The 140,183-nt window shown below is 40.2% G+C and overlaps 6 protein-coding genes across 12 annotated transcripts; 1 reads left to right on the top strand and 5 right to left on the bottom strand.

The window, feature by feature from the left end:
- The first annotated feature begins 5,905 nt into the window (after positions 1 to 5,905).
- On the top strand, positions 5,906 to 7,253 carry pth2 (parathyroid hormone 2). Its single transcript, XM_046413812.1, has 3 exons — positions 5,906 to 6,009; positions 6,177 to 6,356; positions 7,076 to 7,253. The coding sequence occupies exons 1-3, from the start codon at positions 5,906 to 5,908 to the stop codon at positions 7,251 to 7,253; spliced, it is 462 nt and encodes a 153-aa protein (XP_046269768.1).
- On the bottom strand, positions 6,841 to 12,334 carry tedc1 (tubulin epsilon and delta complex 1). Its single transcript, XM_046413811.1, has 8 exons — positions 11,998 to 12,334; positions 11,430 to 11,514; positions 10,376 to 10,590; positions 10,149 to 10,286; positions 9,776 to 9,841; positions 9,454 to 9,540; positions 9,005 to 9,148; positions 6,841 to 8,471 (listed from the first exon to the last, which is right to left on the bottom strand). Exons 1-8 carry the CDS (start codon positions 12,139 to 12,141, stop codon positions 8,130 to 8,132), a joined length of 1,221 nt encoding a protein of 406 aa, XP_046269767.1. The 5' UTR covers positions 12,142 to 12,334; the 3' UTR covers positions 6,841 to 8,129.
- A 7,117-nt stretch (positions 12,335 to 19,451) lies between these two features.
- LOC124072125 (ovarian cancer G-protein coupled receptor 1) lies at positions 19,452 to 38,739 on the bottom strand. 2 transcript variants are annotated; one of them, XM_046413311.1, is made up of 7 exons: positions 38,659 to 38,739; positions 24,191 to 24,508; positions 23,010 to 23,159; positions 21,688 to 21,821; positions 21,344 to 21,566; positions 20,480 to 20,660; positions 19,452 to 20,396 (listed from the first exon to the last, which is right to left on the bottom strand). In XM_046413311.1, the coding sequence occupies exons 2-7, from the start codon at positions 24,290 to 24,292 to the stop codon at positions 19,927 to 19,929; spliced, it is 1,260 nt and encodes a 419-aa protein (XP_046269267.1). In that variant the 5' UTR covers positions 24,293 to 24,508; positions 38,659 to 38,739; the 3' UTR covers positions 19,452 to 19,926. The 2 variants fall into 2 exon arrangements, with proteins under 2 accessions (XP_046269267.1, XP_046269268.1); XM_046413312.1 differs by lacking the exons at positions 24,191 to 24,508; positions 38,659 to 38,739 and having other exon boundaries at positions 21,688 to 22,806; positions 23,010 to 23,546.
- A 1,642-nt stretch (positions 38,740 to 40,381) lies between these two features.
- Positions 40,382 to 85,441, bottom strand: ccdc88c (coiled-coil domain containing 88C). 4 transcript variants are annotated; one of them, XR_006845351.1, is made up of 32 exons: positions 84,740 to 85,439; positions 82,855 to 82,967; positions 79,027 to 79,135; positions 68,972 to 69,041; positions 68,404 to 68,462; positions 67,442 to 67,525; positions 66,294 to 66,437; positions 65,823 to 66,055; positions 65,116 to 65,197; positions 63,628 to 63,786; positions 62,511 to 62,657; positions 62,144 to 62,294; positions 61,847 to 62,028; positions 61,608 to 61,745; positions 61,234 to 61,518; positions 60,339 to 61,136; positions 59,833 to 59,960; positions 59,591 to 59,732; positions 59,069 to 59,218; positions 58,717 to 58,878; positions 58,325 to 58,602; positions 57,013 to 57,156; positions 56,307 to 56,493; positions 55,335 to 55,480; positions 54,974 to 55,063; positions 54,580 to 54,884; positions 49,914 to 49,997; positions 49,063 to 49,173; positions 48,839 to 48,976; positions 48,422 to 48,660; positions 42,264 to 45,417; positions 40,382 to 40,410 (listed from the first exon to the last, which is right to left on the bottom strand). XR_006845351.1 is itself a non-coding variant. In XM_046412251.1 (31 exons), exons 1-31 carry the CDS (start codon positions 84,797 to 84,799, stop codon positions 44,644 to 44,646), a joined length of 5,892 nt encoding a protein of 1,963 aa, XP_046268207.1. In that variant the 5' UTR covers positions 84,800 to 85,439; the 3' UTR covers positions 41,617 to 44,643. The 4 variants fall into 4 exon arrangements, 3 of the variants coding, with proteins under 3 accessions (XP_046268207.1, XP_046268208.1, XP_046268209.1); XM_046412251.1 differs by lacking the exon at positions 40,382 to 40,410 and having other exon boundaries at positions 41,617 to 45,417; XM_046412252.1 differs by lacking the exon at positions 40,382 to 40,410 and having other exon boundaries at positions 41,617 to 45,417; positions 59,591 to 59,729.
- Positions 85,442 to 89,806: 4,365 nt separating this feature from the next.
- pals1a (protein associated with LIN7 1, MAGUK p55 family member a) lies at positions 89,807 to 110,984 on the bottom strand. Its single transcript, XM_046413010.1, has 17 exons — positions 110,759 to 110,984; positions 101,443 to 101,788; positions 100,226 to 100,403; positions 99,588 to 99,688; positions 98,044 to 98,151; positions 96,645 to 96,722; positions 96,413 to 96,553; positions 95,498 to 95,659; positions 95,260 to 95,337; positions 94,966 to 95,149; positions 94,712 to 94,783; positions 94,328 to 94,399; positions 93,546 to 93,713; positions 93,361 to 93,450; positions 92,902 to 93,014; positions 92,692 to 92,802; positions 89,807 to 92,592 (listed from the first exon to the last, which is right to left on the bottom strand). Exons 2-17 carry the CDS (start codon positions 101,644 to 101,646, stop codon positions 92,416 to 92,418), a joined length of 2,037 nt encoding a protein of 678 aa, XP_046268966.1. The 5' UTR covers positions 101,647 to 101,788; positions 110,759 to 110,984; the 3' UTR covers positions 89,807 to 92,415.
- A 3,551-nt stretch (positions 110,985 to 114,535) lies between these two features.
- gphna (gephyrin a) lies at positions 114,536 to 137,419 on the bottom strand. 3 transcript variants are annotated; one of them, XM_046412627.1, is made up of 24 exons: positions 136,981 to 137,419; positions 132,219 to 132,297; positions 132,067 to 132,124; positions 131,595 to 131,687; positions 131,310 to 131,404; positions 131,102 to 131,168; positions 130,216 to 130,509; positions 128,123 to 128,224; positions 125,773 to 125,910; positions 123,794 to 123,836; positions 123,444 to 123,581; positions 123,140 to 123,232; positions 122,873 to 122,928; positions 121,130 to 121,249; positions 120,916 to 120,974; positions 120,643 to 120,796; positions 120,162 to 120,283; positions 119,527 to 119,614; positions 119,222 to 119,295; positions 118,467 to 118,531; positions 115,974 to 116,077; positions 115,304 to 115,400; positions 114,888 to 115,026; positions 114,536 to 114,776 (listed from the first exon to the last, which is right to left on the bottom strand). In XM_046412627.1, exons 1-23 carry the CDS (start codon positions 137,318 to 137,320, stop codon positions 114,893 to 114,895), a joined length of 2,613 nt encoding a protein of 870 aa, XP_046268583.1. In that variant the 5' UTR covers positions 137,321 to 137,419; the 3' UTR covers positions 114,536 to 114,776; positions 114,888 to 114,892. The 3 variants fall into 3 exon arrangements, with proteins under 3 accessions (XP_046268583.1, XP_046268585.1, XP_046268584.1); XM_046412629.1 differs by lacking the exon at positions 136,981 to 137,419 and adding an exon at positions 135,908 to 136,205; XM_046412628.1 differs by lacking the exon at positions 128,123 to 128,224.
- Positions 137,420 to 140,183: the final 2,764 nt, after the last annotated feature.

Genomic DNA, 140,183 nt, shown 5'->3' with positions numbered 1-140,183 from the left:
GGCACCCCTGATCATTTTCAGGATTTTCCTTTATAAATCATTGGTTGTTCGGATCAGCAATTTCAGTTAAATATATCATATAGCAGACAAACACAGTGATATTTCAGAAGTGAAATGAAGTTTATAGGATTAACAGAAAGTGTGCAATAATTACTTAAACAACATTAGGCAGGTGCATAAATTTGGGCACCCTTGTTGTTTTATTGATTTGAGTACCTTTAGCACTAATTATTGGAACACAAAGTTTGTTTGGTAAGCTCATTGACCCTTGACCTACATACACAGGTGAATCCGATCATGAGAAAGGGTATTTCAGGTGGCCAGTAGCAAGTTGTTCTCCCTTTTGCATCTTCTCTGAGGAGTGGCAACATGGGAGCCTCAAAACAACTCTCAAATGACCTGAAAACAAAGATTGTCCAACATCATGGTTTTGGGGAAGGATACAAAAAGCTGGCTCAGAGATTTAAGCTGTCAGTTTCCACTGTGAGGAACATAGTGAGGAAATGGAAGACCACAGGCACAGTCCTAGTTAAGGCCCGGAGTGGCAGGCCAAGAAAAATCTCTGATAAGCAGAGGCGAGGAATGGTGAGAACGGTCAAACTCAACCCACAGACCAGCTCCAAAGACCTACAACATGATCTTGCTGCAGATGGTGTCACTGTGCATCGTTCAACTATTCAGCGCACTTTGCACAAGGAGATGCTGTATGGGAGAGTAATGCGGCGGAAGCCTTTTCTACGCACATGCCACAAACAGAGTCGCTTGAGGTATGCTAAAGCACATTTGGACAAGCCAGCTTCCTTTTGGAATAAGGTGCTGTGGACTGATGAATGTAAAATTGAGTTATTTGGACATAACAAGGGGCGGTATGCATGGCGGAAGAAGAACACAGCATTCCAAGACAAACACTTGCTACCCACAGTAAAATTTGGTGGTGGTTCCATCATGCTGTGGGGCTGTGTGGCCAGTGCAGGTACTGGCAATCTTGTAAAAGTTGAAGGTTGCATGGATTCCAGTCAGTATCAGCAGATTCTTGCCAACAATGTTCAAGAATCAGTGACAAAGTTGAAGTTGCGCCAGGGCTGGATACTTCAACAAGACAACGACCCCAAACACTGCTCAAACTCTACAAAGGCATTCATGCAGAGGAACAACTACAACGTTCTGGAATGGCCATCTCAGTCCCCAGACCTGAACATTATTGAAAATCTGTGGTGTGATTTAAAGCGGGCTGTCCATGCTCGGAAACCATCAAACCTGACTGAACTGGAGATTTTTTGTAAAGAAGAATGGTCAAAAATACCTTCAACCAGACTGCAGACCCTCATTGGAAGCTATAGGAAGCGTTTAGAGGCTGTTATTTCTGCAAAAGGAGGAAATATTGATATATTGATGTAATTTTTCTGTTGTGGTGCCCAAATTTATGCACCTGCCTAATGTTGTTTAAGTAATTATTGCACACTTTCTGTTAATCCTATAAACTTCATTTCACTTCTGAAATATCACTGTGTTTGTCTGCTATATGATATATTTAACTGAAATTGCTGATCCGAACAACCAATGATTTATAAAGGAAAATCCTGAAAATGATCAGGGGTGCCCAAACTTTTTCATACCACTGTAAGTGGCAACAAGCATGGATGAAGGTGCTAACACAGCCTCTGAGTTGACTGATAATATCACCATGGGTCATTCATTCACTCCTGATTGATTCGAAACAAATTACAATCCCAAACAAAACAACTATAAAGTCCAACAAATGACTCTAGTGTGGAACAGAATGCTGGACTGTCACACTGTCACATTACAGTGTGTTTAAATATCTCTGCAACAAATTCTACTCTGATACAATTACAATGGATTATTTAGTGACTAAATACCAATTACAGATTAGTAAGGTCATTTTGGAATTGCTTTTATAGTATTTATGTATGTTCTATGAACTGACCAAAGTAACATTTCCTCATATATTTAGAGTATTTATGTCTTTAAGTTTTAAGTTTTAAGTGTTAAATATTGAAATTGTTTGTATTTTCGTGAATTTAAAAGCTCCTGTATGAACATGTGATCAAACTGACTGTGTTGACAAAAAGCAGTACCAACTACAGTAAGTACAGAAAAGAATCACCCCTTCCAAAATAATCATATTTTGCTGCTTTACAGCCTGAAATGACGGCAGACACAAAATAAATGTTCTAGCTGTATTTAGTCAGTGCAACTTATAACATCAAAGTGAAAGATAAAACACCAACAGTTCAGAAAAAAAATAAATAAAAAACATAATCACTAAGATGGATAAAGGATCACCCTTTCTTCAAAAATACTTGCAAACTCAACTGGTACACCAAGCTAGTCGATTTCCACCTGTGATCAAATGTAATCATTTTGATCAGTTAAACATAAAAACAGCTATTCCTGTAGCATTCAGTCCTTGGTAGTGTAACTGAAAGAAAATAAATGAGACTGAAGAACTGAAACACTCAACTTTGGGTGGAAAGGCACGGTTAAAAGACCTCTGGAATAGTTGTGGACAGGCATAAGTCAGGAGAGTGATACAAAACCATTACAAAAGGCTTTATTGATCCCTAGGAGCACAGTAAATTCTCTAATAATGAAGTGGAAAGTGCTTGGTACAACTAGGACCCTCTCCGGATCAGGACATCCCTCCAAACTGGATGGAAGAGCGAGAAGGAAACTGGTCTACAGCAACTTTGAAGCAGGTACAAGAAATTATGACAAAGAGTGATCATTGTGTGCATGTGTCAACAATATCACAAAGTGCTTCACAAATGTAGCTTATATGGGAGGGTTGCAGGTAAAGGGTTGCAGGTAAAGGTCGCATTAAGTCACAACTGAGCTTTGCCAAAACGCACCTTGAAGGTTATGAGGCCAAGCGGAGAAAGGTATTATGGTCAGATGGGCCCAAAGTACATCTATTTGGCCTCAACAGCAAACATTACATCTGATAGAAAGCCAAAAGAGCTCACCATCCAAAGAACATCATACCAGACCACATAGTGGTTGAAGGAGAAAAAGGCAAATGTCCTTGAATGGCCTAGTCAGAGCCCAGACTTAAACCCCATTGAAAATCTGTAGAATGACTTGAAGTCTGCAGTCCACCAACAATCACCATCCAATCTGACTGAGCTTGAACAGAGTGGGAAAATATTAGATTAGCTACTAGATTTGCAAAGTTGGTAGAGACATATCCCAGCAGACGCACGGCTGTAATTAAAGTAAAAGGCGGTTCCACAAAGTACTGAGACGGGGTTGATCCTTTATCTATCTTAGTAATTCTGTTTATTTATTTATTTTGGTTTTTTTTCTGAACTGCTGCTCTTATATATTTCATTTGGAGTAAGTAAGTAAACATTGCCGGAAAAAAATATTTCAGGCTGCAAAGGAACAAAATGTGATTACTTTGAAGGGGGTATATTCTTTTCTATACCCACTATATAAGCAGCAGTGGAGCAGGTTTGACTGGGTAAAATTTGCCATACTAAATTTGATGTTCTATCAATGACTATAGAATGCAAAGTAACCACTATCCATGAAAATGACAACATTTGGAACTTATCTCTAGGGATGGCAGTATCGGTCTGATGGTTCGCCAGTTTAGCCCATACTGAAATTGCTCAACAACTATGGGATAGATTGCCATGACATTTAGACATTCATTTCCCTCAGGAGTTGGTGAAGGCCAAACCAGAGCTAAAAGGAGAGACAATTTTGGACTTATGTTCTTCAGGTAGATGCAATGACTCCAAAATAAGTGCTAAATATATGGAAACAACATATTAACAAGTTTACCATATCAAGTTAAAAGGGTAATATATGATTATTGTGTTCACAGCTGTCCCAAAGTCAGTCAAGTTATTCATTGCAGGTCCATCTTTTTTTTCTGCACAGGAAAGTGAGAAAGAAATGCCTTTGTCTCAGAGAGAAACATCCAGTGTATGGTTAATCTACCACAGGATATGAATGAACACGGCTGCATGTATACACACACAAGCACTATAATGATTTTCAGTAATAAGATGGTGGGCTCTCCACAACAGCACCATGGCTAAGAGTCTTTGAAATAGGTCACTAACAAGCTAACAGCACTTCGGCCAGGGCTGTCCTTTTGCACACTCAAGTCAAAGCTGGTTTGATCTGAAGAACAGTGTGTATGCTTGTGTGTATGTGTGGGTGGGATAGGGGATGGGGGGGTTAAAATACTCCAGTTCAGGGTATATAAGAATTTATAACAAGAAACTGACTTTCAGCGACCACAGACCTGCACTGAGCTGCTTATAGAAGCAACCAGCAGGTGAAACACAAAAAAAGCACAAGTGGAAATTTGAGAAGACTGGAGTAGGAACTGCACAAAGTCATTTCTGTCACTGTGATTATTAGTTTGTTCTGGAACATTTCTCTGTTTTTGAGACTCCTGATCTTTAACCTCTGAAGTCCAACCTTAAGAATCTGCTTGCTGGTACGTTTAGCAGACAGAGAGACCACACATCCACCTGAGAAGCAGGTAAGAAATCAGTCAACTAGCAACCTACTAACAACTTTTAAAGAATTCCATAACCAACACCTTTGTTTGAACGCAAGTTTACATTAAGCTGTGCTGCGAGTGAATCCTGTTTTGTTATTCTTTTTCCTAAATGACTTAAGAATACATTCTTACATGAATTCTATTTGTTTTTGAAGAGGTATAAAAATAGTGTCTCACCGATTATAGTAATGGTCGCCAGAATTTGAATCCATTTCAACACGCTAAACCTCAAAAATAGAAGAGCATTTTAATAGACTGTTGGGTTTTGTTACAAACTCTATACAATGTTTAAAAAAAATATCTGATTTGCTGGTATTACCTTTCTCTCTAAAACATTTTCACAAATCACAAATGTTAAAAAAAAGCTCTCTCTTCCACTGTCTGGAATATATGTACTGGTGATGTGTGCATCTCAGTTGTATCATTAATCTGCAGCTTGTTCATAAAAATTATTATTGAGATTAACAGTGGATAGGAATGAGGTGAGTGACATAATAAATCTTTAACGGGGAAAATACATTGCATGCAGTGAATCCATAGCAGTCGAAACGATAAGTGTACGTCCATGAAGAAAGATGCTGTGCACATTTGTGCACAAGGCACAGTAATGTAACTTTACTGATAATCTTGAGTGCTGGGTTAACACTCTCTGAACGGTGCTGGTTATACCTAATGAGGCATCAGTTAATTTGAGTTTGAATGGTTCGCAAGAAATATGTAAGCCTTTTTTCAACCTACAACAGCCATGTTTTGAATAGGCATTTCAAGGGAATGTAGTGTACAGGTAGTAAAATGTCCATGCGGGTGCAGGTCTCTGAACTGCGGACCTGGGTGGACAAGTAGCACATAGAGAAAATAAATAAATAGATTGATTTTTCTTGTTGTTGTTGTTAAATGCACAGTGCACAGAGTGCTTCAATCATGTCTGCCTCACTTTGGGTCCCCAAATTCTCACAAAGCCCACAGCTTCCAACTGTTCAGGTTTTAACTGACCTTGGAGATCACTCCAAGATGACTACACAGAAATTATTTTATCTTATTTAAATATACTGTATGACAACAACCCAAATGAAACTGCTTTTGTCCAGCACTATACAGAACAGTGTAGAAAGTGTGAGATGTCTTAAAAACCTGTTCTAATAATATAAAGAATCATTTTTGTAGATTCAGGTATAAACAATGTAAAAGGCAGAAATAAGGACACCTTGAGTCATATTTTTAAATGTGAAAACCACATTGATACCTTATGGTGAAATCAGTTTCCATTTTAATTTTACTGCAATATTAATTAGTTTGAATATTATAAATACACAATATTATTAAATTGTTAAAAGAAGATTCTTTTTTTTCCATTTTTTTAGGATGTCTGAGCTGCCTGTTTTCCAACGAATGTCCTTCCTGTTGCTTTGCATTCTGGGTATGACCTTGGTGACATCTGGCTTCCCTCAGCCTCCAGTGGCTCTCAGGTGGATACTCACTAAATGTCATCAAGGCAGCTGCAAACTATGACTCTTATTGGGCCAATAGTTTTGAGTGTGTATGACAACCAACATACCAGATCAGTTATTTAGATATTCCTACATAACAACATGTTTCATGAGGAATCATTTGGCTTAATCTTATCTGATTTCAGAAGTGCTGATGACTCAGCAGAACCTAAACAAGATGACTGGGATGTCCTCTTCCCCTCCATCTCACTCCGTGACTGGAGCATTCAAACAATGTCAGCCCCCAGCCTCGGAGGGGCAACCAATAGCAAGGCAGGACTAATGAGGGAGGCGTGGCTGTTTGCCCCCCAAAGGACGGAGGCGAGGTAACTGCAGTGAGGGAAACGGCTGTTATGGAGTTCTAATCAAATGAAACAACACGAACGTAATACAGATGTTAAAAAGCAGCCACAATAATTTCTTACATTCAGTGACACCAGTGTGTAACATTTGCAGTCTTTATGTATGTATATATCTAATATATCTTTGGTTCTGTTGCATCGATTCTAATCCTTTCTTAAAAATAAACTGTCCACAGTGAGTATGACAATGTTATAGGGGCAATGTTAAATCTGTTTTAAAATGAAATCTCACTGCACATGCATTTACAAGGTAAGCAGTTTAACCATATAAATTTTATAAATTCTAAACTACATAGGTCTTAGTATTTCCCCAGAATAAAGTAAAGATTTGCACAAGTGTGGAAAAGTAAAGAACCCACAGACTGGGAACCAGCACACTAAGTCAAATGAGAAAACTGTATTTGTTTGATTGGGGTGAGCTGAGTTCGATGAGAAGATTGATGCCACCTTCAAATCTGTAAATTTTATTGATCTTCTCGTCTAATACCAGGATAGAAACCAAACGTGTATTTCCCAAAAAAGTCAAACCACAATCAGACAATGCATCTTAAAGAAAACATTTTGAAGTTCAAAAGAAAAAAAGAAAAGAAAAAACAAAACAAACAAGTCCCAGTATTGTGTTAGTGTTAGAGCCTCCGGTACCTGGATTCTTGTCACTGATCCTGAGGTCTGTGTATCTGTAGCATGGAGAGGGCCTGGCCTTCTGATTGGGCATCTCAGGGGGCCAACATGGTGAAGAGGAACATGGTGGTGGCTGATGATGCTGCCTTCAGAGAGAAGAGTAAGCTCCTCACCTCCATGGAGAGACAGAAGTGGCTCAACTCCTACATGCAGAAGCTACTGGTGGTTAATTCTTCATGATAGTGGCTGAACTGCTCAGCCAGAGAGAAGACATCAAAGACATTATCATCTGCTGTTCTATTTCTAGAAGAACATTCATTGTTTTATTACAATCCTCCGCAAAACTGTAATTAAGTTATTTATTTTCCAAAAAATGTAAATTTAAGTGAATTTGTTTGTCCTGCTGAAAATAATTTGGTGATATCCAATATGATGCACAAATAAAAATGCAAGTTAAGTTTTTGACAACTGTAGCTTGTGTTTGACTTCATACAGTAACAATGATGTAATGGCAGATGAATTCGGTAGTATTGTTATTCTGTGTGTACGCTTGTTAGCTTGCTTTCCTAGTGTCATATGACAATACTGGTACCAGTCTCAAGTACCCAGCTCAAATCAGGATGTGGTCACCCTAGCTTAGCATTGTAAGATTTACCAAGGCTTGATTAAGGGGGAAACATACTTTGTATTTTGTCAGTTTAATGTGCTGGAACATTTTTGATGCAGTCTACCAAAGAAAAAAAAAAAACAGGTTGCCTGATGCCAGGTTCGACACCATTCAGCTTACAGAAACCCCTTCCAGCTGGCCAAAGTTGACCTGGGTAGATGACTTTGCAACTCCGTCGATTAATCTCATTTTCAGCTCAAAACCTGATTCCAAAAAAGTTGGGATGCTGAAAAAAGGTAAAGAAAAAACCAGAGTGCATTGTCAAAAAGTTGATATGTCAAAAAGAAATGATCGCTTTCTGTCTTGTTTTAGGCATATTTATATACAAATCACTATATATTTACGGATTTATTTCTGTATTATCAGCTTCCTGAACATCAGAACACTTCCACCACACAAACAGTCTTCCATGTTTCGTATTCCATGCAGATGACATGATTTAAAAAAGTCTATGGCGGTATTAACACCAGCTCATCCAGCCTGCCAGCCATTTCTTGCAGCTGCATCCTATTGGCCAGTCTCTGCCTGTTCCTCCTCTCTAGCAGCACAGCCTCTGTCTGAAGAAGCAGCTGCATTGCTCGATATGATGGGAGCTCATCTGAAGCTTCAGCCACACCGCGGGGCTCTTCTGCTGGACGGCTTTCAGTCTGGAGCCTGGCTCGGTAGATCTGGGGGAGGGAGGGCAGGGATGGGAGAGAGGAGAGAAGAAGAGAGAGGGAGGAAGTGTCCGGTGCTGCCTGTAACCTCTCCCCTCTGTCCTCTGCATCCCCTCTGCCTCTCCTCTGTCCCTTCTGCAACATCAAATGAAAGGGATTGAGACTAAAACAAACAGCAGGAGCGCACACCAATATGATTACAAATAAGAATAACACTAAGGTCACTGTATTCCAAAATGGTACAATGGTCAAGTATTGTTTGTTTAAGTTGTACAAACATTGAAGTAAAAACAGTTGAAAAACAAACTCTCAAAAAAGTCTGACATTTGGCATTTTTGTCCAGTAGCAAACGTCTATCTGTGCTCTCTGCTCTCTGATAGGCTGAATCTGTATACGTAATAAGGGTGTGTTCCTCTAGTTCAGTGGCTGGAAATCACCATCCTCACTACACTTTCAGCATATCCTCGCTGTCAGCTCTGAGGAGTGATGAATGGATGGTGTTTCAGCACTCACGTATTTTAGATGTGACATATCTGTGTGTGCACAAATAAAACAAACATGTTCACATGTGTTCATTAGTTAATTGTACAGAGGAGCTTCACCCCCCGCCCACCACACACACACTCTCACACTTCTGCTCTATGTTTGTTTGTGTGTGTGCTGCACACCTGTCCTGTGGGTAGTCTCAACTGCATGTCCTCCAATTTCTCCAGTCCTCGGTTTCCATGGTGACACACTCTTGTGCTTCCACTGGGTACATGTGTAGGCTTCTTGACAACATGATCTGTCAGATGGGAGTCCATCACACTATCCTACACACACAAACACACACACACTTTGCATTACATTTCCATGGCACACATGGCTGCTGCCATCTTGGAGGAAACTGAGAGGAGAATTTAGCAAGTCTGTTGGCTGGAAACAATAACTAAAAAAAAAAAAAAAACACACATCAGTGTCAAAATCCAGTCAGACAAACTATCTGGTGTGAGTTTCCACTTCAAAAATTAACTTAAAAGTTAATTATTTTCTTATAGCAGGGAACTATAGAGCACCTTTGTTTCCATGGACACTATATTCACCCTGTTCATCCCATGATGAACTGTGTTAAACTCACCATCCAGGTCCAGAAGACTTTCTCCACCTGTGTCCAGTTCAGGTATGCCTCTAGAAGGTCACAGAGCTGCCGCATACAAACACAGTCCTGTAAAACATGCACACACAAATAATTATAAAGAACATGGTACACTAAAATTTCATTTTCTGGGCTTGTACAAAACCAAAATTAATTAGAGGTTAGTACCGTAGGTACAATGGAAAGTGTTTAACACTCAAATGTAAACTCAAAGGAACATTGTTATCTAAGTGTAATTCACTGGCAGAGTATATTATTATTTATTATATTTAACATTTTAGCATTTAATTAACATCACACTTACCTCTTGTAGCACTGTTGAGCTTTGATCAGAGGAGGCTACAGAGGAGGGAAGGGTGGCAAACAAAACCTGAGAAAATATCAGTTCCTTAGTTAGACTGGAAACGTATTCCAATTAACATTTCAGTTACTTCCACTGAGTACTGTGCATTAATGTGACTATAATAACCTATTAGGAGCTGACATTTTTGAGGGTTAGAAGTTACGCATATTTTGGCTGCTGTCTGGAATGGAGGCTTGTATCATTTGCAGTCATCCAGCACTTATTCTCCAAAACTTCTAATTTGTTGATCTTACAACAAAGTTTTTTTGTGTGTATTTGTCAGGCACTGCAACGATAACCAGTGGAAAAGCTGGAATAGAAGGGATTTCCTCACAGCATGGAGCAAGCGGGTTCGCTCTTCTTGCATGGACAGCAGGGTCCGCCCCTGGTATCTCAGACTGCCAAAGAGCCACTGAAGTTTCCTCAGAGACGCTGAGTCTAACTGCAGCTCATTGGAAAACTGTGGGATCACCTTATGAGGGGGAGATTAAAAATATACTGTGAACCTGTACACATTTTAGGTTTACCTGTATAATATGGAAATATATCAGTGGTACCTACAGGTGTAGGTGTGAGTAGTGTTTTGTCCAGTTGGAGTACTCGCTGTGTCAGCAGTTTCTCCAGCGTTCCCGTAGCGAGCAGCCAGCCCAGCGCCAGCAGGAGTTCTCTGCTGAAGAATCTCCCTCCCTCTTGTCCTTCTCCTCCCTGCCTGTCACACACCCAGTCAGCATGGTAGCCAGTCTGCCAGAGGCCTGCAGCCACCAGCTTCCTGTGCTCTGATGTCATGCAAAGACAGAGGAAAAACACATTCAAGTCACTAAGCAAGTCTTCTTAACTATTTTCATCCCTTCCAGACATGTCAGTCACCTTGATCCTGTTATGTGCAAGTAAATCTACATCAGCTGTTACCTTATGTATAAATTACACATAAAGTGCATCTAAAATTATACATAACATAATATAATATTCAATGTTGAATATATCAGTATAATTCATCTGAGGCAGGTCATATTAGATAGCATGCCATTTGTATCCTTTTGGGTGTTTTTCCCTGAACAAATTAGTACTTCATGAACAAAATTTTGTTGTCCAAACTGAAAAAAAACTTGTTTTGGGGTACACTTATTTTATCCATCCATCCATTTTCTATACCGCTTATCTGTCAGGGTCGCGGGGGGGAGCTGGAGCCTATCCCAGCTGACTACGGGCGAGAGGCGGGGTTCACCCTGGACTGGTCGGCAGTCAATCGCAGGGCCAACACACAAAGACAGACAACCACACACTCTCACACTCACACCTAGGGGCAATGTAGAGTAGCCAATTAACCTAATGTGCATGTTTTTGGTATTGTGGGAGGAAGCCGGAGTACCCGGAGAAAACCCACACAGGCACAGGGAGAACATGCAAACTCCACATAGAAGGGCCCAGACCGGGATTCAGACCTGGAACCCTCTTGCTATGAGGCGACAGTGCTAACCACTGCACCACCGTGCCGCACTTATTTTATTTGATAGGATATTTAGGAGATTCAAATAACTGAAAAATGCAGTAAATCAGTAAAGCCCTGAACAAACAGCAGCAACAAAAGCCATGAGCAGATCAAGATGTCACTGACCTCCTCTTAGCTGTGCACGAGCTTCACAGGAAACAATGTTAGCTGTCTGAAGGATGTCAGCAAGGAGCTGCCAAAACTGATCCTCCTGGAAATCGGGAAACAGTTAAGTATAAGCAAAAAAGTTTTTCCAGTGTGCCAATATGTACAGTTCATTTAGAGCTCTGTCACTGAAAACATACAGTATTTGTATTTGTAATACTGCTGATTGTATTGATGCTGTATACTTATATCCTAGCCACTTGAAGTATCCAAATTACAGTGGAAATTAGTAAAAGATCTCATTTATTTACCAGACTACCATACAATCCCAATCTGTAATAATGTCACATGTAACATAAACAACTATAGCACCTCTAACCTAAAGCATTCTATGCAAATCCAGTTACTAGTTACTAGTTACTAGTAACGAAAGCTGTCAAATAAATGCAGCCAGTTAAGTCCAATATACGGTAGCGGACTAGAAAGTTGTTAGTTCAAAATGGAAACGAGTAAGTCAAAACGTAAGGACTTCGAAAAAATGTGACGTTAGAATGCAACCCTGACTGTAAAAACAGACGATAGAACGTACCACCTCGAGTCCACCACCAAATTTAGCCCGCCTGAAAGTCTCCGGCGCGGGGACAGCTTCCAGGCCGGTGGCAGCTAACAGTCTGCACAGAGCTCCAATCACCCGCTTCACTTCCACACTCACAGCGGCTTTACTCCGCTGCATGGCAACCACCGCACACGTCGTGTATGTGTCCAAACTTTTAATGCACTCAGCAAGCACCCTTAGTTCAACAGCAAGACGTTTTAACTTCTTAAGACACTTTGGACAACATTTCTATCTCTTGCAGTACTTGATATTTCGCGGCGAAGAAGACAACATCCGGGTAGAAGGCCGTTGCCAAGGTAAAGGACGGAAAATTGTGATTGATGTCTGTGTTAGCCAATTATAAATGTGATTCTGAAAGCGGTGGGCCGGACTTACTTTTCATTGGTTCGTTGTCGGCCTATTCAACTTTTAATTAGTTTATGCAACTTTGGAAATTATTTGTAATGTATACACATTCAATCTATCCGTGCACTTTGTGGGAAAATATTATTTCTTAAGCCTTGGTGTAACAGGAGCAACTCAACAAAATACTTCAATCACGTAACTTCTTGGCAGTGGTAGTGTAAACCAGCTCTAATTTCCTGGTCATAACTTTCTTGTTTTTTGTGTAATAATTTGGAAATGTTGTTTCTTCTTTTGATGAAGCGTGTGTTTAAATCTCCATGACAGGAAATTATTTGTGTCTGAATGTTGTGATGAGGTGAACTACTGTGAACATTTTCAGAAGAAGAAGAAAAAGAAGAAGAATCAGCTTTATTGGCAGTATATATATTTTTTACATACACACACCAGTGGGCAGCATCAAGCGCCCAGGGAGCATATTGGGGGGGTTAAGTGCCTTGCTCAAGGGCACATCAGCCGGCTAATGTAGGGGGGGGGGCATTTTTCACATTAATCACTCCACCACACCCAAATTTTTCCTGCCCGTCCGGTGAGGGAATCAAACCGGTGAGCCAATCACAAACCGCTCCAACCTCCTCCAACCTTACCCTATTACCCAACCTTACCCTATGTGTGAATAAATTATTGCGGTCACAGTGACTTTGACTACTAAAATATAGTAACTTTATCTTTGGGTCCAAGTGGACATTTGTGCTGGACTTGAAGAATTTCTCTTAAGGTGTTCCTAAAGAGATTATTTCTAAGAAACTGGAAACCTTTACCAGCCTCAATTAAACTTTTTTAGATTGTGTGACACAAACAGTTTTGAATAAAATTTTCCTCACCACACGGCGCAATTTAAAAATCACTGCTGACATATTTATCATCTTCAATAACAGAAATGATATCAGGAATGAGGATGAGTTTTAATTTTCTGCTACAGGTCCCTTAGCCTCATAAATGTTCCATGAATCCATGACTAAACATGCCAAAGTCAGCCATGTATGTATGTGCCGTCTGTATTTATGAATGCAGCTTACGCCAATCTTGGACCAGGTTGTTGGACATGTAGAGGATTCCGAGATTCCTCATTATTTTGATTAGATTTTGATAAATTTCTCTATCAAGATATAAGAAATTTGCAACTGTTCCTATGTGTCCCCTACGTACACACACAAAAACACACAAACATAACTGATGCAAAATAATGTTCGTGTTTACACATGTTGTGTAACCATGTCTGAAACAATGAGGAAAGATGGAAGAGAGAGATAACAACTGGTCAATCACCAAACTAGTTAGCGATTATTGTGTTTCTTGGGTAACTTACTAGCTCATGAAGAGTCTTTATATTATTTCCTCCTAATAAAGAAAACAAAACAATATCCTCAGGTTCGTTGGAAACACACAATACAACATGACATTACAACACCACATTTACATCTGTGAACAGAGTGTGTTTGTATGTCGTGATTCAAACACTTGGCTTGTCTATGTAGCTTGCGTTCATAGTGACATGAAGCTTTGGAAAGCACAATGGGGTGATCCCAGTGTTATTTTTGTCATGCCCCTCAATAACCAGCAGGTGTCGCCACCTCCAATAAGTTCAAAACACGCATTACTGAGTCATTCACATCAGATGAGGGCAGATGGATAACCTTGCTTTGTAAACTGGATAACTCTGTCTTTATAGTTTGTAACTTATAAACATATTAATGCCGTTATGAAACAAGGTTAAAAAAAATCTAATTCCCAAGCCTGATAAAATGGGACTTTTTTTTTTTTTTAATTTAAAGCACTCATTGACAGTCATATCATGATGTACCCAACAGTGGGGCCATAATTTTGCTTTGTAAATTAGACCGCTCTTTGTTTGTAGTCTAATGTATATGGACATAGTAACGCAACTCAGGCAAAAATTATGTTTATCTAACCTTGTATGAAACTAGACGCACTTAAAAACAAATATTAGGGAGCACACACGGTCACAAGAGGAAATTATGATGTTGCTTCAGATGATCTTGAAGTAAGTGTGTCTGCAAAAACATTGCTGCCCTAAACAGTCAAAAGTACTGCATTTATTCATGAACAGCTTTCAGTCATAGATGTTTGGCGGTTTTTAAAGAAGAAGAAGTTCAGTTGAAGCAATGCCAATGCCTGACTTACGGGTTACACCTTCCTCTTGAAACCTTGCATAATTACACTCAACTATCTGATCATAGCAGCAGAACTTCTTGGGCCTGTTTGTGCAGCAGAGACGAGGCAGATAATGTAATGCAATTCATGGTGATTTCAGCGGCTGCAGTCTTTTTTGTGACCTCTGAAATCAGCAATTATCGTATATACATTCACAATGTAATTTTGGTGATGATTATTCAAAAATGTGATCTGCTGTAACTGGTTTTAGGCTCAGTGTAGTTCACAAAGGTTTTCTTCCAATCATTCCTCCTAACACTTCTGTATTTTACATATGCAATAAATCACAAAGGGAGAACCAGCATGTCTCTCCATACACAGTCAAATGTTTCATCACATCTTTTTCATCTTCTCATAAGGTTCTGTGGTGAGCCCTCTCTGCTAAAACGCTTTCTAAAATACAGCTCATATATTACATACATTTTATTATTACATATTTTTTACTGTATCACAGTTCAGCCTCTACTCATTCCAACAGCAGAAACGTGAACTGCATCAGCCTTAGCCCTCTGAAATGGATTAGGAATTTATTCAGTAGAAAAAGAAGTAAATTTAATATTTTATGATGTAAAGCAACAGAATGGGAACAAGCTTCAACACACTTCTCTGTTTCTGTTTTTTCATACTGTTCTTCTCATCTCCCTTCATCTACTTTTCAACTGTGACCTCTGACCCCGACATGACCCAAGTTTAATGTGACTTCCTGCTGGACAACAGCAGCAGCCAGGAGCAGCTGACACTGCCAAGATTAATACACACAAATTCACATGTGTATTCTACACACACACGCACAAACACACACACACACACATCCTATTCATACATATACACATCTGAAGTCCATTTTTTGTCTGGACTATTGCACACTTTGCCTCCAGAGGAAGGATTATGTTACAAAAACAAATACAATGACACACTTCTGTTTTCACACACAGTCATTTTCATTTTCAGCTCCTGATTCACCTGACAGCTATATTTATAAATATCTTAAAATTAATAAACACTAATAACTCACATCCAGCCAACCATAACATCACTTCACCAAGTCGTGAAAAGAAGGAATACTGTTAATGTTAAAAGAACCAGATACCCTTGAAAAGAAAGTGCTGCAGTACAAAACTTAACTGCACTCAAGTACAGTATAGAAAATGTACTGTATGTAACTCCTGTACATGTGATTGCAAAATCAAAGTATTTTTGCAAAACTATAGGACATTTAAATTTAAATATTAAATCCTCAAATCAAATCATTTACATGCAGCCAAGTTTAGCACTGTTTTTGTTTTTTTTTATTTTTAGCTCTGAGTGTCATTGGGGTTTTTTTTAAATAAAATTAGTAATATAGGTTAGAAAATGCATTTTACCTAAGTCAAACATGTTATACCATGTTAGCTTGCTGATGTTTAAATACTATGATAAGCTTGCAAGCCATAGCAGTGTTTTATCACAGGTTGGTGGTCCACACATTAATGAATTGCAGCATTCATATTTTTTCACCACTTAAAGTTGATTTTTGCTAACAAACAGTAGATTATTTAAACAACCAACAGACCAACAGCAATATTCATTCATGTTTCTGTTCCCTTCTGTTGCTCCTTTTAGGAAAATATCTGACTCTTTAGCCAATAAATGTTGGTGTTGGCAGAAGCCTTGGGATCACCCAGATAATTATGATTAATTCTCAACAGACTATGAAATATACACAAAAACATCACAGTAATCCATCAAGTAGCCTGATTATAGAGATTTGTCACTGTTGACTAAAATATCCAAGCTCTTGAGCTATAAACACAGAGGTATAAGGACACAAACCAGAAGCTGTGACCTCAATGTCGCACCGCACAGATAACTCCCATCTCTGCTGATGGCAGCACTGACGTAATCGGGAAGGCCTGAATTGATCAATCTGCATCACACTTGCCAGACGTTCAAAACACAGTTTCCTTTGCTGACACCGCCAGCGTCAGAAGGGGAAGATTGAGATCAGACTGAAACCACACTCAGATGCAGAGACACACACACACACACACACACACACACACACACACACACAAAAGAGAAGCTGTTTGTATGCAGTTTCAAAGTTTTACAAAAATATACTTTATCACATTTGTCACTGGGAAGATATATGATTTCAACATTTAACATTTATGTCAATAAATTTATACCTTTATATGCTTTAAAGTAATGTTATACTTCCATAGACACTAGGATTTTAAACATGACTGTGGAATAAGATCTGGTTGAAATTCTTTAACAAATTAATTTCTGACCTTTATAAACTTCCAAAGTAAAGTTTAGACAATATGTCATAACATAACAACACAAGAAGTGTTTGGAATGTTATTGTCCAGTAACAGTTGGACTTAAAGATTACTAACAATATAAAGTTATGACCATAACAGTATTGTTATATTGCATGCAAATAGCAATATGTAAACATTTGAGATTGTTCCCCTTTATATTTCTTCTCTTAAGCTGCCTTCACAGGATGAGAAATTTGCTCTTAGCTCTCCACAGGGCAAGGCAAGGCGCAGAGCACAGCGCAGACAGTTGCAGAGGAAAAGGTCAGAAGACGTTTATCATTTCCTACATTGTTCTTTTGCAAAAAAAAAAAAAAAAGAAGAAGAATCAGAATTTCTATGGGATGCCAAGCAAAGTTGACAAAATTTGAAGTTTGAGTGCAGCACTCTGTGGCAATTTCGAGTGGTGCGCCAAGTGCCTAACCAAGTTGGGAACCACCATTTTCCTCTTCGGAAAACAATGGGAACAAGTTTTACCACTGATTATGTGTGGGCACAGGCCGCATCCTGCCATTATCATCATGTATTCTTCTGGAGAAAAATAAGTAACACGAGACATGATGTAAAAACTCGGCCTGCCTGCGTTGCAGAACATGCAGCTTTTGTATGAGCATGCACAAACTCTGATTAATTTGATACCGAACCAACTAACCAACATCTTATTTACTGTTGTTGTGCAGATAAACACCAGTTAAGGCTTTCCTTGATAACCTCAAGTTAAATCGCCACTAACTCAAAGTCAAAATGACATTATTATTATTTTTCAAACATTAAATAGTAACACTTGTTACAATTTGGTAACAAATTTAGCAAGCAAGCAAAGAGAGACAGTCCAGTAAAATAATTAAATTACTGTTTAAAGCAAAACTGTGTAACATTTGAAAAAGAAACAATTATCCTCCTCTTAGTTAAATTCATCAGCCCTGCATTACAATTATATAGGGGATCTGCTGCTACAGCAGGTGTGGTGCAACCACTAGCTTAGCTAATGTTAGCTATCCTAACAAACTTTACAGTGCCATTGCTGTGTAACAGGCAGTAGCTGCATGCTGTGAAGGACTTGTGAGTCATTTTACTGACTTGCAGACTCCTATATCCACCACTGTTACATTATGTTTTACCATTTACCGTTTCCTTATTTGTCAGAGTACTGGGAACATTGGATGTTTAGCAAAAGTTACACAGTCTTACTTTAAAGCTAATTAGATCTATACTGATGATGCTATGCTCAAGTAACAATCCATGGTTACATTATGCTGAACAAAACACTGTAGAGGGTAGGTAGCTGGCAGATTTCTGTCAAAGAAATTTACACGGCAAAGACAACTTTAATATATTCAACCCCATACCCAGTAACTTATATGTAGCAGTATTCAGCCTTCTAGTTTAGCACAATGAGCTCATGCACTACAAGGATAGAGTTCACTGACATCTTTTTAAATAAACACATTGGTACCACTTTCTCATAAGTCAACATTTATAAAAAAAAAAAAAAAAGAAAAAGTTAAAAGTTGGAATTAATGGTTGGATTGAGTTTTTAAAATGTAAAGTCCCACTAAGCCGTTAGCAAAAAACAGGGACATAGGTTACAGCACTGATTCCCTCTTCTCCTTCAACCCAGAAGTTTGTTGACAGTGTAAACATGGAGAGTGGGTTAGCTTCGAAGATTTGAGTGGCGATTATGTTTTAAAGCACAAAAACAATCCTGTGGGAAGGCTCTATATTTTGCATGAATTCAGTCACAGTACACACTTTATCCTGTTCGCTGTGTATGGGTGTCTGTGTATATAGTTCAACCATGCACCTGAAGCTCATAAAGGCATGAAGGCACAGGCAAGTTATATTCAGCAATGTCAAAAGTACTTGGAGCAATATTTTTGTATTTGATAAGATAAGTAACACTACTGGGTAGCTACACAATGATATAAAACCCTCAAAATCCTTCATAATAATCCAGTCTTTAGTAAGTCATTTACATTGTAAAAACCTGGCATGGATGCACAGCCATGTTTTTAACAGCGATCAAAATTTTGTTATGTTGCTGTTTCTGCATGATTGATGTGTTTCTGCATTGTGTCTACACAGGAGATCTTCAGGCACAAGACTGACTGTAGGTCAGCCAAGCTTTGGCAGGGACCAATACACAATCACCAATCACTGTCATTATAAAACAACAGAAAATACTTATGGTGTAAAAATGTGCTTCAAGTCTTTTTTTGTGTGTGCATGCTCAAGTGAAACACAAGCCGTTTTGCAGCCTGTGAAGATAGATAGATAGATTTAAGATAGAAGATTTGTTTTGACCAAAATAGAAGCATATGTGTTCCATCAGATGCACAAGTAACAAATGTGGCCTGCAAAAATACTGCACCTCAAGACCTGGAAGTAGGCACACTAAATTTTCTCCATGCCCACCTGCAATATAGTTTCTGGCTATGCAAGAGCTGGTGACCCAAACATTTGTGTTAAAAATGTCTTACAACTAATCTATAGAGCATAAGTAAATGATTTATAAACCATTAATAAACCTAATGGTTACAACTACCCTTTATAAATGGTTCTTTATTAGAAGGTGGTACAGTAATATTTTATTAAAGAAATACTGGCAAGTTCCCTTCTAAGGGTTTCGTACCCAAATGCACTATTAATTACAGTTCAATAACTATGACCTGATGCATAAGGCTCTTTTGTCAATAACAAAATACGTCTCCAATTACCTCCCATCGATAAGCCAGAGAACTGCAGACAGGGCATTTACAGTGTAAAAACAGATTCATGTTGAGCTCTCACATAGCGGCAGCTGCTGTATCAGAGTTCAGTATAAAGACCCAAGAGAGAGAAGAAAATGTTTTCAATGCCATTGGATGACGATGATGTAAACACAGCCGGGTAGGACAGCCAGCTCACATTAGGGCCACTGCCACACTGAGCCTCACAGTCGGGTGAGTTGTGGTTGATCTGTTGTGCGTATTCCACTCCCTGTTAGATTTGTTCAGCTTAGTCTGGGAATCAGTCTTGTGTTCTAGCTAGTACACTTGTCATTCTCCTCAGTCCTTTCAGTCGTTTGGCTCTGCTCTTCCATGGCTATCGCACAGATGGGTTTTCCATTGCTGTCCTCACATTTGTCATAGTTTCTGTTATTTTGTACAGTGAAGGGTATGATAGTTTTTTCATCAGTCTGTGTGATTAAAATTGTGTTTTTCTTGTAAGCGTCTGATTTTCCGTTATTGAGTGTGTTGGTATGTGTGAGCAACATCACGGTTGGTTGGCCATTGTTTTCGTCGGTGGCAACTTCGTGGGAATCGGTCGCTGGGTTTCCCGGGCTGGCGTTGCCACGGCGACAACAACAGCATAGTATCCTGGCAATGGGCCTCAATATGGTTCTGTAGAGGCCGCGGCGGGCGCTTTCACTTACGAAGCAGTAAAGAGCAGGGTCAGCCACGCAATTCAGGCTGGTCAGCAACAATGACAGGTGGTAGTAGTTAAATATCCCTGGGAAATAAGAACATAGACCACAAGGTTAAGACAAAAATGTTTTCATCCTGAGTCACTGGGTTACTTTGAAGGAAGTGTACCTGCGATAAAGTTGCAGTCTCGTTCCAGCAGGGTGCGTACTAACAGGAAGACGTGGTACGGGGAGAAGCAAACAAGAAAGATGAGGATGGTGCTGCTAACTAACTGCCTGATCCTCATCTTCTGATCGGGTTGTGTGCCAGCACTCCGACCCACAGCGCGAAGGACACACAGGTAGCTGATCTGGACAGAAAAACGTCAATCAGGACTGTCAACATACCTAACTGGGCTTGATATGTTAACTGAATAATCACACTTTCTTCTCCCTGTCTGAAAAAACACTATATTGCATTTTTTAACCACTTTTTTCTTTACACAAGTGTGACAAGAAGTTTAATTAAACTCAGTAATTGATTACATTGATGACATTATTGTAATTTTTGTTACGTGTTACTTTTCCAATCTTGAATCTTGATTATCTTACTGCAAAGCAAGGACATATTTATATAGCAATAGCACTATTGTTAGAGCTACTTTTACAAAAGCAGAATTAGAGAAGAGTCACAAAGGCAATCATCATTTCATGATGACAGTACCCAATTTTCAATAAGATTTTCAGGGCTGATGTCAGCAGTATCAGTGGTTGGGAATATTAAGAGTGATGTTGTGACTAGAGGCTTGAAACTAACTGTCTGTCCATTCCCGGGGCTGCTCTAATGTCAGCTCATTCACATCAACATGAGACAATCAGAGAAAGTGCACAATGTGATGTAGATTGCAAAAACAAGGTCCCAACACAGGTGGAGGTCAGTAGTCTTGAGTGTGCATCCAGTGTGAAGCGAAACATCACCAATCTTTTCCTAAAACTAACTAAGTAGCTTTTGTGCCTTGTGATTAATAATAGATTTGTAAAATGCTTTTCCTACCGATAGAATAGCCAGTGGAAACATGAAGCCAATGGTGAAGCGGTAGTAGTTGATTGGATACTCCCAGGGCTTCATGGGGTAGTGCTCGAAGCACACTGATTGGTTCTTGCGGTTCTGGCTCAGTTCTTTATGGCGAAAGAAAACTACGCCCACAGCAATCTCTTTCAGCCAGATGATGCCACTAACAAGCCAAGCTGCATTCATAGAACGAAGAGAGGTGAACCTGGATGTAACAAAAAGAGACAAATCAGGTCATTGGCATTAAAATTAACCTCATCAATCAATTTAAGTTTTAGTTTGGTTAAACTGCAAGTGTACTGAGGAAAAGTGTTTAAAAAAATTACCTTAAAGGATGGACCACAGCCAGGTAGCGATCCAGACTGATACAACACAGGAAGCCAATGCTAATGTATATGTTCTCATAAAGGAGGAAGCCACACAGCTGACACAACCATTCCCTGTGTTGCCAGTCATCATCCTGAAACATTTAGGTACATTTAGACTGACATAATATTATATAATGACATAATATTGCACATGATTCTGGGTAGGAAGCCAGTGAGGGATGCTTGCTGGGTTTTTAGATTATTCTGATCAGTGATCAAGATCAGCAGTGTTACAGGAGCACACTGGAGTGATATTTCCCTGTTTTCATCCTCTAAGTGATGGAAAAGAATATTTACAGTTTTTATCATCTGGCTGAAATTTAGGTTCAGTCATAATAAAGGTGCATGTCATGCAAGAAAGTAAAAAAAAACAGTTGCAATGCTCATACTGACAATTGATTCAAAATATCACGTAGGTAAATGAAAACACTTGAACACTAACTATTTGCTTTCATCCAACTATATTGCTTATTGCCATGCTACGACCTGCTACAACCATGGCATCACCTAGTAAGTAGTTAGATGTTTGACTGAATGCCATGTAAACTTGCAACTGTAAGGACAGTGGTTGCATAACTCTCATAACAAGCCACAAACTACTGCTTGTGTATGCATTTGCAAGCTTCATAGGTGCACTGCAGTACTCCGATAAAAGTATAATGTAATGAACACAAGATGTGATATGTTATTGCATAATGTACAAAAGGTCAAACCATTATGTGTAACGTTTTCATCAACCTGTACATAACACCCATTATCCATCATTCTTTTTACTTATACTTTGTAATTTTTTTATTTACAATTCTAACTCTATGTTCATTGAGATACTCTGACTTCCTCCCACAATCCCAAAAACATGTACATTAGGTTAACTGGCTGCTCTACACTGCCCCTAGCTGTGAGTGGGGGGGTGTGGTCTTTGTGTGTGGGCCCTGTGATTGACTGGCTACCAGTCCAGGGTGTACCCCGCCTCTCACCCCTTGTCATTGAAACTGAAGTGAGTTTAACATCATGTGCATTATCCAAACTTCTACCTCCAGTACAAGCTGTTGAAGTTGAAGTACAGTGGTACACTCTCTACAGCAAGAGTAATGTAAATCAGAGAATCATCCTTTAAGCACACTTTTAAAAGGCACTGTTTAAACATGCTAAAAGAAACCAAGAAGTTGCAGTGTTGAAGAACATTCAGTTATCTAAAATGAAAGAATCCCTAAGTAGGACTGCAATGATTCAGCAAATAACATGCACAAAAACAGAATAAATGACTAGTTTTAGTTTACCTGAAAGATGTACTGTAGCCACAGTGGTAATGATGCCAGGTAAAACAGATCAGATACAGTGAGGTTCATCAAATAAACTCCCAGCTCATTCTTCTGCTTCAGCTGCAGAGCAGCGTGGTATAAAGAGTACAAGTTGGAAGGAACGCCAATCTAGAATCGAGAAGATCATTTACTATAATTATGTTGATTCTTTTTCACCAGGTAGATTGCCCTCCCCTTCATTTCTTGATTACTAAAGCACATGTTTAGAACACTTGCCTCCCCTTCACTCTGACAACATATTATCAGACAAGAATACCCATTGGCTACATTTTGAAAATCCATGCTTTCTTACAAACTCTGCACATGAGAACCTTAGCATGGTTAAAATGAAAATAAAGCACAGCTACTGTGCAGGAAGGTTAAAATTAGACAAAGTTCATGGTGATGGCAAGTAAACCATGATAGGTTGGGGTTAGGAAACAAAAACACTTGATTAAAGTTACTAATATGGCAAATGTTACAGGTCTCCAACAGAGCATAAACTTTTGTCTTCTGCTAGTAGGATTCACTATGTGCCCATCCACCTGCCCGATCTCCATACCCCACTACAGAATGGGCATACGACTAAAGTTTTGGCACAGATTTGCTGTCACAACCCCATCTAATCATCCATTCACTTTCCCTCCTCTCCAAACCTTTAATGGAGAAGGCAAAATTTGTTTTGTTTTTATATTTAAATCCACTGTTTCCACAGATTGCGCCTGTTGCTGGGCTGCATGTTGGACTTAACATGTTCCTGCAAAAGAAAAACAACTGGGGCACCCAGAGGAGACCCCATAAGCTCACCAGGTTTAAACACAATGTGATGTGACACTGTGCCAAATCCATTACGCTGCCCTACGTCACCCTAGACAAAAAAAAAATCCACCTACAAAGTCAATATTACCACAGGGATCCTTCTTGTTTCGTAACATGACCCCCATTGATGCAACATAAGACTGTGACTCATGCAGCAATTTGCACATGTTAGCTGAGCTTGTTCTTTTCAACATTGCAGCGCTGCAAGGTTGTGTGTTTCAAGAAGGAACTAGGCTTCACACTGACCTCAATTTGCAAACAGAATTTTTAATGTTAATTATGCACTTTTGTCAGACATCTCAGCAGTTTTGTTAAGGCATTTAAGATGCACATATACTTACCAAGAGTACGAGGATATACACACAGGAGAAGAGATACTGATGGATTTCATGGCTGATGGTGCAGTTAATAATGTCCTCCTCAGACATGGTGAACACCATCATACCCCACTCACACTCACACTACTTCACCTTTAACATGCGCACACTCACACGAATGTTTTCATACATGTTTGCAAACACACATAACTATAACGTAACGACACACACAAATCACACATGACTCTTCATGATGGTGGCAGATTCAGCGATCGATTAAACTTGTCTCATCCGGTTGAGTATTCGTCTTCTCTGATTGGGTAGTCCAGTTTAATGTGGCCACTGTGCAAAAACAAAGAAGAATTAAGCTTATTAGTGATTGTGAGCATTTGACTGATGGATATGATATGATGCAGTATGGTTTCTGTCATAGCCAGTGTTAACTGACGGAAAATAGGCCAATATTTCTATATATGCACTTAGCTCAGCTTTATTTGTCTTTGAGTCAGAGGGAAACTGAGGTGCACCCTTGATTCCTGTTTACAACACATCTACAGCCTGTTCCGTTACCTGATTCAATTTTGTCATTTCACTCATGGTGATCGTGTCTGTGAATAAAATGTAACACTGCCTGTCATTACAGATTTAGTTTATTTAAGAGTATAGATGTAATATTCATTCTGTTCATTCGGTCCAGACATTATTATTACATTAATAGCCCTATCAGTGATACAATTTGAAACTGCCTCTGCATTTCGAGATCACATTATGAATCAACAAATTAACTCTTACAGGCCGCAAGACCACACTACATTTTAGCTGCAGCTTGATGCTGATGACTTACAAGAACTGCATTTAGCCGTGATGATATCACCCAAAAAATGTAAGAATCACGCAAGATGGCAAAAGCCTGTAGATACAGACATGACCACACGCTTCTAGTGGATAGTAAGTCCTGGCTGAGAATGATTATTTTTGCATGAATCTATACATTTTTTCAGGAAAATCCTGCATTGATATACCTTTAACAATCATCTGTCTTTCTCCAGAATCACTTCAGAAGTTTCATAGTGTTGCTATAAACTGAGGTATTCTATATAACTATAAGCTCGTGTGCCTTATTTCTTGTTCACAGTGTTCAATCAACACCATCACAAGCATCCAGCGCCGTGCAACCTCAGGCACTGCACAATGCTTACTTTTATTTTAGCTATATGTGTTGGTTTGCATCTGTCTTTGGTCTCGTCCACTTCTGTGTGTTCTGTCCCTCTCCGACCAACATCAACATATGACATAGTCAACAGGAAAACACTCCGGCATGTGTATTTTTATATGCTCTATTAATCGTTAGGCAAAAGCAGTGGTGGTAAGCATAGTAGTTTTGCTTTTTCTCTCTCCTACTATGTTGTGGATGTTGTTACTTCCATTGTTGCTGTCAGTACAAACTGGTCAGTGAAATGAGCAGGATTTATGAATAGCATTTAAATGCAGCATTGCTTCCCTTCGGTGAGCACAGAGTCGATGGACAGCGAAGCCTCTGAGTATAACCTTCTTTGCTTTGGCATCCCAGCATCTCCAGAATGTCTCCATAATAACACAGTATAAAACCATTTAGAGCTGCTTTAACACAGTGCACTTAAACCACAAGCATCATCTTTCTTTCTCTCACCCGTCTGTCCATCTGTAACACTCTCTCTTCCTCTCTCTCTGGTTTTCCTAAATAAACTACATTCAGATTAAGTTGGACACATGGGACATTCCTTAAGAGTCAAGCTAACCCTCTGTTTTTAACCCTTACTCAACCAGGTGATCTGGAATAAATTGCATACACACACATGTATTTTCTTCTTGAAAGATAAGGTCAATGTTTCCCCCTTTGTATAAAAATACATTTGCTCTGCACACCTTCACCTGTTCACCTGTTCACCTGTTCACAGAGGAGTGAGCTGGGGACAAATATCCTGCGGCTGCAATAGTGCATCATTCAATCTCAACCTAACCTCACTGGGCTCACGCTGTGTCCTGCGAGGTCAGTACACAGTCTGGCCATCATGTGTGTCAGACTAATGTAACCAGACACACATGTAAATAGAGCTGGTGAACAAAATGTACATCCACATCCAAAAAGTATCTGCTGATACTGAGAATCAATCTAATTCCAGTGCTGTCTTTACGCCTCTCATGTCTGAGAGCCTGAACAATAACAACAGTACCTGTGTGACATTTGAGTGTCTAGAAATAAGAGAAAGTTTAGCTGGCTGCCACAAGAACTGCTAATATAACGATCCTACTGCAGCTCAAAGACAGATGAGACTTGCTGGTGGGCCAAGATACTGCAGTAATACTGCAGTAAAAAGCTGTCATCACACACTGTAAACAACAGTGAGAACTGATTTCAAACACTTGGAATTTAAGTAAAGTGAAACCGTAAGTGAAACAGAAATGAAGGCTAATCAATAAACCTATAAACCTGCATTTTTAATGACTTTTAATTCATCACCTGCCTTTCTAAATATGATCTTTATCTAAACCATTTGTCAAGCAACAGCAGCCACAATTCGTTTCCTGAAAATGTCAGGTGTAATAATATTTTTTTTACATACTGAGCTTTGACATTTAAAAGCACTGGCAAGAACAGCAGCAGATTTCTATTTTTTTTTTCCATTTTTTTTCAGTTAAATTAATCAATTTGTACAGAACAAAATAACTAATTTGTATGGTTGCCTGCATATTATAAAAAGTAAGAAATGTTCTGCTGAAAAACAGGTGGGTCAACGCAGCAGACCGTTTCCTGCCTTCAGTCAGCACTGGTTCCTCCACTCAAACGCAGCATCACATCACATTTAAAAGCACCATCTCTCTCCACAATCAAAACACTGTGTTCACATCTTAGTGGATGGTTGGTAGATTTGGGAAAGATTTCCATCTTTATGGACGGCAAACATTCATTATACAGCGACAGTTGTATGATTGTTGGTTGCTACAGCCACAGCACAGGTCTGTAAACTTTGGTTTGATTGCCTTGAGAAGTCAGGAAGAAGAAGTCAGGAAGTGGTAACACGTTAATACCAAAGAGCACATTGCCCCAAAAGCTTTCATCATCATTCTTTTCACAGTCACTATGGTGTGTGGGTTATCAGAGTGCAGCGTCTATGAACATGTTGTGTTTTTCATTTAGGGTTTCCCATCTGTTTAGCAACACAGAGCCATAACACATAAAGAGTGAAATAACAAGACGTGACAGGGAATGTGATGTGCTACAGGTGTATGTGCAAGGTTGAATGAATCAGCTATTTCAGGCTAAACCCAACAAAGTCTACAGTACATGTTTAACTTATGTACACAAGACAGTAACCTATAAAAAATGCATAATATCTTGTATGCAGAGGTCAGATACTGAAATATGACGAGGTAATAGCCTTATCCTTGTTAGTGGCTGACAACGATATCTGCACAAACAGACCCAACAAAACAAACTTGATTTAGAGCAGTATTCAGAATGTTGTACCTGTGAGAGATCAGCAGCTCCAGACTCATCACCCTTTAGAAACATGAGTGTACTGTAATTAAATTAACAACAGCTAGATACTATCAACTTTATGGCAGACTCAGTATAATGTATGGATGGCATTCGTACCTTTATATCTACAGTAATAAAACCTTTCTACTGCTCCCAGCAAACTTATCCTTCAGCTGTTCTGGACAGTCTATGGCCTTTTGTTCTGACCCCCCAGCAACATCTATCCAGACTGTGTCAGAGACCCTGCTCACTGTACAGCTGTGAGATCTGGTTTTAATAAAGTAATTCAATGACATGAGCTTATTTGGGATAATTGGAAGGAGGTTAAACCATGCGTGGGTGTGTATGTGTGTGTAATGTATACAATAGTGAGTGGGTTATTCTTGTACAAACAGTTTTACAAAGGTAAAATAAAAACAACACTCTCATGTTCTCATGTGAATTTGCCATTCTATCATAACTTTAGTGAGTCCTGCAGATCTCAGAAGTACCTGCATGAGGTTAGACTTATCCTTAAAGGAATTTTAAGAATAAGAAACTTTTTGGAAAGTGAGTAGTTAAAAGTGGAAATATATTGAGGAAGAGACCATGTATTCAGTAACTGTGACTAAACAATGACATTAACGTTGTTTATCAGCCCAGACCTGATAATCTGAGTAATATGTAAAGAAGAGGTGCTTAATTCAAGAAACTTCAGTACGAGTAAAGTTAGCTCTTACGTTATTTCCTTGGTGTGGTTTCTATGCTACCTCTGGGAGACAACTTATGCTAACATGCTAGCGGCCATCCCTGTGACACAGAGCAGGGTTAGCATTCACGTGTTTCTGCACATGTGGTGAATGTTAGTTCACTCTCCTCTTAGCTCTATTTTTTCACCACCAACTCAACATAGAAAGACTTAATCTATCTCCCAGACACCAGAATAATTGAGTTAACAAACAACCCTGTGATCAATACCTTAACCTATTTCCCTGGTAGCTGAAATGCCATTGCTGTTCCATGATCAGTGGCCCTGACAGCAGTAACCATGGAAACAGTAGCCAGTTATAAATCAGGTACCAGTAAGGGTCCTGTCAGTTTAAAAGAAACACACTAGTGCTAACACCTTCACAGCACTTGAACTATCTTCATCCACGACTCTCAGCTTTATTGCTTTCATCTTCAGTATCCTTACTATCATCAGCATCCACCATCGTCATTCCCACCACCACTGCACTGTCATCCGTGATCACTGGTCTCAACACATTTATATAATCTTCTATTAGGACATTGACGTAAGATGATACGCAGTGATAGTGACGTATAAACACATTTCTTCCATATCACAGGGTGTTACATCACAGCATCACTTTTCACTTGCTTGCTCCTTACTTGTAAACTTGGAAGCAAACCACACGCTCGGTGTTTGTTTTAGTTTACCAGACAGCACCAATTATGCCTGAATTCCTGGAATGAGAAGTTGTGTAACAACAGAGGATGATGTGAAATGTCTTTAGGCTTTGGTCTCACGCAGTGGCACAGCGGTGAGCTCATCATAGTGACCCCAACTTAGTCATATGGAACTTGCCCAGATTCTGTTGTATGATTCACATTGAACTACTATAGCCCATAACGACAAGTATGCTCACACCCATCAGTTACTCAGTGTCATCACTGTTATACTTTATTTATGTTTACACAGTTTGGAGGACTAAAGATAATCTCAAAATTAAATCAGCATACTCGCCAAGTGAAGCTCACAGTGGTTTTTTTTATGCCATCTACGTTATCCTGTAACTTTAAAAGACTACTGACTGTCTGTCACGGACATGTTGCAGAGGGCCATGTGAGACCTGAGCTACGGTTGTACTGATTTTTTTATATAACCTGATTTCCAAAAAGATGGGAGATTATGTAAAAAATAAATAAAACTAAACATGATCATTTGCTAATCCTCAACTGAAAACATAAAGATAATACATTTAATATTTTACCTCTTTAACATCTGACTTTTGTGAATATATGCTTATTCTGAATTTGATGCCAGCAACATGTTTCAAACAAGCTGGGACAAGAGCAACTAAAGACTGGGAAAGTTGTGTCCTCCTCCACAAACACCAGTTTGGAACATTCTACAGGTAAACAGGTTCATTGTTAACAGGTGACAGTATCATGATTTAGAATGAAAGAGCATCTCCAAAAATGATTGCATTCTGTTTTGTATTTACATGTTACACTGCATTCCAGCTTTCTGGAATCAAGGTAAATATGAAGTTTAAAAAAAGGGAACAAATAACATGCCAATGTCTCCCTACATGCATTAGTTAAGGAAAGTCTGAAGAAAAAGTCTTCACACTCAATGTCCATTTACTGTAAATGTTCCAGAACTTTAAGGTTTATCTTGTAGCTTTCTCAAATTCCAGAGAAACAGATAAAATTTAATTTATTAATGTAGCTCAAAGATGCTAGGAAGGTGGTTTCCGTGGGATCCACTTTACTGTCTCTCCAGATGTTTGCTGTTCATCTCTTAGGTCATATAAAGAGAAAAAAAAAATCTTGTTAGCATTGGCACAGTGTCTATTCAGGTCATGCAAAAATATGAGTGATTCTAATGAGAAATTTCACTTTAGGAATAATAATAATGTAATCATTTTAATTTTCATTATCATCATCTAATCATCTTTCCATGACCAAAATGAAATGATTTAATGATTAAATGTTACCAATAAGAAAATCTGCACTACTGTATGGTTTCCTCCCTCTTGTGCTCCAGGGAAATCATTTTCATTTTCATCAGCAATGAATCAGGTTCTGTCTCCGGACTTGTCTTTGATTTGCAGTCTGTTTCGAAATGTGGTCTCCAACAGATATGATTCAATGTCCGAGCATCCCGAAAGCAAGATGATATGTACCCTACTGAGCTGTTCATCAACCTGTGTCACATCGATCGAGAAAAATCTGTTCATGACAGATCATCATTAACGCTCTCATCAGTGGACTGCTGTTGATGTTGACTGAAATATTGTTCAAGGCTCAAGGTTTTTAATTTGTCACATGCACATACAAAGTAAAGCATGCAGTGAAATGAAATGGATGTTCATACATTCTTGCACAGTAACTGAGCATCCACTTCATTTTAACTGCATCACAATCACACATCTAAAGAGTCGAACCTTTTTCTAGATTTTCCCAAAACAATCTGCTTTCCCATCATAATATTCTAAAATTAACATAACCTCAACCTATGTCAGCTGCGGAGAGCTGATTAGTAATTGTTGTCACAGAGCAACTATCAGATCTGGATTGATCATTTCCTCCAATTTACGTCAAGAACAGTCGTTCTTATGACTTACTATAAATGTAAATTGGAGAATCTATCTGGTTTTATGTGTGCTATATTATGATCTAGTTCTCCCACCACTTTCATTCTGCTGTTAGATAAATGTGTTAACGTAGCAGTGCTTGGCCTATAGCAGCCAGACCACCGCCTCTGAGGCTGGTGAGACCGTCACTCTGAATAACATCAACATATTACTCGGTTTGCCTTTTTGATGTGGGCAAGGATGTACAAAGTCACTGTTTACTGTTTGTGGCATTTGGTAAGAGCAGATTTAGTGATTCAAGTTACTATGGCATCAAACTAGTGTGGAATTCAGCATCAAAAAGGTTGGTGTTGTGCTTTTTTGCTGCTGAATTCCACTATGTTGGCTCCTGCTGATTTTTTGTGAAAGCAAACACGGATAATTTGAATGTTAGCAGGCAGTGTTTAGCATGTTCATTAACTTCTTTTATCATGTTAGAATACTATAGTTTATTAATTGGCTAACACAAACAGCTAAATGGAAGACCATGTGCAATTGAAATTAGCTCAAAAACATCTCAATAAACTCTGATGATGAGGATGAGCCCAGTCAGTTTTAATAAGATATGCTCTTGCAAAGAAAGATCAAAAAGATATACTGATCTGATTATAAAAAAGAAAAAATGTTTTGTCCATGTCAGTATTCATGATAGGGGTGTTTTGCAAAACCCTCTGTAGCTGTTTGTTTGTGTCTATCTTTATTGCTAAGCCCTAATTGCTGTGGGTTTTTTGCACTGCATTTCCCAGACATCACCTGCCCACAAAACAGCAATGAGACATTTTCTCTGTGGGATTTTGTTCTCTTTTGTTTTCACTGAAGGCCCCTCCCATCAGCAGAGTTATTGTGCTGTTTATTTTGATTAAACTGAATTATAAAAAGTGATAAAAATAAAAAGTGGTCAATATTGTTATTACATATTTACTTGCAACAAGTTGTGTTTTCAATCAGAGTGATTTCACTGATGTTTAAACTCACAGGTACCCAACTTGATTGCAACCACTCTGTTCTCTTTCATTAAGCAAAACAACATACAAAGTGACTGCACTCTGGGTTTCAGTGTAGTGTATCCTGTCGACTTCGATTTATATAGCAATATACACAATATAAGCTTAAATAATGAAAAAAATAAAATACTAACTAACTGATATTTGTATGCCCTACAAAATCACTGAGATAAGGTTTCAATATTAAGTAATAATACATGTCCATTGAAGGGCATTGTCTTTTAAATTTCAGTTTAAAGTTCAATATAGTGGTGTAAAGTCACAAACAAATAAACAATTAACAAAATGGCCACAAACAATGCACACAGTAAACCTGAGACTGTTGCTTCATGTGAAGGGCTGAACTGTAGGACAGCTGGCTCAAAGTGATAAGTTATGGACACATAATAACAATAAGGTAACACGATATGCGTCACAGAGAGCAGAAACATCCCTCCACCTGTCGATCCATCCATTTTTTATACTGCTTTATCCATGCAGGGTTGCAGGGGGGCTGGAACCCATCCCAGGACTGGTCGCCAGTCAAGTGCAAGGCCGACACACACAGACAATCACACACTCACATCTAGGGGCAATTTAGAGTAGCCAGTTAACCTAATGTGCATGTTTTTGGGATTGTGGGAGGAAGCCAGAGAACCCAGAGAAAACCCATGCAGGCACAGGCAGAACATGCAAATTTCTCACCTAATTGGCCCAAATCCGAACTAGAAGTCATAGTCCTCTTGCTGTGAGGCGACAGTGCTAACCACTGCAACCCTGTGCACAAAGCAAGGTCTATAAAGACATGACTGGATGAGTTTGGTGTGGAAGAAGCTGACTGGCCCACACAGAGCCCTGACCTCAACCCCACTGAACACCTTTGGGATGAACTGGAATGGAGATTGTAAGCCAAGGCTTTTCATATAACATCAGTGCCTGACCTCACAAATGCTCTGCTGCATAATTGGGCAAAAAATCACACAGAAACAAAAAAGCTTGTGGAAAGCCTTCCCAGAAGAGTGGGAGCTAGTTATAGCTGCAAAAGGGGAACATACACCATATTAATGTCTGTGTATTTAGAATGTGATGTCATTAACATCCCTGTTGGGAGTAATGATCAGGTGTCCCAGTACTTTTGTCCAAATAGCATACTTTGTAAAATAATCGCCCCTACGCAGTTAAAAGTAACAGTAAATGTGACAGATGTTCACATGCCTCAGTATGCACTTATCAGTGGTACTCTCGTCATGAGGATGAAAGCCGATCTAGCTTCCTGTAAATAAGATATGAGCTTTACATGAGCCAGCTTCAGTTCATAATAGTCTAATATCCTGACTGATGGATAAGTAAAAGAACACTTCACTTATAACAGGGCAACATTTTGGTCTACTGCTGGTGCTATGCTGGACCCCAAACACCTGCTACCACTAAACACTTACACAGAATATTAACTCAGGTAATCTCAGAGATGTTTAGCCAGAGGCCTAATTGCTAGCTGCCTCTCACCCAAATACTCTGAACAATAAGTATATCAAATAAAAGGAAAGAGACGGAGAGCGAGAGGATAAAATAATGAAAAATAATCTTTAAAATAACTTTTATTTTTGAACTGTGTTTAATCTTCTCATGTCCTAGAACTTCAATCAGGACTTCCCAAAAGATTTTTATCCTAGGTGCAATTATAGAATTACACTTCATTTATGACTTAACTAATGAGCTAAATGTAGTAACAATGGTCAAGCAGTGACTATCTGTCAAATCATGTCATGGTAGTGAATGTGGGGTGTTTCAAAATGAAAAAATCCTCAGAGCCCCCACATGGAAAGCCTGAGTTTCCTAGAGGCCTCCTGGGACTCTACAGGTAGACCCTGAAACTCCATTGCAGGGCCACTGCACATTATTCTGAACCTGGTGGAGGGAAGCCCATGGGCTTGCATCTTCCTTTGAAGCACCCCTGAAGACCCATCAATGGGCCTTCAAGAGACTGTGAAAGTCTGTGTCTCCCTGAAACCTTTGAGGACCCCTGAGAATTAAAGAGGGCACCAAGGGATGGCAGTGGTCTTGATGAAGGTCTCAGGGCTCCACAAAGAGCTTCTCGCATCCTATGGGACCTTAAGAGGGTCCATGGAGGGCTCCTTGTGGGCATGGTGGAGGAACCACTGTGTCTCTGGTGGAGGTTTCAGGAGTACTGAAGGTTTTTTTGTTTTGTTTTTTTTAGGACTTTTCAAGCAGGAACTGGTGGCCTGGTATAGGCCTAATGGATCCTCAAGTCTATTTCCTCACACTAGTAGTAATCTTGAAGACCCAATTTCATCATTATAGGTCCTTCTAAAGACCCTGGAACAACCATGTGAAAAATATTAGTCCCAAGTGCCCCATGAGCATCTGACAGAGGTGCCAGAAAAATTCAAAGAGATTTTGCAAAACAGCCCCGGAATGGCCTTGAGGACCACTGAAACCTCCCTGTGGGCCACATGGAATCCAGTAGCCCTGATTCAAGTTTCAGTAGTCTTCAAATGTCAATAGGGCTCGAAAGTGTGATGTAGCGGAGTGGGAAAACCACAACGCAATGTAGGCTTTGTGGGCAACTGAAAAGTGTGTTTACACCGGCTGCATGCTTGGCGCTACTCTTGTGTTCTGTTGTTTTGTTTTAACAAGTTAAAACATGGTGCAAACGTGTTGTGTCCTAAACTGCCACAATCGTTCACATGATCACTTCAGTAAAAAAAAAACGATGGGATAAGATTTTTCTCATTTCCAACATGGAAGCAAAGCTAAGGACCTCAGATCTGTGAGCTAACAAGGAGACGCCCAATGGCCTGGGTAGCAGCCGTGAGACAACCAAACATCACTTTCAACACAATCACCCGACACCTGTTCACAGCATTTTCAGACTGGTGTTGGTGGTGTTTTTCTGAAAATAAAATGAATGGCTGTTAATCTTCCTCTGCTTCTTTCTATTTATCCTCAACAGCTCATTGATATATCAGGCACAGGAAAATCTCATCACCTGCTACTTGCTCATATGGCGACAAACACCAGGCCTACACTTTACAAAGAAAGTTAATAAAACATATATGCAATATATGAAACTCTATTCCAACTTCTAGACCATGTGCCATTTACTCAAGCAATAATGTCTGAACACAAAATCTTTTCAGTTTATTCCAAACATTCTTGTGCAGTGCAGTGACACTGTTAAAGTTCCAGTAACAGTGCAAATAAGGAGCCAACAGCAAAAGACTGTGTGCAAACAGATAAGTAACACTGCAAATGAGGTAATAAATGAAAATACAGTGTGCAGACCCAGATAAATATCACTGCATGTGCTTATATGGATCAATTTCACCAATTTTACAAATTTTTTGGAACAGGGTCCAGCTTGTCTAGGTACGGTCCAGTGCCGATCTCTATTGTTCGGTCCATTCTTTCATGGTCTCTCTCTCTCTGTCTCACTCTCGCTGCACCGTATCTAACGCGAAGTGATGTAAACAAAAAACTTTTGCCCACAAAAATGGCGACCGCTGCACACAATGCATTGCAAGATCACATGGCCTGTCAAGCCCTATAGGGTTATTCTAGGGCCTCTCGAGAGGCCTTGAGAAGATCCCAGGGTGCCCTGAGAAGGACTCCCATTAAGACCCCTGGCAGTCTGTGGTCTACACATTTACCACTTCAGCTTCTGCTGAATTCTGTATGTAAAGCCACATGGGTTGGCATTTTCCGCCTCTGTGCCAATGTCTGCAGAGTACCAAGTGTTTTTCATGCATGAATGAGGTTAGTGTACACAAAGAGCCACTGCACTCTGTCTAACTGGTGCCCAGTGTCTGGATCTGGGCCCAAGGCCAGGATGTAAGGAGAATAAAAAAGGGTGCCTGCCTGAACCCAGGAAGAGCTCAAGTCTAAAGCAATTACACTGACATCAACACTTATTTGTGTGGTCAGTGGAGTTCTGCTCTGACTAGTGATCAGAAAAACCTCACCATGAAGGGAAATCAATTCCGCTTACAAGTTTATGCTTACGTGGTTGCTCAAATGCTTTGCATAATTGTCCAATTTTTCTTTTAACTGGCTATATAGTTTGATATTTTTCTATAGTTAGTATGTCATGTCTTAAAATTAATTCTCTCTGTGCTGTGACTCATGCTGTTAATGTAAATGGTGAACACTGATGCTTTGTGGTGCACCGAAGTGCTTTTGCATTGCTGCTGCTCCAGTCAGTCAGCGTGAGATAGCCTGAATATCTCTCTATATGATAGATGAGAAGCTTAAATGTACAATAAATTAACAGAGCTGCTGATTCTCTGGTTTTGTGGGCAAGGAGTCAAGGTTCAGGAAGAACAACAACCTGCAAGCTGGTAGACAGATTCCTGGAAAAACTAATGCTAGCTTATTAATTAATGTCAAATTTGATAAAATCTCAAAATGTCCAAAGACATAAAAAATGTTGAACTGAATTTTACAGAAAAAAATGTCCCCCAAGACATCTAGAATATTTGCATTTGATGAAATGGTTTAGTCATAAAGAAAAAAAGATTCTTAGGCTTTGGTTTTGAATTTCTCACTGCGTGTAAACATTCAGTTTCACACTTGACTTGACGTCCTCTTACTAGGTTTAGTACTTTCAACCGCATCATGGTTTTCCTCAGCAGATAGAGGTTGCTGTTTGTGTTGAAGCTCTTTTAGCGAGCTCTTGATTCAACATTATAAGATAATCAAGATGTAGTTTGAGTTTTATTAAGTTGATGTGGCTTCTGTTGTAATATAATAATAGTGACTTGTTCATACCAAAACAATAAGCCATCCATCCACTATACCGCTTATCCGTCAGGGTCGCAGGGGGGAGCTGGAGCCTATCCCAGCTGACTACGGGCGAGAGGCGGGGTTCACCCTGGACTGGTCGCCAGTCAATCGCAGGGCTGACACACAAAGACAGACAACCACACACTCTCACACTCACACCTAGGGGCAATGTAGAGTAGCCAATTAACCTAATGTGCATGTTTTTGGTATTGTGGGAGGAAGCCGGAGTACCCGGAGAAAACCCACGCAGACACAGTGAAAACATACAAACTCCACATAGAAGGGCCCAGACCGGGATTCAAACCTGGAACCCTCTTGCTATGAGGCGACAGTGCTAACCACTGCACCACCGTACCGCCCAACAATAAGCCAAAGAACTCAAAATAGTTCTGTAGAGCTGAGGAGATCTCCAGAGTGGGATAATGATTTTCCAGTGGTGGAAGAGGTACTGAGCTTGTTTAAGGAAAAGTAACAATATTACATACTCTGTTACATGTAAAGTTGATATTCTACTTGACTAAAAGTGCATAAGTACTACCAGCAAAATGTACAACAAAGAGTAGAGTACCTGAGTACAGGAATTTAGTTACTTTGCACCACTGTACTTCTCTGTAGGTTTGCTGCTACGACTAAATCTGTTTCACATTACACATGCTTTAAAGAGGGAAAAAGTTGCAGTCTGTATGTGAAAGATTAACATCCATCTTTTCACCAAAACACAAATCACATTTCAAAAAGATCTTTCCATGGTTTGAACAACGCATGTGTAATTTCATTCTGCGAAGATCTCAAACTGCACAGCTGGACACCAAGCAGGAATATAAGCTCATTTTGCACTTTGAATGCAGTGACCCTTTAAGATACAGTCTAGTTATCCATTCCTGTAATCAGTCACCCAGTTACTGTTCTTGTCTTCTGTGAATCCAACAATCATAAGCTAAAAAAAAATAAGGAAAAAAGTGTGTTTGTTTCAGCCACACATCAGTCAGTCAGTGAGTTGGAAAGCTGCTGACGTGAGGCAGCAGTCATCTGTAACCTGCAGCCAGGACAGCTGTGCCAAGCCCCCTGCTCCTCATTAGCACAGCAGCACACTAAAAATCCACACCTCAACACAACAATACTGAGATGAAGAAGAGTGTCTGTCTGTGATGTCAACCTTTGGTGTTCTTTTAGCATCTCCATAATATTCCCAATGTTCCTGTAAGGACTTGCATTGTCTCTGAAATCACAAGTTCAGATTGAGCTTCCTATGACAGTTTTAACTGTATAGTTTGGTACAGGATCGGTCTTCAACAAGGAAACAAATGGAGCACGACACGTGGAGATGAGGTGTATGCCGCATCCCACCACTCAGTGCTTCGTCTCATGGCAACTCCATGAATATTACACGAAGCTCCACAATCCATCAAAGGACGAAAATAAGAGCTGCCATTTAAATTCACTCATTCTGAAGCTGTTGCATCTTTCACCCACAGCTTCATAAGACCAGTCAGTGATGGGAAATGTTTGTCTCCCCAAAAGCGGCTGACGCGACTTAATGGTTAAGATAAATAATTAATAACTGAAGAGCTTGTACAGGCATTTTAACCATGTCCAAATCGGACATCCGGCACAACATTTCAAAACAAACAAATGCCGCTTTGATGTTTTATCTCCTCCATAATAATTCATATACAACAGCGGAATTCGCTTATATGTCACTTCACCTATAAAAAACATATCTGAACGGCTAGCGTTCATAGTCTATAACTCATAACCAAACTCTGTGAGCAGGAATGTTCACACGGGCTCCACTTTAAACAACAGCTAACGTTTTTAAATGAAATTAAGACGCTTTTTTCTTACCGAATATGTCCGGTCTGAGGTCTGCATCAGACTGTCCACCAGCTCTCTCTCTCTCTCTCTCTCTCTCTCTCTCTCTCTCTCTCTCTATGTGTGTGTGTGTGTGTGTCGCTATTACAGGCGCGCGTGGTCTCTCTGCCTTGAGCGCACGCTCTCTGCCTACACACACACCCCGCAAATGCCAAATACACCGTCTGTCAGAACGGAAACACGAGGTTCCCAATATATGTAGCCTATAAAATATATATATATATATATATACATGTATATTATATACAATATAAAATATACTATATGTCTTAATGAGGAAATGCTTCCATTTAAGCTGACTGTTCACACACATACACACATTCACATAAGACTGCAGCAGGGGAAGCGTGGTTTCAGAGTTGCCAAAACGTCACATCACCACTAGATCATCTATGTGCAGGCTCAGGCCTTTTAAGGTGAATTAATTGATTTTGTTGAGCAGCAGAACAGGCTGTAAACACAACATCAATACCTTATTAAGCTACTATATATCAAACTGTCAGTTTACACATCTGGCTGACATGGAGTAACATTAGCATTCATTTGGAGAGGTGTTTCCAGTCCCCTGATCAATGTAAGACCAATATTAGGTATTTTCAGACCACACAGTTCTGAGGACTCTCTTAGAAGAAATGCCCAACCGGAAGCTCACCTGAGATCTTTGCATATACACTGCGAACAGGAACAAGAAGTGACACAAGCCAGTGAGCCGTCAGTAAAGCAACGTCACTTCTGACATACAACTACAACAGACTGATGGACGTTTGTCTACGTTTTGTCCATTTTTAAAGCTACTATTACCACCTGTTGTTTACATGGCAGTTGTATTGGCTCATATGTTCAACCAATCAATGTACACCTCTGTCTGGACCAATCACCTTGCACATCATTCAGGGTTCGTCTCGTGCTGAGAGAGAGCCTCCTCAAGTAGGAGCTGAAATAGTTTCTCAAAACTGATGTCTAGTAACTACCATTGTTCCTTTTTTATGATGTGATCACAATGAAATTTAAGCCCCTTAGTATCCACCAATTCCCGAGCAAATTATGTGGACTTTTAGTTGCTAAATGCTCCACTATGTTCACTAGCTAGCTGCTAACTTTGAGTGAGTGCTGTTTGGTGCTGGACAGGTAGTATACAGTGGGTTTTCAGAGGACTGAACCACAACAGTAATGTGTGACTAAGAAAACCAGACAATTAACGTAATGACTCCAAGAATAACAACAAGTTCAGGTGATAATTCACCATGTTCATTGTTAATATAAAATACTGACAAGTGCAGCTTTAAAGTAGTCAAAAAATATAAACAATACTGGAATGTGTCCACCTAGCTGTCTACAGTCTAACTCAATCAACCAATCCTACCTCCAAGAAGATTATAATGGTCAACTTTTGTGTAACTATTTTAAGTATTCAACTTCTCTTGAGAATTGCATTGTGTTATACTTAAAGATATTTCCAATATTTTGTCCACCCAATTTATTTCAGTCTAACTACTTGTAACTTCATCCGTCCATATTCATTTCAGCATGGCACTGAGGGGAGTGTGGGGGAGCTCCAGTCACAGTTATTCATATTTATTTATTACTTTCACACATCAGTTTTCAGTATGAGTGTAAGTGCTTTCCTTTCCATCAGTTAGGCTAGTTTCTTGTAACCACCATCTTGGAAACACCACCCCCCAACCCCACTCACCCCCACATACATACATACACACACACACACACCTTCTAGTGGAAGTGGACTATGTTTTATCTATACATTAAGAACCTTCAGGTGTTCTGGGAAATATTAAATGATAAATCCCATTCTGGTAAAGAGAGGAACTCTGCAATGAATCCTGAAATACCAAGACGTGATGAACAGGGTGTTATTTAGGGAACAATAAAAGGGAGGTGAAAGTTGGACGCTGGATGAAAATGGAAAGTAACGCCTTTACGTCACTGAGCTCTTCAGAATTTCAAAATAACAAACCCTCATATGCAAATGATGGAACAGGTGCATTTCAAAAATACCCACTGGCATTTTGTTGATTTAATTCCTCTGTTGGCAAGATGGTTTCACACAACTGAAACTTGCTGGTGGTTAAGTTGATGTTGGGTTCACTTGAGGTTTTAGTCCTCAACTGCTTCTTTTCATACATATCAGACAAACACACAACATTTATTTTAAAACAATAATATACAAATATTCTGTGATATAAGGCTGCATTTTACAGGATCCACTCAGATCTACATGCATCTGAGGAGCAGCATTCAAATGATACGGAATTTTTAAGGCCAATGCTGATTTCAATATGTAAGAAAAATCCAATACCAGCATATTAATATTTTAACAAAATAGAATTTGCGATTGACTGAGTCAAACAAAAGTACTTTTTTTTATTTTTAGTAGCAGTTAATCTGGATATTATTTTTTCAAATAATCAGATATGGTAAGAGGAAAAAAAAATCCATCAGTTTTATAGATCCCAATGCGATGTCACATTCATATTGCTTGTTGTCTTTGATCAGCAAACCTTAATATAAGCAATTCAGTCATCAGTGAAGTACAAAAAAAGACAGTGTAGTTAGTTAATTTTGGGGGGCATTTCTGATTAAAAAACCCTACGGGTTGCCAGTTCATCACATGGCTGACATATAAAGACAAACAGACCATTTGCTCCCTCGGGCAATTTAGAAGCACCAGTTAACCTAACCTGCACGTCTTTATGTCTTTGGACTGCAAGAGAAATGGGTGCAGTCGCAGGGAGAAAACACAAACCTTCTTGCTTTTCAGGCAATGGTGTGAACCACTGCACCAACTAGGATCACAACCAAACACCATTAACAGCCTGTTAATGTAGCATTCGAACTGTTTATGAAGCTGTCAGTCTTTACCTATGAAAGACAGCTGTCCCAAATAGGAAGACACTGACACAAAGAAGGAGGAGCATCAGTTTAGAAATCTTTATTACCAAAAAGCTTGCGGCCGTAATAACATCAACTTCATCTTCTACTCAATCTAGTAGCCTTTTAACAGTAGTCACATCACAGCATAGCAGTCAGAAAGTCATAAAGTGAACTATAGTAGCAGTTCTTCCAGTTACAGCAGGAAATATCAGTGACGTCAATCTGCTTTCACTTCTCTCATGTGACGCGTCCTTTGCTGTCATCCGTGGGTCTTAGCACCAGAGAGAGTGCAACCCACAGACGCAGGACACCAAGTTTCAAGGAAATCGAATCTGTTGGTTCTCTGAGCGTGAAGCACCAGTGTCATGCTGGTGATTTTGGTATTGGTGCTCCCCACATGGAGCAGATGAGTTGACCAATAGGAACAACAGTCCTTCAAACTGGTGAGTTAAGAAGAGAATCATGGGACAACGGGACAGACGAACAGACTGACACACACACAGGATTCTAACATACACACGCTTCTCAGAAAGCCAACAGCATAGTAATAATCAAGCATGTGTGTGATGGCTTTGCAATAAAAGAAAAATTGTTTCTGGGAATGCAATATTATTTTCTTCTGACATCAGCAAACTGAACCCCCCCCCCCCACCCCCCACAGATATACACTGACTCTCTCTCTCTCTCACACACACACACAGAAACATCCTGAAGGCTTTGGAAACTAATCATGCAGAGATGCTTTAAGTGCAGACATAAACAAAGGGAACCCAACCAACTCCAAAACAAAACTGCTGACAGCATCGCCCTGCAGCGTTTCACATCATCTGACTTCACCTGCTAGCATGAGCTCGCTACTATCATTTTTAAAGTATTTAAAAACAATCTTTTACAAAGTTTTACAGTGGAAATACAGAGTTTTTAGCAGTTTACAAGCATTGATCTGGATTGGGGTTTTTGGTATAAACAAACATTTTCAAGGTCAAATCCCAAAAGATTTAACAAAAAGTATCCCAAGTTTTCTGCTATTTGACCAGTTTATAAAATCTAATGTACAAATGTTACAGGTAGAATAATTTAACTTGCTGCATATTGACATTGAAGAAAGTTTAATGATGGATTCCAGTCAAATCTTCATCTTCTCAACATCAGTGTTACATCTTCCTCCTTCTTCTCCTTCTCATCATCACTCTAGTGCTTCTAGTGCTTTTAGGAATGCCTTTGCTGTCAGTCATTAATAATGCAGGGAGGACAGGTTTGGTCTCACAAACAGCAGTGCAGACGAAGGGTCAGTTCATCGGCATCGTGCTCATGTTTTCTTTTTTTGCCAAGGAATATTCTGATTTACTTCTCCCACCTCCTCATCGCCCTCTCCCTCTTTTCTGTGTGTATTTTACCTTCTGTAAGTCTGCGGTCTTAATGGTAATGCAGTGGTATTCAATCCAGTGACTGAGAAGTGATGCTGACACTTAAGCTATGCACTACCGCATTTTGATGTAATTCTAATCCAGATGTGCAGATTTGCACATCACAGAGGAGTTGACTGTTGGCCTTGGTGGAGGTGCAGACTATTTCACTAGTGGGTCTGGATTCAGCCTGATTATCTCTCTTTCCCTCTCTCTCCCTGTTGTGCAGTGCTTACAACTGTCTGGCTAACTTAGCGTGCAGCAGGCAGCACACCCTACCATAACACAGGGGTTTACACAGTGGTGTATGTGTTTGTGTGTGTGTGAATTAAGTCCAGCTCAATGGTTTAGCAAAGCCACAACCAACTCCCTCAAGGACAATGCCTCTGTGTCTGTATATATCATTATATTTATGTGTGTCTGTATGCGTGTGTGTTTGTGAAACTAGTGTCGGCTCGGGTCAAGCAACATTTCCAGTAAAGTGTCAGAGTGTTGCATGCTGGGACAGAATCTAAAGATGGAGGGAGAAAGACTGTAATTTAACTGGGAGGAGTCCCTCCATCTCCGTCCTGTTTATCTATGTGTCCTCCCGTCACTATATCGGTCTCTCCATCTGTCTCTTGTCTCAGTATCCCTCCATCTACTGTCACTCTCTGTTCTCCTTTCTCTTTAACGTGCGTCGGGCCTCTTTGCTTGAATTCATCTGTTTCCTTGCCTCCTCTCTCTCATCTTTTCCAGTGTTTGTTTTTGATAACGGAGGAGGAAAAGGACACAAAAAGGAGGAGAAATCTGATACATTCAATCGCTCCGGTGCTTCTGGTTGCCATCACTTAAGTTCAGTCACCCCTCTCGTGACGGCATACAGGTTTGTAGAATTGGTGGTGTTCGGGTGAACAGATAAGCGGGGCCAGTGTGTTGATCAGCAGTCCCATTTCCAGCTCATAGACTGAGCCCCTCCTTAGTATTCTGCTCCACAACAATGCATGTGGCATGTCCCCTGTTCCTGTAGGCCTTAAGTGTTATGGATTCTCAAACGAGGCATCTCAGCTTGCATCTCCGGTTCGGTATTTGTTAAAATCAGCACACAAATCAACATCTGGATCATCTCGCCACAATTCATTTTTCAAACAGCGAGTAACGGCAACAAAAAACAAGTTATTTTGGTCGCTCCTTTGCCACTGGACGAAACCCTCCTGTGGGCTCAGGCTGCTTGCTGAATCACAGTGAACATGTTGATCATAAAACAGCAGGTCCAATGAATTCCAGCATTCTAAGAGATCATCTCTAGTGTTGTGGTGTTAAAGTTACATCCATAAAAAGACCAGTAATGAGCTCAAACCTACAGGAACTGAGATGTCACTGAGGTGATTGTTTGTGTGTTGCTGTAATCCCTGGCGACTCCTATTGGCAGGTGGCGTCTGGAATCAAATTTGCTTGTTCATCTACAAAAGTTTGTCTCAGAAAATACAAAGTGAACTCAGAACACCCAGATGTTTCAAACTCTGGCTTCTCTAATTGAAGTCGCCTTTCAGCAAAGCTTAACCGTAGACTTCCAAGAGTTATTTATCCAGAAAACAGAGACCAGAGGCCAGAGGCTGATTACTGGTGTCTCAGGCCATAAAGCTCCAGTGTTGAGCTCGAGCAGACTGCAGTTTGACGGTGTTTAGACGCAGCCGTACTCATACCACACAGTCTGGGGGTCGTTGTTGGGGTCTGGGGAAGCTGGCGTGCTTTTTGGCCGTTCGACGGAGCCACACCTTGCCCTCTCACTTTCTTTCTTTAGGTGGAAGGAGTCACCTGACCGCCCCTCCCTTGACACCTCCCCATGCTCTGAGACTTCATCGGGCCGTGTGGCGGACACGGCCCTGACGGGGCTTACCATGGCGACCTCTCCACGGTGGTGGTAGGAGGAGGATGAGGAGGGGCCGTTTCGAGATGCGGCAGTCCTCCCTCGCTCTTTTTCTCTTTCTGCATATCTCTCTGTTTGCAAGTTGAGGGAAGACGAATGATGAATTGGTGGGTTGAGGAAGCCGCTATCTCCATGCTGATTGGTTGAACCAGTCAGACGAGCAGAGAGAGGTCGCTCTCTCCCGTTAGCCCCTCCCCCTTGTCTACGAACAACCACATCTGATTGGCCTTCATTCCCACGGAAACCATCTGGGCCATTGGAGCGCAGCAAATCAGCTGATGCCAGGCTGAAAGCCCTGCTCAGTGATTGGCCGGTTCTCTGGGTGACGGGCTGGCCTGAGGCAGGGGACTGGCCTACAGGCTGGCGGGGTGAGGGCTTGACACTTTGACCTGGTCTCTGGTTGGATGACTGTACAGTGGGTGTGACGTAGCTGGTGGGGGTCACCTGGTCTCTGGTAGCTGGTGCGGAGGGGGCGGGACTTCTGGTGAAATAGTCTGTCATCAAGTCCTCCCTGCTTCCTGTAGACACCTATGCGAAGGTGAAAAAAGAGTCATGAGAATAAATGGAGGACGCTTTGTTGTTTTTGGGGGTTTAGCTAAAACAGGAGTGACTCTATGATTGAACTTGATAACTTGATTAAAGGTAACAACATAAATCACAAATCTTTGCACAGAAAAGATCTTTAACTATCTAATTAAAAATCTGTTTTTTAGAACTGCTATAGAAATGGAAATCTTAGTATCACAATACAGAAGTGTATCAACATTTTAATTTTTAAGTGACCCACTTTGTCTAGCAGGCTTGTGTAAAACAGTACCTTATATCATGACAAAGGTCATCAGTCTTTAACGGCAGCTGTCACTGTTGGAAGCCATACTTTTATGATAGCTAAGCAAACAAGGTTAGCTGTAGCTACAGCTAACTAGTGCTGCATCAGATAAAGTCAGGTAAAATTGCTACATTTTATGATAAATCATTACAGTGCAAAGTTACATTTTAGAGTACATTGCCATTTAATAATGTGCACTCACAGTACACGAACTATGCATACAGTGACTGTACAATGATTACAATGATTTGACCATTCATACTAGCTGGATGCTAATGAACATTATGTCAGATGTCATCGTTTGTTTTATTTGTGTTTGTTTGTTTGCAGTGGTATGTGTTAGTGTGATTGCCAGGTGAACATGAGTGACCTGATGTTGTTGGGTGCCACACTGTGAATTTCCCCTTTGGGGATCAGTAAAAAAGTATCTTATCTTATATGGCAATAGAACGGCAGCACACTGCTGCCATTCTATTGCCGTATAAAATGGCAGCAGTGTGCTAGTGGTCAACAGTGGCAAACTACTAAGAATTGTGGCTTGCCACTAAAACCAGAACTGAACATATTTAGTGATCTTTGAACCTAAGCCATGCTGGATGTTTCTCTCCTGGGTGACACCAAACTTGTCTTACAAACTCTCACTTTGAGGTGTCAGAGGACCTTAGGTAGGTGCTTAAACTGTGCTTCTAATAGAATGGCATTTTAATAAATAAATATAATACATTTTTATATGCTTTCAATAAATCTGTAACACTTGACAATGCTACTAGGTTCTTATTTCACAATCATTGTTCTTCCTCATATGAGCTTTGAGAAAAAGTGTGATAAAAATCATCTTTTCCAATGTGCATGTGTTTAGCCTACATCAAAGTGCCTGACGCTTGTTGATTTTTGTGAAATGAAAACCTTTGATGTAAGGGGGGAATCAGTCATTTATTATATTGATTTAAACTGGTATTGCTCTCTGGATCATAGTGCAATTCATATTTTCTTGTCACAGGAATGTGTCTTTTAGATGCAACGATGAAAGCCGCTCCATCTCATCAATAAGAATTACTATGGGTTTGCTAAAGTTCTTTTAGTAAAACAGGACGTCCGTTTGGTCTTAACACATGTTCGGTCACTTCAAGTAATATTCTCACGCTGATTTCACATGTCTGGCTCAGTGAGCACATATGCAGATGTCAGACTGGAATGAAACATTTGATTTGTAGGCAGGAATCCGCCTCACAACAGTTAGATTAGAGGTGAGAAGAAGTGCCTTCATAAATCTGGACAATGACTGCTAGATGAGTGTGTCTGCTGCTTGCTTGGAAACTATGAGTAATGTCACCTGATGGGCCAGCTGCAGAATCTGCTCTGAGGTGATACATACCATCGACAGCATTATAAAACATATGCATGTGCGTGTATGTATGCTAATAGTGACCAGAGGCCAGCATACGTCAAATGTGTAATTCAAGGATAAGCTAAAATGTGCTCTCTAAAAGAACAAGCCATTTCTTTTTCTTATGAGATGCATTCGGGTTGCAAAATAACTCGAGTTCAGAGTAAAAAGTAATTTTCCTCAAAGCTGAATGTCCGCATCATGACAGAATCAGTGTGGTTTTCAAACTTACAGGCACATAAAGGACATGTATCTTACACTGCACAGTCCAGATGGCCCTCTCACTCAGAGGAGTTGATACTGAAAGTACAGCACTCTAACTTTAGAATACACAGTCCATTAAATTGATGATCATTTTTAAATAAATGCATTCAAGGATTGACTGCAGGGTTAGAGCAGATGTGTACTTTGATTTTTAAACACAAAAAAGGCATAGGTTCAGGGAGATAATGTTTCACTGGCTCTTTTCTTTCCCTGTCAAATAAAGTCACTCATCTTGACATTGACTGCACTCTTTGAACCATACTGTTATTTGAATTTTTAATTTAATATAGTTTTTAGTTCATTTTAATTATTGCAATCAGTATTGTTGACACTATGGAAACACAGCTACTCTCAGTTTTGTTCTGAATGCTGTACTGTGTGTCCTCTTCATGACTGATGAATGCTGTGGCTCAAAACCAAACATCTGAAGAGAGATGAATCAAAAAACTCACTGTTTGGCAGGAAGGGTTTCAGAGCAGTGAGCAAAATGGACAGCAGCAGCTGGTTTAAGATGAATCTGAACCTTGAATCCATCAGCCCATTGTCTTCAGGGACTAAAGACTAAAGACTGTTAGTACTGTAACATCGCTTCCCCCACGAAGCGGACATCTTATAAGGCTGATTGAGATGACCTAAAAAAATAAATTCCTGCATTGTAACTGAACTTTTCTAGGAGGTTCACCAGACCAAAAATTCACTTCCAGCTGAGGCTAAAAAGCTCAATCAAATAAATATGTTTGTGAATCACACAGAACCCCCACTACTATTTTCTCTTAAGGTGACTCATTCCTTATCTCCTCAGACCACTTACCATATTCCCTGACTTGATCTACACAGATACCCCTGTGTAGAAAACCAATGACCCATTAGAACCCATAATGACTGGTGACTGTTCCACACAGTGAGGAAGAGCAGGGACGTACAGAGAGTGTCTGGATTATAATAATAATAATATGAGATGTGTAAATAAAGTGGATACAAAATGGATGTTTATTACCACAATATATAGAATATAGAATAACTTTTTTAAAAATAATATATGCATTGATTACCATAGGAGGTGACTGTATGTTGCTCTCTTGTAGGAACTCTTCCAGTGTCACCATCTCACTTCCGGGAGAAGATGTGCGGGTCTTAGTTCTGACACCGGCTCCACGCTGTGGCTGGGCCCTCTGGGGTATGTGGTCGTATGGAAGAGTGGAGCTACGTGACAGAGTCTGTTGTGACTGGCTGAGACCCATGACATCATCACTAGAGAGGCTGGCTGAGCGAGCCTGACGATCCGATGAGTCTAAAACAGAGAGAAATATCTGCATTATTGGTTTGCACTTGACTACGGCAGGTATTTCAGGACAGAATACTGTGTGAACCATTTGCATAAAGTAATTTCAGTGTAGCAATGATAATATATGCTGTTGCTGTTAAATCTAGAATTAACTGCTAAAATGTGTGTGTGTGTTTGTGTGCACCTCTGCAGTTGACAGGTGAATTGGAGCTGGAGGTGTTGTGGCTGAAGTCTGCCGACCCTGGGCGACCTCCCGTGTTGCCATGGTGACCAAACACGGAGTCAGTGGTGTTGTGGCGAGAGTCTTCATCAAATAACAGACCTGAAATTTGTTGCACACCATCATAAATGGACTGATGCTGTTGCTGACTTCTGATTAAGGTGTTATGTTTTAATAACTAGACCTACCTCTGGTCCTGCGGCCAGGGCCTTGTCCCAGTCTGGAACTGGAGCTGTTGGTCAGGCCCAGTGAGGATGACTGATGGCTTGGAGTGGAACTCATAGCCTTAACGGTCTGACCTGGGACAAGAAATGCAAAGAGGTTACTTTGCCAGCAGCAATCCAATGGCTGTGTCCAAAATCAGCGTTGTATTGTTCAACATACTTTTGTACAAATACATAGCAGTATGTGTCTTTTCGTACATACTGTGTGTATCGCTTTCTGAGATGTGTAACTGTGAAAACTCGTACGAATTAAAAAAATCTATATATAAAAATATATATTAAACCTAGCAAAATGAAACCTTATGCTTACACTTATTGAAGAGTTACTGATGTTATGACACAGCTTGCTTCTGTTCTGTTCTGTTGTCATCATTGCAATATGGGATATTTATTCCAATGTAGTATCCAGTATGTATTTCACATACTGTTGATTTCATATTACATGTTAGAATTCTTGTAGCAGTCTGTGTCTTACTGCAGAATATTTCATTCATATTAAACTGAAAAGTAAACTCTCTTTTACTTTTTACACAATACATCTGTTTGATGTGTTGATCATCATTATGTATTACCGCATATTTGATACATATAATGTTTCCTTTAAGTCAAATTTTAAGTCACTCATCAAATTCCCTTCCCTTTCCTTCAGTGTCTCAATTTAGGTTTTCAGACAAGAAAGATATACAGTCTTAACAACAAACAATAAATACCAACTGAGCCTTGATTAAGTGACAGATTGATAATTGTGGACTCCTGCTAGAATCACAAAATCTGCATTGAATGTGACCATCATCAGCTATTAATACATGAATTACCTTGTCCGTCTTCTCCATTGATGCTCTCACTGCTGCCTCCTGGAGTACTGCTACGATAAACACCCCGGTTCCTGTCGGTCAAACCTGCAGACCAATCAGAGCGCTGTAAAGGATTCATTCTGGGCCTGTATGTCACAGAGTGACCACGAGACATGTGGTGTGCGTAACATAGAGCAGCAAGAAGGCCAAGCAAGACATTAGCGCTCCGGTCAGTGATCCAGGTGTACTAGATGTACTGTGGTGTACACAGAAATCACTGTCATATGAGCTTTTTTCACTGAATGCATATAATTTCAATCAGACATGATGACTGGAAATTTCTAATTTCAAATTCAAGGAATGAGGTCCATGAAATCTGCAAAGGATGCAGCTGGCTCTGTAGTCCTCACGGTCTGTCATGGTGACTTATCTAAAATTCTAAGCCAAATGCTAAATCACTGTAAACTTCTTTGTGGCATTAAAAAGCTACATGATGCAATTTCACATGATGATGGCTGCAAACGGCAACAACAGGCACCTGAGTTTTACAATCCAGAAACTCTTTAAAGTGTTTACAGTATCTATAAACTAAGATTCTACTGGAGGTACTGATGACAGCGACTCTTCTCCTTTTGGGTACTTTCTAACAACATCTGACGTAAGTATCAGCTACTGTGAATTAGTTATTCTCTCTCCGCTTTAAAGTGAGAATAAGTCACAATTTCCACTGTTAACAGCACATTGGAATTCCCTTATTTTACCACTTCTTCAGTGGGTGACCTGAATGAACAAAAATGTGTTTATGTCTTGTTTTCTTTGGTGATTAAGTCACTGAAATGTTTATCTGGGACATGCAATAATGTAGTGTAATGACAGTCTTAAAGTCGGTGACCTGACTGAGAAACAGCTATAGCATCTATGCTAACACTAGTGAACATTAGCCACCATAAGCTACCTGTTCATACCAGACAAACTAAGGCTGTAGAGACAAATCCCCACCATGTTTTACTACTTATGAATTAAACTTTTCATTTGTAGAAAGAAGGAAGTGTCATTTCTTGTTCTAAAAGTGACACCATGTCTTGTTTTAAGATGTTATCTTAAATATACTGATATTAGACACTGTGTTTCAAACCCACAGATCAAGGCTTAAAGCAAGCTGACAGCTAGACAAAGCAGAACAAGAGGAGCTAGGGGACAAGTCTGAAGTGGTATGGTTGCTGTGGTGACCCGTCAGTGCTGAGTGAATAATGAGAAAGCCCCTCAGATCCACCTTTAAGCAACTCGCAGCAGAGAACATACTGAAATGAGATCTGCTCTTAATACAGAAGTCAGCCTCACAGAGACACACGCGGCAGGTTAAAAACATTAAGGCAGGTGAGAGCACACACAAGCATTTTTTTAAACAGACAATAATCACCTAATAAACAGTAATAAACAGTTCTTCAAGGACATGCAGATATATGCAGGCAAGCCCGACGAGCTTGGAAAAGTGCATGTGCGCACACACTCTCTCTCACATACACACACACACACAGACACACTACTTACTAGTAATACTGGCTGGCTTGTGACTGCAACACGCACCTGTTTGTGTGTGTTTGGTATGTTTATATATTTGCTTGAGGACTGTGCAATTTGTGCTTGCATTAGTGTTTATGAAGTACATGCATGTGTGACAGGTGCATTTTTGTGTGAAAAAATCTGAGTCACAATGATGAGTGTCGTTCAACAGTGTGATATGGAGGTGGCAGTGAAGATGATGATGATGATGATGATGAGGTTGAGGATGTGTATGATTAAAAAGATGATGAAGGAAGGGGATTTTAGAATACTCCGCTGGCTGACATTGGCTGGCTAGTGATGCCGTCAGCTGTGATGTCAGTTGAAGACCAGAACCGCAGCCTTTTGGTGAGAGAAAGGGAGGGGCGGGAGGAAGAGGAGGAGGAGGAGGAGGGTGGGGAGAGGAGCTTGTCTTGGCTTTTACTGCGGAGGAAATTGAAGCGTTTTGGGGCAGGAGGAGCTGAGATGGAGAGAATGGAGAGAGACAGGAAGGAGAGATGGAGAAATGTAAAGTAAATGACGAAACAATGACAGTCGGTTAAGAAGTTATTTAGTATGTGATTGGCTGAATGCAAAAATAATAGATACCATGCAAGAAAATCCATGAGAATAAAACAAGAAAACCCATTCATTAGACTCAAAGCTGACCTCAGCTCACACTGAATTAAACAACGTGTGACTACTGGTGTAAAGCTCAGTGCACAGGAAATGACTGTGCAGGGGAGTTATTCACGCAAACAAACAAGCTGCTGTATAGTACAGCAATTGATTTATTGTTTACATTTCAATTTATCTCCTTAGAAAAAAGCTGAGTATGACAACTTGACCACTTGTTGAACTAAGAGTGAAGTGAGCTCAGCTAAGAGTAGAATCCCATTTAAGAACAGAACAAAAAAAGATAACCCATGAAAATAAAGACATGAACACAGTTTGGGCCATGCATTAGAAGGATGAACAGTAAGCATCAGGTAGGTACAGCCTACAGTGGTTCCCAACCATTTTGGACAAAGCAACAACTTGAAACTCTGTCACAAGTCGGATTAAACATATGGTTGTGTAGCGGTTTTACTATATACTGCTGTGAAAGATAATAACAGTAAACAGCAAATATCACCAATAACTTCTACGACAACCATCACCACGTGACCCTTCAGTAGTGCAATCAAGTGAAAAAACATAGCACCAAGTAGTATTGAAAGTTACCTGATTTTTTTGGCAAACGAATAACTGTCTGTACGGTTTTGTTTGCAGCCAATTACCACTAGAGATCTTTGATCTAATGCGACATGGGATTGGTCCGCTGCCAAAGCAGCTACAATCCACACAGACCGTGGTGTGGTGTATTTGTCAGAGTCAGCAGTTCAACATGCCACAAAACGAAGTACTTTGTATCACTTTTCTTTTTTGGTGGGAAACACATATCACCCAACCAGCAAACCAGAATGAGAGCAAGAGAGCATGCAGTCCATCCTGTCTCTCAAGGGAGGAGGCAGTGTGGAGAGGGGTGGCCTGTGTTAGTAGCTTGTAGTGGTCCAAGGGTAACTATTCTACCATCCACCGCTGTTTGCATGTGTAAAACTAAGGCACCAAAGCTATACTGCATTCAAATTTCCTGACCTGATCAATAACTAGCATTTAAGAAAATGTTTGATGACTATTGAAATAATACCATTTATCTTAAAGTGGAACGTCTCTGTGATAATTGTGAACGAATTTTGAGTATGTCAATAAAGAGTGATTTTTTCTGTTTAGAATATTGAAGTTGTAGAGGCAACTTTGACATAAGAGTCATGTTGTCCCTGTGTCTGAGGGGATTTTCTCTGGATGCTCTGGCTTCCTACTTAAGTCCAAAGACATGCAGGATGGGTTGACTGGCGACACCTGTACACGTGAAAGCGAGTGTGAATGGCTGTCTGTCTTCTGTCAGCCACCTGACTGGCTGTTTTCTCCACATAACATTGACTATATATGGAAGACTATAACCACCACAAAACAAGTTTTTGGATTATCTGTTCATCTAAGCCAAATGTTGTTTTGTTTACACTGAATTTTCAACCAGCTGACCTATTGTGTTGACACAGTAATTGTTTGTCATTGGAAAAAAAACGACAGCAATCTGGGAATCAGATTCAGATTGTTATTGTAGAGTTATTCTAAAAGCCTGCCAGCATTCCGTTCCTCTCTAGCTGTCCTCAGTGACTGATTGTCCCAAACTAAAAAAGTGACGTCCAGTGACATCCAAGACATCACAGCAAGCCAAGAAAAGACCAGATTTTTTTTTTTTGCAAGATTTCTAATAGAAGGGACCGTGAAAGTGTTATCTTTTTTTAGCTGTCGCATATTTCTGGCTGTGTATAAACACAAAAGGTCTGGAAATAGTAGTAACTTAAGTCTCTCAAAAAGCTCATAGTCGGCCATTATTTTTCAATAACACTAAAAGTTTCTTCTCATTACTTCTCTCTAGAGTCACTAGAGCAAAGGCACAAAGGTCACTAATCAGTGTATTTATCTTGGGCTCTAAGTGTCCTTTGTTACAAAAAGTAGTATTATAAACATGAGTTAAAACAAAAACAAATGCAAAGTATCCACTAAAGCTTAGAAATGGCCCTAAATTGACTCACTGAAACTGTATTCATTCTGACATCATCTGAAATTATAGTTTTTTGCTGTTGTTTGTGTGATTTTTCCCATATTTATCCGTACTCTAGCGAATACTTTAATATATGTTTGATACTTTGTTGCAAATGCAGTATTATATCTACCAAAAATGGTGATACTGGAATTGAATTTCAATGAGAACCATTGCAGATACTTTCTGTATATTTAACAGTGAGAGTGCAAAGCAGAACTGCACTCCACAATCTAAAAATGTTCATCGATGTGAGCAGCAGAGGTGTCAGTGAGTTTTGTGGGGCTCACCAGCACCCTCTATAGGAGCAGACAGGAAGGTGCGCACGATCGAAGTCATTGTGTTCCATCACTTTTGGGGTTTTAGACTGGTTGTGTTTCATACATACTGTAGGTGCATTTCATAATAAAAACATTGTTTAATACAGTTTGCCTCTCTAACATAAGCTGAAGTGCAAACCAAAGACTTCCACTTGACTGCTGTGAGTGCGCTTACCTCGGCTGATGGGTGTGAGTGCAGGACTCTGCGGTCCCAGGCTGGGGCTGGTGCTGTGGTTGTTATGGTTACTGTGGGCATGGCCGCTGTCCTGCGTGTCACTTGCCGTTCTCTGGGGCAGTGGGGGTGGAGTTTCAGGGGGGAGGAGGGGAGGCGGGGCAGGTAGTGGGATATCCGGAGCGCTCTTCGCTCGTTCTCTCTCCTTGCTTCCTTCCTTGTCTCGATCGCCCACTCTCTCCCTGCTGCTCTCCTTTCGAGGTTTAATCAGTTTGGCTAAAGCTTTGGCTCCAGACCACTGACTCCTCCTGAAAGCATATCACAACGTTTTTATCTGTCATGTATCAAACACCAAAATGTGAAAGACATTTAGCAGTTACAGGGAAAAAAGCATTACTTTTTAGGTGTGGGGTCATAGAACTTGTACTGGTCCATGATCTTCTCCTCCAGTTTCTCTTTCTGACGACGAAGAGCGTTCAGCTTATCACTGAATCAAGAGACATACAGAGGGAATGAAACACAGACGGGTATTATTGCAATTTGTTATTCTATCATTCTGTTCAGATCAGATTTTGTGCATGAAGAGTTCAATCATTTGAGGGTAAACTATTTATGTTCAAACTTGTCAAAGCAGTTCTGGATAATTACATGTTAATGGTGGTGTATGCACTACACACTAGTGGTATATTCTTCACAAATACACATGGTGTAGCAACACCAGCAGTGTGTACTGGAGGTGTGTGGTTGTGTACAGTTACATGTATAGTTTCTGCTCCTGGTGATACAGCTCTTTGCTCTCCATGCTCCTCTCCAGCAGAGCGTGGTTCTGCTGACTCAGCAGGTTGATCTGACTTAGGAGGTGGTGGTTCTCCTCTTCCAGGTTCCCCTTCAGTCGACTCAACAGCTAAACACACACACACAAACACACACAGCACTCAGGTCAGCAAAGTACCTAAAGAGGTGGTGATCCAGGCTAGTTCACCAACTACTTACTCAAGTAACACATTACTTTTAGAAATAACAAAGTAATAACACATTGCTAGTAGGATTTCTGTAATATTATTGGATTTGATGGGAGATGTGGTCTGTCGCTACACAAATGATTGGGGCTGACCTGCCCTCCATTCAGGACTTATACCAGTCCAGGGTCGAAAAACAAGCAGGAAGCATCACTGCAGACCCCTCACACCCTGCACACAAACTGTTTGATCTGCTTCCCTCTGGTAGGCGTTACAGAGCTCTGTATGCCAAGTCTCCCTGATCTCCCCGTTTTTATTATTATTTTTTATTTTGTATGGTGCACATGAGAGAGAAAAATCCGGAGTCAAATTCCTTGTACGGTCACACGTACTTGGCAAATAAAGCTGATTCTGATTCTGATTTAACGTGCCCTTCATAGCTCCTGATCTATTTAAGTGTTCTCCATCATCACACTGCTGCAAATATAAGCAGGCGACTTTAACAAAACCTTGTAACCACTGTAAGTACCAACATGAGTAAGTAAGACATGCACGTCATAGGAGCTACTTCGTTAGACAATATCACCCCCTGCTGGACTTGTAATGAACTGCAATAAACCTGAACTTCTGTGGTTTGATTACCTGCTATTAAAAGTTACCCTCTTCCATTTTACAGTGCTTAGTTGTATTTCTAGTAACAGCGGCTGAAAGAGATACATGTCATGTGTTTCTCCCCCACCACCTCATGATAAAGTAAAAGGCCCTGTTTACCTCACAGTGGTTGTCCAGTTTGGTCATAGTTAGATCCAGGCCCTGGTGTTGCTCCATCAGAGTGTCATATCTTGCCATCCATCGACTCACTTCCAGCTGGGCGGAGCTTAATGAGGTCTTGAGTTCATTTAGGCGGTGCTGAAGCCCTTCACTTTGCTCTGACTGCTGTGTTTGGCTCTCTGTTAATCTAAAGGTGAGAGAAGTAAGGCTAATAAGGGAAAGGACAACAATACTTGGAAAGCCAGGTGATCAGCTCATGCAGTTGTAAAATCAGTAACTAAACTGTGTTCCAAAGTTCTGCCTCTGACCTTAACCATATCAGGCCATTATAACCTTTATAACCAAACCTTACACCTTAGAGGGAAAACTTGGCTGATTTTCATCCAGCTTTATGTCATTACAATGCAGGCAGTGTTAGATTAGATTCAACTTGACTGTCATTGTGCAGAGTACAAGTACACAGCCAATGAAATGTAGTTGGCATCTAAACAGAAGTGCAAGAGTAGTATTATTTCCATACAAATGCAAATGAACAACATTAAACTCCTCTCCATTTTTCCTGCACCCAGAGCCACATGCTCATTTGTCAACAGAAGTCTGTTGAGTTTTGCTGGACTTGTTGTTGCTGCCAGTTCCAGGTCTTTGGTATGTTTTTGGATGAGTTTAGTGTGGAAGAACCTGACTGGCCCACACAGAGTGACTGTACCTGTCCACATCTGTTTTGAGCTGCAGATTCTCCTGCTGTATTAGTCGATTCTTCTGGATCTGCTGGTTTAATTCCTCCTTCTCTTTCCGACCACGCCCCTCCTGCTCCTCCCATTTCTCCTTCTGCTGCGCCAAAATAAAATACCTGCAGACGGTGAGACAGACAGAGCGGAAGGCTTATTTCTTATCCCTTGACAGTATCTGTGATTACAACTGAACCCTTACAACCAACACAAAGTGAAAAACTTGGTTTACATTCTTTTGGCTAGTTAAACAATGAGCAGTGTTGTTTCCACTGTGGAACTAAGTGAGAGTTAGCAACAACTTACATTAACACACAGTGCAGGAAGTGTAATCTACAATCAAATATGTCTTGATCTCCATCGTTAACAATTGTACATTCCAAACTACTTCTGCAACATAAAAAAAGTAATGGGGAAAGCTAGTTATCTAACCAGTTAGCTAATTAGACTCGATTCTGACACATGGGTTGGCAAAATTCACTGTGTGCTAGAAGGAATCCTTTATTTCTCTTTCCTCTTTCTTATTAGCAAAGAGACAGAATGAATTAAGGAGGGCTGGACTGTTGTTAAATAGTGGCAATGTGTTACTGATCAATAATACAGTGACCTACAGCCACTGGCAGTAGTAGTAGTAAAGTACAATGTGTGTACCGGTGCAAGTACATATCTAAATTTGACTGAAAACGTGAGAAGAATGTGTGTGTTTCACGAGAAGTAAATCTGTTGCCAAGCTCTGATGTCACTGTGCCTCAGTCCTTCGTCCACTAAACTGCAACTAGTAATTAGGATTACAGTACAGCTACTAGACAAACCGCATTTAATTATGACCTAAATACTGAACTGTAGCTACTCAACACCAGCTTATATCTACATTGTTTTGAACTGCGAAGAAACAAAGGAGCATACTGCTTGAAGTAAGTAGCACTACCTTCCATTTTCTGCAACATTATTTAGCTTCCTTCCCTTTTTATCATTTTAAACATATAGCAGCACATTGTCTTCCTTAAAAACAAAGTGAGATGAAAAATAGATTTTCCAAGTAACAAGAGATTTATATGAGTTTCATCAACACTTTCATGTGGCCTGCAGGTTTAAGTAACTTGTCTATAAAGAGTAACCTTTAGAACAAAAGAAAAAGAGTCTAGTGAGCTCAATACCCATTTAAGTTTCCTCATTGATAATTTTCAAGTCATGCTTTAGCCTTACAGATTTTGGAGGACTCTGCAAGCTAAGGGCTATCAAATGCCATCTTTTAATACTGTTAATAGGGCTTGTATATTATTTACTTACTTGTTCTGCAGCGTCCTGTGTTCACTCTCTAGCGCCCTCTGCTTGCCTTTCAGTGTAGTGTGCTGACTGATTAGCTGCTCGTACTCGTGCGCTTGCCTCTCGTGAACGTTCAGCAGCCGTTCATGGTCGCTGAGCACGTTTTCTCTGCCCCGCCACGCCTCCTCACGCTGTCGCTGCCATGACTCAACCTCCGTCTCCAAGGCGCTGACTTGGCCCTGCAGCACAGCATTCTGGGCCATGAGAGATGCACTCTGGGAGGAAAGCGTGGAGTTCTCGACCTACGACACAGTGAGATCCATTAGAATTAAGTGGGTAAAAAAAAGAACAAAAACAAACATGGTCTGGAGAAATATAGTAGCCCAGTTTTATAAAAACTTTACCTGACTGCTTACCTGTAGTTTTGCTGTCTGTGTATGTAAGGCTGAATTCTGTTCCTGCAAGGTGGTGGTGTGTCGCTGCAGTGCCACCATCTGGTTGTTAAGAGATGTGTTCTGGTTCTCAAGCTGTTTGAGCTGCTCCTTCAACAAACTGCTCTCTGTCTGCAATGAGGCGTTCTGGAGAAAATAATAATACGACACTAAAACAATTTAGAAGGTGAACAATGAATGAATAAACTACAGAAGTAGAAATACATCAAAGAGCATTCCTTATGCTACATAAAATATGGATAAATACTCAAAAAATGCACAAGGAGCTGTAAGTTTAAACTTTTCAGGGATTTTTTAAAAAAAAGGTACATCTTACATTCTTTTCTACATCAATAAGATGATCTTTGATTCGTAGCAGTTCAGCAGTGGCTGACCCTTGAACCTGGTCACTCCCTGAGCACTGCTGAGAGTTGTAGTTTTCTTCCTCCTTCTGTTGTTGTCGCAAGACAGACAATGTCTGACGAGCCTGCAACAGTAAAAAAAAAAAAAACAACAACTAAGTGTTAACTCAGTGTGCAGTATGGTATAAATAAACTTCCTTAAGCAAAAGTAGCTTTTGTAAGGAAAATAAATAAATAAGTACATTTCATTGGATAAATATTGTGAACTGTTGATGTCTTTTGCAACATTCCACTCAAGTGGCAATTCACTAATACATTTTAATGCTCTCATTAAATAGCTGGTTTAACAGTAAAACGGTTTATTTATTCATTTGTGTGTTTATGTTTTACCCACAGTGACTGTTGTATATATCCAACAGAGCAGAAATGCCCACAAAATCAGGAAAATGGTTTTTTATAGGAAGATTTTAGATAAGATTATGTATACGTGTCCTTACAGCTGCTAGTTCGGCACGTAGTGTAGCGTTGAGTGTGTCGCTCTCTTCTACTTTCTTTTCTAGAGAGGAAATTTTCTCCTCTTTAACCTTCATTGTCTGTTGGACAGTTTCCTCCAGCCGAGACTCCAGCAGCCTATACCTGCTGACATACACAGGAAAGATTCGAGATTCATCTCCGCACGTGAAATCATTTAAACGTGATCACTAACCCTCGAACAGAGTATCATTCTGGTGAAAGGTACCTGTCCTCCAGTGTGTGCTCCTGCTGCAGCAGTTTTTCTCTGTTCAGTCCAATCTTCTCCAGTTCCTCGTTGAGCCTTTCTAAGTCAACACGCTGCTGCTGAACGCTCAGCTTCTCTGTCACCAGCTCCTGCAAACACAAAGACACATGCCACACACAATCAAGCGCACAATTCCCAACAAATGCTAGGGATGTTAGGGATAGAACCATGCATACTGTAGGTTAATGTGAATACTGGGTATTCGTCTTAACTGGATATAAAGGAGTCAGTGGCATTTAGCCAATAAAGTGAAGCCAAGATCAGCTTTGTTGTCAAGGGGAAGTCCCTAAATATTGTTTCAGCTCTTTCATGTGATTGTCAAATCATTTTATTGATGACAAAAACTCAAAAGTGAAGTACTTAAAGTTTTTCTAAGTCTTCCTTTAGACATGAAAATGAGCATGATCACTGCATGAATATCTTTTACTTCGTGTAAGAAATAAAGCGAGGAAGCTTTGTCCTCTCACCTCTCTCAGAGTAGCTAGAGTCCTCTTGTCAATGGTCGCCTGTTTTTGCAGCTCCTTGTTCTCCCTCTCCAACTCCTTGGCTTTGACAGCCACCTCCTTCAGCCTATCCACTTCCTTATTCACAGCCGTGCTCTCTTTCTCCACAGTAGCCAGTCGCCTGGCTTTCTCCTCCAGCTCTGTCTCTTTACCCTCCAGCAGTGTTCTGATCCTCCAGCTCTCCTTCTCCAAATGCTTCCTGCCCTTCTCTGACTGCTCCAGGTCCAACTGGAGCTTCTTCCTCTCCTTGTCAATTTCCTCCTTCCTCCTCTGTTCCTCTCTCAGTTCTTCGACTTCCCGTCTCAGTTCTTCTTCTCTGGCCTGCGCCTCCTGCTTTTCTCTTTCTAGCTCTTCCCTCTCCTCTTTGCTCCTTTGTATTTCCTCCTCTAAGTGATGCTTGTCCTGGTTCAGAGCTGCCACATTCAGCTCTACCCTCTCTACCCTCTTCCTCTCTGCTTGTGCCTCCTCTCTGGCCTCCTCCATCCTCCTCTGCAGCTCCTGTGTCTCTCTCTGTGCCTCTTTATGCTCCTCCTGTAAGGTGGCCAGACGGGTGCATGAAGAACGCAGGTTTTCCAGGGAGCAGCGCAGGTCCAGGTTTTCCTTGGAAAGCAGGCTACTCTCAGCCTCGTGCCTCCCCAGTCTCTGCAGCTCCCGCTGGGCCTCCTCTGCCTCCCGCTTTAGCCTGTGGATCTCCTGCTCCAGAGAGGAGACCTGCTTCTCTAGAGTTTCTGACCGCTCGCTGCAAGCACGCAAGGAGGCCACCTGGAGGATAATACAGATTGAAATTATTTCAGTGAGGTTTTAATAAAGAATATGTCATGCTGAAACTGTCCATTAAATAGCATGTAGTTTGTATGACCTCTCTGTTCAGAGCATCCCTGCTTCTCTCCAGTCTTGCCACCTCTCTCTCCACCTCTTCACATCTTCCCGCCCTCTCCCTCAGCCTATCTGCATCCTCACTGGCTAGTTTGAGTTGAGTTTCTAAGCTGGCCAATCGAGAGCTGGTGTCAGTGATGCTCTGGTGGAGCAGGCAGTTTTCGGCTTCCACCTCGCGGACCCTCGCCTCGTTGTGAGACTGAGCACGATCCTGAAGGGACGCCACCGCATCGGACAGGTGCTGCTTCTCACTCTCCAACTCTGAGATCTGATTGGACAGGACCAGTTGAACAGGGTGTCAACAAGGGCATCAATAACAACATCTTACCTGTGTGTGCGCATATGTGAGTTACCTACCTGTCTGTCTTTCTCTGCCCTCAGAGTGTGCATTTCTCTCTCCAGACTCTGTTTTTCCTTCAATATTTCTTCTCCCAGAGACTCCATGTCCTGATTGGTCAGTCTCTCCTGATCTAATAAACCCTGGAGACGCTCCAGCTAACACACAAACAAACAAAGATATTCTAGTTATTAGTAACAATATAACAAGTAATACAAACATTTAAATACATTCTTCTCTGTAACAATGTGCCTCCTACCTTCTTGCTGAGACTTTGGTTCTCCCTGTCCAGCTCCTGGGTGTGGAGCTGTTGCTCCTGCAGGAGGTGGTTCTCCTCTTTCAATCTCTCTATAGAGGTCTGAAGCTCCCGGTTCTCCTTCTCCAGCTTCAACACTCGGCTGGAAACACACTCATTCAACTCATGGACCAACGACTTATGAGCTGCAGCAGAGAAAATTTAGATGTGGTTTGGACAAAATATAAAGAATAACATTTGTGGACTCAAAAATGAAACACGGGATATAACAGGATGTCATGGGAAAAGTGTGTGTCTTACTCTCTGTGTTAGTGTTGTCATGGTTCTTGGTCAGCTGTTCCAGCTCCCAGCCTAGATGAGCCGACTCATTCATGCTTTGTTTCTGTCCGATCTCCAGCAGCATGTTCTCCTCCACTAGCTCCTCCAGCCTTCGACGTTCATTGTCCCTCTCCTGCACAGCACAACCCCGCCAGAAACACACACGCACATACAGATTAGCAGCAAATGAACTAAAGGTGCCAATATTTTGCGCTGACATGTAAGAAAAAAAAGGAAATAAATAAAAATTAAATAAAACCTTTGACTCATACTTCATATGGTTGTTTTGTCCTTTAGAGTTTTACATGGAAAAAGCCATGTTTACACTGTTGATTATAGCCTGTATTACCATTTCCAGGTCATGTATTTTGGCTCGTAGTAAAAGGTTGTCTTTCTCCAACGTGTGCAGTTTATCACAGCGTCCCCTGGAAGCTGACAGCTGCTCTTCCAACAGCACCTTTGTCTCCATCAGAGTCAAGTTGTCCTCGCGAAGCTCCTGAATGACCACACACACACACACACACACACACACACACACACACACAAACACACACAATGAATGGACTGCCAGTGCCAGCTGCTAAGTCAGTCTACCTTCATAGTGTTTCTCTTCTGTAAGCTGAAAGGTTTTTGTGTTTCAATAATGCTATGATTATCCACGTGTTTGTGTAAATCATACAGACAATTTTTAATTTAATGTGGTTATACACTAATGTGAGCATTATTATTAATATTATATTTTATTTCTGCCAATAACATCCTACACACTGAACCTTTAATCCGAGCAAGGAAACATTAAATACAGCAATTGGTAGAACATATACTATATTACATACTCAGGGTGTAAGAATATATCAATATACTTGATTATTGCAATATTAAGTTAAGTGATAGTGTACTGATTCTCAAAAACACTGTATCAATTTTTAATTAACAGTTTCCATGCAAAGATTTGTGACAGTGGTTCATTTTGTGTTATGTTTAAACCCCTGACAGCCAGACAGCTGAGTTACAATCTATCGTCAGTCAGCTGACTCTTCCAATGGAACATCCAGTGAGACAGGAGCAGCGCATCACTTGGCTTGCAGTATCAGAACAGAGTGAATAGTTTCTTCTTCTACAGTTAATAGATTCTTGCCAATACACAGCCCTAATACAAGTATAAGTACAGTATGAAGATATACCAAAAACTATGAAAAGCGGTGCAACATGAAAATACATACAGTCAAGCTTCAAAGATCCAACACATGACATATACAAGATATCAGGAATATGAAGGGCTGTAGAGGACATGTCTGTATGCATGGTCAATCTTAATAATGTTCCTAACAGTCCCTCATAATACAGTCTTAGTATCTACAGTGCAGCAGTCTTCCATAAGATGGTTATATGTATAATAATGTGCAGTGTGAAGCTGTGTGTGTGTGTGTGTGTGTGTGTGCGTGTGTGTGTGTGTCTGTGTGTACCTCCACTCTGGTCTTGTAGAAGTGAACATCATTGAGTTTCTCTTTACATCTGCTCAGTTCAGTCTCCAGTCGGTCGACCCGGGCTGCTCTTTCCCTCAGTGAGTCTACCTCGTCCCGGTACACTCTGACTGAACGAGCCTCACAAGACAGCGATTGGTTCTGCACCACACACACACACACACAGACACACACACACACACACACACAAGGATAAGAACAATTATATACTAACAACGACACCTTTTACTGTAAGCAAACAAACTGTAGTATGTGTAGTATATTAACACTTGTATTATGTGCTTGGTTCTGTTTCCTCAACTAACTAATAAAACTGTCATAACTATGTTTGCCTCAGTAAAAGGTCCGCAAGCCATCACAGTGTTATAATGCAACTATAAGAACCAAGGATGACCCAGGCCAGTCAACATTTCTGATGCTCTGCATACTGTAACTTATTGTGCCAAAGGCATGTCAGGGCAGCACAGACAAATAGACAAACAGGAGCCAGCAGTCTGTTTTGGTAATAATCACACTAACAGGAAATGAAGTGAGGAGCACTGAGCTGGAACTGGAGCTTCTAAGAACAAAAAAATAACCCTAAGAAATTCTGTGGTTAAATGTGCACTATATTTGGACAGCACTATGCTCATGCTGAGGATGAAGAGAGCCCGTTCAGACCTGGTCCAAACTTCCATGTAAGCCTGATTTAGGTTAAATGTGTTATGTAAGCAAATAAAAACATCTCATCAGGTTCATGCCCAGGACAAACAAAAGGATGCAGCAATAGAGCTTTGGCTCTCCATGGCAGTCAGTTATGCTCCTCTGCCTTTTTCTAATCCTACACAGACCTGATCTTTATAATAATAATAATCTTAGAAATTTATAATGTAAATCTTATCATTTATCCCTGTTGCTACTGCCTTTGCAACAACGAAGTTAAAGGACCTTGCATGTGCAAGTGTTTCTCTCCTGCCTGTGTGTGTGTGTGTCTGTTTGCCTCTCTCACTCTCTTTTTTGACATAACTGACAAATATGAGGAATATGTATGTAAAACAAAACCAAAACAAAGAACAGGGGAATTAAAATTTCAAGAGAACACTGGGGAGGAGGGCACTGAAATCAAAAGGACTGAGAAGCATGTACATCATTTACATTGTTTACAATAGCAGTCAGCAATGTGTTTCCTTGCCAGGTTCACTTTGTGGTATGCAGAGAGCATAGAACTGATGACGAAGCTATCGCTACAGATCACAAGCAATGCTCTGTCAGACAACTGTGAGACTTCCACCTCCTGTGTTTCCCTGGCATCAAAATCAAAAAATAGCAGTAAAGAACTCACACAAATTGAGTGGACCATCCCTATAACAATCACCAGCAGAAAAGTGCCACGAAATCAGAAATTGTTCAGTCCTGTCTGCCTTACTTCTCTTCTTGAATTTTCCTCTAGCCGCAAAGATCTCACATTAGTGGTTATAAGTGGTTCCTGACCTCTTGTTTCAGTCTCTGCAACTCCTGATCAAGACGTTCTACTTCATGTTTCGAGTCCATCAGCTGCTCTGTTTTTTCCTCCCTGCAAACACACACACACACACACAGACAGACCGACAAATGGTTAAGCTTCAGTTAAACAGTTTACAATCCATCATTATGTTGTACTGTACAACCAGGCCCCCGCCCTTGTAATGTCTACATAGGTTGATAATAATTAAAGAGTTAAAGAGAGACATCTAATAGTAATGAAATTTACAGTAGCCTTGTTTTGCTGTAATTCTTTAATATATCTGGGTAAAGATTTTGAACAGCATATTCTGCAGGCTGTGTGTAAGGTTGTGTATAGTTTATCTCCAAGTAGATGGGTCCCGTTTGTAATTACACAGTAGATCTATCAGAGCTCAGCAGCATAATAAGCTGTGTTGGCTGTATAATCACTTCCATCTGCTGCTTATATCACTGCAGTTGAGCCTTAAACCAGTGTTACATTGCGGAAACCTTTTGGACTCTGATGTGCAACAGTATGCAATCAGCTACTGCTGGAGCCACATGGGGAGGTTTGTTTTTGTGGAAGCAACAGCTTTTCAAGGGTGGTATTTACATAAAAACGTTATTGAATTGATCTGAGTATAGTTTCTATATAGGCTCTTGAACCAACATGCCCGTTTTGACTTTTTTGTTTGACTGAGTTGTAAAAGACTCACAGTTCCTGTCTGTATCTGCGGAGCTTGGCCTTGGTATCAGCGAGCTCCACGGATAGATGCTGCTTCTCTTCTTTGGTCAGCCCGGACACAGTCACTGCCAATTCACAGTTATTTACTCCCACACCTTCAGAACTCTGCCCACGCTTTGGGCTGCTTATGCCCAAGTTCCTGCACCCTTCCTGGGTCTGCTGACTGGACAAGTAGTCCCTCTCCTGGGTCAAGTCCACAATCACCTGGAAGGCAGAAAGATTTTTGATGAATTCAAGTTTCAAATTTTCAGTTTGGTTGTATCTATAGCTACCGCTAGCTCAGAATATACATGTAGCATACAACATATATAACCTAATAAAGTCTTTAATTCACCATATAACAAGTTGACAATAACGACTGGTGTGAGACTGTGTTTTCTTATTTATCATGAATGAAACATCCATAACAGCCTGGCAGTGACTGCTGTGTGTGCCTCCATACCTCACAGGCTTTGTCTCTCTGGTCAATCAGTTGCTGTAGCGACATGGCCATGTTGCGGGACAGAGGTTCCAGTTCATCATGTGTGAGCTCCGATCCCTCCTCCAGCCAGGACAGATCAAGAACATTCAGCTGGTTATGAGTCACCTGCAACAAACAGACACACACTTCATTTATTTAGGCTTTCAATATTTTATTTAAATGTTTTGCTAAAGTGGTTTCATATTTAAATAATAAATCTTATCAGTATCTTATCAGCGTATTTATCTGTAATATTTTTTAACACTTACGACTCACGCCTGAGAAGTAAAAGGGCTGATGTGATACAGTATATAAACAAAGTGTCTGAAAAGAGTAAAGAGCTATATTTAATGTCCCATTCATAACAAAAGTGGGCGGCACGGTGCTCCAGGTTCTCCGGCTTCTTCCCACAATCCAAACAACATGCACATTAGGTTAATTGCCCCTAGGTGTGCATGTGTGAGTGTGTGATGGTCTGTCTTTGTGTGTCGGCCCAGGGAGTCAGCTGGGACAGGGTGACGGATAAGCAGTATAGAAAATAGATGGATGGATAACAAAAGTGACAAGGGTCTTTAAATTGATTACTGGAGACAAAGATGTTACTGTTCTTTGATGTCAGCTGATGTTGGACATGTTTAGTGCTGCACAGACATAAAACAATGCTCTCGGTGTCAGCCATTTCCGAGAGGATACAGTGAACAAACTTAAGAGAATAATAATACTGGATGTGGATGACTTGTTTACCAAACTGCACTCAAGAAACAGAGCCCCGTCCTTTCCAGTAAACGTAAATTGTAAATTGTAAATTATATATGCAGTCACTACATTAAACTATCTATAGATCCTGGTCCCATATTATAAAGTTTACTGCAACATAATTTATTTTCCTTTTTTCCAGAAAAGAATCCAATAATTCTGCTTTCTAACAGTGAAGAATCTTTGACATTTTGCAAGTGAGCATCACATTCACACAAGTGCATCCAAGTTCAGTGACTGAGATGTATAAAACAGATCCATGCATGTACACTGCTTTATGTGGTCATGGAAAGGATGCATATGCATATTTAGGGTTTTGTGCACACATAAATACATTTTGGTCTGCATTAGTGCTGGGACTGTTTTCTACTGACCTCCTGGATGTGAGAGACAATAGCAGCTTGGGTCTCAATGTCCAGCAACTTGATCTTCTCTATCATCTCCTCTTTACGCTCACACTGACACACACACACAGGAGAAAAGCCATCAATCAATACAGAAAACACATCTTTATAAAATAGTGGTTGTTGATGTATCTCTTGGTTCACTGTATCACCAAACAGATTAGGAATTATGGGAGTAGTTTGTTGAAGCGTGTGAATGGGAAATGTTTATTTGGAGAATGGTGGAATTATTTTGAACAGCATCAACAACATTTTCATGTGGCTTTATCCACCCCTCCCTTCCTCTGTCTTTCCATTCATTGCTCCATAATGGCCCTCCTCTTTTATGAAACCAGCAGAACCAGTACAGGTAGGGAGAGAGACAAAAGGAGGGAAGACTGAAAGGGAGGGAAGGTAGTGAAGGTAGTGAGGAAGGGAGAAACAGAATAGCTGCAGGCAAAGGAAGATGAGAAAAAGGTGAGATAAATAAAAAAAAAAAAGGTTGGGTGGGTTCAGAGCCATGGGAGAGGTGGAAATGAAAGACAACAAAGAGCTGGAACACACAGACAGAGAAACCACCTGAGCCCCACCTCCCAGATGACCAGCCCCTCCCCTTTCAATTAACTCTTAACTTACCATTTCTGGCAAATCGTCAATTTGAACAAGAAGGAATTTCAAGGTTTACACCCGCAAATTAATAGTTAAACCCTCAAACCACTGTGCAAACCAACACCTATTTTCACTACATAGTGCCATAACTGATGGATATTACTGACTGTGACTTTATTTTGATCCCACAGTCCCACCCTGTGCCTTATCAGCAGACACACCAAACGGCTGTGCTCAGACATGCAAAACTAAACAGACAGAAATACATTCCCTGAAAGAGACTGGGTGGCACAATAAGCCGCTGTGTTTGTGTGCATGTGAGCATGCGTGTGTGTGTGTGTTACCTGGACAGCACAGCCTAGTACCAGCAACAACAGTCTTTTCAAATCCTCCATGCTCTTAGCTAGGAAAAAAACAAAACAAAAAACAAAACACAGAGACATGCTGTATATCAGAAAATGAGGTGTCTTTGAACGTAACACTTGAAAAAATGATCTAAAGGTTGGTGGTGATTGAGCCTGTTTCACACCTTAGGCAGTGTTACAGTATACTGTGCTGCAGCAAACTTTTTCCTGCTGACTACAGACTATCTCTTGTTATTGAGTTTAACAGCACAGTTTAACCTTGCAAAGACCCACCAGCCAACTGCTGCCATGATTCTCTCAAAGCAGGCTCGGTATCATCAGTGTCACTGTGATGAGTGCATTTACATGAACAGGATGGTGGCCAACCAAACAAGAGGTGAATAATATACTACGTATGTAATTGATAGTCATGAGTTTTCTGTGGGTTTTTCACTACGCTCCACATGTAGATACACATGTGTAGCAAGGCTGCAGTGTGAGTATGTAGAATTAATCAATAAGTTAATTAGCAACGGGCCTGTGTATGACGTGTGGCACTGTGTGTTACCTGATAAGGGATCCTTGGCGATGTTGAGGATGTTAGGAAGAGGCATGACTATTAACTGCTGTAAGGTCTCCTGTAATGGAGAAGAGGCAGTTGTGGGGTTGGTGGTGCAGTCAGATAATTTTCAATGTTATGATCATAATGATAACTGTACAAAAGGCAGCGTTAGTGAAGAACACTGCAGGAGCACTAGAAAGTGCTCACCAGTAGCCAACTGTGGGCAACAAAAGCATTAACGTGGGTCACATTTCTATTTTCAGTCCATTTGTATCAAACAGCCTCAGAAACACTGTATTAGAGCCTGGCACATTCTCCATTGTTTGCTTTTGATATTCACAACTGAAAATGAGAAAAAAAATTGATAACAAATAATTTGTGGTTCATAATTTGCTTTTACACGAACAAATCAACATGTACAATCAAGATCCCTTGAATTTCAAGCCTCGGTGGCTGAATCGTTACATCACATTCCCAGTTCCTGTCTAATTCTTGTGGAATTTAGTTACTTAAGAACTGCGATGAAAACTCGGGATTGACCCATAATTGTTTTCAGGGCCGAAACCAATTAGTAATCGAGAACTGATGTAGATCTGAAATAAAAATAAAAAGTTTAGTGTCAAGGTTTAGAATAACCAGTGATAATCAGTCAATCCTTAATCAAGATGATTTGGACTCAGTATGACATTTTACAGTCTGTCAGTACTCTCTGGGTAGCAAAGTCTGTGATGGTGACATTGTTCTAAATTACCTCTAACATACAGTATGTCTGACACTGTGATAGCAATCCGTGTAGCTTGTTGGAGAGCACAGAATAATGAGCACAGAAAAAGACGAAGATGTGTTGACTATGTGAATTAGGAGGTGCTCCTCTAACAGCAACTTGTGTCCTTTGGTGTTTACTGACATAAACAGATCTGTTCTATTTTAGCAAAGCTGCTCAGCTGTGAACAAAACACATTTTTCATGAATCAAAGTCCAACCACCTACTGACCCAGACTTGTGTGTCTACATGTTTGCATGTGTGCATAGGGGAGCAGCCAACAGGAAACACCCTGCTGTCGACAAAGAGTGTGTGCGTGTGTGTGTCTCGGTCAGGAAAGAAACAGCCCACTAGGAGGGAATGCCTTCCATTCCAGAATATCCTCTCCTGTCTCCCAAAACACACCCGATGGTCCAGACGGGCCAAGAAAGCATAACAAGATGAATAAAAACACTTGAATATTTCCAGCTAATTGTCAATTTAACTATAATGAATCAAATACAATCACAGAGCAGTGAGTCTAGAGAGGCAGATGTGTGGTGTCTTTATGAAAACATGTCATTTGTCTGGCAGAGCAAGCTGTTATGAGATGGGGGGAAACATGACAGAGGAATAAGGTCACATAGGAAGACATTAAGTACAGAGAAAAGACACATGGGATGAGACAGGCTGATGACCCCTGGCTAAGGAGAATGGAAATGTCCTAATGGGAGTGTGTGGGTGTGTGTGTGTGTCTGAGTCTATGTGTTCTGGCTGTTTGAGCATGAGGGAAATGACTGTCAGCAGGGAAGGGCTGGAATAATACACTGAAAATACAGCACACACCTGCATGCAGCCTGACACACTCACACACCTTCTCACAACAGACAAAGATATCAAGATTCACATGTGAGCTGGTGCTGTTTCCACACTAAATGTGGACTGGAAAAACCCATTGACATTTCTTCTATACATTTGGTCAGCTTAATAAGATACAGGGCTCTGGTCTAGAGTGTCATCTGCTAACCAGGAATATTAATGTACTATCGCCTTACACCGCAGCTACAACTGAGCTGCACGGCGGAGCTCTCAGGTAGTCAGTGTACAGGTAGTGTAATACCTGCAGATACTGTTACACTGGCCTATACACCAGGAGGCAATGAGACACCAGTTGAGAATGCGTGCACACACACACACACGCGCAGAAACGCGCACACACACACTGTACAGTGTGAATAAAACATGTGAGCTGACTACCAGATGTCTTTAAGGCATAGCAGGACTCCAGCTATAACACAGTGCCTGTCTGAAAGCTTCGTCAACAACCTTTTTGTTTGTTTCATCAGCACATATTGCAGATGAGGTCAGTGACACCCCAAAATAAACACTAAATAACATACCCTTAAAGAGCAAGCGAGCAACTTCAGCATGAGATTTCTTGTGGGGGGAGTTTTCCAACTCATCACTCTAACACTCTGACAACGCTGGTTGATTTAGAAAGTATTTAGTGAACCAGACAACAAAATTGAAAGAAAAACAGCTCTATGCTCCTCTTACATTCTTACCACTAGTGTGATAAAAACCTTATGCCTTGTTAATTTTAGCTTCACTCTGCCAGACTTAGCCCAACACTCTAAGCTACTCTAAACACAACATAACTGACTTTAACTGACATAAACAGACTGTGTGAGACTAACTGTGTGCATATTACAGCTTTTATTTTATATGGCTGAATAATCAAAAGGTGTTGTTAAACTAATAACAAATTATTCAGTTTGTGGGCACCAATAATTAGAAAATGGCCTATTTGCAGACACAACAAATGCACTCTTCAATTCTTGTGTATATATATATACAGTATATAAAATTATAAACAAGTTTTATATTCAAAAACATCCATCTTTATGGGCTGACTACGGTAACACAATAAACAAGCTTCCAAAAATATCTGAACACAAACAGGCCTCAGAGTACTCTGAAAACAACAACCACCAGAGGGAAAACCAGTAACATCACGGCTGTAAAAATGTACACAATGTTTTGTAGCAGCTGTATACTCTCTCACTCTCTCTCTCTCTTTTGCTTTGTGTGATGAATGGGGTACAACTTTTTTTGGCTTCAACCAGACATTAATTCTGACATTTATGTCAGACTTTGATACACTTATTCTGATAACAGATGATAGCAGGAGGTTACATATAAACAAAATGAAAAAACAGTATGGGAGGAGCGATTGAAACGTCCATGGCCTCAGGTGGAAGGAGCTGCATGCCCGTGCAGTTCAACTCTACTGATTTTACAGAAAGTTTGAGGTTAATAACTTTTGGAGTGTTTGTTTTTCAGATAATTGAAAACAGCCAGTGTTGTCTGAGGAAATGTACAGCATCAGCATATGCGCAGTCATCTGCAGCATCAGTCTCAGGAGGCCCACAAAGACAGGATGCCAACGCTCTCTACCTTAACGAGACTTGTGTTTGTGGTTTAACAAAAAAATGTTTTACTCTACAAAAAGGTTTCTGTGACTTTGATGGTTGGGGATGCCCTGAAAAGGAACACATTGCATTCACTGTAGCTGTTTTGTGGCAGCCAGTTGAGATGATCTACTGGACTAATTCCAAAACTTAGTATGAATCATTTACACGCAAAAAAAAAATGCACACAAAGATCCCAGGTTTAAAAATAACAGAATTCCAATTTAACAATAATGTAACACCTAACGTCCTTCTTCTCCTTCTTACTGACAGGACTGTGAGAAGACCTTAGGACACTGCTAAGGTCAGTGCTGATGAGCTGGTTGTTTATTATGGATGAGACAGATAGACTTACACTGTTCTCTCTGGCTAACACCACCTGCACCTGTACCATATGTAGCTGTGGTGTATGTTTTATTTCTTGTGCAGGCAGTATGTCAGCGTACACAATTTAAACACTACTACACTAATAAGACAGAGTGATGTGAATGTCAGCGTCTACTGAAAATATATTCTCTTACTGACTTTCACCAAGTACGTGTTTGTGACAGCTCAGATCTATAGATATTCTCCTGCAGCAACATCACCAGCTGGATCTAACACTTAAAACTGACAAGGGATCAATAAGCCTGCTCCATGACCCATTTACACACACACACACACACACACACACACACACAAGGCCTAAATCCATGGCCCACTAACACACTGGGCTCACATTTCTAATCCGAGATCAATAAAATGGTGGCAGCTAACAACAGATCTGACTTAAACTGAGCCGCTAAGTTCTGAGTCCCACATCTTTCTCACCACTTTCACCAGTTTAAAATGCAAATCAAAGCCCTCTCCTCTCCTGGTAAAAAGCTCTGTATTACTCTCCTTAAGTTACAACAAATCACATTAATTTATACACTCAAATATTACATTAAATATCTCAGTGGTCCATCCAGGCTCTTAGGCTGCCGAGAAAGTCTCAGAAGCTCTCCACTGTTGGGCAACCTGGTACCCCACCGACCTGAAGCCAGGAAAAACATCACCTGTTTTTTATGAATGACCGACCCTTTAAACGGATCATTAGTGGCCTTATCTCGAAAGCCAGAACAAAACCTACACCTTTATTCCTTGGCCAATGACCTAATGTTCCATATAATTTGACTAAAATCTGAAAAGTAGATGTTACGATATGCTACTGACTGGCAGACAAAAAGGATCAAAAATACCTTGTGATGGCAGAAGTCAAAACAACAAAGCTCTGTTCAAATCTTATTCCACAATAGACTAAAAGTAGCACTGGACTTTGTGAAAGAGCATACTATAAAATGTCACAAGACCTTCTGGTCACTTCAATGCAAAAGCTAATTAAATACTTGTTATCAATGTTTTTTTTTTGTTTTTTTTTAATGAGGGTGTAGAGAGTCTGACAGAAACAGAGGGACAAGTGAAGGCTTGTTCTGTCCTCCATAGTAACACTTCCTCTTTCCTTTTTCTCTTTTTGTTTTTTTCTATGGACATAGGACCTTAAGTTGGGGAAAAATCCAAAGGTAAGAGCAATAAGAACGTCATGACGCAGCCTCACACACACACACACACATACACACAGAGTCCATATACATGAATAATGGCACACACTGAATGTTACAATCCACCTAGCCAGGGTGTGCGTGTAAGAGAATGTGTGTGTGTGTGTGTGCGCGTGTACAAAGTAGGCCAGAGGATATGAAGTTCAAAACATCCCATGTAGGCTCAGGGCTTTGTTCTGCAGTTCCCACGGTAACCAAGGAGGGGTAAAGTGAGAGGGGAAAGGCGGCGAGAAAAGGAGAGTGAGAGTTCTGCTTAAGTTACTACTCAACAATAAAATCTCACAAGAGCCGGAGGTTCGCGCTCCTAACACATTGTCAAAGTATTGGAGACACTCTGATCACAGACGGATGGAGCAAAGGAAAACAAATAACATCCTTCTTGGCTTTTCTTATCGGCTACTCTCTGCCTGGCACAGTGATGGCACAGACATTTTGATACCAACAATAGAGCTACTTGTGTCAGACCTGGAGTACATTGTTAAAAATGTATTGCACTCATGCAGGTTTCATTTTGGTGACAGAAGACGTTGCTTGGCCGACCAATGGCTAAAGTTTCTTTTTTTTTTTCCAACAAATCATTTCTTTGTCACGAGTTCCTCTGACTGTAGCACTGTCTGACTTAAATTCTACCGTCCTGTTCCCAACATGTAAAAGCATTTGAATGTAAAAATGAACCATACTTTCACCAGTTAATATGTTGTGAACTGCACTCTCTGACATGTCAGAACTAAAGACAATAAAGACATAGGAACAATATGGCTAAATCCATCACAATCCTCATCATTAATTCTTCCATGTGCATCTCGTCCTCACACAGACAGACAGCAGCTTAGAGCAGACCCCACAGCAGAGTAAATAATAATAATATTAATGATGCACTTTGAGATATATTTCTCTGGAGTCAATGACAACAATGCTCATTACCCAAAAATGCAACAAAAAGGGAGGCAGTGTGATCGATTTATCAAACCCCTGTTGAACTAGCGGAACACAAACAAACTTTGTTTAATACAGCCATAATTCATGCTAAAGTGCCAAAAATGAACTCAAACTAACCCCCAGAGCTTACAAGGAGATGGGCTGGATATCTCAAAACAGACAAAGTGCAGATAAAGAAGGTCTGTAGAATATGCCACCAATCTGTGCCAAACAATACTGGCATGTTTGCACAGCTAAATGTCTGTGATGTTGTTAAACTGGACTATATTCTCAAATTTAACTGATGCATGTAAGGTAATTCATCGGTTAATATAAAAACCACTGACAATTTTAACAATAATGAAATTAGCCAATGAAATCACTTAACTGCAGCCCAACTACAAATACATATGTTTCAATGATACTGAACAAGTAAGTCTGCAACTACAATTAATTTTATTTTTGATTAATCTGCTCAGTTTTTTTTTTAAAATGGAATCATTAGCGTCTGAACAAACTGTTCAAAAATAACAACAAATGACCCCAGCTTTCAAACACTTTTTCTTTGTTGACCAACAGTCACCCAGGTGGCAGAAAACCCAGCACGAGTGAGAAAAGAATAAAAACTCAAAGCTTGTGAGATCAGGTTACTACTGTGTCTTAATAGAGAGGGAACAGAAGGGAGGTGACAGATACCCCCTCCCCTCGCCCTCACCCTCACACACACACTCACAAACCGTCAGTGCTTTGTCACTGGGGAGACTGGGAGGATTCACTGGACCTGCCTGTATGTCTGCTGAGACACTGTCTAATGAGCACAAAGCCAACACCAAGCCCCATATGAATATGGATATGTATGTGTGTGTGTGCTGTGTTATGTTCTTGCAGCTGATCCTAAACTAAGCCTCATAACTCACTGACTTAAGGTTATACTCTGAGGTGTGTGTGTATGCACGTGTATATGGTTGTGTGTATGTGTCAAGGCCGGGGTATTTGACAGCGGTTACAGATTAACCGTCATGGACAGATTAACCCTGTATTGCCCAGAATGACCCACTTCATAGAGTGCACGTGCATGCATGCACACACACACACACACACACAGAGCGGCAGCAGCAGATGTAGCCTTTATTGTGTCTGACCTGCATGAGCTATACATGATTAATGCGATCCTGAAATGTTCTCTGTTACCTGCGGTACCAGTATCAGTTTTTTTTGGTAGAGCCGAATATCTGACAGATATTATAAATCACACATTACATTAGTCGCACACTTAATACTCAGTGTTTCTTAAACCATGTAATAGTAATGTTATTATTGCCATAAGTGGATAGCTTAGTCTAATTTTGGTAACTGTGGTTTAGTGATTCAAAGTGGACTCACTGTTAAGACAAGTGACATGATGCAATGAGCTACATACTCAGAGCAAATGAAAGACTTGTCACATCCCTCTCAAGATGACACAAACACCCACACAGTGGCGTTTCTTATTTTGGGAAATCATATTTGACCCAGTGTGAAGTCAGATAGCAGCATGCACAAAACAGACCAACAAAGACAACAGACGAAGAGTTTCAGATCACAGTTCATAAAACACTGATACAGTGATTAGACTTCTGCTCGAGTTGTCCCACACCCTGACAGGTGCGACAAACAGACTAACAGAACAGTCAGGGAGGTGTCAATCAACCCATCATGGCCTGTAGGTGTCCACACACACAAACACACCCCACACACACAGTCCTCAGAAGACTTCAGCATCTCAAAGTCCATACTACTTTTTAACTCTCCCAGTTTTTATTGCACGGAGTGTGATCATTGCTCACATCAATATGAACAATATATTTGTTCAGTATGTTTTCAATTTTTTTTTTTACACCGCATAAAACTCACAATACTTTTCGTCCATGTTTGCACTGCTAAATGTTTGGGTTTGGATGTCTCCTCTAGGGCAATTTTTAACAAATGTATACCCTTGACATACTCAAAAACTGGCACATGCGACATGTGGAGATAAGAGCAAGATGACGTGGGTCTCAGCATTGGGTGTGGCCAATTGACTCAACAGCACCCCTTACAAAATTTCAACAAAGTTAGCTGGCTTAAATCCAACAGGACACACACCATTTCAAATTTAGTCATCAATTATTTTTTTTTGCAATTTACAGGTGCTGGACTTCAACAAAATCCTCCCAGAGAATTATTTACCCCCCCCCCCCCACCTCCCCTTTTCAAGAAGGTTATGTGATGAAGCATGTAGCACAGTAAGTAATCGGGAAAACTGTTTACTCGCTAGGTGAAATTGGGTGGGCTGCGGTGCACCTAGCGGGCGTGGGAGTGCGAGGGCCTGGGCAACGCTGCATGCAGCTTTGATTGTGTTAGTTTTCCTTTGTTCTGGGAGGTGAACGACTGTTGTGCTGCTTGATTTACTTTCTGGGCTTAAGTTAATAAAAGGTAATCAAAGCATTCGTATACTACTCACTAAACATCCACTGGGCAGTTTTCTAACATGACTAAGTATGACTTAGTATGTTTAGTACCATTTCCAAATACATTAAAGCCTGGAAGGGTTATCAGGTCCACTGAACATCAAATAAAAGCTGAAATCATCTAAAACATATTCAACATAATCTTGCAACATTATCTTGCTTAAATATATGTAACAGACTGGATGACAGCATTTCTAGAGGTCCACTACCACCATCTTCCTAGAGATTAAAAATACCAGCAACTACATGCAAGCAATTCAGTCTATCACAGTTGGAGCTTAGAAGAATTGTGTGCATGTGTGTGAAAGAGAGAAAGCAGGACATGACTGCAGCTCAGCCAAATCAGCAGAATCTGAGCTCCTTATCTCTGATTTATACAAAAAGAGTTTTATCAACACGTCTCTTCTTTGGAGCACATTTCATTCCACTGTCTGTGTTTCAGTCTGTCAGGTCTCCTAAGGCAGTTTTCACTAATTCTGTGTTATGTCATTCACACAAGGACATGTGGACAAACATGGCTGTTCTGAGGTTTAATTTCCTACCACTCTGACACATATGACAGCACAGCCTACAAGTTACACAGCAGTCAACACTGCAGGGGCCTTTACATTCACTATTCAACTGGCTATGCATCCTGATACCCCTGAAGCCTTCACTTCCTAAATTTGAAGAATGGATAAGCTTGGGAAAACTAATTTAGGACTCTCTAGAAAGCATGCAGACTTAACACAGCTTTCACAGTTCATTTAAAAGGCTACAATGAGCCCACACACAGGTATTAGTAAAGGTTTTAGCACAGGAGCGTGTAAACATTGTCATGACGGTTTCTGTTGAATGAATGAATGTTACTTATCTTGATATGTCTTCCTGTGTAAACTGATCAACTACTCATGCAACAAGGTTGCTGTCTGGATCCCTTAAATCCAAAGTCAATTAATTCAACAGAAGTTGAATTGTTTAGTACTAATTTCCTTTATGACGGTCTTTGTGGAAGCCAGTTGGTGTTTTACAGAAAACCCAATTGCAAACTTTCCTTAGTGAACATACTCAGACATCAAAGCAAGCAAGAAAAGCAAAAAGTCTAGGAGTACCTTTAGATTATCATATGCTTTACATTAATAAGCAACAAAAAGCCTCACACTGCACATTTGCATAAAATTTCTTCCAACCAATCTAATCATATCATGATCATATCACCTCATATTACTTCCTGCTAGCACTGATGCCTGCAGATTAGCATTCATGGTGCAATTAAACTAAAAACACGATTAGCCACCAAGTTTAAGGTTAATCCATATTGATCTATACCATCATCAATATAGCCCATGATGCTACACACACACACACACAGACACACTGATGTGGTTTAGGAATGCATATGAATGTGTTGTTATGTGTGTTTGCCTTCAGGGTCTGCTCTTGTTTGCAACAACATCCCAGCTGAAACAAACATGTCAGAGGACACACGCGACGACAATGATGATCATGGATAAAAGACAAACTACCCACACACACACACACACTTGCAACCCCAGGCAAAGTAAATGATCAGCTGAAGATACAATAACAGCTACATCTCCATGCAGAAAGTTGTAAACTAAGGAAAGTCCAGTACTATTTTGGTCAAAACAATACATGTATAAAGGTCATAATGTGGAGCAAGTGATCTGCATAAAACATACTGATTCTGCTTGGTTAAGACTCTTTCACAGAGGAGATAAAGGGGACATATAGACTCCTGCTTGAGCACTGTGGTGCAGTTTGACCCATGCATGTTGCTGTGGTCTGCAAGTACACTATTAGTACTGTGTGTGTGTGTGTGCGTGTGTGCGTGCGTGTGTGCATGCGTGCGTGTGCATACCTGGTAGTACATCCTGATGTGTCTGATGAGAACACTAAGGTTGTGAAGGCGAAGCGACACATCATTGTTCACGTTCTTGTTCAACCTCTGATTGGTTGGGCTGGGGTCACTATGGAGACAAACACGTACAAGCAAAGATTTACGTTATTTGTGGCTATTTAGGACAAAGATCATTATAAAAACACACACACAGACACACATCCCAAGTCCAGGGTAACTATTGTGCGGGAGAAGGATTTACACTCACATTAGCACATGTCTGCCTGTGCCAGACTGATCTGCATGTGAACAGGGGGCGTGTCTGACTGACTTACTGTGACATCTTGACGTCAGTTAGATATTGGATTTAATTCGCCTCAAACAGAAAGCATTTGAAATATAAAGGCTAGAAAACAGACTTTCATTTTGCTGGGAAAGATTGTTTTGCTTAACGAAATGAAGCCAAAACAAGTGAGTTCCTTAAAAGGCCCAGTGTGTAGAATTTAGGCCATGAATGGATTATAGTATTCATAATTATGTTTCGTTAATGAGTAATCACCTAAAACTAAGAATTACTGGATGCTTTTTACCTTAGAATGAGCATTTTATAACTAGAGAGGGACCGGGTCCTCTTCCACGGAGTCCACCATGTTACACCTTCATGTTTCTACTGATGCTTCAAACCCTTTCATGTTTCAGGTTGTGACCTTCTTCACTGATAAATATCTCATTACCATCATCACTGCAATTTTTTGTGCCAAGGTCAGTCACAGGTTATTCCACTGGGCAATGCATTTGAGATCAGAGCTGTCACACATGCCCAGACAAGTACCCAACCTCTGACTGGTCGACAAGTCGGGTACACATCCTCTGACTGGTCAAGAGACTCACCCTAAAGTATCATGGGATTGACAGTGGACGGACAACAGCCATGCTAACAACAGCAGTGACTGTTTTCAGAGCAGAACAATGAACACAGAAGAAGGTTCGGTGCTGGGTTTTGCAGTATGGATTTATTTTACAAAGTCACAATCCAAGATTGGATTACAAAGCTTCTAAAGGGGATACGATCACACCAGAGCCAACATGAATGGAATGCTATAGTCAGTATTTCCTACTTAGCTTCCAGACTTTACTTCACTTTTCCTGCAATTGGGAAATAACTGACGAGACTCTTCTTGAGAAGCTGCCACGTTTATTAAGAGACACGCCGTATCATATGCTGCACATTTACTGCTAGACTGACAACTTACTGCTGCCCTCTTGCCCGGCTGTGCTTGTTTTTCTGCTGCTCACTGATTTCCACCTCTGTCACTCACTTGTCCACTCAATCACCACACACTGCATATTCCTTAAACGAGCCATGCTGCTCTTAAAACAGTAACCCTTGACTCAAGACCATAATTATTTTGCTGGGTTTTTTTTTCTCCATGGGGAGTGTGGTAAACCACCAAGCCATGGGGATGAGTTGCATTTTCACCACGGTAACATAAAATCCATGCTGTCACAGCCCTACTCTTCGACACATACAAGCTATCAGCAGCAACAGTGCTGATTTCCTTCAGGAAATGTAGTCCCAGTCGTCAAGTCAATCACAATGTCATTGAAAGGTGCACATATTAGACTGCAAAATTTTTGCCAACTTGAGGCCCAGCTCAGAATTTATTTTTTTTGAAAGGTCAGAGAGAATAATAAGTTTACAGACTGACTGATTTAACAGCTCACTGCTTCTCTGACTGACTGATTTACCAACTGCCTCTGAGTGGCTTTCCTTTAATATTCCTCATGGCTCTTCCATCCCGGCCTTCTCCTCTGTAACCCACTTTCCCATAAACCCCTCTGAGTACTAATCACCCCCACAGTTAGCCCAGCCTACATTCAGTGTGAGAACAATAGAGTGATTATCATTGTTTCTGAAGACAATAACTGACAGATGAACATGTGGTCTGATTGGGGACAGAGGACCTTCTGCATGGGAGAAAATTCAGATTTCTCACAAGGGGGTATGTGTCATTATTATCATTGTATACAGTGTTAGTGTGCTCCAAATGCTGTTTGACCACTCCAGAAAGAATTAAAGGACTTTTATTGTCAATAAAGCCCATGAAAAGACTAAAACAAACAATCGATGTACCATATTAATAAGTATGTGTGCATTCAAAAGAAAGATATAGCTTCTTCTGTTGTGCCACAACCACTTAAAAACACAATGAGCCATACTTTTAGAGTGTGTCACGTGTTCTTTCATTGCCATCAACACCCATGCTGCTGTTTATTTGGACTCCATTATACATTCACTGCTGTGGTGCCACACAAACTCATTTTCTGCCACTGAAAACAGTCCTCAACAAGCACACAGTTTACTCTTCTGGGAGTAACATTTGCTAAAACCCACAATGCCCTACTGTTTTATCAAATTATCAAATTACCGAGTTTTAAACCAGACTAAGGGTTGGGTTACGCTCAGTCGGGATGAATTCAAACGATGTGTCGTCTGACCACACTGGAAAACAAAAGTGTTTATAGTTGTTCAAAAAACAGTCACACATCATAGATGATAGGGAGACACAATATCGCTTCAATATCCAGATAGTCACTCCTGAAAAACATTCATGGTGTTGGGCATGGCTGTTCACAGAAGTGTGACAAAATAGCTGTGTCAAGAACGAAAATGGGAGACAAGTATAACCTGGTCTACAGCCATGCTAGTGGCTCAGACAGACTGAACTTGGGCACAAACTTCAAAAAGTATGCATTTTCCTGGTAAGTTTGGATTTAATTATTGTGTTCCTATGAAAAGGGGGTGAAATGTCACGACTGACAGCTGATTGCTGACATGACAGTGTCAGGTGGGTGTATGTGCGGGAACTTGATACCACAGCTCCAGAGCCGGACCACTTCTGTTCAGACTCTGGCTCCAAATGACATCATCAGTACAAGATGGCAGCACTTACATCCTAGATATTTTGGCTTCATATTTTTACAGCGGGAGTACATGGAGATGCATTGTCCGTCTTTATAAATGTCACAATGTTCACCATTTTAGACCAGCATATTAGCACGCTAACATTTGCTAACTGGCAGTTGGGGCACAGTACAACTAACACTGATGGGAATGCCAGTAGCTCTGCAGGTATACCCTCAATTCCACCAAAAGGGTATGGGGGTTGGATAATATTCAGTGATAGCTGATTTTGGTCTTTTCGTGGGATTTATTGAGAGGAAGGCAAATATAGAACAACACCACCCTCATCATTAGCATTTAAAAAAAAAAAACTTTGGACATGCTGAGAGTGTTGCATGTTTTGCTAACATAACTTACAAACATACTTACAAAATCTGGGTACAGGTTTTCTTATACTATGAGAGCACAACATACTCATTATTAAAAGAATATCAAGAAGTCCTTCAAAAGCCTTATCAAATTATATTCTGACATGGACATTTTATACAGCACAAGCTTTCTGATCTCTTTGCATTTTAAGATCCAGTCACTTAATATGCGTAAAGTGAATCAGTTGAGAGCTCGTGCACCAGTCTCACCACCTGCCTGCTCCTGTACACTTTCTGAGTCACAGTATAAACTAACAGCAGCTCAGTTCTAAAGGAACTGTAAATGATCTAACTCATGCTGCACCTTCACTAGCACATCTGGCTGTGACGTTTACAACCTGAAACCAGCAAGTCAGGATGTGGTCGCAAAAACAGAAACATACAGGAAACACTGGATTAACTCACTTACTGCTTGCATACCACGTCCAGACACACAAAAATACACACCAAAAGAACTTTCTTCACTGACTCGAGCAAATAAAACTAGAAACTCACTCTCTGTGGGGTGTTACTTACATGTGCGTCATGATCTTGTGCAGGAAGACTCCATCCACCAGTTCCATGAACATGTTGACCCGTTCCTCTGAGCCTACATCATCACATGAACCCAGAGGGCCCAACGTTCGCACCTAGTGACAGAAAGAGAGTTCAGCTACATCACGCCTAGAAACATTCAACACTCTTGACATTTTTCCTTTCAACTCAATATACTTTGTCACATCCTGCTAAGCTTTCAATCAAGACTTCTTGATCATCAATCAAGTTGGTATCTTCTAAAGTTACAGCATGAAAGCCGTCCTGGAGCTTCCACAGAAAATGTTTCCTTACTGAGCTGCAGCAGAAGGATGGCAACAGAAAGAGGAAATTTGGTCCCAAAAAAGACTAATTGTGAAAGATAGTCACTTGGTGTGTTTAACTGCTAAAGCTGCACTGTGCAATTTTGCAGAGAATGACGAGTGTGGATTTTGTCCTTCGTCACTGAACACTGAATGTGGATTTGGAAGGGACCTCTTTGTGGGCTGTATGGGCAGCAGCAAGGATTACAGTTGTCAACAACCCTTTCAGTGTGCATATAAACATGTACCTTTAGGAGCTACACCTGCATTAAAATGCCATAAACAGCACAAGTTTTATCCAGCCTTGATTCATTCAGATGGGTTTTGCTGAGAGTAATGCTCTCTTCTTGAGGATCCCTCGGCTCACTTACACAGTGGCACAGCTGGAAACTGCCCAGTACAACCACAGTCTGATCTGCTGGCCACTGAGCAACTCCGCTGGAGCAGTTGAGGATTAAGGGCCTTGCTAAAGCCAAGCACTCCTCTTTCATATTCTCCACCCACACATATCCCAAAATCTAGTTCAGAGATCATACCACCAAAATGCTGCTCACAAAACCCATTTCTTTATCCTTGGCTTTGCAAATACAGAAAGAAAGGAGAAAGCGGGAGTAACCTGAGAGGCGGAAATCTTTTTTACAGTGTGGCAGTGTTTTATGTGTTATGTTTGTGTCCAAAACAGAAGGGAAAAACTGTCAGTTGACCGATCAGGTCAACAGGATGTGATGTCACAGGGAAATAGGAAGTACCACAGTGTCAATAAGCTCTGTCTCTCACGCCTGGCCTGAGAGCCCATATTAGACAACAGGAAAAACAAAATTAGTCCCAAGCAAGTCTGAACACTGACACTGGACTCTATAACATCTAATAGGGAATTAATATGTTTATGCCTAGATGTTTTTCTATTTTTTTGCTTTTTTAATGTTATGAAGACATGAACATATACATGAAAAGAAGGCGAGCAAAACACATCTTTCTGATGTTTGCAATGGGTTGAATGATGCTTCTTTAGCGTGGCTTTGCTATATTACTGAAATCAGCTGCAGTGCTGTTTACTCTGAAAAGTCAGAGACTCATTTTTAACACATCAACCTCTTATGGTGGGGGGAAATTCTGGTGTATATCAACATTTTAATGGTAAATGATTGTGAAGTGGTAAGGAAACAGCAGTAACCAAAGAATTGCAGCTGTAACCACTGAAGCAGAAGAGACATGATTGACTTTTTTCCTGTTTCATATTTATTCTGAACTCTAAACTTGGAAAGTCCCAGAAACACCATCGAATTTCTCAATGAATCACCCAATCTGAGGCTTTTACTCTGAAAATCTTACCCCTTCCCTGCAGTCTGAAGTGTCTGGTAATGGGTTAATAGTGCAACCCAGCAAACTAACTGTAGTGGTACATTTGACGTAGAAGTTGTTTGTTTCCAACAGTTATTTGTGGTAAACAAATGCACCCAAACTGAGAGTAGGAGAAAAAAAGAACGTAAAGGAAAGGCAGGGGTCAGCTCGTGCGCATCATCCTCACACAAGTGTGGGTGCGCGTGCTGCTCCCACTCACTCACCCACAACACCAGCGGTGACTCCATGAAAGTGGCCAGTAACTCGGACAGAGTCACATCCATGTTTGCTCCAGCAGCTTCCGAGTCCGCTTATTAATCACCAACCAATCATCAATCCACGGGCCAATCAATCGATATCCGCAGCGGGCTCGCGGTGGGTCTCCACACGGGACAGAACAAAGCCCCCGCTAGGCATCGATCCCCCCCTGCATGAGCTCTCTCTCACACTATTGTCTCGCGCTGTCCCTTTCCCTTAACACTGGGTTTAGAATAAAAAACAGATTAAGTATGAATAAAAAACATTCAAAATACTCCCACAACCGGTCACAAGCAAAGCGGAGCGAGATCGGCTAGTTAAGCGCGTAAATAACCAGTATATTTTCTGCCTTAAGGTACAACACTTGATCCAAACTTCGTTGGACAGTTGTTCGCGTTGCCAAGGATACACGACTCGGACCGTAAAGCGGTGAAACCGCCGTGAAACACGAAAAGAAAAGTAAACTGTGAAAAGAAAAGTCAAACGCGCGATAGAGAAAACCAGAGAAGGTGAAAAAAGTTGTTTCCGTTGTTCGCTACATCTCCACAACGTTTCTCTAGCTCACTCCAGTCCTCTCCATCAACCTGACTAAGAGACCAGTGGCACAGGAAGATTGACTGACAGGAGTACGGACCAGTCCGATACCGCAACAAACCCTACTCCCGCACTTTGCAATAAATCAGCCAATCACAGTGCAGTATTTGCTATAGTTTTCCGTGAGTCTGACGTCGACGCCGGACAGACTGAACGAGCCAAAGAGTTTATACGAAGCAAGAGTGTGCGTATCAGTACGAAGGCGTTTCCAAACAAGAAAATTTAAAAACTTTGTTGGTAGTTTGAAATTAGTGGATTTTTGTTCGTTAGGTGACGAGGCGAGTGTTAGGCAATGTAACAATGAATGGTCTAAGAAGTTGGGGTTTTTTTACGTTTTTCTCTCTAGTGTAGAACAGATTTTCTTAAATCAAATTACTGAATATAAGTATAAAAAACCCACGAACGTTCCATATTAGTGCCAGTCCTTTAAAAATATACTGGATAATTTGAACATTATCTTCATTTACTAATGTATGTATATGTATGTATAGAAAATGGATGGATGGATCTTCATTTACTACCATATTAATTGGTGTTCCATCCATAGTTAGTGTCTTCTGGTTTTAGCTAATTAGCTAAATAGCTAGCACTCCATATCTCAGCCAATCTACAGTCGAATTCACAGCTACAGCTAGCTTACCAGATGCGGTTGATTCCCATACACGCTGTACGTAGTTTATCAAAGGTTGGTTCCCTAACCAACAGGGTAACATTACCTCAACCGTTAAGCCCAGGTTTAATTAGTAGTATTTCACAGTAGTAAATCACGCACAAACAGATGTTTTTCACTGCGGACATTTGTTTGTTGTAGCACTAAAAACAAAGGTGCAACATTAATATGGCTCAGTTCCATTTAAGAGTTCCAGTATGCCATGTCATAACATGCCAGTGACCAGGAACTGAAATGTCAACATTTCTACTCTGAAATACGCCAATACCATTATCATAACAAGGGATTCATTTTTCTTGAAGATCTTTCAGAGAGGTTCATTTATCTATAATCTTTTATTTTTTTAATCAGGCTTTTTTTCTTACTCATTTTTGTCTTTGATCAAGGGCTGACACATTGGACTGTTGGACCTGAGCACCCAGAAGAAGCCCGTGTATACCCCAGCATGATAAATAAATGTAGGCTACAGTCGCATACAGGATGAACTCCTATAAATGTCCTTGGTCTTACTTTGATGGTTCTATTTCTCATTTCCCCCATACTTTTCTTCAGGGTACACTTGAACAGATTTTTGTACTTGAGTAAAAATAAGTAGCTTGAAGATCTTTCCCTAGTATACCACTTAAGAAACTTTAAAATAAATCTTGATGATAGATTGTTGGCGTGCCAAAGACAAAACTAAGCAACCGCCTGCCAAAGTCTTTCTTTTGGAAAAATCTAATTCCTGATTGTGCATGTCCAGTTACTTCATAGATCCTCTTAACATATCCTCACTTTCCACATAACAGTGCTTTCTCTAGCCAAATAGAGAACAGAATTCAGCATCATATAAATGCGATGAGACATATGGGATGCAAAATGGTCTGCAGTTTCTCAGAGTTCTTTCTGTGTCTTTTCCTTTACTTATCAAATGGTAAGTAACATGGACTACTGACACGAATAGCCTGCATCAAACAGCTCAGCTTGGGGAAAATACTCATCTGAAGAGAATTTACTTTACCACATAAGGAAACTGAAAGTGATGAGTTAGTATTTTATGCTCTCTTGTAGCCATTGCATTCCTAAAAACACTGGGTCATTGTTGCAGCAGCAAGGGCTTCGGTTGCCAGACGGAAAAGAACTGCTGAAAGTGGGGGAGACGTCCTACAAGACTACACTGGTGACGTATGTAACTTACATCAGAAATGCTGCACCAAACGTGTGAATAAAGACATCTCAATTCAATATGACCAAATGCCTTTCCAGGGTCCAGTAACATATCATATACTAACCACATGATATCAACAAGGCCTCTGACATCAGTGGAGGAAGAAGCACTAATACCACTGCGTGAAGTCCTACAATCAAAACCTTACTTAAGTAAAAGTGTGTAAGTATTATCATTAACATATCAAAAGTCAGTCAGTGATTTACTGTTAAATCTGATGTTCCTGGATGCATGTCACTGCTGCATTCATGCATATGGAGCATTTTAGTGCCATAGATGTTCAAGGTTGAGCTCATTTGAACTACTTTATAAACTGTTGTGTTAAGGAGTAGCTATCCTGTGAGAACCGAGTGTGTAAATATAGAGTAAAAGATACAATATTTCCCACCGAGTTGTAGTTGAGTACAAGTATAAAATAGCATAACATGGAAATACTCAAGTAAAGTACCTCAAATTTGAACATAAGTACAGTACTTGAATAAATGCACTTTGTTTCATCCCACCCCTGGATATTATTATATTATACACAATGAGAATGAATAGTTGACTGTATGACTGTTTATCTCTTTAGCTAATATCTATGCAAAAATCAACTGATAAAAAAAATGATAGGACAGTTTTTTCTTACACTCAGTTGTGTTTAAGTCCTTTTTAATAATAATAATTAAAAAAAGCAATAATGGCCTGATTTACTACTGGCGGTAATTTACCTCATTCAAATCATTGTGTTAACATCTGCTGCATTGAAGGTACCTCTGAATAAGACAAACCCATTGTTCGTTGTTCATTGGGATGGAGTGTGAAATAAAGAAAATAATACAAAGAGAGAGGGAGAGAAAGATTGAAGAATGAAAGAAGAAAAAAAAACCGCAACCAAACAAAAAAACAAAAAAAAGAACAATATGGACCACATACTTCTGATTAGCCCAGTCAAAGCAGAGAGAGGAATGAAGAAGGAAAAATGATGTGTAGTTATAATAATAACACCAGACTCCATAATAATTTCTCTGTCACGTGAACCCTCCCAGTCAAAGTTTTTAACAGAGTTGGCGTTTTAAAAGCTGAACTTTCCCTTTAAGCCATCGCACACAAGGTTGGGGGTTCACCTCTTGCTGCGCTGAGACTCTCTGTCAGCTCTTCAAACAGGTTGAAAAGGAAACCAAAGATCAGCTCAGATCAAAAGAACACGAGGGCCAAATGCAAATCAGCAGTAACCCATGACATGAAATGACTTTACCGAAGAGCACCCAGTGAATTCAGGATGAAACTGTAATTTTTAGATGTTATTTTTCTTTGTGACAATTGTAGACAAGAAGTACTGAAATCTTTTTTTTTTTTTTTTGTGAAGGCCATGTTCCTCTGGCTCAGTCCAGGTATACTGACCTGTACAGAGGAGTTCAATAGGAAAGTGCAGTGAGTGTATTACATGTATAGGAGTGAAGGGTGGAGTGTGGATCAGACCGGTACACATTTGTTTCAAAAGTCATTTCTTTGGAAGATTGATCAGATACAGAGGGTGCTTTGGAATTTGCATGATTAAACAGGAAACAGCGAGTTCATCTGCTTTGCATCCAGACACAGACCAAACATGTACTGACACAAAAGTTGCAAAGTAAACACTTTTGTACGTGAAGGTTTGTTTCCTTTGTGCTCAAAGATGACACATGGCATCAATACCTCAGAGAACAGTGCTGCCCTGTGGCTGCTGTGTGTTACTACATCTCCTACCAGAAAGCCATGCTTCATTCTATGAGAGCAGCCGCCATTGTGGAAGCTTATTTTATTTCACTGCTACATACATCAACCATAACATTGGCACCACTGATAGGTGAAGTGAATAACAACCCCGCCTCTCGACCGTAGTCAGCTGGGATAGGCTCCAGCTCCCCCGCGACCCTGACGGATAAGCGGTATAGAAAATGGATGGATGTTCTTATAATGGCACCTGGCAGTGGGTGGGATCTACTGAGCAGCAAGTGAGCATTTTGTCCTTCAAGTTGCTGATGTATTCTTAGGTGGGGACAAAGATACAATAAATTATATACAAACTGAACAGCTGGTGTGGTCATGACTGCATGGAGCTGAACACGCTCAAAACTGTGGCGATGCCCCCTACAGCCACCATAATCAACAGCAGCGCATCTGCTGTGGAAACCTTCAGATTTCTTGGATCCACTATCTTCCAGGTTCTAAAGTGGGAGTCCAAGATTGACACAATCATCAACCTCCTGCAACAGCTCAGGAAGTTCAACCTGTTCTCTGTACATCCATCAGTGTATGGTTTGGTCTGAGACGCTGGTGCTCTAGTGTGACATCTAGTGGCAGTGAAGGTTGTACAGAACCTTTAATAAACCAAGTACAGATCAAGGACCTGATGTACTGACTGAAGACCTGCGTCGATGAGAGGACTGACAGATTGCATTTTATTTTCATTTTGACACCAGAAGAGCATGGTGACACGCAAATGCAACAGAATGGGCACGCTTTATTTGAATATTGTCCACTACACATTGCTTGTGAAGAAGAAAATCCCCAAAATAAATAAATAAAATCAACCAGTCATTTTCTATCAATCGTCTATTTATTCATTGTGAATATTCATACAAAAAAGTAGAATTTCTCAGGAAGAACTGATGTCTGATAAACAAGAAGTGGTATCAATAAACTTTACATTCAATATAGTTAATTCCACTTCGCTCCACCCCTCCTCCTTTCTCATGGACCAATGGCAGGGAGGCAAAAACTGCAATCCTATTGGTGCTTTCTGGTCTTAATAAATCTATTTTTAATATTACAAATATATAAATGCTCTACCCAGTGATAACAGTGATACGGTGTCAGGTCTACTTCGAGTCACAATAATACTTCACTGTCTTTAAAGACAGGCACACACACAATCATACATCCATTCACACACACACTACTTACATAATAAATCCAGCATCGTGCTGATCAGGAACACGGCTAAAACTACAACTTTCAGGATTTCGTTCACCCTCAGGCTCAGAGTCTATTCAAATGTGATCAAACAGGGACAAAAAGTTGGCTGACAAGGTGGTCGGTCATACGTCATTCGAAAAAAAAAAAAAAAACAGGAAGAAAAAAAAGTCAGCCAGGAAATATCAAGTGCTGTGTCCATTATTTTAGCGTTTATTGCAATAGTGTACATTTTACCCAGTCAGTCAGTCAGAAACCAGTCAGTCAGTCGGTGTTCAGAAGGCTGCAGCTTTACACAATAAATTGCCAGACTCCCCAGTATAGAGGAAAGTCAGCATCTAATGCACTCTTGTAGTGTGTACCGGAGGTACAAAATGAGTGTTAATGAGCGTTCTTCAACGCATTAAACACCGCGGCTCAGTGTGGACTTGAGTCTGTAGACACGAAATCATCACCAGGGGCCTCATGTGAACACGTTCTGTGCTCAAAGCCAGAATTATTTCCTAAAAAATTAAGAAGCTCGAATACAAAATCAAATTTTTACGTTGATTCTCGACACTGCAGTTCAAAGATTAATATAATAACTGTCATAATTTAAGTATCTATAATCTTAGTGTTTGAAATGATCATAGGATAAAGTCAAAGGGCGCATCACGAATGAGGGCCCACATCTCTGAGACAGAACTACTGCGCATTATTTTAAGTATTGTGATGATGCGATGGCCTAAGAATCGTGATGACGAACAAAGAGATCAGAGTCATATAAATCTACCTGATGTATCAAAGAAACGTTTCCTCTCTTTCAGGAGTCCAGTGCCATCAGGTCAATACATTCTAGATTATTCTGATTGTATGTGGAGAATCTACTCTCTGCAGTACAACAGAGCATTAGAGTTAAAAAAAAAACAAAAACAAACAAACCAAAAAAAATCACATTAAAATCTGAGATTTCAAGAAAAACAAATGTAATGTTAAGGTTGTGTTCAAACAGAAAGTGAATTAAATTTTTCGTGCGTCAGGTGTTTATGTACTGTAATCACTTTCACCTTCACTTCACCTTCCTCCATGAATGTACAGAAAGGACAGAGGGGAAAGACAAAGAGAACCACTCACACACACACACACACACACACACACACACACTCGTCTGTTGCCCACAGGCTTACAGCTGGTGTACAGTAAAGTATTCTGGCTGTTTGGGGTGAACTGACACAAATGGGCCCGCGATCAAACTTACTGAAGTACAGCAAGGAGAAAATTCCCTTCGCTTTCTGTCTGTGACAATAAAGTGATGTATAATGTAACTTATGAGAAACATTCAAAAATTATAAGAATGAAGTTATTTAAGAGCAAAATGTGTATTCTGACATGTAAGTCACAGCATTACGAGGAGTAAAATGTCATTTCATGAATAAAATGTCACGAGATACGTTAGAATGTTATGAGATAATGTAATTTTACAAAAAAATTTCAAGTCGGTAAGTTGAGAGAAGATGTAAAATTGCAAGACTTTAGGCAGCCGTTAGCAGACATCTGAAAGGAGTCAGTATTTACAAGTGAGCACGGTGATATGGAGGACATGCAGTCAGCTTTGGGACAGTCTTGAAATGATATGAATGACTTTGACAATAACGTAGTAACTAAGCTCATCTGTCATAGAAGTGACTGTGCAGTCCAAAGTCTCCAAACCCATTTAAAACTGAATATAAAGTCAGCCAGGATACACTAAAGCATCCATATGCAAAGTTTTATCCTAACATAAAAAAAATCAACCTTTCTGCTGTAATATTATGACTTTTATGAAATCGAATGAAACCACAACTTTATGGGCAAATCTTTCTGAATTTTTCCAAGTAAAATTCTTACAATAGTAAGACTTTTTTCTTGTAAAATAAAAAATATTATCTCATAACATTAAAACCTTTCCTCATAAAATTAAGTTATCTTGTGATATTATGGTTGTTTCATAATTTCATTTCCAAATTATCTGATAATATTATGACCCTATATTGTAAAACTACCACTTTATGCATATATCTGGATGTTATCTTGTTTAAATTGATGACTTAATCTCGTAAAAATTTGATCCTCAAAATCTCAGACTGATTTCCTCTTAACAGTAACCCTAATACTCTGCTGTAACTCAAAGCATTTCAGCTCCCATGTTGTTAAATATCTAGAAATGTGTACTCCATTACCTACTCTATAGGTGGTGTGTGAATATGTGTGTGTTTTCAGCGCAGCCAGGAGCAGGGCACCCACTGGGGTTCAGTGTCCAGTTTGTTGATGAGTCGTAGCAGCTCGTTGTAAGCTTTGTCCTGGTCTGTGTTCACGATGATGGCGTCAAACAGGTGACCGCAGCTCTGCTCCATCTCCCGGGCTTTCTCGATGATATCTCGTAGATCCTCGGGCTGTCCGCAACACACACACACACGCAAGCACACATACATTATTGAGGCAAACATTTCTCACTGACTGAGTGTAAGCAGAAATTGTAGACAGTTAGAAACCTTGGGGTTCTTGTTGTCTTTAGCCAATAGGGCTCGAAGTCTTTCCTGGGAGGGCGGCGCTATGAAGATGATGTAAGGCTTCAAGTCTGAACTTCTCAGCACCTTCAGAGCCTGTACACCCACAACACACACATATAGGGCCAAATGCATTAGGATTCAACTTTATCACCTATGTTAACGTAGTCAGAGTGTGTGTGTGTGTATACCAACCTGTGTGTGCAGACACAGCACGCAGATTTTTCCAGTGTTGATGACCTGCCTCACTGAGTCTGTGCTCGTCCCATACAGATTCTTCTCAAACTCACCAGACTCAATCAGTTTTCCTGGGGGAAGAAAAAAGATGTCTATGTAGTACTCTGACAAAGTTATACCATCTTTATAGCACTGGATGTGCCAGGAAATACTTGTAATATTGCAACATTTCATTTTTTCATTCCAGTCTGGAAATTACACTTAAGCCTTTGAACCCTGGGATGGTTTCGCTCAGTTTCCACTCACGTTAGTTCCAAGCAAATGATACTGTTGCTACATGTCTTAGTCATCTACATTTGATTATTACCAGGCGCCAGTTTGGCACCTGGTGTTCATTGTGTTTCTACTGCAAACAATGAGACTGTACCAAATACTGCATTTATACATATGGCAGTACTCAGTAACATAATCTCTTACCTGCAGCCAGTTCTGCCTCAAAGGCCTGACGAGACACAAAATGGTAATCTCGACCACTCAGCTCGCCTTCTCGACGGCTCCGTGTGGTGTCTACAACACACACACGCAAACGGCGGTTACTACACAAGGACAAACAGAAGCTTGTGCCACAGTGTTGGGTGTGTGTGTGTGTGTATCAGCCTTACGAGGTACAGCTCCAGCGAACCGTTCTGGTTGGTTGTTGAGCAGTCTCTGCCTAAGCTCTGCCTGCCCACAGCCAGTTGGACCAATAAGTGCAATCGGACGCTTTCTATTGGCCGGCTGGTGGTAGAGAGCCATCTCCTCATAGGTGAGAATCTCCTCATTATCTACATCTGAGTCAACCGAAAGAAAGATCCAAATGACAAAGTTAAAAATCATTAAGGAGACAGGCTATAGGGAGAAAGTGAGATTATCAAAAAAGACAGAAACAAACAAACAAACAGGAAAAAAAAACAAGTTTGACTGTACAAAGAGAACAAATAATGACTAAAACATGATAAATTAACTAAAATATCAACCTCAGTTGGTGATCTCATTTGTTAAGAATTGTGTTCTTGAATATGACACATAATGTGTTGTATGTTAATGAACATACTATGTTTAGTCTTTGTGGTACAGTTTTAATTATGCCACACACTGTCCACTTTCCCTTATGAGCATACTTCCTGCATATACATTTGTATACTAGTCATTATTTCCTTTAAAACAGTGGGTTTGATCAGACCACAGCTTTTTCTTAAAGTTTAAGATATTACACTACCTCTAATATTTATTCTATTAAAATAAAAATTTCACACCCATGCATGCCTAATTCAGTCTTACATCTTAAAATTGGTCATTCATGCCTGCACATTCATGCAGATACGTAACTATCTACAAATATATAAATAACTATCTACCAGCAGATGCACAGACAAATATTTATGTGTGTGTAGGGGGGTCGTACCATCATTCCTGTGAGAGTTGTACTGCAGCTTCTTTCTCTTCCTCTTGTTTTTCTTTGCACACCACAGCTTCCCTGTAAACAAGCAGCAATTTTTGTTTAGTTTTTATGTATGTTAAGCAAGGCGTACTGCATTTTCATCCATTTTATTATTTTATGTTACAGTTTGATCTTGTGTTTGGAAGTTATGTAAGTGTGGTGGTGGAAAAACAGGCTTCAGGGCTGTAATTTAGAAACTGGACACCATCATGTTTCCAGCAGTCCCTTTGGATTTGGACATTTATCATTATCAGAAAACAAATCATACTATAAACAATGTACTGTTTGTACATAGCCTTAAACTAATTATGGACAATCATCAGGTTATTGTGGTATGGAGGAACTGACCAGATTTCTCAGGTTCCTTGTCTTCTTCTATGGTCTGTTTCATGGCTTCTCTCTGCTGCTGGAAGCTCTTTCCTGTGGGGAAAATACATAGAGAATATGAGAGGAAACAAAGAGCACTCATATGGTGCAGTACCAAGCAGAACACAAGCTCATGCAGTGGAAACTGAAAGCCAGCAATTTTTGTGCATTTACCCACAGAAAACTAAGATCCCATCTGCAGACAGACAGACAGACAGATAGACAGACAGCAGTACCTGGTACTAGTCCAGCTAGTGGCTGGTTATCCTCATCTCCATCCCTGTAGGCCTGCCACCAGTTGGGGTCTGACTGGCTGATAATGTGGAGAATATCTCCTTTCTGGAAGGACAAGCCCAGCTCTCTGCATGGCACATAGGGGTCATCTGACGGGTCATAGTCAAAATGTGCTTTCACGTGGATCTGGAGGAGAGACAGAGGATGTGACAAGAAGGACAGATTCACGTGAATGGGTTGGGCTTCCATTTCCAACAGGACATGAATCAAGACATTTCCAGAGCTCAGAAACTCACCACGTTCTCTTTGACAGGGGGAGGTTTGCTCTGAGTGCTGGGAATAAGCACAAAGGTCAGGAGGCCATGCATGTCCGCCTGGAGCACGCACGCATGCACCCACACACACACAAAAAGACAGAGAGACAAAGAAAAATCCTTTTTTTATATGTATATTTGTCACATGAATATCTATTTTCCATCTGTAAATTTATATTTCAAAGAAATGTGTTAACCACGTGCACATGGACATACTTACAAGAATATCAAAGACTTGGTTGACATCTTTCCCTCTGATCTCTATGCCATTTATCTCCAGTATTTCATCTCCTTCAGATAAAAGTCCACTCCTTTCAGCCGCTCCACCTCGAACAATACGACTGATCACTACACTGTCCATTTCATTACGAACAGTCGCCCCCTACAGAACACATACAGAAATGCAGATGGACATGAGCGCATGAATCTGTGTATTTATAGTGTATTATTTACATTATATTGGCTCAAAGGAAGAAAAAGCTGATTATTAAGTTAACAGACACTTCTTTAATATATTCACTAGTTTTTACAAATTTGTTTAAAAGAAGAATACCGAAGTAAAAGTAGGCTGCTTGACATTACACTTTGGCTTCCGTCTTCCAGTTGCATCCATGGAATGCATGGAGAGACATCACTGTTGTGTAATAAACTGCTACTTTTAAAACATGCATGAATGATTTTTTTTAATAAATTAATTTTTCTTTTTTTTTTGCCACAAACGGCTCGAGCTTCCTTTGAACCACGTCTATTTAGTCCTGTACAGTGTTAACTGACACCAAAGTGCGTCCATGTGATTAACACCTTTTTTGTTTTCTTTATCTGCACCCATTTCATCAAATATTTTGAGTTGTTTTCTCTGTCTTTTCACTAAATCTATTTCAAAGGGGAAGTCAGTGCACACAGTGCTTTTGCATAGCTGATAAAAAAAACAAAACAAGTTATGGTGTTTAAGGAGCAGAATTAGGCTTGAATACAAACAGACCCCTAGTGGATTAAGCACACACAGAAAGACCCTGCTCGTCGCTCAGTTAGCGACCATACTGAGCGACGAAAGCTTGTGCCATAAAGACTAAACTGGAGCTCTCTATATGAACAGCCTTCTCCTCGATTCTGAGTGAGGGAGTGTTAGTCTCACCAGTGGTATGTCTTGGGCCTTCTCTATGCGAACTATCTTGACAGTCTCTCCTCCCCACTGGGTCAGTGTTTCTCCTTGAGTGGGCAGCGGCTCAGGCTGCATTTCCCTCTCTGCTATGCTGTCATGCGCCAGGAGCAAAGACTGCAACACACACACACAGAGTCACTAAAGGATTCTTTTGTTTATTTGTTAATACAGCACCATGTGTTTGTGCATGTGTGTGTGTGTCTACCTGGATGTGTGTGTCTGACAGCAGGCTGTGGAGTTCGAGTCCCTCTTTGTTCTGACTTTGCTGGATGAGATTCCTGACCTGAAACCATGGCAACATAAAACATCATGAGAAATATTACCATAGCAATGACATATTATCACTGCAGCAACTGAAGACATTTCTGAACATCACAAGTTTTTCCATTGTCAGTAAGTGATTATTAGTGTCATTATAATCTACAACGCTAATAAATGCTCTAAATGCTCTAAATTCTGAATGGGGAAAAATGGAAGGAACCTCAATTCCTTTTCATTACAATTGAAGGAGTATTCTGGTCTGGGGTCTCTTGGTATCAATGTCAGGAACAGAGTATGTGATCTACAAACAAGATCCAAACTCTCTGGCAGAGCTGGCAGAACAATCCAAGCCACGTCAAATAAAAACCATCTGGATAAAAACTGGTAGTTACTTTTTGTACACGGTCATCAAGGAGAGACAAGTAAACAGGGAAGAGGTTTTGAACAACCACAAAGAGACCTCGTGTCGGAATAACAGCGCTTTTGATAGCCAAGAAAAAGCAAAGGCTTGTTTTAATGTGGCAGGAAAAACGTCAGGGAAATTTCTCTCCAATTTCAACAAAACGAGTAAGGATTTAAAGCTGTTTCAATCTGGCAAAGCTTAATATAATCTTAAGCTTAAAGAATATATAAACTAGGAATGAACTATAGTGTTTTTATTTTCATCATTTTTCTCACTCACATTAACAATGACAGTGGAGTTCTGGGAGTACAGTATGAACTAAAGCATTGCTCCTTTAAAGCCAAATGCGGGGCAGGGGGCGGAGACACCAACATGGAGCAGAAATAATGTGCTGCTCTTTAATGAGATTCCACTGAAATGAGCCATGAATAGATCTCACAGCTAGCCAACTCAACACTGGGGAAGAAAAATAATTGCAGCAATGACTGTGCAAGCATCCTGGATGTCGAGCAAACTTGAACTGGTAATAATAAACCAGTCTGTGGTAGTAATCAATAAAAACATCTATTTCGACGTGCAGATTAATGAAGTAACAACTAATTCTTTCTGGTGAATTGAAGTTTGAGCTAAAATTGACATTTCATTTTATTAAACAAAGTGTTGTTTAAATATAAGATTTAAAAAAAATACAAAAGATTTGGCTTACAGGCACGTCTTTGTGTATGTGTACATTCAAAAGTGTGTATGTCCATGCACATACTGTAAGCATTAGTGTTTCAGCTCTAATTGATGCTGAACAGAGCTGCTCTGTCTCCAACCTCGTTATTAGACACTCACTGACCTGGACTGTGACTGTGTGTGTGTGTGAGATTGTGTTGACCTTCTGCCAGATGAACATGATGAACATTTATTTTAGAAGAAACGCATGTGGATGTGTTACCTCCATGGCCAGCTGAAGTGCCTGGTGTGTGTGTGGGTATGGAGGAGAGGGTCGATGCATGCTGGCGGCCACTGCATTATGGATCTTCAGCGCTGACTGGAAGTCAGACTAAAAAGGAAAAAATAAATTTATCTTGCTGAATGTCAAACCAAAGCAATATAAATGTATCTTTTCTTGTTTTCTTCTTTGGCAAACAAAATCTTTCCTCACAGCCATCATGTGCAGTGTGCAAAGAGACTGATTATTAATATAAATGTGACCTGCAGATACCAATTTTCTTTCTAAGAACTATTATTGACAGCATCTAGAAACAAAAATCTGAAAATTTTACTTTCACAATAAAAGCAGTTATTAAACTTTACAATTTGCTCTCAAAATAAAGTGCTCTGCAACTGGAAGGAGCTACAAATAACAATTAACTGAATATGAGCTGAACACCTAACTTTATCTGACATATTACACTTTACCAACAACAAAAATGTGCAATAGAATTATATAACAAAACAAATGCCAGTTACTTATATCATTTTACAATATGTTAATACATTCCCCAGGGCTGAGGTTGTTTGTCAGATTTATGAAGCCTCTATTCTGAACTATGGAGAACAGCTGATCATCCAGGGCCATGAATTCCATCATTTTCCTCATAATTGCTTTGGTCTTTTCACTGTTCATACCAAGGAAAGACAGGAGAGGCTGCTGGCTTGTGTCTGGCACTGAGCTCTGGCTAGCTTTAGCTTTAGCTTTAGCAGCTTCTCCTTTGCTAGCTTCTTCAAACTGGGCATGTTCAGCTGGGTGATGGTGTTTTAAGTGTCTGATTGGGTTTGCTCTTACGAATGTTTTATGTGGTAGTCGTCCACTTTGGCCTTACATGCATTATGAACTGCAGGTTCTGTATCTTCTTCGCTCACAGTTGAAAACGTGAATGCTAAAGACATGTTAGAACGCAGCTGTGATGTTACTGCTTGCGCCGCTGTGCGTATGACGTGACACGTGCGTGAAAAGGACCGGCTTGGAATTGGAGACACGGGAAGCTGACCAGCCAAATCCGGCGTGGACTGACCACGCTGAAAACCGGCCAGCTCCAGTCCCTGGCCAGTCAATCAGTGCCTCTAAAGGAACCAAAATTGAAGCTACTTATATACTTGAAATACAGATAACATTTCTGGAACATTTGAGGGTTTTGGATCCTGACAAAGAGTACAATGTTCAGAAAGACACATTAAATTATTTGCTAGCTTTGGGTATAAAAAGATCTAACTTAAAGTATTTAATACTGGTACAACACAGCGCTCATCAGCAGCTTCAATTCCAAAAATATTTGAATTGTGCATCTATAGCCTAAAGCTTCCTTTCTACACGCTGAAACCTTCGTTGCAACTATGGGATTCTTTGTAAGTCTCCTGATGTCCAGCTCAGACAGCCGTGATGACACTGCTTCTTCTTTGTAAATCCCTCTGCCTCAAAGGCAAAAAAAAACTCTTGAAAAATATCACAATAACATATTGACTCAAAGCTCTTCCATCTAATTCCCTTTATATTACCTTGTTTAGTAGTGCAAGGATGAGCTCGATGTCATTCTGACTCTGCTGGTCCGACAGGCAGCCCCGGACCTGCTTCAGTGACAGCAACAATTCTTCCAACTCTGAAAGAAAAAACACATGTATTCACATAAACAGATTTCGACACATCAACCATCACAACGGAAAACAACAAGTATAATAACAACAACAACAACAAAAAAGGCTCAAGCTAAGAGATTCACTTTACGGACAGGAGACAGCCTGTTTGTCCTGGTTTTAGGTTAATGTGTGTGTAAAAGGCTGCATCTCATTTCCTTGTAAACACCTCATGATGATGGTGTGTGTGTGTGTGTGTGTGTGTGTGAGTGTAAGTCAACATTACCACCCCTAACAAAGTTTTAATTAAGTCGCCCTCAAGAGCCTCTCATGTCCTGGTCTCCCTCCCTGAGGAATTCTGATGGCAGACATGTCTTCCTTACATTCCTTCCCCTCCCAGCCAGCTCTCACTCCCTCCCTCTTTACTTTCACCCTACCTCTTTGTACCTCTTCTTTATCCATCTTTTTTTTTTAATTTAAAGAGAGCTTCACTGCATAAATGATCCACCATTTTGCACTCATCTGTGTGTGTGTGTGTGTGTGTGTGTGTGTGTGTGTTTTACCCAGCAGTGCGTGTGTGTGCTGGTTGCCGAGTGCTGGCTGCTGCAGTGTGTATGAGTCTTGCAGGAATGTGGGGTTGTCGATGCCGATGTGGGGATGCTGGGAGAGCTTCCTGAGTCTGAGCGAGGCGTTCAGGTCCAGCTGGCGGCCCTCTTCCTCTCTACGACGACGAAGATCCTCCTGATGTACGTACATACAAATACACGCATCTCAAACATCTATGTATTCTATGTGATACAAGGCTTTTAAACAGTTATTAATCTGTACTAACTGACATGTGACTGGTTTAATGATTTGTCTCTTTTAGTCAGTGGTAAATGAAGTATGCAGATATTTTGTTTAATGCAGGTAAAGATGGGTTGGGGAAGAACACTTCTCTGTATCAGTTTTAATGGTTGAAAGAAGAAAGAATGGGCTGTGGACTCTCACTGACAATTAAAGACCAACAGAGTGAAGGGTCTTTTGTACATATATTATCTTGGTGATGGCCACCTGACTTGAAAGCTGAGAGGACTTTAAAACAACCAGCAGCAATATGTGATCATATTCTATTCAAGAAATAAGGTAACTTTGTGCACTTGGTACACTCATATGTTGTTTAAAACTATGTAATCCAAAAAATGCTGGCCTGGAGTTTACTATGTATAAAATATTCACAATTCAAATAGCCAATGCAATATTGTATTGTATTGATGTTTGTGAAAAAGGAAAACTAAAAAACATAACATGTTTCTCTTTTTTTGTTGGTTCCAAAGACATTTCAGCCTGGACTGAAGCAACACAGACTGGCAATACTGACAATCCTACATTTGGTGCTTTTGTATTAAAAATGATCATATCTGGTCTGAGACTGTCAAAGTCAAAGTCAACTTTATTGTCAATTCTGCCATATGTGCAGCACATACAGATGACTGAAACTGTGTTACTGTAAGACCCACAGGGCAGTATTAGAACACTTAAGTAGAAAAATGTAAACATATAAAATATAAAGAAAAGCTAAGGGCATGCAAAATACAACTTTCCCTCGGGATCAATAAAGTATCTATCTGTCTATTGAGACTACATGATCATGGAGTGATACACTACACACCGAGCCCCCCCATTAGGCGGCTCATTCATCAGCAAATTACTCTCTGATTGGCTGAGGTGATAGGAGGCAGGAAATTTCTCATTGAAATTTCTCACACAACTGTGTGTGTGTGTGTGCGTGTGCCCATACCTGGTGCTGCCGTATCCTTTCCAGCTGTGCAGATCGTCGTAGAGGTAGTGTTCGACTCCCCAGCTCACCAGGACAGTCGACGGCCATTTCCCGGTGTTGCTGTCCTCCCCTCAGCTCTTCATCTCCTCCACCTCCACCTCCACCTCCTCCTCCTCCTCCTCCTCCCTCCCCAGCAACATGGCCGTTCAGATGGGATGTTGTCATCCCTCACGCACACACACACACACCAAGAATCAAAAAGTTTGTGTGCTTGTCTGGATTCCTGGGATGTTCAGGTATGTATTTCTTTATGTCAGGCAAGTCTAGGAGGGTAGTTCAGTAAACTGTGCAGCCATGATACCTTCGCCTGTGGAGAAAGCAGAAAATGATGTCTTTAATCTAATCTGACCGGTGACATTCTGCATTCCATCATTTCTCCAACATGGGTTAGAAGATGTCCACATAATACAAGGAGGGGTTATTAGGTCCATTTAACACTGATGTTTACTGAAGTACACTATCAGCTGCAGCTCTTGTCATCCGTGACTGTATTCATTAACCTGTGAGCAACAGTGTGGTATGACTGGTCACACACAGGATGACTGTGTGTTTGGTGCACCACAACAAGCAAGGCTTGTTATAAAAAATGGCTTTAACATCTCTTGGTCAGCACCAACAACTGAAGCAATCCACACAACTCACTGGTGGACTGACCGGTCTATGTTCTGACTAAATACTTAACTGAATAACTGGTGTATCAAGTAACTAACTGGTCAGTTTTACTGAAATGAACTTGGTGAGTACTACGTTAGCATCACCAATAGGTATGATGAAACTGCATGATGAATGCATTTGGATGAAAGTAAGGCTTTTTCACAGAAGTCATTTGGACTTGTCAACGGAGCTCATGACATTTGCTACGGCTACGTTCTACTCAAACGTTCCAGGTAGCCATGACAGCGTGACAGTAAGCGAGCAGGAACAATGCATGTTTGTGTGGTTGACAGTGGTAAGTAAATAAATAAGTGTCATCACACTTTTGATGAAAACTAATTGCTGCACAAAGGTATGTGACATCACTCTTAGGCCCACCAAAATACAAACCTGTGAGAAGAGCACAAGTTTCTCTACATCTTAGTCATTTCCACCTTTTTATCTCACTTTCTCTTCACTAAGTTCAGAGAGAACACACACACCCACATACACCCACACACACACAACCATGTCAACAGCCATGTCAGCAACTGGGTGGTCCTTCTGCCACATGAGCACACGCACACACATGCAAACAACTAAAGAGGAACGGACTACTGTGTGGGGAGGGAAGAGTGGATGGATGACAAAATAGGGGAGAGGGGGCAGAGAGAGAGGGGGTGGAGGTAAAAATAAACAGGTGAGAGATGGATGGATGCCTTATCTTTCAGTGACACAACAACAGCATGTTTGATATGCTATCTCTTAGCAGCAGGACTGCGTACACACACACACACAGCAGATGTCCCATGCAGCAGCGAGGAATGCCAGGCAGCCCTGGGAACAAAATTCCACTGATGGGGGAAGGGAGTTTCTGTGTGTGCGTCAGCGATCAAAACACACTACACTTGCATGCTTAAATGCTCCGTGTATTTGCACTGATCACAACAAAGCCTTGACACGTTGGGAACAACAGTGCAGTATAATGACTACATATATTATTATATAATATATAATTAATATATAATAGGACAAGGAGACACTCCTTCACAGTTTTCTCTGTGCTGATTCAGACGCCAGTATTTTCATTTTTCTTTATCAGTTTAAAAACTGGAGCCACCCGGTGTGGGACTGACTCAGATCATTTCATGTAAGTTAACATGGCTGAAACTACATACATGTTCAGACACCAACATCCTCTTTTGTTGTTTCAGGTTGATAAAATTACAGCGCTGAATAAGAACCGTATTCAGTGACGTCACGTCATAATTGATCGATCAGTATCAGTTCACTTAATTTAACTTAACTTTCACTTAATTAATTAATATTAAGTGAATAATTAATACTAACTCTATACAGATGGTACTACATACTAATAAGTACTTTTTACAGCAGACATTTTGATGGCAGCAGCAGGAAAAGCTCAGGCGTACAGGAGTAATCAATATCAATAGTAATGGTTGAATTCTGTTTAGATATGTCAGAATGTGGCCTGGCTTACTGGAACACTTTAGAGGAACAGAGCCATCATTAACAGTGTTAGCTCCACCTGTGCATCCCGTCATTATGTCTTCTACAGAGCACTTCTAATTTGGTCACTTTTCCAATTTCAACACTACATATTTAAAACCTGCCTAGAATTAGTCTAGAGTTTAGACAAAACTTTTATTTCAGTGACCTTTGCAAAATCCCAGTTCACTTCCACCACACTCCAAATCAACCAGAAGAACTGAAACACCGGAGTGGGTAAATTAGACTTTTTCAAGAAAACTTTGGTTCCCTGACTGGGAAAATGTTTCTTGGCACTACTGACAAATAATCTAAGTAATAATCAGCTGACATTTAAATGTAGTCATAATATAAGTACAAGCGAGTCTGTGCAGTTTGTGATGAGCTATATCCATGTCACAGTAACCTGTTACATAGGTAGAGGGGACAGCTTCTTAATACTACAACTGAAGTATGAGGTTTCCAGGGTCATTCTATCCTAGCCATGTTGTAGACATGAGGTGTCTCCTGAGTAACTAGGCCAGGACCTGAAATGAATACAAATTAAATCAAATTTACAATGGGACAGTTCAATTATACACAACCTTTGGTCTGTGCGTGCAAGGTACAGAGTAGCTCAGCTGCACTTGCTTTGAATTAGAGTAAATCACATCTGAGCCATGAAACAGGCATCTAATTAGCTAGATGTTACACCTCATAACACAAAGAGATGGCATCAAAATGTGTGTGTGGGCGTAAGTGTTAGTGTTAGCAAAAATGAGTTGAATGCTTTTTATAAGACTGTATTCATTAAGTTGGCTTTCAAAATGAATCCTTGGTAGTTGAGTAATTCAATAACCCTTCGTAGGCGAGCCCGAATGTTGATTTTGGACTTGGAGACAGGTTAAGAGCGGTACTGTCCGTACATGCCCAAACTGTATAACAGAGCATCCCATAACTGCCAACTGCCGAACTAACAGCCAACTCATTTAAGTTCAGTTGAGCGGTTGAAGTCACCAAATTTGGCCTTTTTTTCAGTAAGGTTTTTCCTCTAGAGGGGCATGCCTGCAGACCCCCGTATCTGCCTAGTCCGTATCATTATTGAAAGCCCTTTAAATAAATGTACTTTCTCCAACTCATGAGACAGGCTCATTAAAACGCTATTGTTGATGATGTGTAAAGCTAGCAGAAACAGTGCTGTGACCTACTTCGAGCAGTGATCCGTACATTCTGACTGAAAGCTGTCTTCTGAAGTGTTTCTGGCTGAATGTGCTGTAGATGTGGGGGAAAAGATGAGGCGGAGTTTGTTTCTGACATCCAGTTTGGCTGGAAAAGCCTGTATGATGGCTGATGCAGCTGCAGATATTTCCTACTGGAACCCTGCCCTTGGACCAGTGACTTAGTTAAATAAGCCTTTATCTGAGGTCCTGCTGGCCTAACCGAAACTCAAGAAACACAGGATTGACAAACTATAATCTAATATGAGGACTCCCCCACCAACCCACACATAACACATTACACCATCTGCTGCCACTGCGTACCCCCTGGTGTGCATGTATGAATGTGTGTAATGAATGTGTTTCTTGCTGAGGCAACAGTTCAAGGCAAAGCTATGGGAAACAAAAAGCCCTTCAAACAAAGGGTTGAGAATTCTGCAAAGGTTCTATTGATTCAATTTCATTCCTTCAAGCTACAGGTTGTTTATCTGAGTCTGTTGACTGTTTTTCCTGTCTGCTCAATACAAATTCAAACTTCAGCTTTCATCTGCAGCAGTTGTTTATGTCTTTACATTTGGTTCACGGTGGAATTATTATTCAGTAAAACTGTTGACAAAATAGCAAACTGTATATCTCAGTGTGGATTTGTTCATGAAATTACTGTAATTAAATTTTAAAAATACACCAACATATAACACTAATTATACCATTAAAGACATTTAAAAGGAATGTCTGAATGTTTGAATTTATAGTTAGTGTGTAGCAGTGGAATAAAATACAAGTACTCAGCTCTACATGTGATCTCCATGCAATCATTTTGAACTATCATGTTGTTTCATTCCCGCTTCCACCTCCTGTGTGTCCCAGGCATAAATCTGCCCGCAATCTTGCTTCTGTTCATGTTCAGCACTAATTTTCAGGAGGAAATAAGCATCAGCAAAGTGAGAGACAAAATCCCATTACAGCTTCCTAAATTTTTTATTTTTATTTTATTTTTATGCTGGGGGTGGAGTGACGTGTGAGTGACGTATAACCTCTGTAGAGCATTATCTCAGTGTGGAATTTGCTTCTTTATGCTTTATAATGATGAAAAGCTGCAACTGGCTTCTTCTGGGGGAAGTAAAATGAAATAAATTACATTTTCAACTACAGCAGCAGGTTATTCTTTGTCCCAGCAAGCAATAACAACAACTTTAATAATCTTTTGTCTGCTCTTCAAGTGATTTAGGTTCTGCTTAGTCATAACTATAACATGTACAATACAACTCTAATAAAATTAAAACAAGCTCACTGCAGTTTATAACAGATCTTTAGAGGACAGCCATGATAAAGTACATGCCATGAAAGTGCTCAACCTGAAGAAAACCAACCAAAATTTCAGACCTGCCAGACAATAAACCAATCCTCTGACAGCTAGATTGTTGGATAGTTCAGGCAATTAGTCTGCTGTTCTAAAAACTGCCGAAATGCACCTCAAATGATAACGGTACTGTCAGAAATTCAGCCTGATTCGAAAATCAGTCAGGAGCAAAGCAATTTCAGACTCAGGCTCAATTCAGATTTAATTTTAACGTGACTAACTTTAGCTAAAGAATATGGACTGTATAGAAGAAGATACAGTGTTCAATCAATTCTTGAAAACCAACCAACATTATGTGTCACACATAGTGAGTAAAGCAGTGCGTTTGTGTGTGTCATTGGGAGCAGAAGCAGAGCTGCCTCTTATCTTGTATTTGACAGCACACACTAGGATACACACACACACACACACACACACACACACACACACATTCTTAAAAGGGCTGTACCACCCTGTACCAGACAAAGAGAAAGGCGAGAGTGGGAATACAGACATATGCTTGGTTTCTATGAGAATACTTAAAGTCCTGTCTGATGTATTGAATTGCAAATGAAAAGATGAAAATGAAGAGAGATAACAGATTTCAATAAACTCTCATCAATGTCCTGAAACAGCTTTGTCATATTTAAACTGTGAAAGTTTTAAACTATCAGGTAATGGTGCAATAAACAGTAATGCAGACATATTTGTGGAATTATCAATGTATCCACCATACCCTTCAGAAATATCAGGGCACATGCCTGTTGTTATCACCCAACCCCCTACCCACTAATGGTCTGTATTGACCATTAGTGGGTAGGGGATTTGGACAATCCTTTCTATTTCCATATAATCAAGTCACTAATGTTGGGTACTGAAATCAAGTTACATCTGTACTAATAAGTACCAATTCACAGTAAATCTATGAGCAAAAAATTTTGGTACCTGATATCACATCTGGGTGAAAGAGTAATTTAGAGTACAGAGAGAGAGAGAGAGAGAGAGAGAGAGAGAGGGAGAGAGAGAGAGAGAGAGAGAGAGAGAGAGATAAAGCAACACTACTCGAAACTCGAAACAGACACTCACTGCTAAACCGTATGAACAAAAGTATTGGGGTATTGGAGTATCTGAACGTTACATCAACAGGAACTAACTCCCCCTTGCAATAACAATGCAAGTTAGAGTAGGTCTAAATACACCAAATTAAGTTTGGTTTCAACAACCTCACCAACCATAAACCAGCACATAAATGAGTTCTCAACAGACACATTAACAAAAAGTAACATTTGTATGCTGCAACATTAAAACATCAAACTTAAGAAACTACTCAGTCCAACATTATGCACGATGGGAAATACCACGTAGCTCCTAAAGAAGATGTGACCATTGTTTAAGCTAGCCAAGGCAGGCTGACTCACAGCCCGAAACTGCTGAACTGCTGAAAATGCTTAAACTGCACACCAGCCACAGCAAGGGAGGAACCTTTAATATACCTGAGGAGGACAATTTTGGTGACAATATCAGTCCCCAGTTTGATGACACATTTTTATTTGGCAGCAGCCTAATAGTCCGAGATCCAGAGTGAACATGAGAGTGAGCGAGAGAGTATTCCAGAGAACAGAGGACTTCTGTATTTTGTTGGCCTGTAGCCCAATGTTCCTGTCCTCACCTCTCTGCTTCCCTAGCTCACTATGCATATGTGTGTGTGTTTGTGTATGGGTGTGTCTGTTAAAGTCAGCTTTGACCTGACAGTAAAGCCAATCTAAAGGTCAGTTCAGTTTTATAGCGCCAAGGTGTTCACATACTAAGGCTGCACAACATCTTTAAAAACATTATGCAGTTATTTAGACTGATATTGCAATATGATTTACAGTTAGTGGTAATGACTATTTCTGCATATCAATTTCCATTTTCACTGACAAATGAAACTATTAAAATCATAATCATAATGATATGTCATGGTGGGGGGGGGGGTATACCAAACAAACCTGTTTTCTTACATCTGGATAACTTGTGGGACAGGTCATCTCTGCAGTACTTTAATATAATACTGTTTTGTCACGCATTTAACTTTAATGAAAAAAAATAGCTTCACCTATTTGGCTATTGCACTTGGCCACAATATGGAATTTTGTGGTTTAAAATTTCAATAATATTTCAATTTATAGCCCTATACACATACTGTCCTATGCAGTATATTATACAGATGCAGATGATGAGCCACATGCACCTGCAGCTTGGTAGCCCATAAAACAGGAAGGGAAGGCTCCATTTCATATGTGTGTTGAAAACACAATTCATATCCCACAAAAATCTGTTCGTCATATACCACATACTTGACAAATTATTTTGCTCTATAACAACAAGTCACTAACATGTCAGTGACATACAAAGCACTAATATTGAATATTCAAAAAGCCTATCCTTTTATAACTGGGCTTAAAACTAAAATCTGCTGGACATGTTTGGCATGTGACAAACCCAGATTTCATGGGGATCTTTTTGGTACTAATGCATTCAACAACGTAATCAAGCTGTTTTCAACACTTGTTTTGGTGCTATCATCCTATTTCAGTCACTGGGCCGTAAAGTTTTATTGTGGGCTCTCAGCAAGCTGTAGTTTGTATTAACATAAAAGTGGAAATACACTTAAATTCACTGAATTTATCAGAACATAGTAAATGGGGAACTTAAACAGCATGGCACCTTGATTTACAATTCAGAGTTGTTGAGTATGAATATGCAGAGGAAAATTCAGAAGAGAAATCTGTGAGGCACGTTGATTTTGACCTGAGAATCATTAATAACAGAAGCATAAAGAGAATAAGCGCTGCTAGCACAGGTAAGTTACGTAGCTTGAACCTAGAAACAAGGCGTTCAGAGATGTCTCAGGGGTTGCTGACAAAGATTTTCTACGGTGCAGCAGCCTCTCAGTTTTGATATCGCACCTCAATAGCGCAGAAATACCAAGATCTACTCGCTAAATTGGCAGGTGTGTCAGTTGTAAAAGGTTTTCGGAGAAGGGTATTATTCCAATGGATGACACTGCAGTTTGATTTGACTGGGGTTATTGCAGCATGAGACAAACTGCACAAGGATAACGATGAGAAGGTCTTTCAGTGTTTGTGGACTGTATAAACTGTAAAACTGGAGCAAAGACTACCTCATCATTTATCAGGGTAAGCTGCAGTAACGGTAATATTTAGGCAGTCAGTGAGATAACACATTTTACACTGTTAAATTCCTAAAAATGTTTTGCCCAAGGGCACTCCAACAGTGTTTGTTTAGGAAGAAGAGCATGTAACTTTCCTCAAACACACCACGCAACCTGGCTACAAGAGCAGCTAAGCCATAAAAACGTGCCAGGCAAACAGCATACTGTTATCATGGAATTTACACTCGCAGCCTCAGACGTGCATGACGGCACTGCCAAGGGAGAACCATTCATTAGGTGATTTCAGTGTCAGTGTTGTTCAAGACAGCACATTCTGACTGATAGTATAGTCATTAGGTAACACGCTGGCCTTTCCATCTCTGTCTATATTCAAACCTATCATCCATGCTTGAATCCCAGGTGAAACTGAGAAAACAGCACTGGCTTTTCATCCAGAATCACAGAGTTACTAAAAACAAAACAGTCACCACTAGTGATACTTTGCTAGACACTGACAATTTACAGCTTTCAGTGGTGCGGATGTATTTTCATTTTGGCACAGCCCAATACATCTCAATTGAAAGACCCAAAGTTACATTTATACATCACAGCATTTTAAGAACCAGTTAACCTGTTGCAGATTTCTTTTTTTAAAACATAGTGTCAGTTCACAGCAAATAAACCATATGTTCTTAATTCCCAGCTGCTACGCAGTTTATATTGATACTGAATTGATTCATTATGTTCACTGATATTCAAAGACCACTTTAAATTTGAACCTAAATGGGGTTCATTGTCCGGCAGAGTTGATATTGACTTTGCACAGCAGGCAGGACGCTAGTTCATTATGGAAACTAGCATCTTGCGTAATACCAACGTAACTTTGAGGTATGATGTACGCGAAAGGTAACATTATGTTTTAAAAACTGCCAATTACCAACATTCACCAACGATAGGGGATGAAAACACACATTACCAACACAAGATGACAAGACGCAAACTAAACCGCCCACTGTTGTAATTGTAAACACTTGCAATCACATAACGTCAGCATGTACGATAATCTAACACTGTAAATTAGAGTTTCTGCAATTGACAGGGTGGAGTGTCAGTTAGCTAACGTTAAGTGATTACGTTAGCCAGCTAAGAGAAATTATTGTTTTGGTGAGCCAGTTCCACTGATAAAATAACCTATGAGTATCTGCGCTACACGCTAATTAGCTTAATTTTCAATAGAAATAAAGTGGCTTCAGTTGGTATAAACGTTCGCATCAGTATAGAGAATAGCCGCCTATACAAAAACTCATTTATTTAAAAAGTATGGGTGAACTTTACTTAACGTTATCAGGCTAACGTTAGCACCGAACTAGCTAGCCTACTCCATCCTGCAGCACCTGTTGATAACAAAGCCGTCTCAGTCCAGACCGAAAACACTGGGATACTCACTCTGTTTGAGTCGTCCACGTTCTCCTTCAGCTGCTAAATCCAACCGGGAAGTTGTAATTAGATGTTAGTTATAATCCAACCACTTGTAGTTCCGCCTTTATTTTTCTAATCCACAGTTTCACTGTAATAGACTTGTTGCTCGTTTGAAGAACACAGTAGCACCGACCTCTGCCGCTCCTTCCTCCTCCCTGAGTTCTGTCATTTCCAATTGTAGACAGGGGGAGGAGACCACATACCACCAACTAGATAAAGCTATGATGATGATTGGATACAACGATGAAAGGAATCTTGTCTAAACCAATCAAACACGTCGCTATATTGGCCAAATGTAGCACGTGATCACTACGATGGCGTTTTTTATTATTGATAATTTTTTATCAAACAGCCTAAAACTAACCACAAACATGAGCAAAACCGATTAAAAAGACTCTGAAAATGTGTTCTTGTTTTCTGACACTTTTGAATAAAATTATGTGATCTTTCTGAACATGTAAAGTGATTACCCTACTGTTCAAATTCTCGTGCAAGAATGTCTGCAACACATCCATGTTACCTTAGGACATAGATAACAGCCATGATAAATTCCACTATTCCCTATTTGCAAATTAGGAGAGTCAGGTCTGTTATGTACCTGTGTAGGCTACACCTGACATTTATATCTAGCAAAAATGTCCTCTTAATTTTGATGTTGATGTTTAGTATGCTCTACTGGATCACATGTCCATACAGGAAATGGGAAATACTGAGCTACATATAAATGCAGAGTGAAGATTAGTTGTTTGTTTGATGGGATATACATTTAGATGCTTACAATTTATTACTGTAATTCAATATTTCTTGTCATTATGTCACATAAAATGAAACTTGCTCAAACAGAGATACAGAATAATCAGGATTATTTTTATTAATTCATCTTCAGTTTCAATAATATCATTACAGAAAAAACATCCTTTTCATTATATTTATACAGTAGTAGTAGAATGCTGTGTCATTGCTTCATTACAAGTGCTGGTCATAGTTTATAGTGTGTGCAGTGTGACACTGAGTTCAGTCCAGTGTTACGAATCACTCAGTACAAAGGCAGTTTAACAATAACCTGCTTCTTCTTACTCAAATGAATCTATCTGGGATTGAATGGTCCTCCTTGGGCAGGTGCCAGGACGTGCTCAGATGCTGTGTTCCTGTCATAATGTATTTACCATAAATATGAGCTGCTGGAAACCAAAATTTGGTAAGTGTTTTAATTTGGATGTGGACCTTCCATTGAATGAATAACTTCCTTTAAACAGCTCCAAAAAATGTCACCCTGTTCTTCCACTTTGTCTTGAATGACATGAACCCAGCATGAGTCACTGATAGATATATGGTGCATTTGAGGTAACTGGGAAGAGACTGGACTTGGGTCTTATAACACACCGATAATCACATCAAGAACTGCCGAAAATTGATTTTGATCAGATCAGAAGTCCCATCCAGGTGATGCACCCTGGTCTCACGCCTGGAATGAAACATGCCCAAAGAGAAAAACACCCCCCCCCCCTTTATGAGCATGCAAATATGGAGAATGGAAGGAAAAAAGGAGGATGAGGAGCTGGGGGCTGAACAAGGGGAGGGGTAGAGGAAGACTGCAATCAGCCTATCAGGAAAGCGATCAAAGCTCAGAAATTCTGACTAGTGCTGCATTCATGACATATAGGAAAGACGGTAGACACAACCTTCTGATCTGGAAGTTAATGCTTCATATCTCTGGGGATAATTAAAGTGTAAAGATCGTCAACAGCTCCCGACATCTGAAAAAACAAATAATGTAATCTTGTTGTTTTTATGCACCATTAAATTCAAATAAGTACAGGAGCTTTGTACCAGTTATTTCAATATGGCCTGAATGCAGCGTTGACCTTTGACCATGTGGGTGTGTTTGGCACTGATCACACCAATAGAGGGAATCAGAGGTTAAGGTATGGTGCATTGGTAAATGCATGGGACTCACAGACTGCATATAATGCATTTAAATGGTCCTTGGTAATTAGTAAACAATTTAACTTCAGTGTTTTATAACGAGGATATAGTAGCCAACTGGCCTAACTGGTTAAAGCTAATACTAAACTAGGCTTTTAGAGTGGGCTACATATCAAACAAAGTTTTGTATATTTTTCAGTGTTGCTTAAACTACATACAGTACATTGAGAAAAAGCAGTCAAATGATGTAGTCTGTTTTACACCCTTGAACTGTGTTGATTCTTTTGACATTATCAAGCACCTGAACACTGTCATGGTAGAAATACCCTAGTTGTGTAGTTTACAAGCACCTGAACGCGACACCCTGCTTTCAAGTGATGTCGGGTCGGAGTCTTCTCTGAGGTGGTTAAACAGTATGTTACAACGCGCAACTTTTTCATTCAAGTTTGTTGGTCAGACAAAAAGATGGAGGCGCGTGATTGGCCGAATAGAAGCCAGCCTTTGAGACTTGTTGTCAGCTAGGTAGAGTCATTAATCTTTGGCTACTTATATAATAAAGCTGATGATATTTCACATTTTCCTTACTAGCAACAAATCCCACGTGCATCCAAAACCTGATGTATCTCCTTCCTGTGCCACAGAGCTCCACCGTTGCCCCAGAATTATTAAAAAGACACCAATGAGCCACACTGTTACACTGGTGAAATGTTACTTCATTATCATAAACACACACCATGTAGTTTGTATCAGTTTGAAAATAGTTGCCTAGGTTTTGGTCTTTCCACAGGATTTGTTGGTAATAAGAAAAATACATAATATCATAACATTTATCTTAAAATAGGTTTTTAGTACCAAGATTGCAAATACCACATTTATTAAGATTGTCTAAGTATTTCAATTCTATACTGTAGTTTTATGGTGTCAACTGTAAACTCGTGTAACACCACTTGAATGCAGGATTAGGGTTATACTAATACCATCAGTGTGGTTCAAATCTGATATAAGGGGAGTTTCTCCCTTCCTACACATCACAGAAGTCATTACACATTTTATTATAATTATATTTGATTTGTCGGACCAGAGGAATCATTACAGCATGGCCATTAAAGAATTCTGGCTCGTCCTGCCTTAAAGCTGAGCCCCTGACCCACTTAAAAGAATTCCATGGCTTTCACTGAGAATCATAAGTTTTAGTATCTCAGTATAGTCTGAAAGTGTTGTATCTGGACAAAAAATAAAAACCAATAACCTTGTATTTTTTTATCTTGTATCTTCTTTTTTTGCAGAAAAAGTCATATTTACTGTACTGGCACAAACTATATCATTAACTTCAATAAAAATATGCATTTATAAGCCTTTAGTTCATATTTCTGTCAATACTGATGTTAGGGTCAGTGTGTTCCAGAGGGGGGTTGTAGTGATACTGCGGGCCGGGCGGGGGGGGTGTTAAGGAGTTTCTATATCTGGATAGAGGATGTCAGAGTAGAGAAGAAGAAGAAGAAGAAGAAGCAGCAAGTAGTAGAAGAAGAAGAAGAAGAAGAAAAAGAGAGACTGAAGGCAAGGAGAAGTGGGGAAAAAAGGTCTGGAGGAGGAGTGGAGGAAGGAGGGGCAGGTCTCTAAATCTCTATATCTACCAGGGCAAAATGTTGAACGCACAAAGCAAATGAACAGGAGAGAAGAGGGCGAGATGGAATACTACTAAGATGATAATATTCAATCAGAACCATGATAATAATAATAATAAATAGAATATTAATTAAGAATATTAATAATCATTATCATTGGGATAATAATAATAATAATCATCATATTACAGAATAAATCTCATATTTTATTTTATTTTATTTTTTTACATTTTTTCCTCCATTGAAATACAGTGATCTCCTCAGAGCAGACCAATGAGGATTCAGCCTGCGCTGGCTCCGATTGGCTGTTGCATATGACATCACAGCTAATGGCGACCAGGTAGACATGCATCACTTCCTGCCCCTGCCCGTTTCCTGTCCAGACAGGAAGTCCTGGCACTGCCATGGTAATCGGTAGCGAGTGACATTGAAGTCTGGGGAGAAAATGTTTTGATGGTACAGTTTGGTGCGTTTTCCTCTTTGTACCTTATAAAACATGTATAGCCCTACGTTGAACCCGAAAGAGAGATGAGAGTGTAACGCACCTGCATCATAGCCGTCCAATGACCATGACGTCCACAACCTCTCCCTTATGCAGTTCCACGTACTGCTCTGTTTTAGGTGGTAACATCAGCAGGCCATTGGCACTACGCATTGACATTAGCCTGCTGGATACCTGGTTGCCTGCAGAAAGGGGGACAGAACATGTCATTGTGGGAGCCTGTGTGTGTGTGTGTGGGATGTGTGCACAGTGTTTACCTTACTTTACAAATTAATATATAACGAATACACTCGCTAAGAAATAAGGGATTTAATCATCTACAGTTACACTATGCTATAGTGATCTTAAGCAATTTTTGCTGGGTTTGCAATGATGTACTTCACCATGAGTAAAATATGAATTTAACATTGCCCGATACGTTTTAATCATTTTTTTGTGTAAGTGTGTATGTGTGTTTACCTGTGCTTTGTGCCCAGGGCAGCGGCTCCTGGTGATGCCAGGTGAGAATGCAGCGGTGGTACTCTGGTCTGGGATCCAGCTTTACATCACAGGAAAGCTGAAACACACAGACACATAATGTGACTGACACATTACATACAGTTTTTATGTTATAATTTCATAAAGAACATTGTCTATATAGTATATTCTCTCACAGATGAGAGTAATAGTTCAAATTTTCTGGGGAAATACAATTATTCTTTCTCAGACAGAATTAGATGAGAAGAAAAATGCCATTTTCATGTCTGTACACTAAATATGAAAGGGTTAAAGAAATGAAATGTGAGTTTGTCTGTGGATTTTGTTACCACTGGACAGAGCCAAGCTTGTTGTTTCCCCACAGAGTTTATTATTCTAAGCTAAACTAAGCTAAGCTAACTGACTGACTGATGCCTTCAGCTATCTAGATTTACTTGGAGGTTGGAGAAATTTAAGTGTCTTGCTCGAGGACATGTCAGCAAGGTAGGGTTTGAACCGCGTAGCAAGTTGACGGATTGCCTCTACACTCGGTAAACCACCGCTGTTCCTTATTACAGGTTACATAATAACTTGTCAATTTAACCTAATGAGTTAGTGATATTCACTCTCTCTCTCTCTACGCTGTGTGTGTGTGTGTGTGTGTGTGTTTTACCCTGGCTTTAATAATTGTAGGTCTAGGATCAAGAATGCCTTGCATCTTCCTCAGAGCAGGAATCACAAACAGGTTACATGTCACCACTGCAGACACTGGGTTACCTAGAAAGCAACACAACACTGAGGTAATATGGTAATTGTACAGAGTAAATGCTGTGTCTACTGTATACATACACGTTTTTTAATCAAATAGCTTCCATTCGCATTAAACATGTTTTCATGCACACGTGTGTGTGCCAGCTACTCACATCATTTTATACCAGAGTGACCCAGATATACTTCTTACTATAGATTTATCTTTCTGTTATAGTCATAACCAACACAGGAGACCTTGAACTAAGACAATCAAACTTGCTGTCACCAAGAATTCAGAATTCTGAAAATACCTTCAGGGCAGTAATATACTTGTCAATCAATCATCAGATTTGACAAGAATGGGAGACCATAACAATCAGAGTTAAATCATTTGTGCTGAAAGTTAAGTCATTTGTACTGGTTTAAAAAAAATAAAATAAATGAATTAAAATAAAAATTTATAAAAAGAGGCTGTGGACTACCAGGGGCTTTTTCACATCTCCTGGAGCTCTGTTTTGTCTTCAACTGCCACCAAGAGCAGACATAACAACATGATTGCATCTGTAGGCCTTGACCATACCCAAGCCACAAGTTGTCACAACTTAAGTCTTTCAGTGTCTCCAACTGTGTAAGTATGTTGATTTTGGGCTTAGTGTTGCATTTATGTGCCATGCTTTATATATGTGCTAAATTTACGTATCCTGTGGACCCAAGCCATTGTTTTCCAACTCACAATTAATTCTCAGGTCTTTGCACTCAAATCCCAAGTCCCATCCCAAGTCACAACAGGTCCTGAGTCAAGTCACAAGTCCTAAACTTTGGGCTTCCAGTCCTAAAGAAGCCATAATGTAAAAACAACTTGACTGTTTCAGACAACCTTTGTGGTCATTCAAGTAGAGATGTCTGAGTGGACAAGGTGCACTTGAATACACCGTGTCCCACACGTCTTGTCATATGTAGTGATGTAAATTTCAGAGTTTACAAAGTGTACCTGAATGCAACTTGAAGTCCCTGTCCTTCCTACACAGACAGACAGCAGAGGACAGAAGCAGTGCAGTCTGACTCAAGCCCATGTGAATACACCACCCCTCTGTCCCTCCCTACATAACCAGTGGATGGATCGATTAACTGATTGATTGACTGATTGTGTGTGTCAGATCTTAAAAAGCTCGACAAAGCTACCGCTGCATATTTCTCTCACAGAGAGAGTAAAATCCTTTGGTGTATGAGCCTCAGCAGCCTCACCTAATAATTTTTATGCAAGCCAACAAAAAAGTAAAATCTTTGATCACATTTGAACCACTGATGGGTGCATTTGGTAACTGTATGTCCTGTTCTGGGTCGTGTCTAAATTGTAACCCTAGATTTGAAGATCTTGCATATGCACACACTAGTAATGGCTAGTAATAATCAACACTGAATTGTAGTGTTACTCAGAACACAAACCCTGGGTCAAAGTCCCACATTTGACCCAGGGGATGATGCTACACATGTCCTAATTGGCTATATCAGGCTAAGTCAACCATTATAAACCAAATGGTATCCATTTACAGACTAGACCATGTCGGCTATGGCTTAAACAAGTGAGAATGTCAGGAATACACACCCTGGAGGTCTAGTTGCTCTACCCTGCTGTGAAAATGTTCATCCTGAGTCGTGGAACCATGGCTCAGCTGAGTCCCATTTGTGTCAATATTTGCATTTAAAGTGGGAGCTGCATCTGTTACCTGCACCTGCTGCCTGAGTTTATCTCCTAGGGTTGATTTAGTAATAAAACCGAAAAGTAGTTGTGGGTGATCTGGCCAAAAATCTATTTAATCACAATCCAGCGGCTAAATTTTGAAAGGTTCTGTAGACTACAGCCAGACTTGAAATAACCTTTGAATTTCTCAATTTTCACCATTGCACACAACACAATATTGCTTTAAATATTAAACATCAAATATTCTCACTCACCATTCCACTAGATATAACTCAGGTTTCACTATTTATATCACCCAGGAAGAGCCACAGGAAGTAATTTGTTCAATCAGCATTGGTTTGTTCGTTATTCTCTATTGGTTTGTTCATGTAGCATGGATCTGCTGATCAAAGATGTTATGTGAAGTTTGGAAACAGAAGTAAGAGGACATTAAATATTGTGATCTAAGCAATTAAAAAAAACTGCATCTTGTAATTTACCCCACATTCATAACTCCTTTCTCAGTGTTCTTGTGCAGAGGTGAAAGTTCCACAGAGCAAATGGGACATAGCTTCAAATGAGTAATCTGAGTGGGTGCTGAGTCACAAAATACTAAATAGAACATCAGGCCAAAGCAGTGGAGTGTCAGAGGTGATCCAGGGGACAACAAGGAGATACATGCTTGCTGACACCCAAACAACACACACCCAGTGACTAAAGACATACAGAAATTACCTGGCAGAGCAAAGATGAGTTTCCGTGCTCCATCAATGTCAACTGTGGCAAAGGTAGTAGGAAGACTGAAGAACAGAAACACACAGAATCACTTGTTTTACTCCAGATGTAATAACAGTGTAAGCGTCAGAGGCAGTAGTAGTAGTTAACAATATTATCAACATCAGCTGTAGTAGAAGCAGCAGTAACAGCAGTGATAGTAGTAAAAGTAGAAAAAAAAACCAATTATGGTGGAACAAGCAGTACTACTAGCAACATTTGTTGAAGTATTAGCAGAAACAGTGGCAGTAATAGTATTAGCAGTAGTAATAGCAGTAAAAGTAGCAATAATAAAAATAGAAGTACCAGTAGTGGAGGTATTAAAAGTAATAGCTGTAGAAGAAGAGGAAGCAAAAGTATTGTAGTATTTATAGTGTAGCAGTAGTAACAGAAGTAGTAGAAGGGGCAGTAATAGAAGTAACAGTAGTACTATTGGTACTTTAATTGAGAACAGTAGTAAACATGATGGCTGTTGCAGTAGTAGCAGTAAAGGCTGTAGAGGCAGTAGTGGTAGTAAATAATATAGGAGCAGCAGTGTAGAGGTACCATAGAGAGGTACCAAAAGAAGCAGTCGTAATATGAATAATATGAGCAGGGAATGGGTTCATCTTATTTCTCACCAGGGCTCAATTAGAAAATGAGTTTGGATGTAAAATCATATTTGTCCCATTTTAAATTCTCGCCAGCCAAATTCCCCCTCCTCTCCCCCATCTCACCCTGGCTTCATAAAGACTCGTCCAAAGTGGATCTGAGCATGAAGGTCAATATCCAGCACCTGCTTTAGGTAGTCCTAATGAGACACATTAACACAGACAGATGGACAAGAACACTTCTGAATAACTGTCAGCTGTAAGACCACAAGAACAAACCTGGAGGATAAACAGTAGGTAAACAAATATTTTGTGAAAAAAAATGCAAAAAAGGTTTGGCTGTTCCCTTATTAAAGATCAGACTATCTAGTGAACATATCAGTGAATATTTTAATCAGGTATGAAGAGATAGTTCGTGGGTGAGAGATTACCTTCTCTCCCATGGACACACCCCCTGAGGTGATGATGACGTCGGCACGACTGATTCCCTCGTGGAGAGCTGACAGCAGGTCATCAGGGCTGCAAACACAAGCATGGTCCATCAAACTCAGTTTTCTGCTCATGGCAAATGCTACAGTTATGTCACAGTGATCTTGTCAGGGTCCTGTTGGAATGGGCTTGAAATCTACAAATTGACAATGGAAAGCTTGCCTTACAAGTGTAATGAAGAAGCTTAACCCATACTAGGAACTTAGAAATCAGGGTATATAAGACTATACTGCATCAAATTTGACCATTCTTCTTTTTGTTGTTTTTCTCTAAACTGTGATTCTCATATGACCTACTACTTAGTTAAGCAAAAATAACAAATGGTTAGAATTTTTTTAAAGAAAACTCCCACCTTTTGGCAATCTTATTAGTTATTTTGGAAAGCATTTTTTAATTTGTAGCATTACGTGGTCCACTTTAGTTAGCAGTTTCCTACATTTTCCAGAGTGCCTATGCAGAATTTATTATGTCTGACAGTAAAACTTTCAATCAGACATAGTCTATGCCACATTCGTGTCAAAATGATGTCAACAAGACAAAGCATTTTATTTTTCCAGAGCTATAGATCTGTGCCTACTTGTCTCCAACGATTCCCAAGTTGATGGTGGGATATCCATGTTCCTGGATGGTGGACAGCAGAGTAGAGCGGTTGGAGTCTCTGATTTTCCCTGGGTGGAGGTCATCTTCTGGATTCAACAGCTAGATGCACACACACATAACAATTTAATTGGTATCTTGATTCAGTAGAGATCAGATTAGATACTCAACCAAATATGAAGAAATGAACGGTTTCTATTCCTCAGTCTCAAACGTCTTTTGCAGTTAGGCAATTTTTTGGGAGATGAAGGTTATTCAGTAGTTGAGATGAGAAGGACTTTAAAGTTGGAGCTTCACCCAGAGTGTCACCTCATATCAGATGATGACTGGGCCTCAGTTAATATCTCCTCACACACTGTGTTTAATATGAGACAGTTGAAATCAAAAACCCAAAACTCTAACAGCAAAAATCAAAAGAAAAGTATTTAAGTATTTTTCATCTTTCATTCACATATATGTACCTCATTTCCAGTGGACATGACAGCAACCACAGGGAACTTGTGCACGCTGACCTCGGTCACTCCCACTGTGGCCAGCAAGCCGATCTCTGATGGACCCATATGCGTTCCTTTGGCCAACACGCACTCCCCTCGCCTGATGTCATGACCTATCGGCCTGTTCAGACACACAAATACGTTACAATCACAATTAGCTTGTGGCTTTCTAAAACAGCTTTGATAGCAAAATAGTTTCTACTTAGATGCTTTAGCATATTGTGTTTTTGTTGGTTCTACCTGATGTCCTGCCCGGGCCGGGCTTGGACCATAATCCTCACTTCCAGTTCCTCTGTGCCCTGAAATAAGCTAGACTGTCAAAACTGCCACACCTGCTAACAGAACACATACTGTCCAAACACACGGATGAAGTAATGTCATTGCTGAGCCCATCAGCAAACACGACTATTTAAACTAGACTGTATCAAGGTGACATCCATACTCGAGCACTTACATCCTCAGACTCCCGCAGAAGTTCTGTATCTTCTACTTGGACCACAGCATCGGCTCCACAAGGAATTGGAGCCCCGGTCGTCACCCTCATCACTTGACCTGGCATCACTGTATGGGTGGGCTGCACACACAAACACACACATATAGGTGACTGAGTCTCATTGTGGTCAGGTGCTTCCAGGACAATGGATTTCAGTAAAGAATGTGAAAATGAGGAACTCGCAGTCAGCCAGTAACAGTCACAGCTTTAGCAGTAGTAACATTAGTAATTTTGCTGATTGGTGTAGTGTCAGTCGTAATCTTTGCTTGTCATGCCTCTATGAACATGAACAGCAGGAGAGGTAGCCGTAGTAATTTCCTTTTTGTGGTCACAGTGGACAGTATGGACAGTTTGGTATTATCCTGACCTTGAAAGTGGCCTTGCCCAGCTCTCTGGCAATTTCTAAGAATTTTCAAGATGTTGCAGCGCCCAGAGCCAGGTTTATTTCTAGGACAAAAATCGCTCAAATGACAAAATAATGCCAGAAAATTAAAATGAACAAATTTCCACTGCCCAGGCAGTAGATGCATTTATATCACAGTCAAAAAATAAATCAGCTATTTAATGAGATGAAAGCAGGACTGCCAGTAAATCAGCTATAATGACTGGCAATCATCTATGAGCCATATCAGCCAATACACGACTGATATCGGTTACACATATCATTTTGTTTGCTGTAGCAGCTGGTATAGCAGTGGTACAGGTCAGTTTAACTGCTTTGTAGTGTATCTATATAGCAATCTCCAACACAAGGGAGTGTAATAGGCTACAAATACTAGTCTATTGTATATTAACACTGGACTGATTTCATTAATGAAGTGTTTAGTAAAACAAAAATCAAAAGCCCTGAAAGTCTAAATATCTAACAGACCAATAATAAAAGATATTGTCTTGTATTTTTTTCCACAGTGTTTGACTTTGATCAGTCTTTTCAGTCTATTTAGCTAGTTTGAGAGGGACAGTTATGCTCAACTGAAAGAAGTATGAGTCCAACTGAGGGCTGCCAGAAATTGAACAGTTTCTGACCAGATCTTGACCAGATCTTTTTGTCTCCATTGCAGCTGCCACCACCTCTCATTCGCTTTCCAGTCGAATCACAGTTTATCTCCAACGAGCCTATTAGCAACGGAGATGACCCTTCAGACGCTTTTAGTGACTTCATTTCTAAAGCAGACTAGTGATGACTGTCTCTTCTGCCAACAGCACCCACGACTGCCTGGCAGAAGGACGCCACTCGCTGCAGGGGGGAAGTTCCATTGTAATGATATATTAACCCACCGACCTCCGAGTGATTGGCTGCACATCAATCTGTGCATCCCTACTGGCTGGACTTAACTCAGTACTCCAACAGTTTAGACTATTAGGGCACATTAATCCTGTGCATCAATGCTTCCTTTTCAAAGATTTTGGTAAAAAGTGGTGCGTTTTATTCTTGAATTGTGTTGGAATGCATGCAGACATAACTTAAACTGTAAAAAAAAGCATCTATGAACAATAATGTGAATACTACTGACGGAAGTATATTTATGTAGCAGTGTTACTCATAGTGTTAGGACTAAAATAACTGTATTGGTAGAAGTGCTAATAGTAATGTTAATGTAAAGCGTAAACTCGTAACTGTACCGCTAAAATGAACATGAATGCTGCAAGGCCGTGTTATTCACAAGTTTAACATCACAGTAGTGTTAGTGTATTAGAGCTGACCTGTTGTCCAGCCTGTGATTCTCCCATGATGAAGCGATCTCCTGGGCCATCAGCAGCTACAGGTCAATGATAATGATGTTAAGTACAGAACACTGTGTGAACAAGTTGCTCTTTAATTCTTTTTAGGGCTACAAGTAAATACATGTAAATGTGCTGATGAATGCAGCTGTGATGTTGAATGGCATTTTCATGAGTCCTTTTCATGGGTGTCCCTTATGCAATGTTTTCCTGATGCTGAATAGTAATACACAGTATTAGCAGTCTCACCTCGTACAGCATAGCCATCTTTAACAGAGGCGGGGAACGGAGGAAGATTGTCTTTGGCATAGATGTCCTGAGCGAGCACTCGACCCAACCCATCTAAAGAAATTAGCCCAGGTCAGTTCAGTGCGCGACTATATTTTAACAACAACCACGGCAACCGTATACACTGATGATTATAAAGTATGTGTGTATTGTTGATCACTTGAAAGTTTAACTGGCTTATAACAGCACTAGACTAGTCAAAGAGAGGATAGACTCACATACCTACACTACACACACACACTCACACACACACCTGAAGACTCACCTCTGTAGTTAATGACTTCAATTCCCAGAATTGGTGTCATCTCTAGAACAGTGATGAAGGCTTTGTCCATCGACGTCAGTGGGAACGGAGACATGCGATGACGACGTGCCACTTTACTGATGTCCACAGCACTGTGGCCTAACACGCACAGAAACACACACACACACAATAAATTAGAGAGAGAATGGGTGTGAGAAACATTGAATATGCTACTATAAACAATATCATAAAGATGCAAGTTGCTGTCGGAAGGCTGGCACGTTAATGACACACACACACAAATACACACACACACACACACACACACACACACACACACACACACACACACACACACACACAGTACTTACTGGCTCTCAGAATGTTCTCATTACTGCCACATCGTGACTGAACCTGCAGAGAGACAGACAGATATTCTATATTTGGATATTGTTTGATACAAATGTATGGAAGGATTTATATAAATACCTCTCCTACATAACAGGACAGTCTGGCAATGACTTTCATGATGATTTATCTATTAATAATGACTAATACACAGGACATGGAAACATAAACAACAGGAATTCTAGCTGTGACATTGACAACACCAGCTGGTGTTCGACTGATGTATCGGTCCAATTCTGTTCTTTAATCACATAACAAGCTGCTGTGGATATTCTTTTCCTAACACAGTTTATCAAAACAGTTTGGAAAACCTGTGATGAAATTTTGCTTTTTCCAAATTCTCTGTTATTTTTCACTCTGCTCTCAAAGATGTAGCCTGGTTTTCGAAAGGCGTCTCTTGATTTGAATGCACAAAATTGTGCTTGCCAATGAACACAAAATAAATATCATAAATTCTTAAATAAAACCAGTATTTAAATAATAACTATGTCATATGAAGGCTAAATAAAAATATTTATGTAGGGTTATGACTAACATGACAACCAGTGAAGCATCTTCATGCCAATGCCACCAATACAACAAGAGACCCGGGTCACACTACTCTGTTGCTCTGTGTTACTCTTTCTAACAGATATTCTGTTTTCATTCATAGATTCATTTTCTTTTCCTTATGTATGCTATTGTTGACCTGTACTACAACTTGCTTGTTCACAACATCCACCTTTCTAAATTCAGATTAAAAGTCAAGTGGCAAATGACAGGATTATGCCCTTTGTGCCACTGGAGGGATTTTAATGTGGAGCATCTGTGCAGGAAGTGTTGACTGTTATTAATGCCGGTTTAAGAACGGACCAAAAAGTTCCAATTGCGAATGATAATGTCACGTCTTTTGCATGAGACTAATTAAGATCAGCACAGTGTTGTGTGAAACATGACTCTGTGTTGTATTTATAGCATTAGTGCTGTGGAAATGGACATTATTCTGAATTTACAAGACAAAAGCATATGAGGAGGCAAAGTTTGAGTTTGCATTCACAGTAAATTAAAATGATAGCATTGGAAAATTGGGAGGACTGCTGGTAAAATATGATAAAATATACAGCTGGTTAAAAAAAACTGGTTGAAAAGGTGGTTATATAATTAAAGATCTGGCTCTCTTTTTTAACAGAGCTAAGTAAAGGCCACCATTTGAGAATTTCATTTAAACAGAACCTTTAAGACAATTTCAGCATAATGTGAGCTTTTGCAATTGTTCTCCCCCACCATCCCGCTGCCAATCCCTTGACATTAATTGAGCTAACTTTTACGTGAATGTACCACAACCGAACATATTTCTCACAGACTCATTCACCCCCATTCAATACCAAACAGCACACAAGTCCCGAGACTTTGAATTTAAGGGTAAACCATCGCTGCGAGCACTGATGTAACAGTCAGGCTAACTTTTAAATTTGCTCTGATATCAAAATAAGTGTTTGAAAAAAAATTTGGGAGTCTTATTTAAGGTATACATATATCTTTTAGTAAGCAGTCTTTGTGGCTACATAGGGACCAATCAAACCTCAAAATAATTCAAATAAATCTTTTGTTTTGTTATAATAAGCAATGAAACATCAGAAAATAACCTAAAGTAACAAAAAAAGGCTGGGGCATCCTGGCAAAAAGCAAAAACTCATCATGCAGCAACTGTCCATTGATTTGTTCTTTAATTTGGAACTGCTGAGGAAGCTTTCTTCTACTACCAGTAGCAGCTTTACATATGTTCTCTGCATGCTCAATGATTCTTACAAAGCAATCTTCAAACTTCAAATTTCATGCAAGGTTTTGTTTTTATATCAAGTTAATGGTGGTAGGTGATTTCAATTTTCAGATATTCTTATTTCTTAGTGCTCATTTCTGTGTGTGTGTGTGTGTGTGTGCATGCATGAAGGTTTGTGTGTACCTTGGGTGTCGGGCATGAGGCGGTGGAAAGGCGGGAGGTCGCCTGTGTTGCCCGTGGCGACTCGGAAGGGGTGGAGCTTAAAGAAGCTGAATCTCGAGGAAGCACCTGAACGCCTCGAGAAATGATAGAGTCCGGGATCTACACACACACACACACACACACACACACAGTCAACTAAAGCCATGTCTGACAGTTGGATTTATGGAATGCAAACTACTCAAATTCCACCTCTAACCTGGTGAAGCAACAAACTCCTATTATTAAGAGTAAAGTGTTATATTTCCTCTCCTACACGTTTTATTTATTGCTTATGTGACTTTCATGGCAAACTTTCCCCATAAGTCAAAACCATGGAAAGCAAAATCACATGTTTCCTTTGAAGCCTGATGCTTCAGCCATCACATTAGGGCTTTTGTCTTAGAGGCACAATGAGACTATGGGTACACCTGCCTTTAACAAAGTCATGATTTAAATATCTGAGTTCAAGTTACTATCAATTAATTATTAATATACTGTATATTACAGAAGTGGCAGAGGGATAGTGACTATTATGTCTTTCCACTAGTTCCTTTCCCTAGCACGAGGCAGCTTCATGTGATTTAGGAATTCTTTCCCACATCATGTGTGGCACATTCACAAAGTCTGTGTTTCACTCTTATTTACAGAACAAATCCTTGACCAAAGGATTATCTCCAGATTCGATTTGATTGAAAGTTTTTTTTTCAGTGGCAACAATCGAAATACTATCAAAGCTCTTACTGTAGACTCCATTATTCCAATGAGAAAGAAAAAAAACTGATTTAAACCTTTGCATCTGAAAAAAAAAAACAGTAAGTCATTTAAAAAGAATTACACATACATTGCTTACATGCACCGGAACAGTTGTGTGGATTAAGACCAAACAGAACCTGCAGGTAATAAAAGGTCCCAAGTGAACAGGACTTAACTGTTCACTGTGATGGCTTATACATCTGCACAGGAATGAACTGAAACCAATGGCTGCCACAATGATATGCTTTGGCAAATTCTCAGTATTCTCAGTAAATTCTCATTACCCGGGGAAATCACGAAAAATCACCTCTGTGCAGGAAATATTAACAAATTATAGCTGATTTACACAGCTTTATTTGTAGAGGAACTACATGTCATTGGTCAGCAGGGAGAAATTGGAATTCAGACTGATCATGTATGCTGAAGTGTACAGCATATTTAAGTCAAACATGTAAACATACGCATGCTTTTAGTGCCTCGGTGGTCATCCCTGAAGCTGATTTGCTGTAAAGTAAACAGCCATCATGCCTACAAACTGCTTTCAACCACCAACATTACCCTTCAGTAAGGAGACTAACATGACTAACATGACACTGTTGGGTAACTAAAATTATCATATTATTTCTTATCTAGCTAACCGGGTTCTTCAACAGCAACTGGAGGATTCATTTGTTTTTCCTGGATAGTGCACTCTTTAAAATACAGGCAAGATGAGAGTCAAAACCAGGATCAGCGCTCACATGACTGGTTGTGAGCTGATCTTATGACTGCGCAGCAGAGGGGCTGGCATGGCACTATGGCTAGCTGCTTCGCTGCAGCTGCCAAGTAGTTATTTCAACACTATGGGACATTCTGTTTCTTTTTTAAATCAAAGCATGTAGATATAGAAGTCATAAAAATGTAACAATGATGATAAACCTTCCTCAGTTTGTCATAATTTAATTGCATTGCAACTGCTTCCAACTTTGCTTGTCTGTTGTCTGGTACTGGGAAGTGAGTACAGCTGCTTGCTATAGCTGGACACAAGGTGCAGATGAGAGCAGTGACAGTGAGACAAAACAGTAAAAATATGCGCTGTTAAACTAAAAATGTGCCACAGAGTTGAGGGGAACTGCAGAGCTAAATGATAACTCCAAGTGGCTTTGTAACTACGTGTGATCCCCCTCACATCACATTACAACTTTAAGTGTACAAATTTTATTATATAATAAAATTAATATAAATGTATTTACATATTTAATAGTTATAATTGTATTAAGTGATCTTAGTTTTCTCAGTGACCTAGACACTGTAATCTAAAATTATTTTATAGATAATATCAACATTTCTATTCTGTTTACTAGTCAGTAAAGCTGAATGTCTCTCATATCTGAAACATTCATATTTTACAGCATGTGGCTAATCTTAAAAAGGACTTCTAGGTCTTCTTCCAGCCAACTGTGAATACATTTTAAGCATTACAGAGCAGATTCAGGGAGCTGTTATCCATACACAAAGAACAGGGCCTAGCAGTGTGTGACTGACATGATGAACTGGCCAGTGCCAGGAGAGGAGGGGGGTGTGAGTGTGAGGGTCTCACCTGCTGGTCATGGGTACAGGAACAAGTGAAATGAGTGGGAGGGGCGGGTGTGTTTCCAGGCAGGTAGGGACCTCCCCTAGCCATGACCACAGCATGGCTCGTCTGATGGCCACACATTCATGCAGATATATACACAAACAACAGACAGACAGACAGACGTCCCCACAGACAGAGAGGTGAATGAAATGGAATGGAATGTTTCAATCTGGTTGAATGGAAAATTGGCATTTTAATGTAATACCTCCTCAGTCCACTTCTAAATATTTACCAAAATCTGGAAGCTTTTGAAGCTATAGTAACATCCTGTAGGACACAATGCATGATTGTTCATTGCCTCAAAAATAATTCAGCTGTCGTTTATTAATGGCTTCTGTTCTCTTGTGCTTTTTAAGGTGATAAAGAGTGTATGTAAACCCTTCATGTAAAAAGTGCTGTTACAAGCCACCAAGAGGTGCAAACTCAAAAAAAGGTAAAGCGTACAGCTAAAGAAAGCTATTATTATTTCCAGCATTGTACATTAACACTGAAGACATCCAAACTATGAAAGAACATGTATGGAATTATGTAGTAAACAAAAAGTGTTCAACAACCACGAACATGTTTTATGTTTTAGATTGACCAAAGTAGCCACATTTAGCTGTGATGACAGCGTTACACACTCACATCAAATTCACGAGGTCGTCACCTGGAATGGTTTTCAGTTCACAGGTGTGCTTTGTCAAGAGTTAATTTGTGTCATTTCTCACCTTCTTAATGTGCTTTAGACCATCAGTCGTCCTGTGCTACTTCTGCTGCAGAGGACAAATTTCTTAGAATTACCAGCCTCAGAAGAACATCCAGCAAAAGAGAGTTGCTTGGGCCAAGAAACACAAGAAATGGACATTAGACCAGTGGAAAACTGTCCAAATTAGAGATTTCTGGTTCTAACCACTGTGTCTTTGTTGGATGTACAGGGGTTGAACAGATGGTTCCTGAATGTGTGGTTTCCACTGTGAACCATGGAGGAGGTGGTGTGATGGTGTGGGGGTGCTTTGCTGGTGACGCTATTGGTGACTTAGTCAAAATTGAGGACATACTTAACCAGCATGGTCACCACAGCATTTTGCAGCGACATGCCATCCCATCTGGTTTGCGCTTAATCGGGCCATCATTTGTTTTCCAACAGGACGATGACCCCAAACACACCTCTGGGTTATGTGAGGCCTGTTTGTTCAAGAGGGACAGTAATGGAGTGTTGCATTTGATGACCTGGCCTCCACAATATACGATATAAATCCAGTTGAGATGGTCTGGGATGAGTTGGAGCGGAGAGTGAGGGAAAAGCAGCCAACAAGTACTCAGCACCTCTGGAAACCTTTCCAGGTGACTACTTCATGAGGCGAACTGAGAGAATGCCAAGAGTGTGCAAAGCTGTTGTCAAAGCAAAAGGTGGCTATTTTAAGGAATCGAAAATATAAAACATATTTTGGGTTAACACATTTTTGCTAACTACATAATTCCATATTTGTTCTGTCATAATTTAAATGTCTTCAGTGTTAATGCACTGTTGAAATGTTGAAAACAATAAAAATAAAGAAAAACCAATGAATAAGAAGGTGTGTCCCAACTTTTGACTGGCATTGCACTGCTGAGGCAGACAGTCTCTCCCATCTTTCTAACCTCAAGTCGACAAATGTGTTGAGTGCAGGACACAGTGTGTGTGTGTGTGTGTGTGTGCTAATGTGTTTTCGTTATTAAGATATCCAGATGCAGTGGGCAAACAGAAAAATGGAGCCTCGAGCTCTCATATTTAGGTTTAGATGTAGCACCCACGATGATCCAAGTGGGCTAAGGAATTACTCAAGTTCATTACTCATATTTCTAAAAAAGTTCTGAAATTCACTGCAGTCTGTTTTTTACTTTTTTACTACTAATATGTGGTTTTTGTTTGAAGTCCTGCAGCAGCCTATAGTATTTGAGCAGCAGTTGCCTATAGCACTATAGCCTGCTGCTGCAATGACCTAATTTCCCCACAGGGATCATTAAAGTTTTATCCATCAACCTTCCAGCGGCAGCAGCCACACTAGTTGTGGTGTGTCCTGTCGACTGGTTACCTTGGCAGCGATAGCAGCTGCGGTGATGTGAGAAGAGCCATGCTGATGATGGTGGTGGTTGTGCGCATGTCGACCTCTCCTCCTGTCCTCCTCTTCTTCTTCCTCTTCCTCGCACTGGGTGCCACGCTCCATGGTGTGCGTGTTGGTGTGTGTGTTAGTGTGTGTGTTGGCCAGCAGAGGAGAAGGGGAGGGCAGCTGTTCCAGGGCAGCATGTGTGGCTTTTACCCCGACTGTGGCTTCACGCAGCAGGTCGATGGCGTGGGGCAGAGCGGGCAGGATGAACTGGAAACACTCCTAGAGAAAACAACACAATGCAGAGGTTAACTTTAGAGCACTTTCAAACATCAACAAAAGACTGACAGTAAGCTTGGATCTATTATTTTAGAAGCACTAGTGCTTGTTAGGAAGAAAGCATCAAGTTTTGAAATGAGTGTGGTGAGCTGCTATGTTTCATCAAGCCATGCAACCATTACATTAACTCAATATTTAAGTATTACCTCAGATACAGAGTGTCATCTCTGTATCAGCACATATATTATTATATATCTTTATATTTTCTATTTGCTTAACATTCTCATAATGCCATGAGCATGGCCAGCTAAATGTTGCAATTTACTTCAAAAACTTTATATTTTATGACCATTTTGATAAGCAGTCGTATATTCTGGAGGTGAGACAAAGCAATGGTCCAACATGTCAAGTCCAAGGCCTTTGAGTTTCAATTTCTTACAAAGTCATTATGCCTTCTTCACAAAACTACATGTAATTTCAAATTCTATTACATTTCATAGTTAATGTAAGAGTAATAAGTCAAAAAAAACCTAGAAACTCTTTTTTCCAAGTCAAGATGTATGAAATTAAGCACAGTTAAGTGAAAGAATCCTACCTGCGAGCCCTTCTTGCTCCCTGGTAGGTTAATGATCAGAGTTTTACCTCGAATACCACACACTGGCCTAGAGACAATAAAGTAAAAAGGGAAATTAGAGCAGGAGAGGATACAACACACATTGATCTGGTTGCAATGAGACAGATTAACAGATTAGCACTGCATCTCCTAACGTAGACAGCGAAATGTGAAAATATTAAGCATTCACCTGGAAAGCATGCCTAGAGGTGTGACGTTCAGTGATCCCATCAGCATAGCCAGAGCCATGCCCGGAGCTTCTCGCTCTATCACCTCTCTGGTGGCCTACAACACAAACACCAGGACTCAGTGAGTTACAACATTTAAAGTACTTGTTTTTTTTGTTTTTTTTCACATTTATTTTCAAAGCAGTTTTTTTCTTGTTAATTTGAAAATTAACAATTACTATTTGTTCATTTATTCTCTTTGATTCAAATTTTGTTTAAGTTTTGCTACCAGTGGCTTTTGTTCATACCTCAGGAGTAACATCTCGTGGTGCAAAGCCAGTTCCACCAGTTGTGAGAATGAGATTCAGCTCAAGTTCATCACACCACTCCAAAAGGGTCTCCTGTACGCATGTAAACACACACAAAGTTAACAACCACAACACCTCTTCACCTGGATTATTAGGGGCCCAACTGGTAGCTGCAATGTATGAAGACGCTTTCCTTCAAATTTAAACTTGAGTTCAAACTCCAGTGGTGACAAAATCCCTACCAGCTCTAAGGTGGTGCTCAGCACCTCAAGAAAGAATTTACCCACAGGGATCAAGACAGGATCATATTCTCACTGCCGTCAGTGTTATCATGCGTATTCTTCAAACACAAACTTTACTGGAGTCAGCGAGAAAGTGTGCAGAGTCCAGACTGTTTTCACAGCATGGTGTTATGTGTCTCATAGATAGTGAGGGAAGTGACTGCAAGTGACCGCAAAGAGAAAGCTCGTACCTTGATTTCATCGATCTCATCTGGAACTATCTTGTAGGCTGCAATGACTCCTCCTAGCCTGCAGGAGGTGACAAAGATAAAGTAAGTGTAATGTCAGTGTACATGCATGTCAGTCAGTCTATGTGCAAACTATAAACTGTGTGTAGACTCACAGTGAGGGATCATGGACCAGATCCTTCAGATTGACTCCACTCCTGTCCTCAGCCAAGTTCCTGAAACAGCTGTCACTGACTGAAGAAGAGAGAAGTTTGTTTTACAGAGCGCAACGCCTCTGACAGGATGAATATGATGCAGTTTTAGTGACTGCATATTTAAACTGAAGTAATTTCTGCCAATACTGACAGTAGCAGAAACTCAGTTGATACTAATGAGAAATTTCAATTGCAGTTCACTCAAGTACACTTAATTAATAGTTATTAGTGTTATTACCCAGAATTTTAATTGAGGGTTTTTGCATCTCAGTGTCTAATTGATGTTTCCTAGGCCATTCTGCACTGGAAAAAATACAGTTTTTCCATGTTGAAAATGGAAATGGCACCTGAACAATACTACTAAAAAAACTCAAGGATCAGTCAAACTTCGGTCTTTGTTTGAATGTTTCAATGCCTGAAAGTTTTAGAGGAATAGTTTCACAATTTGGAAATAATGCTTAATCCCTGTCTTGCCCAGAGTTAAACAAGTTAGATATTACCAACCTTATCTGTACAGTAAATATTATGAAACTACAAACCGGTTAACTTCACTTAGCACGGGGACTTGACAACTTGTCTGGCCCTGGCAGAGGTGAGTCCCTCTATTCGAATACAAAAAACACGTTATCTTGAAACTCAGGGACACTGGGTTAAAGAGCACAAATACTTAGAGATCAGCCAGGCTATAAATTTAGGTCAAAGTGAGTAACGTTATCCTCCACATCCAGGTGAAACCATAAAGACTATACAATGGAGCGCTTCACCAGTCTCTACAGTTGTATATACTTGTCTTTTCCATGACATTAGACATGGGAACCATGTAGATAAAATGCAATTTCACCTGAATATATGGCTATAGATCATTACGTATCTCACTTTCAAATAATTTAAATGTAGCACAGCATGAACATGTTAAAAAGTTACTCCAAATATCTCCTTGAAGGAATAACTCAGGCTGAAGTAACACTCAGACAAAAATATTAGACATGTTCAGCACTTACACATTAAGAGTACAGACAATCTGATCACTGGGCAGTAACTGAGAGAGGAGGAACCCACCCAAACACAACCATGACCATTTTCTCATGCTCATTCTGCTCTTTAGATGTGTATCATCGAGCAGACTTGAATGTCTTAGCCCTGATTAACACCACAAGTAAAAAAAATTCAGAACACAACTTTATCAATAAATTGTTCTTAAATAAACAGAACTGAATCAATATGCAGTGAAGACAGATTTGGCCTTGGGACCAATTTTGGTGATTGGCCAATGAGTTTTCCTAGCTTCAACCAAAGGCTGGATATGATGTTTTATTACTACACTGGCTTTATAAATCGGTGCTTTATAGTAATGCACTAATTCAATTTATGGGCTTATAGTAAAATTAACAGATAAGTTAAGATCCTCACAACTGTGAGACTTGGCACAGTGCGTTGATTTGATAGAGGGAAGCCAAATGAGCTTGTCTTTTATCCCCTCCAAAAACTGAGCTTACAAATTTAGGGTTGAGCAATCTGGCCAACAAATAATGTCACGATCTAGTTAACTGCAATCATGATACACAATCTATACTGCAATCGCTTTTCTAAATGTTCAAATATCCTGTAGACTACAGCCAGACTTCAAATAGCCCATGAATTTCTCAATTTTCACCACTGAAACACAATATGTCAGAAAAATAGTTCTTTTTTTGGCACAAGCTGCTCATCTGCCATGCTGTTAACTGTAACTTACATTACAACATTATTTACAATACATTACCTAAGGAAGAACTATGTTAAGTAATTTGTGCGATCAGCATAGCCATCCAGTTCGCTACAGCACTCGATTTTCACGTTCAAACAGCACAGATCTGCTAGTCAGTGAGGTTATGTAAAGTTTTGAAACAGAGGTAAGAGGATACTAAATATCACATACACCCCTTCCCAAACTGAAACATATTTCTACATTGTTACTTCTTGTTATTTACTAGCCAAGATATACGCTGATACTGATGTATCTGTGATAGGCTAATGTCGGACCATGTCTGGCCAATTTATTGATTGGACTCTAACTGATTTTTTAGTTTTAATTCACGTATTTTAAATTTGAGTCTATTTATTAATATATGAGCGCTATCATCAAGTCATTTTCAACTGCTTGAAATTTCTTTACCATGGATCCTTATTTTGTACATATACTCCACCGCAAGCAATTGTTTTTGGACTTGTTGGTTGGACTTCCATCTGTAGTTGTTCTGGTCTTCACAAGATACAACTGAGTTATTCTATAGATTTTTTATCGCCAAGAATTTCAATAGAAAGGTCTGTTACTTAGTACTTTATGACCCTACCTATTGAGACCCTATCTGGTTCTCAGCACAATGCCCAAGCCAAATTTTGTCTAAAATATATATACCGGTATATATCGTTTAAAAATCCTAGAAGGTTGTTGAACTGAACTGAAGGGCATACTATGCAGGCAGTTCCTAAAAAAATGTATAGACTTATACAACAGTAATCCCTCTAAATTATCACTCATGGCCCACTAGAAGTGTCAATGATTCTGGACAAAGACAGCTGATTATTGAGTCTCACTACAGGTCGGCAAATACTGATGCTTTGAGTTGGGGGTGACTTGAAGGAGACTCAACAATCAACTATTTTTCTCTGTGTACAGAAAGGAACCAATAATTGCTGTATAGGTTTTTAAGGCTTTTCGGGAGGCATTTCCAGAACCCTCTTCTAATCATTTGGATAAAAAAAAATATTCACCCTGCTGCACAATGGAAAAAAAATTAACTCATTAACCAAGTTAAATACTCTTTAAAAACAAAAAACAAGACAAATACTAGCCACAAGTGACAAATGTCCTTGCTCAATTTATACCAAGAAAAGTTTGCAGTTAGATATCAAAGTGAATTTCGATTATATTTTCACACAAAATTATAAATTTATATTTTCTATCATGTTGTTGCAAGAACAGAAATCAATATGAAAGAGCATATATTTTTTCAAACCTTTCGGTTTTTCAAAGATTTCGGAGTATTTATTTTTCAGAAAAACGCCTATTAAGCTGTGTTTCAAATGCAGTTGTACAACATAAAATGAAGCACATTTGTCCCTACTAAAGATGTAAATATTGAAAAAAAGTACCGTAATTTCCAGAAACAGCTAGGAACTAGATTTTTTTCTAAAATGCTACTCTGAAGCATATAGTCAGGAGGAAAGAGTGCATTTGTTAGGGACTATTTTTGGCTGTGGATTAAAATACATTTGGTGCACTGGTGAATATTTAAACCAACAGCTTACTTTGTACAGATTCTAGGTTTAACAGAGATCTTTCTACCAAGTAATCCCAGGGGAAAAAAAAAATCTTTTTTTTTTTTGTCAAATCTCATATCTTGCATACCTGAAACTCTGGTGAGCAGAACCAACAGCCCTTAAGTCTTCATTGACAATATAATTTCAGATTTTCAACACCTTTTGCTCCATAAAAGTAGCCTTCCAAATGCTTTGAGTCAAATTTCTTAACCATACGCTTGACCCTAAATTTGACCTAGCGCTTCAGTTAATATGTATTCCCCATATATATACCCAGATGTGCAAAACAAGTAGAAAACACACATTCCCCCACACACCACATGAATGGGTTAGGAACGTGTATTAACCTGACATGATCTTGTGGTTGCCTGCTGAATGGACAGCAGTTAGCTGCTGTTAGCCGAGATGCTAGTTCATCAAAACCACGACAGACTCTCAGCCAGCTGCTGGCTCGCATCCTTTTAGTATTATTCTCACGTCCCCTCATGCCTTGGCAAGGAGGCAACAAGGCTACTAGTGACTGGTGGCTGTCACACGACTGTATACTGGTCCCAGATCTCTGCACGACTCAGAGGCCAACATCAGCTGAGCTAATTAAGGAAGCTGCTCAAGCAATCTGCATAACAGAATTCATTTCGCTTTGACGCTGCGCCTTGCCTTCTTTTAATAGCTACCAAACGCTCGATTTCTTATTAATAAATGTATATTTTTGCGTTAAATAACAACTTAGACATTAAACCCAAGTGAAATGGCTGTCAACAGAACCACAAAAGAAAATGTTAATGAAAAGCATGCCCAATAGAGGCCAATATATCAGATCTGCAAAGGGACATGAATAATGCAGCTCATGTAGGCTCTAACGCTACATTGCTAGAAAATATAACATTCCTCTGCGTGAAGGTGGCAACTTAAAGCACAGCAAGATCGGAAAAATTGTGGGCTTGATTTCAAAATAAAAGCGCCAATTTTGGTTAAAAAGTCATTGCAGGACATGCTCACCATATAGTAGCTACCTAATTTTGAAAGTCTTTGCTGGGCGTTCTCTTTCCTACTGTCCAGCTCGACGCCGATTAAAATATCTCATTGCACTGTCGAGTAGCTATCTAGTACAATAACGTCACCTAATATGACAGTGTGCACACGTGAATACATACGTTACAAACTTCAGTATACCATTTCAGACAAATCTTTTCAAAACAAATTCCACATCTGCCTGACCTGTCAAAAGGCAGGCAGCTAACGTTAGAGCAATGACAGTCAATAGAACCGGTTAGCTTAACATACTGGCTAACGACAGCTAGCTCGGCAGCAAAGACAGCTCGTATCGTGACACCGACGTTCACAGGCAACCGACGGCAAAACGCCACAGAGGTGCACTACTGAGAAGCATTTTTCGAATTTTAACAAACGGTCTCCTTACCCGTCAGAATCCCCACTCGGGTCTGATGGTCGTGGTTGGTGAGCACCATCCCGTCCGCCGCCATGTTTACAACCTCTGTCTGCACTGTGCCGGCACATACATAGAAACAGAGTAGTGGTGTGCGGGCTGCTGCTGCACCTCTGGAGGACGGTTCTGTATGTGTGTGAGCGCGCGTGTCCTTTGGTGTAAATGTCATCCAACTACTAAGTAAAGATTTGAGGCAAACATACCAAAAAACACCCACAGAGACGGGAGCAAAAGACAGCACCAAAGAACAGTTAGGTGACCTACGTGTCAAATACTGTTTATCATATTGGCCAGATATTGTCTGGTAAGTCATCAGTCAGTGCTTCATTTTGTACCAAATACGGTCAGTTTTAGGTAGCAGATTGTTGGTAGTAGTAACTGTAATTAAGATGTTTGCATTCTAGTAATTTTAGTAATTTAATTTTGGTCATTTGGCACTTTTGAGTTTGTAGTCAGACCACAAAAATATATTAACACACCTGAGCTGGATTACCAACTGGGCAAATTTCACCAATGCAGGGCATTGGTTCATTGTGTGCTAATTAGTTTGTTGAGATTTAATTTAATGCTCATTTTTTTGGTAATACAGTACAATATAAAGAGAAATGAACTGTATCTTGGATTATTACAACATTCTGTCCTGTCTTGTATGACTCTGTGCCAAAATCTAGTTTAAATACTTTCAGTTCTTTGGTTTATATCATGCTTATTCTCAAAAAATGTCTGCAGTATAACGTCACAGACTACCTGTTATACCATATACAAGCACGATGCTGGGGGAGAGAGGGGGGATGTGTGATATATGTGTTTGGTACCAATATGGCTGGTACTTGTTTGATAATTCTGAAAATAAAAGTATGTAAAGGGAACAGATGTTATTTAAACAGTTTTATAGCAGGGTCTTTTTTAACTTTTATTCAAATGAGCTGCTTAAATAAATGAAATGTGTTCTATTAAATTTGTTGTTAAGCAATTGTTATGGTAAAAAGACACATTTCATTTCACTGTTCCTTCATCTTTATGAAAACTCTGAATTGCACAACACTTTTTGTCCTGCAAATGGCTGCAGTTTTATAAGTACAATAGCTGCTCTTCTTTGGGTATATTTGTCTACATGATTTTGGGTTTTAGTTTTGTCTTTTCCCAGCACTATTTTTGAAATACCTCTCTACTTGTTACAGTACTTTCATTTCCCATCCTTGTGTTTTTTCCCCCACCTTTCTGATTGCTAATTAGTTTCACCTGTGCATTATTAGTATTGCCACCCTGGTGTGATAAGTCTCTACCTTCAATGCATATTGTGCCATATGATGACACCTCTTTGCTCTCGTTTGCCATTTTTGAAAAGATCAGCAGAGTTCTGTGCATAGGATTGCGGTTACTTTTGGCTTGCCAGGGATACACACAGCCATCCATAAAAACTCTTTGTGTGAAGGACTCAATCCTTAGTAGAATTTGAAGGATCTGAGATATTTGAACGATCCTTTGGTGGCATATGATGACATAGCATCCTTGAAATTCAGCTGTTTGAGGATCCTTCCTTGACTTTGTGTTTTTCCCTCACTCTGTCAGTTCGTCATAGGACCCTGTGTGTCTATCGCTCTAGCACTTACTCATGTGTAGCTTGAGCTGTGAATTTTGGATGTTGGGTATCCTGGGTTTTCCTTTATGGGGTTCATGCTGGACTTTTATTTCTTACTTGCACCCCTATCATGTTAGTTGTCTTTATGGCCTGCTTTTCCTGGTTCTGCCTTTCCTGGACCAGTGGACGCCTGTTATTTGTTCCCAGTATTTTGGCGGCTAATGTCAGGACCTCTTGGCCCTTAGGAGGGTAGTCCGCTCAGCTGAGCAACATAACAATACCATAACATCTCTACCCAACCTGCAGGACATTTACATCAAACGATGCAGGTCGAGAGCTGAGAAAATCCTCAGGCAGACCCATCACCCCGGACACTCATGGCTGTCCCTGCTGCCACCAGGCCGTTGGTTCTGCTGCCTGAGAGCCAACACTGAGAGGATGAGGAAAAGCTTCTTCTCCCAGGCCATCCGCCTGCTCAACGGTAAGCGTTAAACTGGACAATCCCACTCCCACCTGCACTAGATGTAAATTATTTTAGTTTTTTTTAATAAGGTTTCTATTTTATCATATTTAATTTTTAATTTTACTCATTTTATTTCACTTACCTATTTTTGGTAGCAGGGACAAAGAGAATTTCACTGCACATTGTACTGTGTATAATTGCGTGTGTAACAAATAAAAACTATCTTGAATCTCTTGAATAAAAATGACGCTAACATAGCTGTCTCATGAAATCAACTAGACAGCCGGTCCACCCACACGGGTGTTTTCACTTGCCTGATTAGCCCTGATTAGATGAAACTCACTGTCTCTAAAATTGGCTTGACATTGGATAGCCTTGCACTTTCAAAAGGCACAGAAGCAATCAAGGGATGATCAATTCCCAGCATGGCTTCATCCAAATTCAACCTGAGCAGAGGTCTAATCAGTTAACAGTAAAAACACCAATGTGGTCTTAAAATAATGTTGGAGGTTTATTCATAAATCTCTGTGGTTTCAGTGATAATGGCATTGTTCATAAAATACACAATTCTGTACACTTACCCAAAACAAAACTTTACTCATGGTAATCCCCACGTTTATGTAACTTCCTGTTAAACTGTAACCAATAACACTAACAGATCAAGCACTTTTTGTAAAGGTCATGTGTTGTTTACCCAGTTTACTCTGTTCAAGTCCCCGTTTGTTAGTTTTGTGTGACTCTGTGATTTGCCACGTGTTCCTCTTGTTGTCTTAGGTGCCCCTCTCAATGGCACAAGTGATGCTCTGCTCAGCCAAAGTGCCTGTCTGGTTAGCCCTAGTGCTCCTCTCATCGGTCCACTTACCCTCTAGTCCATTCTTTTGTCCCACTGGGTCACCCAAGTTCCTCTCTGGTGAGCTCAAGTACCCCTCTAGTCAGCCCACTCACCTCCTGGGCCTGTGTACACATGTTCTGAGCCCAAGTGGTAATGGTAGCAAACAAAAATGTCTTAACCTTAAATGTTAATAAGCCATCAATATATGGATCTTGATTGTGGTGCACCTGAGCTTTGCAAGTGGTTGAACAGCAAATTATGTTGGAGGATGGTTTACAACAGCAAAAGAGATTTTTTTA

Source organism: Scatophagus argus, chromosome 15 (assembly GCF_020382885.2).
Source record: "Scatophagus argus isolate fScaArg1 chromosome 15, fScaArg1.pri, whole genome shotgun sequence".
NCBI classification, from domain to species: domain Eukaryota; kingdom Metazoa; phylum Chordata; class Actinopteri; family Scatophagidae; genus Scatophagus; species Scatophagus argus.
The sequence above is the reverse complement of the archived record's forward strand: the minus strand, read 5'-3'. Positions and strand labels throughout refer to the sequence as shown.

Excerpts from the sequence above, each read along its gene's own strand:
- pth2 (XM_046413812.1), top strand. The coding sequence starts at position 5,906 with ATGTCTGAGCTGCCTGTTTTCCAACGAATGTCCTTCCTGTTGCTTTGC. Across the intron at positions 6,010-6,176 it reads CAGCCTCCAGTGGCTCTCAG|AAGTGCTGATGACTCAGCAG; the intron begins GTGGATACTCAC and ends ATCTGATTTCAG. Across the intron at positions 6,357-7,075 it reads CCCCAAAGGACGGAGGCGAG|CATGGAGAGGGCCTGGCCTT; the intron begins GTAACTGCAGTG and ends GTGTATCTGTAG.
- tedc1 (XM_046413811.1), bottom strand. The coding sequence starts at position 12,141 with ATGCAGCGGAGTAAAGCCGCTGTGAGTGTGGAAGTGAAGCGGGTGATT. Across the intron at positions 10,591-11,429 it reads TCGTGCACAGCTAAGAGGAG|AGCACAGGAAGCTGGTGGCT; the intron begins GTCAGTGACATC and ends GCATGACATCAG. Across the intron at positions 9,842-10,148 it reads GAACCCGCTTGCTCCATGCT|GTTTTGTTTGCCACCCTTCC; the intron begins GTGAGGAAATCC and ends ATATTTTCTCAG.
- LOC124072125 (XM_046413311.1), bottom strand. The coding sequence starts at position 24,292 with ATGATGGTGTTCACCATGTCTGAGGAGGACATTATTAACTGCACCATC. Across the intron at positions 21,822-23,009 it reads GGCTACAGTACATCTTTCAG|GATGATGACTGGCAACACAG; the intron begins GTAAACTAAAAC and ends TAAATGTTTCAG. Across the intron at positions 20,397-20,479 it reads AGACTGCAACTTTATCGCAG|GGATATTTAACTACTACCAC; the intron begins GTACACTTCCTT and ends CTTATTTCCCAG.
- ccdc88c (XM_046412251.1), bottom strand. The coding sequence starts at position 84,799 with ATGGATGTGACTCTGTCCGAGTTACTGGCCACTTTCATGGAGTCACCG. Across the intron at positions 58,603-58,716 it reads CACAGACAGCAAAACTACAG|GTCGAGAACTCCACGCTTTC; the intron begins GTAAGCAGTCAG and ends ACTGTGTCGTAG. Across the intron at positions 48,661-48,838 it reads TTCACCTGTCAACTGCAGAG|ACTCATCGGATCGTCAGGCT; the intron begins GTGCACACAAAC and ends TCTCTGTTTTAG.
- pals1a (XM_046413010.1), bottom strand. The coding sequence starts at position 101,646 with ATGACAACATCCCATCTGAACGGCCATGTTGCTGGGGAGGGAGGAGGA. Across the intron at positions 100,404-101,442 it reads AAAGGATACGGCAGCACCAG|GAGGATCTTCGTCGTCGTAG; the intron begins GTATGGGCACAC and ends TACGTACATCAG. Across the intron at positions 96,723-98,043 it reads CACTTCAGCTGGCCATGGAG|GTCAGGAATCTCATCCAGCA; the intron begins GTAACACATCCA and ends CCATGGTTTCAG.
- gphna (XM_046412627.1), bottom strand. The coding sequence starts at position 137,320 with ATGACTTACCAGACAATATCTGGCCAATATGATAAACAGTATTTGACA. Across the intron at positions 119,296-119,526 it reads GTGTGTCCATGGGAGAGAAG|GACTACCTAAAGCAGGTGCT; the intron begins GTAATCTCTCAC and ends GTGTCTCATTAG. Across the intron at positions 115,401-115,973 it reads CTACAATTATTAAAGCCAGG|CTTTCCTGTGATGTAAAGCT; the intron begins GTAAAACACACA and ends TGTGTGTTTCAG.